Genomic DNA, 121,896 nt, shown 5'->3' with positions numbered 1-121,896 from the left:
CGCCGGCTGCAGCGCGCTGGCCGCGGCGGCCATTGGAGTGTGAACCAACGGCAAAGGAAGACCTTTCTCTCTGTCTCTCTCTCACTCTCTCACTGTCTACTCTGCCTGTCAAAAAAAAAAATATTGTGAGTGTTGTGGGCCCATGAACTATAAATGTTGGAAATAGCTACCAGGTGTTACACGCACACCTAATGAGCATAACTTAGAGGCCACATGGGGAGTCTACGAGAGTGTTGTTGGATGAGGTGGGTCCTTTGTTGGGTTTGAGAAACGCCGTTGTTCGATGGCCCTCTGCGGTCTTCCTCAGCTCCCACACCTCATTTGTTTACTTCTGTGGAAAGGTGAGGTTTGGCAATTTATTGGTTAGCTGCTGCCACAACAGTGCTGTGTGGGAGGCCGCCACGGTGCTCGGGGCTGGTACGCCCTGTTATGCACACAGAGCCAGCTGTCAGGTTCAGTCTCACAGCTGGCTCTGTTCACTGCAGGCCTGGCTCAGCTCTATCTGCCTCCTCCTTGGACAGGTGAGCCAACCTCACAAAGGCACACGAAGTAAACACCAGAGGCTTTGTAAGGCCTCCAAACTGACACACTTTCTTCTGCCCACTGCTGTTAAGCAAAGCAAGCCACGTGGCCCAGCGCGAGTCGGAGGCTGGAGAACGGCCTTCCCCGCTCCTGGAGGCCATGGCAAGGCAGTGGCGCCAGGAAGGACGAAGGGAGGCCAGTCACGAGGCTGCCGCGGTCGCTGGCCTGGTGGCCATCTGCGCTTGTCCTCCTTTGCAAACAACTCCTGAGCAGTTAGCACTGAGCAAACTTTGCTGAGGTCACCGTACGCTGTGGACAAGCTTGGTGAGGTGACACACCCAGGCACAGGGCAAGGCTAGGAAGAAGGTGTCACTTCGTCACTGGGACCCAGAACAGTGCTGGCAGGACGGGGTGTTGGCGTAGCAGCAAAGAAGCTGTCCCCATCCCATGCTGGAGAGCTTGGCTTAGTGCCCCGCTTCCTGCTAAGTGCTCCTGGGAGGCAGCAGGTAATGGGCTCAGCCTCTTGGGTCTCCACCATCCACACAGGAGACTGGATCGAAGCTCCAGGCACCTGGCTTCAGCCTTGCCTATCCCAGATGTTGTAGGTATTTGGGGAGTGAACCAGGGATGGAAGATCTCTCTCTGCCTTTCTACTAAATAAAAATAAAAAAGAAAAACATGTTAGGAACTGAAACAAAACTTTATCCCTCACCCACCCAATCTACTCCTATTATTATACTAAGTATCTAAGTATACACGCTACAGTTCTCAATATACAAAGGTAATTTTATATATCTGAAATATTTTCACGAGTTGGTGTTGGTTTCCATCTTACTTTGCAAACCCTGAGTGAAAGAATCGTTCACTTTTTCCCCACAAGTGACATCACAGATGACGGACATCACAGACGAGCATGTGGGTCAACAAGGAAACAAAGCACTTACACCCGCGCTTCGTGATGTGCAGGCTGACTGAATTCACTGGGTGGGGGCAGGCCGGCAGTAGCCAGTGTCTGCACTGGGCCTGTCCTCCGCAGCTACTCCGAGTATCTTAGTTTCCCAGCTACACTGTAAGGGTGAGCCCAGGCTGCCAGTCCTGCCAAGTCACCAAGGAAAAATGAAACTGTGCTCCCAAGCATTGATTCCGACTTCGGTGCTGTGAGCCCTTCTCTGAGCAAAAACTTCCGGGGAGAAGAGAGGCCTTGACCAGTGGCTTCCGTGAACAGTGACCCCACACCTAATGTCCTTCCCAGCATAACAGGCCAGGCACTCTGATCTGTTGTCTGCATGCAGGATACCCAGGGCTCCACACCGCAACCATAACCCCAAGGAGTAATCAGAGTTCCAGCAAGATGCCAAGTGAGAAGACTCTGGAGCAGAGTGAAGGTTCATCGCTTTGCAAGTGGGAGGAAGGCATCAAGGCACCAAGTAAACCCCTTCCCAGTCTCCCCAGACTCGGCCAGCCTCCCAGGCCTGCTCCCACATCCAGAGCCCTCCGTCTCCCGGTGTCAGGCCATTTTCAAGGTGGCTGTCAGGTGAAGGGGCCCTGGACTTGATGTGGCCCGTGACCTCCAGTGCCACAGTGGGAATCTGCTTCCCAGCCCCCGGGGCATGCTGGGACGGGCAACGACTCTGCACACCAGCAAGGAAGAGCAGTGGGTCTGTGCCTCATCTCACTGTACTGCAGTCACCCTGGTGACGACAGGTGGCAAACTCTGATGTTACCACCTGTTCCCTAGTTTCTCAATTCGTTATGCTCCTGAACCTCGACTCTTTTGAAATACAAGTCGGTATGTGTGCTTCAACTGCTTCTCAAAGAAACCCTCGGGGTGCAGGTGTGGCCTAGTGGTCAAGACACCTGCATCTCACGTGGCAGTGCGCAGGTTCCAGCCCTGGGTCCCCGAGCCCAGCTTCCTGCCCTCGGGAACCCTGGGAAGCAGCCCGTGGAAGCTGAAGTGGCTGGATCCCCGCCGTTCACGTAGGAGACCTGGATGGAGTTCCGCGGCCAAGCCCTGGACACTGCGGGCATGTGGGCAGCGACCCAGGGATGGGGGTGCTCAAGTCTCTGAAATAAAAATAAATACGGCTTGAGGTCAAATTTCCAAATCGGTGGATACGGTGGGCATGAGCGGTGTCACGTGAGCCGTGGATGACGCCCCAGGACACCTGCTAAGAGCCAGACCGTGCAGAAGACTCTGGCCCACGTGGTACTGATCCAGAGAACCCCGAGGGTCGGCGGGGTTTTTTTTTGCCCGGCAGCAGGCGGCTGCCCTCGGTGGCTGGGGGTCGCCAGCCCCTGAGTCCCGCTGCCCAGTGCGCCCGGGCCAAGGACACGGACGCAAATCCCACCTCCGCGCGCATCCTCACTTCCTGGGCCTCAGGGTCCAAGCAGGAAGAAAGCACGCATGCAGCAAAAAAATCAGGGAAAAGGGGTCAGTCGCCACTCGCACCCACCGCGGGCCCGGCCCCGCCCGGGACGTGTTGGGCGGGTTTCCGCCGCTCCGGGGCTGACCACGCCCCCGACCACGCCCCCTCTGCCACAAGCTGAGCCGCGATTGGACGAGATCGCGGTCGCGTCCCGGCGCGCCACGTGTACGCAGCGACGAGCCGGAAGCGGCCCGCTGGAGGCGACGCGTCCCGGCCGGGCGGCGGCGGCTGTCATGGAGGGAGAAGGCGAGCTGCTGTCCGCGCGGCCGGCGCTGGAGACCGAGGGGCTGCGCTTCCTGCACGTCACGGGTGAGTCGCCGCGGGCCGCGGCCCAGCGCGCCGCCATGTTCGGTGGGTGGCCCGGTGCTGCCGCGGCCCTGGCCCCGGGAGGCCTAACCGGCGGCCGGGCGCTGACGCCGGCGGGGACCCGGCGCGGCGGGCGAGCCCCTCGGGTGTCTGTCCCCGGGCCCCGCTCGGGTCCGTCCTGGGCCTCCGACGCCCGGCGCTGTCACCTGCCAGGGGGCTGAGAGGCCTCGCTCCTCGGGGGTCCCGGCGCTGTAGCCTGCGGGCTGGCCCGCCGAGGTCCGCGGACGGGCGGGGGCGCGGCTCTCGATTCTGAAGGCTGTCTTCTTCCTTGCAGTGGGCTCGGTGCTGGCGAGCTACGGCTGGTACATCCTGTTCAGCGGCATCGTCCTCTACGCCGTCCTGCAGAAGCTGTCCACCCGCCTGCGGGGCCTGCGGCAGAGGCAGCTGGCCGGCGCCGAGGCCGCGCTGGGTCAGTGCGCGATCCCGTGTTAGCCTGCACCAGTTAGTCCTTGTTAGGGGCGTGGGAGCCTGGACTTGATTTCGGGGGCATGGGAGGTGTATTTTTTTTTTTCTTTTTTTTTTTTTTTTAATTTCTGGGATTTTAAATCGGCCGGATGGTACGCACAGCACTCAGGGCGGCGCCTGTTAGTGGTGGTTCGTTTACGGCACGGGTTAAAATGAACCCTTGATGGGTTTGCCTCCTAACTCGAGTTATGCCAAGGAGCATGGAGCGCCACATTTTGATTGTCACGACATCGCCCATCAGACCCGATTTCTAGTTCCCCTGAGTGGTGACGCTTGCACTGGTTAGGCACTGCGTCCCAGACCTGCCGGCCAGGCCCGGAGGTCGTGGTCGCGTCGGCCAGCGGTGCGGTTGTGCAGAGCCAGCTGTCGTTGGTCCGGAGGGGAAGGTGCAGGCTACATACAGACCAGAGAGGAGAGGGCTTCGTCGGGGGTGGTCACTTCTAGTCAAGGAACCCCAGAGTGCCCTCACCTCTGTCTGTCGCAGGCCTGACCTGCTGAGACGATGGAAGAGGATTCTGAAAACTCTGTCCTTGATTGACAGCTGGATTCGGGCCACCCTGCTAGGGAGGACTCCCCATTGTGTAACGGAGTCTCACTGCGGCCAGCAGACCGCCTGCGTGTTGCTCGCGGGGCCACTGCCCCACAGCCCTGTAGTTGGCATTGCCGGGAGGGGCTCAGAGACCTGCGCTTGCAGATGCAGTGTAGGGCGATGGTCCAGTCCCCTGCCCCTCAGCTGCAGAATACACGCAGAGGACGGAGCTGCTTGTGGGAAAACCTTTTCTGCTTCTACTATGTGCATGCGGGTTTCCATCTTAATTGTACCTGGTGCTGAACCTCAAGTCTTTTCTGCCGTTTTAGAACCCGATGTTGTCGTTAGACGGCAGGAGGCTTTAGCAGCCGCTCGCCTGAAAATGCAAGAGGAACTCAATGCGCAAGTTGAAAAGCATAAGGAAAAGCTAAGACAGGTATGAGCTGGTTTTGCTCTGTCGTCTGAAACTGAGGCTTCATGACAGCTCTGTGTGTGTGTGTGTGTGTGTGAGTGTGTGAGTGTGTGAGTGTATCTGTGTTGTTGTTTGTAAGCTTCAGGACAGGGGCCTATTCCATCAGGTGCAGTGGGTATTTTGGGCCCACTTGCAAATCCAGGTGCCGTCAAGGCAGACGTGCTGTGGCGTGGAGGGACGGCTGTGTGGCTGCCACAGTGCAGGAGCAGGTTGTCCCCTCGCCCGTGCCTGTTGGGAGCAGTCCCTGTGGCAGTCCCTCCCACCGAGCTGGGTGCGGCTCAGCGTGCATTGGTTGTGCAGTGTGCACTCTTAAAGACAGGAGGCTTTTGTTCCAGTGTTTCCTGCTTGGTGCATTCCGCAGAGCTGGTCACCCCACAGCATCCTGGCCGGGTCTCGGGCTGCAGAACACACAGACACGCTGTGCCTCTCGCCCCGTAGCCCCTGTGAGCTGGTGTCACAGGGCCCTGAGGTGGGGTGCCCTGGAGGACAGCAGACGGCTCAAGCAAGGGTCGTGCTAACAGGTGCAGGTGGGAGCAGAGGATACAGTTTTGGAAGATTTTTTAGGATGCAGGATTTGATTGGAAGAGGAGGTCAGCAGAGAAGCCGAGGAAGAACCAGGGGACGCTGCAGGCAGCTGGAGGGATGGAGGGGAGGAGAGATGGAGGGGTGGAGAGGATGGAGGGGTGGAGGGTGAAGGGATGGAGAGATGGAGGGGTGGAGGGTGGAGGGGATGGAAGGGTGGAGGGATGGAAGGATGGAGGGATGGGGAGTGGAAGGGTGGAGGATGGAGGGGTGGAGAGGATGGAGGGGTGGGAGATGGAGGGGTGGAGGGATGGAGGGGAGGAGGGATGGAAGGATGGAGGGATGGGGAGTGGAGGGGTGGAGAGGATGGAGGGAAGGAGGGTGGGGGTGAAGGGATGGAGGGATGGAAGGATGGAGGGATGGGGAGTGGAGGGGTGAAGGGGTGGAGGGAAGGAGAGGTGGGGGGTGGAGAGGATGGAGGGAAGGAGAGGATGGAGGGATAGAGGGTGGGGGGTGGAGGGATGGAGGGGAGGAGGGATGGAAGGATAGAGGGATGGGGAGTGGAGGGGTGGAGAGGATGGAGGGGAGGAGGGATGGAAGGATGGAGGGATGGGGAGTGGAGGGGTGGAGAGGATGGAGGCATGGAAGGGTGGAGGGGAGGAGGGATGGGGAATGGAGGGATGGGGGAAGGAGAGGATTGTGGGGTGGAGGGAAGGAGGAGAGATGGAGGGATGGAGAGGCGGTGCATTCTCAGGGAGGGGGGTGCCTGCCCGCCATGCCCCGGTCTGTGCCGTTGAAACGGCCACGTGTGGACTCCTACTTCCCGGTTGGGTCCAGGTGTTGCCGGGCCCTCTTTGTCCCTTCAGAAGGAAGCTGCTTGGCAGCAGAGCGTCTGACCGGACTCTGGACTTGCTGGTGCCCCTCTGGAGTCTCCAGGGCCCCATGCCCCTCTGCCACTGCTGGCGGCTGGTGCTGCTTCTGCACGGCCGTCTGCTCGGGCTGGAAAGGCCGGAGCAAGACCACGCGCACCAGGCCCTTGGTTGCCGCGCCTCGGCAGCCGCCTTCCCCTTACTCACTGACTTCAAATGTCCCTCATTCGTTGAACTTCTTAAAGTCACACGTGAGGCTTAAAAAACATGCATCTGTGCCCTGGAAATAAAGTCTGTCCCCGTGCTCCCTTGCCACCCACTGCCCGGACATGTCCTGGAGGTTCCGAGGTGCTCCAGACATCTTGTATCTGCTGCTAACCCGTGTGTGGCGGAAGCGGAACAGACATGCCTTCTGAGCTGTCCTGTTTTAGTCCTTTTCCCCTCTGGTTTCCAGCCAGTGACTGGCCGTTTGCTTTCTGGGCTGTGCATGCAGTCATGGGATGCCTGGGTGGGAATTCGGTGATTTCAGGGGTGGGGGTTGGCTTTGGTGTTGGTAGCACAGCTTCATCTTTCCGCTTGCTGGTGTAGCTGAAAAGTCTTTGCAAGGAGAACTTTGAAATTGTGGTGTGGGCCTCCTAAAATTGAAAAGCTGAGTTCAGGTTTTACGGTTGTCTGGCTCGGTGGTTCTGATCGAGCCTGCTGGCCCGCGGGTCAGCCAGCCCTGTCATTTCCAGAGCCGGCTGTGGCTCCGGCCTGGCGTTCCCGCTGGCCGGCCAGGAGAGCGCAGTGACCTGCGTGTCAAGGCAGCGCCCTGACCGCCTGTGCCTGCACTTGGTGGAAGCATGATTCAGGCCTCTGGGGGTAGCAGTGAAACTCCACCGAGCCATTTCCTGGGTGTGCGCTTTTCAAGGCGTCTTTTCACGCACCCTGGGACTTCTTGCTTCAGTCGGATCCAGAAGCAACTGCAGCTTGGTCTGGGTTCCGTCGGAAATGAGAAATTTAAGTGAGCCTGGTGTGGACGTGAGTCGCAGTCCACGCCTGCTGGCGGGAACTCGGAGGAGTCGGGAGCAGGGGCGGACGGCCGGCCCGCGGCTGTGTGCTGGGAGGCCGTCCGCAGCTGCCGCACACCTCTTCCGGGCGCAGTCTTCGGCTGGGACGCGGCCCGCTGTTGCCATGGTGCTCGTCTTTCCCCAGCACTCAGGCCTGCACGCCTCCGCTCACGGCCTGAGGTGCTGCAGCAGGTGGCGACGCGTCTGCCGAGAACGACTTCCCAGGTTTCAGAAGCCTGGATCAGTATTCCTTGTTGCATGGCACTTGCTGCTTTCCGTGGTAGTGTCCCCACACCAGAGGTCTGTCTGTGAGTTCACTCGCCCTGCCAGACTGCAGTTAGGGAGGGAGAAGCAGGTGGAGACGCGTCTGCAGGACAGTGTCACCGAGTGGGCAGAGTGGGCAATTTCTCTGGGGACGCTGGAGGCTGAGCTCTCACGCTCCGACTTTGGTTCCTTCTCAGCTGGAAGAGGAGAGGAGGAGACAGAAGATTGAGATGTGGGACAGCATGCAAGAGGGCAGAAGTTACAAAGGCAGCGCGCGGAGGCCTCAGGTAGCGCCCGCCACCCCCGCCTCGCCGCCCTCTCCCAGTGGACGCAGGGTTCCGAGCAGAAGGTTAATGAGTGCTGCGCCCGTGTTTGTCCCCACAGGAGGAAGATGGCCCTGGGCCCTCCACTTCATCGGCCGTCCCGAAGCGGAAGTCTGACAAAAAGCCTCTGCGGGGTGGTGGTAAGCGCTCGAGCTGGCAGACGCCAGGGACGCTCACGCGTCTAAGCACACGGTCTGTCTCTGAGGGTCATCACGTGCTAGACTGTACAGGGAGATAAAGGGAAAAGATGCGCAGGACCTCCTGGGCCCTCCCTGGAGACCAGGTCTGTCTGCCCTTGGTGCCGTGCCCTTGGCTCCTCCCGGCGCGGCCCAGGAGGGTGAGTGCATGGGGCTGGCGCGCAGTGGCCTGGGGCTTCCTAGCCAGGGCCACTTTGCTTCTCGCAGGCAGCTTGCTCAGGGTGTGAGCCGGTGTTCGCTCGGAGCCTGTTCTGTGTGTACCCTGGCGCTGTCTCCGTCCCAGCCTTGAGCCTCCTGTCTGGGAAGATGGGACTTGCACAGGAAACAGAAATCAGCAACCCTCTGTGACTGGCTGGGAGTTCTGAGTTAAGGCTAGGAAACAGAGCAACACCCTAGAAAGCGAGCATCGAGGCCGGGCCGAGCAGCGTCTTCTGGTACGGAGGGGAGGCTGGGGGGAGGGGCGGGCCCAAGGCAGCACAGCACAAACGTGGCCGGCCGTGCGGGGTCCGCTCTGTCAGGACGCAGTCCGGCTCGCTCTAGGGGTCTGCAGAGGATGCCTTAGAACTTCCTGTGTGGAGGCCCGTTTCCAGAGCACACGAGGGGACGTGTGGGAGGGCAGTAGGAGTGGTACGAAGCGCCACGCGTGTGACATGCCTGTGTGCGTGACTGTTTCCCCACAGTCCTGGGCTAGCTGGGTTTCACAGATGAGGAAACCCATTTATTGCTCAAAGATTCCACAGCGAGTAAGGAAGAAAACCAACTCCCTCTGGCTGGCTCTGAGCGCAGCGCTCAGCCCAGTCACCGTTGTCCATCGACTTTGGGTAGGGGTGTAGATGGCCCAGTACCGAGCACGTTAGAACGTGTGTGTTTTATTGAGCACTGTGGCAGGAGTCTTCGTAGACGTGAATCCGTGCCTGCAGAGGGCTTGGGGCAGAGTTTTCTGAGTGTTTCAGGGTGTTAGGACCACAAAGCCCAATGGCTGTTTTGTTTTGTTTTCCCACCAGAAATCAGTTCAATTCAAGTAAATTACAATATGGAGTATTTAAAAACATTTATTTCTTTATTTTGGAAGTCAGCGTTACACAGAGAGGGAGAGACACACACAGAGAGATCTTCCATCCACTGGCTTACTCGCCAGATGGCTGCAGAGTCCAGGGCTGGGTCAGGCCAAAGCCAGGAGCTTCTTCCAGGTCTCCTACATGGGTGCAGGGTCCCCAGCACCCGGGCCATCTTCCACTGCTTTTCCCAGGCCATTAGCAGGGAGCTGGATCGGAAGTGGAGCAGGAAGGACTCAAACCTGCACCCAGTACAGGGTCCCAGCCCCACAGGTGGCGACTTCACCCACTACACAGGCTGGAGCATTTCCGTAACGCGGTGGTAAAGGGCCTTGAGGCGGCCATGGGAGTCGATCCGCATCTGCAGTCTGCTGCTGGGCTCTTGCAGGGTTTTAATGTTTACCTTTGCACCTGCTGGTACACATGGTTTTATTTTGGATAGAAAATGTTCCCAGGTTTCCAGCCATCAATACCACTCTGCTTCCTTTCTCTCACCCCAGGTTATAACCCTTTGACTGGCGAAGGAGGCGGAGCCTGTTCCTGGAGACCTGGACGCAGGGGCGGCCCATCACCTGGTGGATGAGGCTAAGAACCTTGTTAGTGTCACTTTTGACATTAGCAAGGTGACTCCTTGACCCTCAACTCAATTGCCTTACACAAGCTTTTCACAGTGACTAGCCGAGGGGAGGTGGGATTATTTCTGCTCTTAGTTACACCTGTGGGTTTGAGGGCCTTGGTCATGGGCTGTAGACATTAGGACCAGGCGTTGGTCACAGTCCACTTGAAGACAGTGACACACTCATCGATTCCCTGGTTAGCTGGACAGCAGAGCTGGTAAGCGAGGCCTAGGAATGATCTCCCCCGCCCGAGGTCCTTGCTGAAGGACAGTCCCTGTGACAGGTTGTGCTGAATGATGTCTTCCTTATAAATGGTGAGCCCACCAGTGAGGATTACTGATGCAGACAGTTGACGGGGTTCATTTCTGTATATTTGTTTCATGTACAGAGCTTTGTAAAAACTATATTAAAAATTATGAATAACATTTTTAGCATCCTTATTAAATCCGTTTATGAACTTGAATCTGTCTGACACTAAATAGCTTTTCCTTCTTTAACATCTTGAGCTATTATTACGTCTTCCTCTTGCTCCTCCTCACCAAAAATGGGTGAGGGTGGCAGTGGCAGACTCCTCGGGGTTTGCAGGAGCCAGCCTTTGGGGTTCAGTTGCTGTTAAAATAGGACACGGGCTGGCATCGTGGCGTGGCAGGTAACACCACCACCGGTGACACCAGCATCCCACATGGGCACCGATAGAAGTCCCGGCTGCTCCTCTTCTGATCCAGCTTCCTGCTCATGGCGTGGGGAAAGCAGCAGCAGATGGCCCAGGTGTTTGGACCCCTGCCACCCGAGTGGGAGACCAGGATGAGGCTCCTGTCTTTTGGCCCAGCGCTGGCTATTGGGGGCATTTGGAGAGTGAACCAGCAGATGGGCTATCTCAGTAACTCTGATGTTCCAATAAAAATTTTCAGTAGCTGAAAGCCCGTGTTCAGTGGCTCCATCTGTTTAGAAGCAGGGGCTCGGGTCAGGGTTTTGCACTCCGTAGAGCCGCTCCCCTATTGCAATCTCAGTGCCGGAGTTTGTGATGAAGCAAAGTAAATTAGAAAAACGGAGAAGGTCGAAGGATGCCTCATTCTCCCCGTAAATCTGCAGAGCACAGGCCGTGACCACATGGGAAGAAGCTGCCTGGGCTCAGAACGTCCTCGCCTCAGGCGCTCTCCTCTGGTGCTGTGTGTTGGGCGGGAGGCTGTGCTATGGAGAGCTGAGCAGGCAGTGGCGGGCAGAGGGAAGCTTGTTCTCGCGTGTAATGGTTAGCATCAGGAGAGTTCCCACGTGGCAGGTACGCACAGTTACATTTAATCCTCACTCCAATCTCGCAGGGTGTTCAGGAAGCGAAGCTTAGAGGAGTTAAGTCACCGGCCCAGGGCCCTAATCACCACCGTCTGTTTAGTCCTTGTGTTTCCGTCAGCCCAGGGCCTCAGATGACCCAGGTGTGTGGAGGTAATCTCGCCACTGAATCCACCGCCCACCGCCGTGTGGGATGAGCAGCGAGCTGGGAGCTGTGTCCAGAAAGTGCCTTTCAGCAAAGCACTGAGGTGGCCGGGGCGGCTGGGTCCTGCCCAGTGCGGAAAAGGAATCGGGCAAAAGCAGCGAGGCCGGGTCCCGAGGCCTCTGGGGACACAGGGACTGGCCGGAGCCATGAGCTCCAGTTCAGACCCAGGCTGTATTGCCTGCCTTGGCCATTTGCAGAGGCTGCGTGGGCCCAGAGCTTGGACCTGAACTCTTAGGTTGTAACTGATGAGCGTGTGGCCCACTCCCACCCTAGTCATGGAGCAGCGGTGGTACACGGGGCAGAACACTCGAACGTCCAGTAGGTGGCTGCGTGCCCTTGGCCACCGCTGCCGGGAGCGTTCCTCCCTCCCCCTCAGGGGCGCCGCACAACGCCATCCCTTCCTCCCCTCTCCCTTTTGCCATCTCTCTGCTTCCTCCTCCTCAGGTGTATAAATGGCCGGGTTAAGTCTCACGAAGAGCAAGCCGCTGCTTTTGATGCTGGCATTCCATAACGGAGTTGTAGTTCGAGTCCCAGCTCCTCCACTTCCGAGCCATCTCCCTGCTAATGCGCCTGGGAAGGCAGCAGGAGATGTTCCAAGGACTTAAAACCCTGCCACCCACTTGGGAGACCCAGATGGAGTTCCAGGCTCCTGGCTTCTGCCCGGCCCAGCGCTAGCTCTCGGCATTTGGAGGAGTGAATCAGTATGGAAGATCTCTCCCTGCCTTTCAAATAGCTTTTTTTTTTTTTTTTTTAAGAAGAAAAAGCGAGAAGGTAACCATCACTCTGATATCAGCAGAGGTTGGTGGCCCTGTGGATTCCAGAGAATGAACAAATGCCTCTCCAAGGGGTCACGCAGCTTGAGAGAATGTCAGCATAAACCATACCCCATCCCACGCTGTCTCCGAGAACTCGCGTGGGAGGAAAGACGGTGTGCTCTGATTCTTGGCGACCTCCAGGCAGGCGGTCAGCTGCCCAGACGCGGGCCCTGCCCTGCGGTCTTGCCGTGTCAGGGGACAAGGGGCACAGACCCCGGTGCGTGCTTTGACTTAGGGGGACCTCGCTGATGTTTGTTCTGTGGCCACAGATGCCACTTCTGTAAACGGTAGGAGTGGAGACGTTAGGACGTAATTGAGAGACGAAAAAGCCGTCCCTGCGCTGCCGTGACCACGCACCGCGGCCTGGGTGCCTCCGTTGCAGACATTTCTTTCTTACCTCTGGAGGATGGAAGTCCAGGTCGGGGTGCCAGCGAGGTGGGGTTCTGGTGTGGGTCCTCTTCCCTCGAATCCTCACGCGGCAGTGAGAGGGCTCCTGGGGTCTCCTTTATGAGGGCACTAAACCCACTTAGGAGGGCTCCACTCTTAGCTGAACCCCCGCCCCAAGGCCCCGCCTCCTGATACCATCACATCAGGGCTAGGATTGTAACATGCGGGTTTTGCGGGAATGCAGATGCTCAGTTTGAGCCACAGGGATAGGCTGTAGTGTGTGGTTCTTGTTCCAGGTCCTGAAAAACACCCATAGCTGCGTCCTCAGAGTTCACTTCAGGCCCCTCCTCGCTATCATAAAAAAAAAAAACCTGCAAGGGGCGGGTGCTGTGGTGTGGTGGGCTGGGCTTCTGCCTGCGCCATCAGCATCCCATATGGGCGCCAGTTCAAGTCCCGGCTGCTCCTCTTCTGATCCAGCTCTCTGCTATGGCCTGGGAAAGCAGTAGAGGGTGGCCCAAGTCCTTGGACCCCTGCACTTCCTTGGGAGACCTGGAAGAAACTCCTGGCTCCTGGGTTCAGACTGGCCCAGCTCCAGCCATTGTAGCCATTTGGGGAGTGAACCAGTGGATAGAGGACCTTCCTGTCTGTCTCTCCCTCTCTCTGTAACTCTACCACTTAAACAAACACGTAAAATCTTTAAAAAGAGAAATCTGCAAACCCCACCAGAGAAAAGGGCTGGTGATGAGCATGCGAGAGGAGCTACCCCTGGTTGGGAAGACGTGTCAGCTGTCCCAGCATCCCACGCCACTCTGAGAAACTTGCAGCAAGCCAGATTCTGCTGGGCTGGGCGCAGTTGATCTTGGCTGCCCTCACCCTGCCTCTGTGGTCTGTTGATGGCTCAGCTGGAGGAGGCTGGGCCCAGGGGCCTCCCTCATGGCAGGCAGCTAGTGGCTGTCCCGCGTGTTTCCCGTCTCCAGCAGGCCGGCCCAGGCTCGCTGACAGAGTGGTTCCATTCCAAGAACTGCGTGCGCAGGCAGCCTCAGTGCACCTCTTGCAGGCTGTGACATCCCTCCCAGTGTGGAAAGAGCCGACTGTCTGCACCCAGAAGACTCTCACCATGGTCCCACCATGCTGGCAACCTAAATGCACCTTTTAAGCCGTGCAGCTTATGGCATCTCAGTTATATCTCAGCAAATAACTGGCAAGGTTTCTGTCCCCTGCCAGGGCTATGACACAGGTGACGCTGGTGGGATCCTGGAGTCCATGACCTTTGCTCCCTTGACATCACCAGCGTTGACAAAGGAGGGAAGCGGAAGTGGCGTTGGCCTGGGATCGCTTCCAGGCCAGCTCATGCACCGCCCTAGTGATGCATCTCAGCCTTGCTTCTGATGTTTGCACTCTCATGGGCAAAGCGCTGGGCTTCATTACCCCTAACTACTTAAAAACTAAGTGTTTTTAAAGACTTATTTTATTTATTTAAAAGTCAGAGTTACACAGAGAGTTAGAGACAGACAGATTTTCCATCTGCTGGTTCACTCTCCAAATAGCCACTATGGCTGGAGCTGTGCTGATCCAAAGCCAGGAGCCAGGAGCTTCTTCCGGGTCTCCCACATGGGTGCAGGGGCCCAAGGACCTGGGCCATCCTCTACTGCTTTCCCAGGCCGTAGCAGAGCTGGATCAGAAGAGGAGCAGCCAGGACTTGAACCAGCGCCCATATGGGATGCCAGAACTGTAGGCCAAGGCTTTAACCCACTGTGCCACAGCGCCTGCCCCCAAAATTAAATGTTTTGCAGCTGCATAAATGTCTTTGTTTTAACAAATGTTAAGTGGCATGAATGTCCTTTAAAAAAAAAAAAAAAAAACTTCTGATTTATTCCCCAAGTGTCTACATCAGTTGAGGCTGGCCCAGGAGCTGAGAACTCCGTCCAGGCCTCCTGTGTGGGTGGCAGTGAGCTGACACTCGAGCCATCACTGGCTGGGAGGTGGAGCAGAGTCAAACACAGGCACCGTAGCGTGGGTGCAGGAGTCCCGAGTGGAGCCTTAGCCATCGCGACAAATGCCTGCTCCAAGTGTTCATTTTAACCACATAAAGCATTAATTGGAAAATGTCACAAAATTCAGAAAATGTAGGGAGGAAAACACATTATTATTTTTTTTTTAATTTCCTCCTGTTATTTTCAGTATCACTGAAATGGTGTTGAGACACTCAGCCTGTCTGCAGGCTGTTGGTGTTTGTGATAGTACAGGTATGTTACCTTTTCTTACTTTGAAGATTTACTTATTTATTTATTTGAAAGAGTTACAGAGAGGGAGAGACAGAGCAAGAGAGAGAGAGAGCTCTTCCATTTACCGGATCAGCCCCCAAGTAGCCACAATGGCCAAGGCTGAGCCAGGCTACAGCCAGGAGCCAGGAGTTTCATCCAGCTCTCTGAGGGGGGGTGGCAGGGGCCCAAGCACTTGGGTCATCTGCTGCTGCTCTCCCAGGCCATTAGCAGGGAGCTGGGTCAGAAGTGGAGCAGCCGGGATATAAACTACTGCCTGTAGGGGACGCTGGCATCGCAGGTGGAAGGAAGCTTCACCCGCCGTGCCACAGCACCGGCCCCATGTGTGTCACTTTTGAGACACCTTTCCCTTCACCAGGCAGGAGGACCCGTGTTCAGGGGCCCTCTGCGCTCAGGTGTGGGCGGGACCTGGGGGCGTAACCAAGGAAAACAGTGTGCATAAGTCCAGCCCAGCAAACACAGACAGTGGCCTCTTCAGGAACATTGCAAAGGGCAACAGACATCTCCAGGAGGTCAGCAGCCCCTCGCAGGGGAGAGGTGGGCTCCGTGCCTCTACGCTGCCCTTGGGGAGGCTGAGCAAAGCCCCATGATGTGAACAACCTCTCGGATCTTTACCCCCCTCCCCTCTCCCACTGCACCCTAACTCCATGCTCACCCAGCCCCTGTGAGACACGAGGATTTGCCAGGCTGGGAGAACACACTGGGTCGCGTGCACATTTGATGCTGTCGGAGGCAGTGTGCACAGGACGGTGTCCTGGATGGCTCCTAGTTTTCCTTTTTTTTTTTTTTTAAGATTTATTTTAATTTATTTGGAAGGCACAGTTATGGGGGCAGGGCGGGGGTGGGGCGAGCTCTTCCATGTGCTGGTTCACTCCCCAAATGGCCACAGTGATCGAGGCTGGGCCAGACCCAAGCCAGGAGCTTCTTCAGGGTCTCCCACGTGGGTTCAGGAGCCCAAGTACTCGGGCCATCCTCCGCTGCTATCCTAAGTGCATTAGCAGGGAGCCGGATGGGAAGTGGAGCAGCCAGGACTCGAATCGGCACTCGTGTGGGATGGCAGCACTGTAGACGGCGGCTTTACCTACTACGTCACAACACCAGCCCCCGATTCCAGTTTTCACAGCCATACCACGCTTCTTCAGACCCTCAAACTCCTGCAGGCAGGGCCTGCCGAGCTCCTCTGCAGCCCGGGGCCCCAGGCAGGGGCAGGAAGACAAAAGCCTCTCGCGCAGCTCGAAGGACCCCAGACAACCTCACAGTGCTGGTGTTCTGGGTCCAGTGGCCCATCTCCCACGTGAAAGCAGAGACCCGTGGCTCCCTAGCCCACCTGGGGGCACCTCCCTAACCTGCAGACGCCAGCCCCACCTCGCCCAGAATTTCTCCCTTAGTTTCGTGAGGCAAGAGGCAGATGCTAAATAGACGTTTTTCACATCAACTCCTCTCGTCTTACAGAGCCAGCAGCCAGCGAACCACACGTCCGGGACCAGGATGTCACCTCTGGAAATGCCGGAATGGGTAAAAATTAGAAATAGGCTACGGTCGATCAGAAAATAAGATGTCTGACCATCCTTGTTCTCTGAGTCCATGAAGTTCTCACTGAAAGGGGACTGGCTACAACCTCGAGAGGGCGCCATTGTCACAAAGTTCTAGCCCAGCCCGCGGCAGCCCTGTGCAGCAGTCAAGGCGCCCGGCAAGCAGCTGAGAAAACCTGGACAGATTCTCCCTTTTGTGTGTTTAAGGGTAAAGGATGACATAGCCCAAGAATAAACATCACTGGAGGAAGAGATCATGACGGCCCACGCTGGCAGAACACGCACGGGGTGGGTTGTGGTACCCAGAGCCCTGGCCAGTTGCCTCTCCCAGATCCCCATCAGCAGCCGCTAAGGTGAGAGAGACAAAATGGGAAAGAAAAAGTGCTGGGGATTCGTGCGTAGCAAGTGGGGCGGGAGCGGGCGTCTGGCTCCGTGGTTCAGATGCCCATATCCAATGCCAGGGTTCAAGTGCAGGCTCTGCTTTAATTCCGGCTTCCCATTAACGTGCACTCTGGGAGGCAGCAGGGATGGCTCGAGTGCTGAGTTCCCTGCCGCTCCTGGGAGAGACCCGGATGGAGTTCCAGGCTCCTGGCTTTGGACAGGCCCAGCCCAGCTGTTGTGGGCATTCGGGGAGTGAACTTGCAGATGGAAAATTGTGTGTGTGCGTGCCTTTCAGATGAACAGAATTAAATCAAAGCAAAGAGGAACAGAGGCACTTTGGGCTTGGGTTCTGACCCATGGACCCTGGGCCCACGTTTGTCCAAGAGCAGTGGGCTAAGCTGTGGGAGGACCCAGGGACCTTGTGTTCTGCTCACTGATACTCCCATGTGAGGAAAAGCCTGCCGTTTGGCCCTGCAAGTACCTAATAAGAAGTCAGATCCTGGCCGGCGCCGTGGCTCAATAGGCTGATCCTCTGCCTGTGGCACCGGCACACCGGGTTCTAGTCCCTGTTGGGGCGCCGGATTCTGTCCCAGTTGCCCCTCTTCCAGGCCAACTCTCTGCTGTGGCCCAGGTGTGCAGTGGAGGATGGCCCAGGTCCTTGGGTCCTGCACCCATGTGGGAGACCAGGAGAAGCACCTTCAGATCAGCGCGATGCACCGGCTGCTGGTGAACCAACGGCAAAGGAAGACCTTTCTCTCTGTCTCTCTCTCTCTCTCTCTCTCACTGTCCACTCTGCCTGTCAAAACAAAACAAAACAAAACAAACAAAAAAAAGAAGTCGGATCCTTGCAAGTGCTGGGGCGGTGGGGAGCCCCACTCCGTCCTCCCTTGGATCCTGCCCACTCCCTGGGCAGCCCCTGTAGGTTGTGGCACATCCTCACCATGCCGTGTCTGCTGTGCCCTTTCCACTCCAGCGCCGAGAGCCTCCTGGCTCCGCTTTGCGGCTGCTCCGAGGTTCATTCTCGGACGGCTGCACCCTTGTTTACTGCGCCATCCTCCTATCCGCGCACACTTGGGCTAACTGTGCACTGCCACACACGGCACAGCAGACGACAGCCGTGCTCAGAAGGCAAATGCTCAGAAGCGGGGCTGCTGGGTACGCGGGACACGCACTTGCAGTTGACGTCACTGGGGAAGCTGTCCCGCGGGACGAGGCTTGCCCAGTGACAGCCTTCTGAGAGCGCGTGAGCCGCGGCTGAAGTGGGCGCATCCGGCTGCGGCTGTCGAGGTGTGAACTGTTCCCGTCCCCACGTCGTCGGAGGTCGGGGAGGCAGCATCGGTCTGAATTTCTGCTGCCTCCCTCAGGAGCTTAAACCTCTTGGAGCCCGAATGTGTCCCCCGAGCCATTTCTCACTACATTGGACCTGGAGCAAACGCAAAGGGCATTTGAGCCACACACCTGGCGGGCCTCCCAAGGCGCCCGGCGCGGTCCCCAGCTGTGGCGAGCCCTCAGGGGGCCGGCTGCCAGCCAGCTGACCAGCACCGGGCTCTGATGCCAAGCAGGGTTGGCTCCTGGGGCTGCAAGCTGGGCTTCGCGCTGACTGCTTCAAGCATGAACAGTTTCCCCACCACGGATGGGAAAAGCCAGCTTCCCTGCTTACCCTAGGGTCCGGGCTGACCTCAGACGCAAGCTTGACCTTGATCTCTGCGGTGGTCACCTCCCAACACCACTCGGGCTGCTTCCCCAGAGTGCCTGCGCCCGAGGCAGCCAAGGGTTTCTGGAAAAATGACACCCCATCCGGCCAGCACCCAGACTCGTGCTCAGTGTCCTCTCCCCTTTGTCTCTGTCCCTCTCATACACACCCCCCCACACACGCACAGCTTCAGTGGACAGAATAAGCATAAGCAGTGCCAAGCCCACGCATGTCCGAAAGCCACGGTCACTTGCCCTTCCTGGCGTCTGACCACAGGAAATGCTGCAAAGAGAAAAAAACAGAACTGAGCAAAATCGGGAGGTCAGCGAGGCCCTTATGGTCAGTTTTCTAGTGGTCAGGGGTAGGATTAGGAAGGGCTCGCCAGAGATGGTGTTAGCAGGCAGTGGACAAAAGCTTCCGAAAGAAGGAGTCGTTATAACTTTCTCAAAAGAGGTGACACTGACAGGGCCGGCACTGTGGTGTAGCAGGTAAAAGCCACCGCCTGCAGAGCCAGCATCCCATATGGGCGCCAGTTTGAGTCCCGGCTGCTCCACTTCTGATCCAGCTCTCTGCTATGGCCTGGGAAAGCAGCAGAAGATGGCCCAAGTCCTTGGGCCCCTGTACCCACATGGGAGACCCGGAAGAAGCTCCTGGCTCCTGGCGTCAGATTGGCGCAACTCTGGCCGTTGTGGCCAATTGCAGAGTGAACCAGCGAATGGAAGACCTCTCTCTCTCTCTCTCTCTCTCTTTCTCTGCTTCTTTCTTTCTCTGTAACTCTTTCAAGTAATTAAATAAATCTTAAAAAAAAAAAAAAGAGGCGTCGCTGAATGGTTTTAGAAAACTATTCCCATTTTTCCAGGGACCCCTGTTTGGGGCGCGATTCCAGGAAATTCTGCCAGCCGTTGGAGGCATGCTGCCCACAAACAATTGAGGTTTTAGCAGGGCTTTCCAAGAAATCGCTGCGAATTATCCAAAATGCTATATCTGTAAATGGCACTCAGTGAATCTCCAACAGGAAAGAAAAAAAAAAAAGAAAAAAACCAGTAACTTGTGTAGGGACAAAGTTGCAGTCGTGAGGAAATGTTCAGAAAGTGGGTAGAGATGGGTTTTAATTATGTGTCCTTGGGACCCACACAGGAAAAGAGAGAGGAAGTCAGATGGTGGCTCTGGCAGTTTTGAGTGAATTTCTAAATAGTCTGGAGTCACCAGGGAGGAGCCCGGGCCAGGATCTGGTTTACCGACAGGAGGGCACAGACCTGGAGCCCCGCAGCACGGCCGAGGTGTGTGTCGCCAGGAGTCTGCCCGGCACAGCTCTGGTCTGGTTCCCCTTCCAGCCACGATGCTGCTTAACACCACGAGGAAGATGGGCAGTGGCAGAGGTTTCTGGTGCAGCCAGTCAAGACCCCAGCGTCACCAGTCACCGAAGTCCTCAGTTTACCTCGGTGCGGCGCCCACAGTCTAACCAGCCCGCCTCCTCCTCACCTTTACAAATGAAGGAGGGAGGGACGGAGGGGGCTGTGGGTGCACTGGGGGTGGGCGTCAGGAGGCCTGCAGGTCCTGGCAGCTCGGGCTGTCTCTGGAGGCGAAGCCATCCTGGGGTTACTGCCACGGAAGTCTCTGGTGCCCTGGATTTGCTCCGGCTGTCTCCTGACCCAGGTCCCTCGTGGAACAATCTGGATCTGTCCCCTAGGGAACCGCTTTGGCTCAGCCACCAGCTGCTCTGGGCAGGGCTTCTCTCCCAGCCACCAGGAAGCAGCCTGACCCACGCCTGCTCTTCCTGCAAGGACTTGCCTTATGGGTTCCTCTGCTGCTCCTGGGGGCTCCGTCAGGCTCAGCCGCGATGGCGAAAAGCTTACCCTTCCACACCGGGAGAGAAAACCCCACGGAGCCTGCGCCCAGGAGCCGAGGGACGGCCACGAGGAATCAGGACAAAGCCTTTGGCATCTGCCATGTCCCCGTCACCCCTGCACCCTTCCCGGTGGGGTCTGCAGAGAGAATGGAGACGCGTGTAGAGCAGGTTGGGAAACAGCAAAGCCGCCCAGGAGGTAACGAAACTGAAAGCTGCATCTCGCCAGCAGGCCGGGCGCTTTCTGTAAACCACCGTGAACCGGGGGGCTGTCGCTGAGCGGGGGCATCTGGTGGCGGCTCTGGGCGTTTGCGGTCTCTGCTCCCACTGGAGACCTCCTCCAACGGTTTCCCAGCCTGTAATTCACGGTTGTATGTTCTGTATTTTTCCCAAGACCACTGCTGCGATCCTATACTCACTGCATAATGAGTATTTTATTTTTAGACGTGGGTCACCTCTTAGGGCGTCTGTGGGAAGGTGAGTAATGGACTATTTTTTGATGCAAGTCACAAATGTCCAAGAGAGCAGTATTGCCCCAAGAATGAACAAGATGACCACCCCTGAGTGGCCGGGAAGGCATCGCCATCTCCCACAGCTCGGTCAAGTGTGTAAAGGGCGCAGCACGGGGCCACACGGACAGGGATACCCACGCCTGCTCTCCACCCCCGAACTTGGGTTCGTCTGCCCGGCGCGGGGCACTATCCTGCTCTCCAAGTTTCCTTAGGCTACTAAGTAGCAAGCCCCCCTGATTACACACGCGCCCGGGCCCTATGCACCCCTCTCAGCTTCCACTGCCCTCGCCGAGTTTCTAGAAGCCGGAATCCCAACCCTGTCTGTACTGTCTGTAGCCCCCGGCATGGCCTTTTTCCAGATGGCCTCCGGCCGGCCGCCTGCTCGCACGGACCGCGCTCCACACCGCGTGCACCGGCTCGCTCTCCGCCCTGGGGCCGCTCCGGAGCTCCAGAGGCGGCGGCCTGCTCGGCCGCCCGGCGGGAACAAAGCTGCAGTGTGGACGGAGCGCGGCGCCCGAGCCGGGAGGTCGGCCCGGCGGCAGGCGAGGGCGTGGCGGCGGGGTTTATCTGAGGACAGCCCCGGCCGGGGCAACGTGCGCTCCGTGGACCGTCCGGTGCCCAGGAAGCCCCCTCTGCGGACCACGCTCCCGCCCGTGCGCCGCGGCGCGCGCTCCGGGCCCTGCGCGTCCTCGGGGGCGCGCCTCGCGCAGGCGGCCGGGACGCGACCGCGGGGTCGGGGCCGCGGGCACCCAGGGCGCTCGCTCGCCGGCCGCGGACGCCCCTCGCGACGCGGCCTCGCGCCCCCTCCGCCCGGCCGCTCGGTGGGCGGGGCGCGCGGGGATTTTTTTTTTTTTTTGGGTCAAACTTTGGCCACGTGAGCCGCCCCCCATTCACTTTTGCGCCAATCGCGCGGCGCGGACGGATCCCGAGAGGGGCCACGGCCCGCCGCCGCCGCCGGCCGCTTCATAACGCGCGGTGCGTGACGTGAGGGGCTCCTGTGGCCATGGCGAGCTAAGCCGGAGGATGAGCAGCGGCGGCGCCGGCCACGCAGAGGACGGGGGCGGGCGCAGCGCGAGCCGAGCCGAGCCAGCCGCGGGCCGCGAGCGGGGCGGGACAGGGGTCCGGGCCCGGCTGCCACAGCCGTCGCCATCGCGCTGGCCCCGCGCCCCCGCGCGCGAGCGGGAGGAGCCGCCGCCGCCGCCGCCGCCGCCGCCGCCGCGTCGCGCCCGAGCCGCCGCCAGCGCGCGCCGGGCATGGTCCGCTCTTAAAGGCGCAGGCCGCGGCGGCGGGGGCGGGCGTGCGGAACAAAGCGCCGGCGCGGGGCCTGCGGGCGGCTCGGGGGCCGCGATGGGCGCGGCGGGCCCGCGGCGGCCGCGGCGCTGCCCGGGCCGGGCCTCGCGGCGCTAGGGCGGGCTGGCCTCCGCGGCCGGGGGCGGCGGGCTGAGGGCGCGCGGAGCCTGCGGCGGCGGCGGCCCGGCGGGCGGAGCGGTGCGGGCATGGCCGCGCGCGGCCGGCGCGCCTGGCTCAGCGTGCTGCTCGGGCTCGTGGTGGGCTTCGTGCTGGCCTCGCGACTCGTCCTGCCGCGCGCCTCCGAGCTGAAGCGAGCGGGCCCGCGGCGCCGCGCCAGCCCCGAGGGCTGCCGGCCCGGGCAGGCGGCGGCGTCCCAGGCCGGCGGGGCGCGCGGCGATGCGCGCGGGGCGCAGCTCTGGCCGCACGGCTCGGCCCCGGAGGGCGGTCCGCGCGACAGGAACTTTCTCTTCGTGGGAGTCATGACCGCGCAGAAGTACCTGCAGACCCGCGCCGTGGCCGCATACAGGTGAGCCCCACTAGGCGGGCACCGCCTCCTGCGCGCAGCGTCCCCGCGTGCCGGGGCTTCCTGGGGGATCGGGGTGCCCCCTGGGCGGGACGGGGCGTGGCGAGCGCGTGGCAGCCGGGAGCACGGGCTCGGGGGTGGGGTGGACGAGGGTGGCCCCTTGGGTGCGCCCCTCACGCTGACCTGCAAGACAGCATCTCTCCGGTCTTCTTGAGACCGCCTGCGTGCTCCTAGGGTTGTGCAAGACGCGCAGCACGCGCCTGTGGCCGGGGTGGCGGTGGGGTTAGTGGCTGCTCCAAAATGCCCACCTCTACCCGCGCAAAGCCCGAGCCCGCGTGTAAGTTAGTCCAGTGAGAGCTTTTTGCTTATCAGCTTCTCAGTGACCCTGTGGGAGGCGCGCCTGTGGACGGAAGGGGGGTGCCCACTGCCAAGTAGAGCCACGGAGAACCCTGGGGCAGAGCTGCGCGACGCCGGGGGAGACCCGGGGGAGACTTCTTGCTTGCCTGCCTGTGTCCTGCGAGTGGGGTGTGCGTGTTACCCAGTCGCTGGGCCCTCGGTGGCCAAGTGAGTCAGGAAAAGTGACTGCAGGATTAACAGGGATTAGTCAGAGAAGTCGTTAGCGGGGAGATGCTTTGGGGACGGCGGGCGCGGTTTGTGTTGGGGTGAATCCGGAGTGGGAGGGAAGTGGAGACTCGGTGGAGAGGTGGTGTGGAAGCCGCCCTGTGCGTGTGGCACAGGGACGGGGCTGTGTGCTGCAGCTTGGGCTGCGGCCAGCCCGAGAGCGCGAGTGTTCGGGCAGCGAGCCGGGAGCACCAGGAGTGCTGAGCAAGGCTCGCCGGTTACTGTCTGCTCTTCACTGTAGCCGGCACCGTCTTCAGTTTGGCATTTCAGCGCCGGATGTTGGATCTTCTTTGCCTTGAAGGGAGGAAGTGAGATTGAGAAAGAAGGCGGAGGAGCAGCCAGGAATGCCTCCTGAGGGCATCGGCCCCTGCTCCTGCAGGTTTCTGGTCCAGGGCCCGCCTTCTGCCAGGAAGATCGGCTAAGAAGCCCGGAAGGCAGGTAGCGCGCCTGGTGCACCAAGCAGGAGCCGGACACACCACGACGCCCAGGGATTTTACGTGACCGCGCGTTGTGACCAGAGGAACGGCCAAGGCACGGGATGAGCCGCGTGCCCTGGTGCCGCGGGGAAGCCACGTGGCTGGGGTTTGGTGCTGGCCCGTGAACTCATGGCTTATGGGGACAGCCACCGAAGGGGTCTGTTCAGGCTGTGGGTTGTATGACTCCTGTCCTTTAGCCCCAGCAAACACATCTTCATGGCGACGGAGTGCCTCAGAAGCAGTAGGGGCCGTGTGAGCCCCGCAGGGCTCAGAGAACGTGGTGCAAGCCCGCGTTGCTCTTCCACACGTAGAGGTGGTTTTCCAGGGCCCGGGCTCCACGGCGCCGCCCTCATCCGTGTCGGGGTGAGAGATTCTGTCTCGCTGTGTGCTTTCTTTCAGGTGGTCGGGAGGTTTGTGAGAAGGGAGAACTCCCGCCGGCCAGTACTGCCTCCTGTCCAGGCCCTGGGCAGCTTTCTCACATACCTCCCTTTCTCTCCGGGGCCTGGTCCTTGGAGCCCTGGGGGGAGACCGCCCTGCCTCCCAGCCTGTCGGCCCTGTGTTTAGACTGGCTGCAGGAGGTGGCACGGCCGAGTTTAGCCCGAGGAACTCTTACAGAAAGCCTGGATCGGATGGAGGTTGTAGGCTGTAACTTATGATTACAGTTTTGCTGCGCTTTGCAGACTGGGCCAGAAGTCCACACTGCGCTCCGAAATTGGAAATCCCGTGCACAGTTCAGATAAAGAGAGGTTTGAGTGTCCAGGTCCAAGGCTGAGCTCTAGTTGGGGACAGGGCGTACTTGATGTACATTTCCCATAGCAGCAAATGCAGTGCTAATCTGAGAAAATCCTCTAGTTTCTTTCTTTCAAACTACTGCTTGGCTTATGGATGAAGGACATGCCATCTTGCTTTTAGTAAGATAGTACTGTCCCTGACTGACACGGACCCGAGATGGTGGCCTGTGTGTGTGACAGTCCCTGCTCTCAGTCACCCAGGAGACGCCTGTGTGTGTGTGTATATGACAGTCCCTGCTCTCAGTCACCCAGGAGACGCCTGTGTGTGTGTGACAGTCCCTGCTCTCAGTCACCCAGGAGACGCCTGTGTGTGTGTGACAGTCCCTGCTCTCAGTCACCCAGGAGATGCCTCTGTGTGTGTGTGACAGTCCCTGCTCACAGTCACCCAGGAGACGGCCTGTGTGTGTGTGTCAGTCCCTGCTCTCACACTCACCCAGGAGACGGCCTTGTGTGTGACAGTCCCTGCTCTCAGTCACCCAGGAGACGCCTGTGTGTGTGTGTGTGACAGTCCCTGCTCTCAGTCACCCAGGAGACGCTTGTGTATGTGACAGTCCCTGCTCTCACACTCACCCAGGAGACGCCTGTGTGTGTGTGTGACAGTCCCTGCTCTCTCAGTCACCCAGGAGACGCCTGTGTGTGTGTGTGTGTGTGTGTATGACAGTCCCTGCTCTCAGTCACCCAGGAGACGCCTGTGTATGTGACAGTCCCTGCTCTCAGTCACCCAGGAGACGCCTGTGTGTGTGTGTGACAGTCCCTGCTCTCAGTCACCCAGGAGACGCCTGTGTATGTGACAGTCCCTGCTCTCAGTCACCCAGGAGACGCCTGTGTGTGTGTGACAGTCCCTGCTCTCAGTCACCCAGGAGACGCCTGTGTGTGTGACAGTCCCTGCTCTCAGTCACCCAGGAGACGCCTGTGTGTGTGTGTGACAGTCCCTGCTCTCAGTCACCCAGGAGACGCCTGTGTGTGTGTGTATATGGCAGTCCCTGCTCTCAGTCACCCAGGAGACGCCTGTGTGTGTGTGACAGTCCCTGCTCTCAGTCACCCAGGAGACGCCTGTGTGTGTGTGTGTGACAGTCCCTGCTCTCAGTCACCCAGGAGATGCCTGTGTGTGTGTGTGTGTGTGACAGTCCCTGCTCACAGTCACCCAGGAGACGGCCTGTGTGTGTGTGTGACAGTCCCTGCTCTCACACTCACCCAGGAGACGACCTTGTGTGTGACAGTCCCTGTTCTCAGTCACCCAGGAGACGCCTGTGTGTGTGACAGTCCCTGCTCTCAGTCACCCAGGAGACGCCTCTGTGTGTGTGTGACAGTCCCTGCTCTCAGTCACCCAGGAGACGGCCTTGTGTATGTGACAGTCCCTGCTCTCACACTCACCCAGGAGACGCCTGTGTGTGTGTGTGTGTGTGTGACAGTCCCTGCTCTCAGTCACCCAGGAGACGCTTGTGTATGTGATAGTCCCTGCTCTCACACTCACCCAGGAGACGCCTGTGTGTGTGTGTGACAGTCCCTGCTCTCTCAGTCACCCAGGAGACGCTTGTGTGTGTGTGTGTGTATGACAGTCCCTGCTCTCAGTCACCCAGGAGACGCCTGTGTGTGTGTGTGTATATGACAGTCCCTGCTCTCAGTCACCCAGGAGACGCCTGTGTGTGTGTGACAGTCCCTGCTCTCAGTCACCCAGGAGACGCCTGTGTGTGTGTGTGTGTGTGTATGGCAGTCCCTGCTCTCACACTCACCCAGGAGACGCCTGTGTGTGTGTGTATATGACAGTCCCTGCTCTCAGTCACCCAGGAGATGCCTGTGTGTGTGTGTGTATGACAGTCCCTGCTCTCAGTCACCCAGGAGACGCCTGTGTGTGTGTGTGTATGACAGTCCCTGCTCTCAGTCACCCAGGAGACGCCTGTGTGTGTGTGTGTATGACAGTCCCTGCTCTCAGTCACCCAGGAGACGCCTGTGTGTGTTTGACTTTCCCTCTACGTCACAGCCCCACCATTGCCCACTTCCGCTTTCTGTCCTCAGCGAGGGGAGAGGGGCCACTGGGAGATAGGGCAGTGATAGCTGTTTGGGGACAAGAAACAGATTTTACAAAGCAAGCAAAACAGAACTGGAGGGTGGTCAGAGGCCAGCCAGGTCCGCCTCACCGCACGGGTTCTGCAGAGTGGGTGGGCCCCACAGCTGTGGGGCCGCAGGAGCGACCCCGGCTCGTTAGGATGCACTGTGTACAGCAGGTTCATGCTCAGGCCCCTTTGGGTCCAGACCCCGAGTGCCGGGGACAGAACAACACTGGAGCTGCTTTCTTGGGGGGGTGGGGGGAGCCACGAGAAAGAGGGTTTTGGCTGCTGACGGGTGCTGTGGAGAAAATAGGACAGCGGCAGGGCAGGGCGGCGTCCTCCTGGTGCTGGGTGTTCACAAGGGCGGCGGAGACCATGGCACTGGGGCTGAGGTCTGACAGCCAGCGGCCAGTTGGGACCGTCACTGGTGAGCTCGCAGGGCTGAAGGGTGGAGCTGGCAAGTTACAGGGCAGGAGCCAGCTTGGAAGGGAGCTCCGGGAAGCCCAGTCCGAGAAAGGGCGGCCTGGTGGTGTCCCCGCCAGGCAGTGTTAGTCTAAGAACGAGAAGAGCCGCAGAGGGTTTGACGTGGGAAAGGGAGGTAGTGGCTGGGGTTCTACCGGTAAACACAAAATAAATCGTTGTGACCCCTCCGCTTGTAGCTTAGCTGATTTTCCTTTGGGATGGCACCACGCTCCTGCAGAAGTATTTTTTTACGCCAGGCAGGGGCAAGGAGTGAAGACCCTGGAGTTGGTTGTGTTTCGAGTTACTAGTTGCAATTCATATTTCCCCCCATTTAGAATGTTTGTTCTCAGCGGTTAAACATCTGTGTAACTCGGGCCGTGCGTGGCTTTCCCTGTCTGGTTTAGCTCCCCTCACCCCCACCTCACTCACAAGGTCACTGCCTCGGGAGAGGTCTGAAGGTAGCATTTGTCCTTTTAGAAAGGGGAGGACTCAGCCTCACCCCTACCCCAGGGAGCGCACTGTCTGAGCAGCATCTGCTGACTAAGCTGTCATTTCCCTACCATTTCGAAACGCCATCTTCATGGTCCGAATTCCTGGGTATGCCTTTGGACTTCCTGTTACGTCCCATTGAGCTTTCTGTCTGTTCTTGTGCCAGTACCACCCATTGGAATTATTGGAGGTTGAATAATACTTTAATATCCGGTAGACAAGTTCCTTTTTGTTTTTCCTCTATCTCGAATGTTTCTTGGCCACACTTAACCTGTTTTTGCCAGGAGAGTTTTGATGCTATTTAGATTTTAAAAATAATCAACATTTTAATAAAATTGAAAAAGCCTGCATACTTGGCTTCTTAGCCCACATCTGTACGCAGAGCCCTGAGCTCATCCGGCCCCTGCGACTGGTTTTGGTTCTTACCTCTGCTGGGCTGGGAATGGGAAGGATTTGCCCTTTCTTGGGAGCAGGTGATGGTTTCCGTCTGCCCGGGAGGGTCGCAGGGCAGCGCTGGGGTCAGCGTCGGCCTGCAGGGACCTGTGGGAGGCCAGCTGAGAGACCCGCGCCGCAGACGCAGGAGCCCTGTTTCAGGATGCTGCCCCCTCCCCAGGCTTCCAGACTCTTCCTTTTACCGACCTGAATGAGCTCCTGCTGGCTGCCTTATCAGCCTCAGCTCCACTTCCTGTTGCTTGGCTAAGTAAACCGTGTTTATCTTGAAACAGTTCAGAGTGGTACTCACTTTCCTGGATGGAATGCAGCTTGGCACACATCTGCGTAGACAGCTTCGACGTGGAAAGTCCAGCCAAGCAACCTGCGGGAGAACTTGTGGAACACGGCCCATTCCAGGCTGCGCGTGTCCCGTGGAAGATGAAGAGTGGAACCGAGGTCTCGATGCGCGTGGCCGTGGTTCCGGACTTCGGTGGCCTCACGCGGAACGTTCCAGGGCAGCCATGGTTGTGCACAGATCGCACTGGCGTGTTCCCGTCACACCGGCCGTTTTACTTCCCCCCGTCTTGTTGATTAACATGCTCGTTACGGAAAGTAGATGACTGACACCAGGCCCCCGTTGCCGCCGAGTGCATCGTCCCTGGAAGATGGGGCTGTGCAGTACCTGTGGGGGTGCAGAAGAAAGAAGGCGCACTCTGTGTGGATGGGAGCAAGCAAGAAACACCGCTCATGGGGCCTGGGCGGTGGGCAGTGGGCGGTGGGCGGTGGCAGGCAGGGATGCTGGGGGCCAGGCCGCGGAACCTGGCTGTCACGCATTCCCGCAGGAGAGCGATGGGGCAGGATTTGTGTTTGGAGGATCAGCCAACAGCATTATCACGCAGGGGTGGGGAGTCTTTTCTCTGCAGATGGCCACTTATAGCATCATTCACGGGCTCTACAAAATTAACAACCTAAAAATCCGCCTGCTGTAGATTGGTTGAATTTCGAGTTCCGCCTGTGGTTCCAGACCAAATGCTTTCATGGGGCTTCTACGGCCCATGGGCTGGACGTCCTCTCACCGGCCCAGAGGCTGACTCCTGTGGCCTGCTTCCTGGCTTCCTCAGGGTGCATCTTGGCTCCAGGGCTATGCACGGCAGTAGCGTGGGCCCTGGAGACCCCAGAACCAGACGGGCCGCCGCCTTCCCAGGAGGGCCAGCCCTCGCGGGTGCATGTGCCTCCGGCCCTGGAGTGGCACTGCCCCTGCTGTCACTGCTCCCAGTGTGAAAGTGTCTCCGCCCGTCGTTGGCCATTGGTTCTAGACAGCAGCTGAGGACCCAGACACCGGGTTATAATGTAAAAGTCCTAGAAGCTGTCTGCTTACCTTGATTGAGTGTCATTTCTGAAGTGTGGACAGATAGCCACAGCATTTATTCTACAGACAAATGTGTTTGTGGATGATTTAAAGTGAGGTGCACTTTGCTCTGATTTGCTGTCCACCATTTGGTTCTTACGAGCCAGAAAGCCGGGGGTGATTGAAATCGTGGGCGCCAGTGCCCTGGAGGGAGTGGCTCTGTGAGTTGGCCGGCGCTGGAAAGGCCGTGGGCGGTGGCATGTCTTTGTGATGGTGGCCACGGGCAGGGGGCAGATGTGCTCTGGGACAGCGACGCAGATGCTGACTTAGGGTGACGGAAGCCAGCGTCTGCATCTGGCCTTCAGGTCCATCGGGCCCAGACACTGAGGAGGTCCTTGACTGGCCAGCCTTGCCCGGGTTTTCGTGCAGGCCAGGCAGACAAAGGCCCTGTGGAAGTGGTTGAAGTGCCTGTCAGGCTGCCAGCCTTATCAGCCACACTTCCGCAGCCTTATCAGCAGTGGCTGAGAGACTGGCAAAGAAATGTGGGTGATAACCCAGGGACAAGTGTGGGATGGAAAAGCCCAGTTAGACTCAGCCATCGGCATCCAGGCTCCCGAGCTCCTTAGTTCGCTTTATGGCCCCAAGCCTGGTAGCCTCGTTTCCTCTGCACAGTGTGGATAATGATTCCTCACACAGCAACGCATTCAGTGTCCGGTCCAGGGCAGCCGTTGGCCGGTGTTTAGCCGGATTCACACCAGGTAGTGCCTCCACCCGGAAGTGATTTGCAGAGGGGTAGGCCAGGCTAAGTCCAGGGAAGTTCTGTTGTTCAAACAACTCCGATTTTTTCCCTCTTAGAATTCGATTTTGTTGGTGTCTGTCGCTGAGAATTCGTTGCATGTTTATTCCATGCTAGCGTGTGCAGCCGCCACGTGCAGGTGATGAGAGGTAGCTCCCCACACCTGGCGCCCTGGGAGCCGGCTGTCACTGACCCTGCACTGTTCATTGTCACTTTCAGGGTGGGCGGGTCTGTGGTCTCTGCGGTTCAGTATCCCATTGTTTGCTGGGAACCTGGGCTCCCAGGGCAGGTGCCTCTTAGGTCGCAATGCCCTGGAAGTGCTTTGTGGGCTAGTGGCCAGGCCGCCGTTGTGGGAAGCAGTAACCGCCCAGCAGCTGCTTGGTGGGGAAGGTGGGCGCTCTGTAAGGCTTGCCGACCCCTCGCGCCTGTGTTCCGGGACTGGCAGTAGTGTGGTGGATTTCAGGATCTCTGCTTTCCCTCCTGCTTGCAAAAAGTACTTGGGATCGTTCATGTCCTAAGGACATACACAGGGAGACAGTTAAAGGTTTCGAAAGAGGAAACCGCTTAGCCAGAAACCACACTCTCAGGAGGGCTGTACTGAACACACTGCCCGGCTCCTGGTTGGTACTGAGGCAAAGCACCGGGCTGATGGGCTGAGCGACGCTGGCCACATCCTGCCGGCCGGCCAGGAGCTGCCAGGGCTGCTCCGACGGGCAGCAGGATGGCACCCTGCGCGCCATGTTTGGGGAATGAGCTGAGGCCGCTTCCTGCAAGGAGCCTGCCGAGTTCTGTGTGCTGAGCCCTGGTGTGGGGGCAGTGGGAGTTCCTCGAGTGGCAGGAACAGTGACGTGTTCACATCTGGGGCTGAGCGGCAGGCCCAGGTCCTGTGATTCTCCCTGGTCGCTTGCGAGGCACCCTGAGCACAGATGTGGTCACCCGGTGGCAGACGAGTGCCTCCAGTTCGAGGGGCACCTGCCGAGCGCGCCTGCCCTGCGTGTGCAGTGGGATGGGGCAGCGCCCCCTGTGATGCTGTCCTGTGTGCCTTGCTCTGGGGTTGTTTCTCTTAGACCTGTTTTCTTATCTTCTCAACCTGGATGCATTTCCACTAAGTAGCCTTAAATCCTTTCTGTATAGGGAGAATAGAAATACAGTCAGTTCTACAAAGGCAAAACCATGTGTTCCGTTCCCTGGTTCCACCTTCTGAGTGGTGCACCTTTTCATCCTGGGACCGTCTGACACGAGTGCAGTGCCGTGGGGAAACTCACTGAGAAAAGTTAGTGTACGCAGGGACACTCAAAACCAGGAAGCTCCATCTACTCTGTGTTTCTTTCAGTTTTGTGCCTGTTGCATAAAGCAGTTCTGTTATTTATTTTTTTTGCGAAAGTAAAATCTCGTTAATATTTGTATTGTTTGGTTGCTTGTTTCCCCCAGGTAGCTTTTTTCTAGCTCTAAATACACCCCTCCCTGGCAGGAAATGTGGAAAACACAAAGGATGACAGTGAGTGCTTCGGGTGCAATGGGAGGTTATTTTATTTTTGTTTGTGTCACGTTGCCTCCTCAGTAATCCAGCCACAAGTCTTTACTGCTCTGGGCCGAACCAAAGCCCGGAGCTTCCTCTGGGTCTCCCACACGGGTGCAGGTACCCAAGCACTTGGGCCATCTTTTTCTGCTTTCCTAGGCCATTAGCAGAGAGCTGGATTGGAAGAGGAGCAGCCTGGACATGAACCAGTGCCCATGTGGGATGCCGGCGCTATAGGCGGAGGCTTAGCCTGCTACTCCATAGCACTGGCCCCTGCTCCCTGCTTTTAAAACTTACCCATAAGTGATAGACATTCGTGATATGGATGATGGGGTCTTGTACAGAAGAGTGTTCTGTGTGGTTTTTCCTGGAGTGACCGAGTAGAGAAATGCAGGCTGCAGCTGAGCCCCCCACCTCCCACCATGGGCCTGCTCACCAGGCCAGTGACTGCCTGCTGGTGCCTGCACCCTCGTGTCTCGTGGGGCAGGCCTGGCTCTCGGACCCTGCAGCGGCGGAGCTCGGCACAGCTGCCTCCTGTTGGGGTGTCTTATCCGGCTCTCAGGCTGTTAGAAAGGGAGCTTCCCTGCACGGGTGCTATGGTTTCTGGTAAGCAAAGTCGCCGTTTGCTTACGAAAATCAGGGAACCCAACCTGCGTCCATCGCAGGAGCCGGAGCAGCCCGCTCCCTCGGCAGTGCGTCTACCGCATCCCGCTCCCTAGCAGAGGAACCAGGTATGGCTCACGTTCCAGAACGTGCTCCATTTGTGCAGCCGGGTGAGCTGAAGCTACCATAATTGAAAAGATCATAATTTCTTTTTGTTTTTTAAGGGTTTATTTATTTATTTGAAAGTCAGAGTTACACAGAGCGAGGAGAGGCAGAGAGAGAGAGAGAGAGAGAGAGAGAGAAAGGTCTTCCATCCACTGGTTCTCTCCCCAGTTGGCTGCAACGGCCAGAGCTGCACAAGTCTGAAGCCACGAGCCAGGAGCTTCTTCCAGGTCTCCCACGCGGGTGCAGGGGCCCAAGGACTTGGGCTTTCCCAGGCCACAGCAGAGAGCTGGATGGGAAGTGGAGCACCTGGGACTCAAACCAGCGTCCATATGGGATGCTGGCACTGCAGGCGGTGACTTTATCCAGAGATTTCTATCGAACCACCAGTCGTGCAGAACAGACGGGCAGCATGAGGTCCCCTGGGTTGCTTGGAAGGCAGCACATGGTAGCTGGGTGGAATCGCCGTCGAACTCAGAATCCTAAGGCTTTCTGAGGGGAGTTTGTCTGTTTCTAAGGTGATTGGCGTCTCTTCTCAGACCCATTGCAGCATCGCGAGTCCCGGCTGCAGCCTCGCCTGTGTCCACCGCGGCCGTGCTGCTGATGTGTCCCTCTGCGCCTGTGTCTGTGGCTGGGCCTAGGGCCTGGCCTAAGTGAACCTTAGTCCTCAGTTGGGTACGAAAGAGTCTGCTGTTAGAAGTGAAAGCACTTTCTCTGAAATGTAAGGTCTTGTTAGCCTTGCACCCTGCGGTACTGCCCGAAAACTGTAACGGCGCGAAGCTTGGGGTCAGGCTGTCGGCCAGACGTGTGAGAGACACTCACAGGCCCTTCACTCCGTGAGCAGTCGCAGGCCAGCTGTCCTGTGGGGCTCTCCCTCTCGCAGCCCCTTCTTTCACTACCGTATTTATCTGCAAACTCCAGTCCTCTGTGCCGGGCAGGCCTTCGAGCCCTGACAGGGAGTGGCTGGTCTGGTCCTGGCCACCCAGTGAGGTGGGCGCTGTCGTCCCCCGTTCACGGAAAGGCTCCTGCAGCCCGGAGCCCCACCACGGGGGACGAGGGTTCTCCCCGAAGCAGCCTGAGTCTGGAGCCACGCTCCCCCCACCTCCTGCGAGGCTGCGAAGGCCAGCACCGCCTCACCTGCTGCAGGCCCAGACGCCGGGCGCTTCAGTGCTTTTGTGGCTTCTCAGTTGGCTATTTTAGTACCGCTCTGACACGGTCTGTTTAATCGTTCACCTGTAAGTTCAGAAACGTGGTGTGAACTTGCGATAGGCCGAAGTTAAGTTGATGTATCCACCACCTTTTAAAATCGTAAGGTAATGGCCCCTTCAGCTTTGAACTGCAGCTCAGAAGCACCGCTCCAGGGTGCCTGTCAGTTCTGTTTCTTGGTCGTTGTTTTCTCGTGCGGGAAGCTGGTTGCTACACGGCGGACTAGCAGGAAGTATTACTGCGGCGGATGGAAGGCGGTGAGGAGCTTGTCTGGGAATTTGCCAAAAAAGAAGAGACGGGGTTTCTGCCCTTGCGTAGTCACACGCAGGCCACCTCCAGGCCCCTGCCCATGAGTGGGCAGTGTTCATTCCACGCATTGATTGGCCAAGCATTGAACTTATTTACATTTCCAAAGAATTGTTGTGACTGCCAAACACAAACATTTCACAAGAAGCGAGGGGAACTGGGGTTCCTGGCCTTGAGGGGGCCAGGTCTCCGGAGGGTTGGGTGGCAGAGCACAGGGCTCTGGGCGTGCCAGTGCTTCCGGTTTCTTGGTTAAGGAGCTCTCTCAGTGCCCTAAGAATATACGGGTCCATTTAAGGTCCGCAGACACCGTGGGAAAGCAGTAACACGTTCGTCCTGAGGCGAGGGTTTCTCCCTCCGCAGCTCACAGGACGCATTTTCCCGGTTCTCTTTTTTCTTTTACTTTGTTATTGGTGGAAGAAACAATGAGACGTCTTCCAGCCAACACCCTAGGTGTGGTGAGGATTCGTGTGCGACCTGGGGCTTTCTGGGAAGTCCATTTGGCAGAAGGTTGAAGCCCATGAAGCTTGCCCTCTGCTCGAGTGAGTTTGCAGTTGCATTGTGTTCCTTATATTTGGCTTAGGAAGAGAAATAAAAGGCATTTATTCTCCAAATACACCATTGTAAGTTGTTTTTAACTTACAATTAATACTTACAAAATTACTTACAAAAGTAATACAGTGTGGGGCCAGTGTTATGGCGCAGTGGGTTAAAGCCCCAGCCTGCAGTGCCAGCATCCCATATGGGCGCCGGTTCGAGTCTGGCTGCTCCAGTTCTGAGCCGGCTCCCTGCTAATGCATCTGGGAAAGCAGTAGAAGATGGCCCAAGTGCTTGGGCCCCTGCACCCACGTGGGAGACCTGGCAGAAGCTCTTGGCTCCTGGCTTTAGATTGGCTCAGCTCCGGCCATTGCAGCCATTTGGAAAGTGAACCAACGGATAGAAGGCTGCTCTCTCGCTCTCTCTCCCTCCCCACCCCCGTAACTCTTTCAAATAAGTAAATCTTTAGAAAAAAAAAAATGAAGTCTGCACAGTGTGAGTACAGACAGCACTGAAGTGGCCCGCTGTTTTAGAATGTCAGTTTCGCAAGGTGGAGAGCGGATCCGTGGCTAGACTGTAGTGACGCCTCCAGCAGTGTGTGTGTACGTGGCAACACTGAGCTGAACCCTTACAGTGCTTGGGATGGTACATTTCATGTTAGATATATTTGATGACAGTTGCAATTTTTTTGAAAAACAAGCAATATGGTGCTTATTAATTTTCCTCAATATAGAGATGTAAGAGTAAAAATTGGCAGTTATCTTTTTCCACCCACCTCCCTAATGTGCCTCTTCCCAGATTTTCCACTGAAGAGACAGTGAGGGCGAGTTCTTATCCCAGCCCTTAGGGTGCCTGGAATTCCTGGCGCTGGCCCTGACTCCAGCTTCCTGCCAGTCAGAGCCTTGGAGGACTGGTGATAGCTCCTGGAATTGAGTTCCAGCCGCCCCGCTGGGAGAGCTGGTGGCATTCCTGGCTCTGGCTGCAGCCTGGCCACTTGAACCAACAGACGGGCATGCTCTCCTTCTTCCCTTAAAACATAAGTAGGTGTGAGTTGGTCCTTCAAATCACTTTTGCACCATAATAAATACAATTGTGACAGTTAAGTAAAATAAAAATACATTGAGGAGAGCATCATTTGGGATGATGAGAACCATACGTTTGTGATTTTTTAAAAAAGATTTATTTATTTATTTGAAAATCAGAGTGACAGAGAGAGAGATCTTCGTTTGCTGATTTACTCCCCAAGTGACGGCAACAGCCAGGGTTGGGCCTTGCCGAAGCCAGGAGCCAGGAGCTTCTTCTGGGTCTCCCACTGGGTACAGGGGCCCTAGGACTTGGGCCATCCTCAGCTGCTTTCCCAGGCACATTAGCAGGGAGCTGGATTGGCAGTGGAACAGCCGGGACTCGAACCGGCACCCACATGGGATTCTGGTGTTGCAGGTGGCAGCTTTACCTGCTGTGCCACAACACCGGCCCCATTTGTGACTTCCTTAAAGCCAAGTTTACTGCTCCTTCCTTTTCCCCCTGGGAGCAGCGTGTGCGGATGGAGTGTTGCAGCTGGTAACACGCAGGCTGCAGAGAGTGCAGGGAGGGTGCAGCACCCCTGCCTCCCGGTGTTCAGCAGGAGGTGCTAGGGGCTTTCCTCTGTGTGCTCCCTCGGCGGCCGGAGCTCCCCCCACCCTGGGCTGGGCGCCGGCAGCAGCTCACGCCTCTCCCCCGCTCTCTTCACTCTGGCCCTGCAGCCCCCGGTTCAGTCCTGGGTCCTCAGAGTGCACATCACTGCATCCCAGCTCCTCCACCCGTCTTGTGGTCCTGTGGCTTCAGTGGCATCAGGACTCACGGGCCCTGCAGAGTTCACCTCCATCTCTGTGTTACCTCGCCCCACCCCTGCGTTGTGGACCAACCCGCACCCTGCTGTGGAGACGTTCCCACAGCCGTGGGCGTGGTTTGCCCCGTGTCCTTCTCCCTTGGAGAACTTGTCTCCGTTCATTGCCACATGTCCGCGAGTGTGCGTCTTCTAACGACCTGGTGTCAGCTGCGTGTGTGTTGGGGTCATGTTTGTGTTCTCTGCGCCCCTCTTAGTGCACACTTGGCACTTAACGAGCTTTCAGAGGAAATGTTGAATGAACAGCTTGCTTTTTGTTGTTGTTGTTGGTGGTGGTGGTGGTGGTGGTGCTGGCTTTACAGAGCCGAGGGGCTTTGTGGGTAGGGAGTTGATGGTATCATGAACCTGCCTAACTAGCTCTTACTGCCCTGGCAATTTGGGTTTTGCCTTTAACTAAGCCTTTGGTTGGGATTCTTTTAAAACTGGACTTTGCAGCTGGGCTTTGCCTGGTAGCCTGGGGTGCTGTCAGGAGGAAGCAGGTAGATCGGGTAGGTGAAGCTCTCGCACCGCGATTCAGAATGAGCCAACGTGAGTTTCTGGAAGTAAGAGGCTCGACGTAAGCTGCTCTCTAACCAGTGCTTATTTCAATTCCAGGACGTGGTCCAAGACAATTCCTGGGAAAGTCGAGTTCTTCTCCAGTGAGGGCTCAGACACCTCTGTGCCGATCCCGGTGGTGCCACTGCGGGGCGTGGACGACTCCTACCCGCCCCAGAAGAAGTCCTTCATGATGCTCAAGTACATGCACGACCACTACCTGGACAAGTATGAGTGGTTCATGAGGGCGGATGACGACGTCTACATCAAGGGAGACCGCCTGGAGAGCTTCCTGCGGAGCCTGAACAGCAGCGAGCCCCTGTTCCTGGGGCAGACGGGCCTGGGCACCACGGACGAGCTGGGGAAGCTGGCCCTGGAGCCGGGGGAGAACTTCTGCATGGGGGGCCCCGGCGTGATCCTGAGCCGGGAGGTGCTGCGCAGGGTGGTGCCCCACGTCGGCAAGTGTCTCCGCGAGATGTACACCACCCACGAGGACGTGGAGGTGGGCCGGTGTGTGCGGAGGTTCGCAGGGGTGCAGTGCGTCTGGTCCTACGAGGTAAGAACAGAATTCTCCATTATGGGAACAAACTGCCGACTTTGACAAGGCCTTCGCATCGGTCATGGAGAGCTGGGGGCAAGATCACGGTCAGGGCTTAAAGTGGGTGCTGAATTTCTGTGCGTTCTTAATTTCTCTAAGTGTGAATTCCTGTTACTGCCTTTTCCTGGCTAGCGCTTGCCTGCCCTACGTCGTCTCGGTACGACAATGAGTAGTAGCGTTGAGCGCCTAAGGAAGAGGGGCGCTCTGCTGCTGCCCACGGCCATGTTTTCGTGGTTACCCAGAAAGCTGTCTGCCCGGACTTCTGCAGGAGAGTGTAGGACGTCCCCTCCTCTCAGCCCCCAACCCCTGACCATTTTCCGCTCGTGCTGACCCACACAGAGTGGAAACGCGCGTGTTTTGAATGTCCAAAACGAGTAGTGATGTCAAGAAGCCGGCAGCCTCTGGCTTTGCGTGTGCCGTGGGCCTTGACTGGAGACAGTCGTCACCTCTGGCTGTGCGGGTCAGCTGTCCCTCTCGGAGTGGACGACGGGCACTCTCCGAGTCACGTGGTAGACAAAGCATGGCGCCTCCCGGAAGCCCCAGGAGACCTCTGTCCTCATCAGCTGCGGGAGGGTGGGCGAGCGCAGGACGCCCCCCGTGTCTGCTGGCAGCTACGCACCCCTTACCTGCAGTGGCAGGATCCAGCAGCAGTGAGAGTCCTGGGGCTGTGCTGTGTGGAGGGCGACAGACGGGTCCTCGTGAGCGTCGCAGGGTCCCCAGGCCTTTCCCCGAGAAACCATGCCCTTCCCGGGAGAGCGGTTGGCTTTTCCTGGGTTGCGTTTCTGAAGCGCCGGAGTGTGGAGCGAGTTTGCGCACCTGCACCTGCCTCTCCCCAACATGGGCTTGTGAACGTCTCTTAATGGCTGTTTCTCTTGTGGGAACGTTGAGGGAGGTGTATGCTTTGTCAAGTGTACGTTTTCATGTTATTTAAAATCATAAATTCGCCAAGCCACAGTCAAAGGCCAGCATGTTGATCCGAGGGAGCCCTAAACTCGCTGTGTCTCAGCCTCCACGCCCGCACGGATGGCCGCCCCAGCCAGGAGGCCGCGGGTGAGGCCTGTGCAGCAGAGGCAGCCGTTGGGGGTTTTGTGCCGTGTTGTGCAGAATGCAGCTGGCAGTATCCCTGCCTTGTCCCCATTCTTAATTAAGCAGTTACCGCATTAACATAGTTCATTATGGCGAAGTTACGTAATGCTTTGTGTATTTTGGAGTGCTGTCCCCGACCCTGATCGAGAGAAGCTAGCCTTGCTGGAACTGCAGAGGGTAAGACCTTAGTGCAGTCGCGTTGTTATAACTCGGGCACCACTGGGTAGACATCAGCAGAGCCAGGATCTTGTTTTATCAAGAACTTTGACGCAGGATCCGTGCCCAGATGTAGTTAGAAAGTGTCGACCAGGGGCTGCGAGGGTTGGAGGCTGCCTTCCGTTACAGAGTCATCCCCAAGGGTTTGTGACGCTCTGCGTGGGCCGCCTGGCGTCATCTTGTCTGGGTGCTTGGTGCTCCCTGTAATGGCCTCGTGGCTGAGGCGACCAGCCCTGGTGGTTCTGTCTCCCTGCCTTGGGGGCTGTGTCAGGGACAGCAGCAGCCAGGCGCTAATGGGGCTGTGGCAGTCGGGGGTCCCGGCTGCTTTGTGGTCCTCCTGAGTGCCTTTGATGACAGAGTCTTCCCTGGGTCCTGCAACTCGCTCTCCAGGGGCTGTGCCCGGTGGCCGCCCGCTGTGGGGGTGTCTCCCTGCTGCGGTGGGCTGCCTGCTGTCAGTCTTGGCCCCGTGTCCACTTACGACGTTGACTGATGGCTTTGTCAGAGTGCCTTGTTCTGGGTGCAGTGTCTAACCCAGGCAGCGTCTTGTCTTTTCGCTGCCGTCGTGGGATTTCTGTTCCTCTGTGAATCCAGGCCTGGTGTCATTTACCGTTCTGCATTGTGGGGTTCTATTCTGTGCACACCACACTCCGAGTGTGGTCTTATTGGTCCTTCTTTCCTTAGGGCTTGTACTCAGTGTGCCTGGTTGAAAAGACGTTCTTCCTTCTCTGGCCCACAAAGATTTTGTCTGTGTGTTTTCTGCGTATTTAAGTTTTGCCTTGGGGCTGGCGCCATGGCATAGCGGGTAAAGCCACCGTCTGCGGTGTGGCATTCCATATGGGCACCAGTTCAACTCCCAGCTGCTCCACTTCTGATCCAGCTCTCTGCTGTGGCTTTGGAAAGCGGTAGAAGATGGCCCAAGATCTTGGGCCCCCGCACCCACATAGGAGACCCAGTTCCAGCCATTGTGGCCATTTGGGGAGTGAGCCAGCGGATGGAAAACCTCTCTCTCTCTCTTTGCCTCTCTGTAACTCTTGTCTTTCAAATAAATAAATAAATAAATAAATCTTAAAAAAAAAAAGAAAAATAATTGAAGCAGTAATTTGTTCTGTTTGGGCAAACATATGAAATACTACACTACCCTGTTAATAAAAGATGATGAAAATGTCACCTAAGTATTCTATTCATTTTATTTTAAACATTATTATTAATAAAATTTTAGAGAGAGAATGAACTCCCATTTGTGAGTTCACTTCTGAGATGTCCGCAGCAGCCAGGGCTGGGCCAGGAGCTAATCACTCCAAGTCGCCCTTTTGGGTAGCAGGGACCTAATCAATTGAGCCATCACCTGCTGCTTCCCAGTGTCTGCACTGGCAGGAAGCTGGAGTTGGGAGCTGGAACTGGGACTCGAACCCAGGCACCCCAGAGTGAAATGTGGGCATCTTAACTACTGGCCAAATGCCTGCCCCTGTTTATTTTAACTCTTACTGGTATATACTGTGTCTACAGAAAGGCACATGGACAGTAAATGTGGAGTTGATCGGGTTTTCACAAACTGGACAGTTGAACAGCCAGCACTACATATTACTAATGAAATCCGGAGATGCCAAAGGTGGATTTGACACCTTTAAAGAAGTTGTTGTCTCTAATAGCTAATGCCATCATACGGTTCAAAATTCACAAGTGCAGGGGCAGGTTGTGGTGTAATGGGTTAAGCCACCGCCTGTAGCACTGGTATCCCATATGATGCCAGTTTGAGATCTGGCTGCTCCACTTCAATCCACCTCCCTGCTAAGGTGCCTGGAAAAGCAGTGAAAGATGGTCCAAGTACTTGGGCCCCCACACCCACGTGGGAGACCTGGAAGAAGCTCCTGGCACCTGGCTTTGGTCTGGCCCAGCCCTGGCTGTTGCAGCCATCTGAGAAATAAACCAGTGGATAGAAGATCTGTCTGTCTCTCTCTCTCTGTTAACTTCTCCTTTCAAATAAATAAAATCTTTTTAAAAAACTGGAAAGTGCAAAGGGTCTACAAGGGTAAATCTGTAGTCAGTCACCATGTGTGTGTCCCTGCAGAGGGACCGTGTGGGGTGCAGCACCATGTACACGCAGTGAAGTTGTGTGCTTTCTCTTGTGCACGAATGGTAGCATACGATATGTGCTATCCACATCTCGCTGATTTTCACTTTTAAAGTTAGTTTTTTGGATATGGAATTTGTGGTTAATAGTCATTTTCTATTAGCACTTTGAACGGAGGCTTTTTGGCATCCTTGGTTTCACTTGTTTTTTATTTATTTGAAAGACAGAAAAGAGCTGCCATCCACTAGTGCACCCCCCATGGGAGCCTGGCACTGAGTTCAAGTCTCCCATGTGGGTGGCAGGGACCCAAGTGTTTGAGCCGTGGCAACCATGCGTTAACAGGAAGCTGGGGTCAGGAGCAGAGCCAGGACCACGGGCAGGTGGCTGGCGGTGGGGAGCCTTTCTTTGGCAGGCAGCAAACACCTGGAGGCACAGGTGTGGGAGTCGCCACCTGCAGGCCTGCCTCGGCCCTCAAGGCCACCTGGAGGGTCAGAGACCTGGAGTCCACTTTGTTAGGACAACAGTCAGCAGCAGGTGGGGTCACACCTCCACAGAGACCTCAGGGCAGGGCTCTTTGCCTTCCTGTGCGCTGCTCAGAAGTGGCCTGGTGGCCCTGAGTGACCCCGGCATCTCGACCCATACCCCAGGATTGCTCAGACCCTCGATGGCTGAAGTGCTGGGCGGAACACCCGTGCCCCGTGCCCACCCATAGTTTCTGACAGCCAGTCAGTTGTTAACTCACTGGGCTCCCTCGGGTGTGATTGCCGGACTCTCGCTGCTTTCAGATTCTCGCTGTGCTGCGGTGTGTCTTGGAGTCTGTCATTCTTGGAGTTTGTTGAGCTTCTCAGGGGTATAGCTTGCTTGCTTTCCTTAGTGTGGAGAAAGCCTCAGCTACTGTTGCTTTAGATACTGCTTCCACCCTTCTCTCTCTCCGCCGCCCCGCCTCCTTCCGGAATGCCATCCTGGTGTGCCCGCTCTGTTACCTCCTCCTCCTCCTTCCTTTCTGTTCCTGAGACTGGATCATCTCAGTTGACTTCCGCAGGGGCACCGATGTTCTATCTGCTTAAATCCTTTGTGAGGTTTTCTTTCAGAAGTCACACTTTTCAGCTGCATAGTTTCTTTTGGATTCTTTAAAATAAATAAGTAATAATTCCTGATTCTTTATTGGTTTCTTTTTCCCCCTGTGAGTGAGCCGTACATTCTTGTTTCTTTGCTGTCTCAAGTTTTAGTTGGGAGCCGGGAGTTGATGTGGCGCTACCTCTGGAAGTGAGATTCTGTCCCTTGCCCAGGGTTTGGTGGTGGAGCCGTCTGTGGGTGACTTCTCCGACTTCGTTCTTCCCCTGTGTGTGTGGTGTCCAAAGTTTCCACTGGCTTTGCTTCGTGCTCAGAGGCCTCCTTAGTTGCCTGGAAGCGAGATGCCTCCTGGTTTTGGCAGAGGAACCCTGTGCCTGCTGGCTCATGCCCTCCACACTTGCGGGGTGGAGGACGCTGCGCCTTCGCCGTCACTTCCTGCTTTAGCTGCGCCTCAAAGTCAGGTGGGGGCTTAGGGTCTTCCCAACCCTGAGCCTGCTGACCACCCCGCGCTCACCTGCGACCTTCCAGGGTCTCAGGAATGTCTTGGAGCTTTGCAGAGTCCCACATGCACAGCTCACCCTGCTTTCCTTCTGAAGCCTTCTCTCCCACATGCACAGCTCACCCCGCTTTCCTTCTGAAGCCTTCTCTCCCACATGCACAGCTCACCCCGCTTTCCTTCTGAAGCCTTCTCTAGCCTCTTTGCTCTGTTAGCCGTCCTCTGGAGCAGTGCAGTGTTCAGCAGTTGCCTGTGATGGGCTTTGGCAGACAGCTTTCTGTCCGCGCCCCCAGAGACGCAGCAGGAGACTGAGTCGGGTCAGTTGGGGCAGCCCTGCAGGTGAGGGCTTCCAGGGAGCTCTCAGAGTCAGTCTGGGAATGGACTTGGGAGGAGCTCCAGGCCCCTGTAACCCTTCTCACGGCTTCTGCGCCGTCCTCTCTCATTGTGATCCCGACTTGGGTTTTCACAGCCAGGGCAGATGAGGAAAACGGGGGATGGGATAGAGCAAGTTAAAAACGGCACAAGGCTCAGTGTTGATCATTCTGCCGTTTTTCTTGCCTGGGTGTGCTCCGGATCATTCAGACTGTTACCTACAATCCGGAGTCGGAGATGGTCGCCTCTGACAGTGTTTGCCACTGTTGTCCTTACTCTTCTGGAAGACAGGATGTGTGGAGGTCTTTAAAACTCTGCCACTTTCATTGACGTCACCTGAGTCCATCCTTTGTGGTTAGGTGATTACTCCTGAGTGTCCCCTTATAAGATTCTGTTTAAGAAGTCAGAGTGTTGTGCTTTAAAAATCAGACAGATGAGGCCGGTGCTGTGGCATAAATGGTAGAGCCACCGTCTGCAGTGCCGGCATCCCATAAGGGCACCAGTTCAAGTCCCAGCTGCTCCACTTCCAATCCAGCTCTCTGCTAATGCACCTGGGAAAGGAGTGGAAGATGGGCCAAGGGCTTGGGCCCCTGCACTCATGTGGGAGAGCCAGAAGAAGCTCCTGGCTTCAGCCTGGCCCAGCCCTGGCTGTTGTGGCCATTTGGGGAGTGAACAGTGGATGGAAGATCTCAGTCTCTCTCTAACTCTGCCTTTCAATAAATAAATAAATCTTTAAAAAAAAAAAAAACTTAGAAAGACTTCCAGCCAGGTGGTTACAACATGTCCATTTATCAAATATGTTTATTTAGCAGCACTTGGTCTAGTCGGGGCCGCAGCAGTGCAGGAAGCAAAGTCTGCCGTCTTCCGGTCTCATGGAGCTTGGTGGGCTGCAGAGACAGAAGGTGGAGGAAGTGTGGGGCGTGTTGACAGCTCGGGGATGAGTGTGCCTGGGTGGAGTAACAAGGTGTCAGCCGTGAGAGACGGGTCCCAGTGACACACACGTTGTGGGTGGGCCAGGGGTGGCCTGGCTGCTTGTGTGGCTCCAGTAGGCCTGGCCTTGAGTCAGTGTTCATTCAGCTTCACGCAGGTTACCTAAATCCTCGGGCCTGTTCTCTTAAAAGTGGGACACAGGTAGGAACTACCAGTGTTGCTGAATGGTTTCAGGAACCTGTGACCCTGTTATAGCGAGTGCCAGGCAGGGTGAGCCCCCAGGGGTTACAGCAGGGGTCAGAAGGGTGATCCTCGAGTATCTGAGAAACCTGGCTGCCGTTGGAACCCACACCCTGAGCACTCAATAAGGCCTGTGACTGCAGACTCCCCGCTGGGTGGGGGAGGGCCCTTCCCCAGCCCACCACCCGGTCCACGCAGGACAGAACTTGAGAGAAACCTGAGGTGTGGGGCATTCTAGAAGATACCTGGCCAGGGGCCCTCAAAAGTCCCAAGATCCTGGGAAGCGGGGAGAGTCCAGTGGAGGCCGAGGCGACATCGTGATGGCCGGGAGGTGGGGGGATGGTGGTGGGGAAGCTGGCCACGTGGGAGTGAAGCTGTCCCCATGTGTTCGTTTTCCTGTGACTCCAACGCTAGAGGAAGGGGAGGAGGGCACACCTGTCTGCTGCCTCCACAGCTCTTCTGGAAACCTAAGATGATTGCAGATTCAAAGCCGTTAGAACCCAGAGATGACCTCCTGGACACAGAAGTGATGTCACCAGGCCAGCCGCTGTGTCGTGCCGGCTGCTGGCTCGGGGGAAGCTGGGCAGCGCCGTGCAAGACTGGGCCCTCTGTGGCTGTCAGTGGACATTGTGCAGGATGTGATGTGCACTTGGTGACTTCGAGGAAACCGCAGACAGAAAGGCCTTTGTTTGGCAGCGCTGCGGACTTCTCGCCCTCATAAAGAGCTTAGCATTTGAGCAAGCTTATAATGCACCGTGTTATGACTACAGAAATTCGTAATGCTCCTGTTCCAGGGCCCTTTTCCCTGGCTGGAAGGACCTTTCAGCATTTGCTTAGCAATTTAATGGTAATAGCGCGCCCCCCGGCACCGGCAGTTAACCCCGCAGTGTCTGGCTGCCACAACCACATTCTGCTGTTTTCTCCGAGAAGGGGTAGAGAAATCGGCACTAATTATTTTCTTTGATGTCTGGCACTTAGTTCTGAAGCTTTTCCCTTTCTAAAAAATACCCCTGACTTGGGAAGGTACCGGAGGCATCCTCTGGTATATCAGTGTGTTCTCCCACACCAGGAGCGCGGAGTTCAGAGACACAGACTCACTCTTGGTTACAGCGATGTGGTTTATTCAAGGCGTTTAAGGAATGCCTGTTTGCTGTCGAGGTGTTTATAAATTGACCCTGTACTAATTTAGAATTCTGCGTGTTTTATTAGGGAGAGATGAGCGTGGACATTGAAATACCCCACATAAAACAAACCATCACTCTTTAAGAATGAAGCTGTGTGTCTGCTGGATGCAGGCCCTGCCCCGGGCTGGAGACTACAGCAGCTCTCCTGCTCCCCCCGTGTGTCTGCTTCTCCGTGGGGATGTCAGGAAATCAGGAGAAGAACGTTTCATGGCAGGTGTACTGTGTCCTCTGCAGACGCCAGCATGCTGTGGGGTAGCGTGACGGGGAGTGGAGGCGGCCAGTCCAGCTGAGAGCGCAAGGGCGAGCCTTGGTCCCATGTGGGAGGGACCATTTGGGGCCAGGCAGGCAGAGGTACTGGATGGGCAGGGTCAGTATCAGGAGGCTGGCGACCAAAGTGCAGGAGCGAGGCCGCCAGGGCTTGTGAGGTGTGTCCACGATGTGGGCTTTGGGTGAGGCTGAGGGAGCCAGGAAGGCTCTGGGGTCAGGACAGAGCTAGTGGGGAGCTGAGCGTTTGCAGTAAGGGCCCCCTCAGGCTGGTCATAGAGCGGAACCGCCCGGGGAGCAGAGTGAGTGCAGGGAGGGTGGCTGGGACCAGGTGACTGGGTGAGTTGCAGGCCGAGGACACAAGTTGCTGGAGCAGCTGGAGGGGTGGCATCGCCAGGGCAGAGGGAGACTAGGGATCGAGTGGGAGTTATCAGCACACGGGTGTGGTGAAGGCCAGAGACAGGTGATGTCACTCAGGGAGAGGAGGGATTGAGGGAAGGAAGGTCCTAGGGCTGAGCCCTGGAGGCTGGTGAGACGGGAGAGCCGCATGACTGACGGTCATCTAAGTGGAATGCGCAGTGTTTGAACCCTCGCGGCTCTGGGTTGAATGTGTCCCCGAGGCTCACGTGCTGGGAACAGCGTGACAGTGCTGCAAGATGGGTCCTTGTAAGAGGTGATTGTGTCCTCTCAGTTATGCCCTCGGAGCAGATGAGTAGTTGACATGAGAGCAGCCCCCTCTGCCCGCCCCTGCCCCCGTTTTCTGCCGTGGCTGCCGTGGCAGGAAGGTCCTCAGCCTCCGACCCTGGACTAACCGACTGCAGGGGCAGGAGGGACGAACTGTGGAAATGACCGATCTGTGGCATTGTGTCAGAGCAGCCAGAACAGGCCGGGGGCTCGTCACAGTGGCCGTGGGAGGTGGTGGCGTGGGGGTGTTAGCAGAGTGGATGTTACCTTGGAGGAGCGAGGGCTGGGGGACAGCACCGGAGCAGGCTGAGCCCAGGACGCCAGGCTCCGGGGCGGAAGCCGAGTGCGGCTGGTTGGAGCAGGATCTGGATCCTGGGATCTGGGCCCTGTGCTGGAGGTTGTACTTGCACAGTTCCATGTTCACTTATCGATCGACAGTGGCATGTGTTTGATTCTTCTAAAAAGCAAAGCGGCCTTCTCTTCAGAGCGGCACGCACCCCCAGACACCCCTCTCCAGCCTTAGCGGGAGCTGTCGCCTTCCCTTCAGAGCGGCACGCACCCCCAGACACCCCTCTCCAGCCTTAGCGGGAGCTGGCGGGCTGTTCCTGGCACTCGGCCTTTTCGTCAGCGTTGTCTGTAAGCCTCCTGCGAGACGGAAGGCTCGGCCTCCCCCAGGCACTCGGGGCCACTTTCTGACTGTGAGAGTGGATCACTGGCTTTTCCGAACGGACACCGGGAAGACAGGAGTCGCTGAATCCCAGGAGGCCGGGACAGCCGAACGTTGATTCAGCTTTCTAGTAAAAAAATTGCTTTTGAGCCATCTCAAAGGATCTGTTTGCTTTTGGTGTAGCGAGAAAACCCGTCTGAACTGTGTTCTCACGAGCCTGTTTGCTCTTCTCGGCTCAGTTTGTCCAGCAGGGCAGCGCTGCTTGTGACGACGGAGCTTCAGACTTGAGTGTAGGGGTGAGACCACAGGGCCTGGGAGTCGCTGCCGTGGCCACCCTCTCTTCTTAGGTATTAGTGCAGTAGACTCTAAGAGCAAATCTTTATTGTAAATATTGCTGGTATTCACTTGAAAAGAACCGGTGAAGTTCGGTTGTGGACAATTTTAGCCAAAGGGAGACTTCCTGTGGTTCTTGCGTTTCTGGGTTTGGTGGGGTAGTTGTACTGTGCTCATATGTTTAAGATAATGTTCAGGTGATAACAGTTGGAGCTCATGTACTTGGCCGGTGTTTGTTGGAGTCTTGCCAAGCCGTGGTTCAGCTGGGTTAAAGGTAGTGCATTGTAACCTACGGACGGATGAGAGATGTTTTGGTCTCCGGTTCCCAGGCTTTCTCTTAGGAAGCCTTCGTGTTCTGAATCAGTTTCTCCAGAAATCTTCAGGCCTGGGTGTTAGGCCTAGCGGTTAAGATGCGCCTGTCTCACGTCAGAGAACCTGGCTTTCAGTTCCCAGCCGTCCCTCCAGTGCAGACCCTAGAGGACAGCAGTGATGGCTGAAGGACTTGGGTCCCTGACACTGATATGGGAGACCTGAATCGCACTCCTGGCTCCTGACTTCGGCCTGGCAAAGCGCCAGTCATTGCAGGCATGTGGGGTCCTGTATGTGTATGGGAGCACTCTCTTACTCTTTGCCTGTCTCTCAAATAAATTACCAGAAAGGAAAAAAAGTCTTCAGCCTAGTCCTAAAATCCCTCCAGAGTCTCTTTAAAGATGCTAGCTGGGGTCTTCTAGGAGAAGCCTCTGGGTTCTCTGGCCTTGACAGTGGTGTCTGTTAGCTGTGTGATTGGATTTGAGGTAGCAGGGGATGAAAAGATTCCATGTATAGTTAAATTTCTGTGGGATTCTGTGGCGACCCTAAGACAGAAAAATAGCCTGACATGTCCCTGTTAAGAAGTCTTAATTCTCTGCCATCATTTTGACTTCTAGGTGGCCGGTTGAATGATGGCCACCCAGAGATAGCAAATGCTAATCTGGACGTTGGTAGATGTTACCGGCTTATTAGCAAAGGGTCTTTCAGATGTATTGAAACTGAGGGTCTAGGGGGGAGGCTCCTCCTCCGGGCCATCCAAGTGGGCTCTGAAGGCTGTCACGAGTGCTCTTAGGAGAGCTGCAGAGGCAGAGGGTGTGGCTGCAAGCCCAGGACTCCACTGGCCTCAGGGAGCCGGAGCAGCCAGGGCTGGATCTGGGTCTCAGACTCGTCGTCTCCTGAGCTGTGAGAGGAGACATTGCTGTTTCCCGAGTCCCTGGCTGGCGATGGATGCGGTGTGCTCCCCAGAACACAGCCTCCGGGAGTGCCAGGCGGAGTCTCCAAGTCCCGCCCTGGAGCTGTGTGGCCCAAGCAACACTCCTGTCACTGGTGTGGGACACGAGAAACTTCCCACGCTCAGTTGTGCGAGTAGCTGGTGTGCGGTAAGCACTGCGTCACGGCCGTTCTCGCTGGTCTGTCTGAAGCAGGGATTCTGCAGCTGTGGTCCCTGGGCCAGCGGCCTCTGCACCACCTGCCTCTGGGGTCCCACCATCCCTGTCAGGAGTCAGCGCCACCGTGCACTCAGACAGTCACCTGAGGCCTGGCCCTGCCCCAGTGGGTCTGGTTCAGCAGGCCTGGGAGGAGCCCGAGTGCTGGTGCCACGGGCCCGGGACCACACTCTGAGACCACTGGTCCAAGGCTTGCTGACCCGCGGGAGAAGCTGTGGATTTGCAGAATCGCGCAGGTAAGGTCTGCTTTGTTCCGATGATCTGCGCGTTGACCTGCCGTCTGCTCCTGCTGCCCCTCGCCTGTGGCAGTTTCTTAGGCTTTCCGTGAGGGTGACCTTGGCAGTTTCGAGGCGTGCTGGTCAGGTGTTCTGTGAAATGCCCCTCTACTGGGACGTGTCTGATGCTTCCTTGTGCCTACCCTGGAATTACTGGGTGTGGGGAGGAAGACCACAGAGATAAAACGCCATTTTCGGGTAGGAGCTGGGACGGGATTCATTGCTGTGGGCGTTGGCCTTGAGCCCCTGGTACCCTGCTGTTGGAGGTTGCTCCCTGTTCTGCATAGGCTGCCCTGGGGAAGGGAGTCTCTGGTGCAGCCCGCGCAGAGGGCGCTGTCTGCAGCCCTCGGGCCTGGGACAGCTGTTCAGTTCAGAGTTGCTCTCCGGGAGACTCGTCCGTTACCCCCGTCTGTCCGTTCAGTGGTTTGCTCAGTGTGGAGCTGCACATACTTACTTGGCTGTACAGTGCCGTATTTTGTTGCGAAAGTTCCCCCAGCTCTGGTTGTTGGGAACTCTGTCAGCTGCACCTGCCTTCTTTTCTCCACACGTCCTGTTTTCTGGCGCCAGAAGATGCTGTGGGCTCACCCTGTGTGTTCCCTGCCCCCGGCTGGAATCTTCACAGAACACAGGCTCCGTGTGAGACCAGGCTCCGGTGCTGCGTGTGCTCGTCGCTGTTGGGGTGCTGTTTGCTTCCAGGCCTCCTCAGGGGCAGGGCAGGGGAGTGCGTCTGTCCTGAGCCGGGCGTCTGCACGTACCTGTAAATATTTACGTGGCCCGGCCTGCATGGAGGTAAACACGACTCGACGCTGCTGCAGCGCTATCGTCACCACGTGGACAGTCCGGCTGCTCCACCCTCCGGACACGCCGGCTTCACCGCCTGCCTGCATTGACTTAATTCTTCGGTCCAGTGTGATTTGCGGCTTCGGGGTTGTTCACGTGCGTTGCCATGGGAAACGCAGTGCTGTGCCCACGTGGACTAGCTTGCCTTTCGTCTCGTAGTCTCTGCTCGGGTCCTGCAGCCTCCTCTCCCAGCCCCTGCACTGGGGCGTTTCACTGCGACTCAGATGGTTTTGTCCCTGTCTGTTCCGTCCTGGGATCCCAGGCTTCCCCAGTGTTTTTTTTTTTTTTTAAATAACTTGCGTATATGTTAGGGCTGACTCTGTACTGTGAAGTCCTCTGTCATGTAGCCACCATTCCGATTGCACACAGAATAATTTTGCAGCCTGAGAAATCTCTGTGGTTCCCTCCTACAGTGCTCACCGCCACACACACACACACACACACGCACACACGCACACCACCCCCTGAGCCCTTGGCACCATTAAGGTTTTATTGCCTCTTAGGTTTGCCTTTTCTGGAGTGTCATGTAATTGGAATCACACGGCTTTTTCCAGACTGGCTCCTTTCACTTGGGAATGTGCATTTACTTATCCACGCCCCGTTTATTTCTCTCCTGTCACTGAGTGATGGTGCGCGGTGCAGCTGGCCGTATTTGCTCGGCTACTGAAGAGCACCGTGGCTGCTTCAGTGTGGGGCGACTGTGACCGGAGCTGCTGTAAACACCCGCATGTGTGTATTTGTGTGGACATAAGCTTGTAAATCAGTTGGGTAAACATCTAGGAGTGCGGTCGCTGGACCGTCTGTGAGACCATCTGGCTCTGCAGGAAGCGGCCAGGCGGTCGGTCGTCCAGCGCGGGTGCACCCTTGCGCGCTCCCAGCAGCAGTGGCCGAGAGTTCCAGGGGCTCCACAGCCTCCCAGCAGCAGCCGGCGTTGTCAGTGCCCTGGGTCCTGGTTACCTACTGGCATCTCATTTCTGTCTTCGGAAGAGACTCCTGATGCAGGCGTGTTTATTTGGTACAATGTTTCTAACTTTGTAATTTGGACAAGTGGTTCTTCCATTTTGGTGTTTTAAAAGTATTAAGCTTGGTCATGTTTATGCGGTATCCTGAGGGTATGGAGAATAGTTGTACTGATCTTTGAGGTTGGGTTTGATTTTTCCGCCTCTCTTTCTGTTCTTTTTATGACTGTTCATGTGCCTTGGCACCTGGAGCATTGACACGTAGTGCTTGACCTTAACTGTCACGCAGAAGTCTGTGAGACACGCCTGAGCAGCTTGGAGATGATCATGTTCAATGTTTCGTGCAGAGGACTTCAGCCGAGAAAGAGCGTGGAGAGGTGTGCATGACCTGCTCATCCACGGGCCCACCCCACAGGTGACAGTGCCTGCTGTGTGCGGCTGGGGCTGTGGCAGGGGCCCCAGGAGGGTGCACAGGCTCAGCCTCGCCATTGCGGACCTTATCAGATGACGGACGTGTGTATTGTGCATTTTTGTTAAGATTTACTTACTGGAAAGGCAGAGGTAGAGTTCTTTTCCGTCTGCTGGTTCACTCCCCAAATGGCTGCCACAGCTGGGGCTAGGCCAAGCTGAAGGCGGGGTCCTGGATCTCTGTCCAGGTCTCCCATGTGGGTTCAGGGGCCCAAGCACATTAGCAGGGAGCTGGATCAGGAGTGGAACAGCCAGGACTTGAACTGGCGCCCATATGGGATGCTGGTGTCACAGGCAGTAGCTTAACCTGCTGTGCCACAGCCCTATATTTATGTATTTCTGTGATTCATTCAACACTCACCACAGTAGATTTTCAGTGAATACGTGTGCCAGGCGCTGAGGTCAGCACCGGAGAGCTGGGAGGTGAACCCCAGACGGGGCCCCTGCCCTTGTGGGGTGTATGCCTGTGCACGATGGGCTATTTCCTTATTCTCCATGGAGACAGCACCCAGAGCCATGAGCATGGGCCTTCTGGGCCGGCAGCTCAGGGTGACCCCATGCAGAGCTCCTGGACTGGTGTGGAAGCCGGGGTCGGGGTTACACAGGCTCCAGGGAGGGCCTGAGGGGCCGGGGTGCGTGGAGGGGTGTGGCCAGAATCAGTGGCTGAGTGGGCTGTGGTCACATAGCAGAGCCTGTGAACATCCTGGCCCCTCGCTTTCTTGTGGACATTCCCACTCCCTCCCCTTCTCAGTTTAATAGAATGCTGTGGTGTAATTAGGTGTATTTAGGTGTATTCTTGCAGAGAATGGATACTTGGGAGAATATGTTTTTATCATCATAAAATAGAAACAGTGCAGACAAATGTAAAATAAAAAATACTCCCCTTCTTTTAGCCAGAGAGGATCCAAAATGAGTAAGATGAGGATCTCCTTCTTCCATGGGACTTGTTGCCAACAGGAGAGCAGTGTAACATAGAACATCTCAGAAGAGCACTTTGACGTCATACATCCCAGGAGAGCGTGTGACATCATACATCCCAGGAGAGCAGTGTAACATAGAACATCTCAGGAGAGCAGTGTGACGTCATACACACCAGGAGAGCAGTGTGACGTCATACACACCAGGAGAGCATGTGACATCATACATCCCAGGAGAGCAGTGTCACGTTATACATCCCAGGAGAGCACTGTGACGTCATACATCCCGGGAGAGCAGTGTGACATCATACATCTCAGGAGAGCAGTGTGACGTCATACATACCAGGAGAGCAGTGTGACGTCATACATCCCAGGAGAGCAGTGTAACATAGAACATCTCAGGAGAGCAGTGTGACGTCATACATACCAGGAGAGCAGTGTGACGTCATACATCCCAGGAGAGCAGTGTAACATAGAACATCTCAGGAGAGCAGTGTGACGTCATACATACCAGGAGAGCAGTGTGACGTCATACATACCAGGAGAGCAGTGTGACGTCATACATCTCGGACGAGCTCTGTGATGTCATACATCTCAGGAGAGCACTGTGACGTCATACATCTCAGGAGAGCACTGTGACGTCATACATACCAGGAGAGCAGTGTGATGTCATTCATAGCAGGAGAGCACTGTGATGTCATACATAGCAGGAGAGCACTGTGACATCATACATCTCGGGAGAGCACTGTGACGTCATACATCTCGGGAGAGCAGTGTCACGTCATACATCCCAGGAGAGCAGTGTCACGTCATACATCCCAGGAGAGCAGTGTGACATCATACACACCAGGAGAGCGGTGTGACGTCATACATCTCGGGAGAGCACTGTGACATCATACACACCAGGAGAGTGGTGTGACTTCATACATCTCAGGAGAGCAGTGTGACGTCATACATCTCGGGAGAGCAGTGTGACGTCATACATCTCAGGAGAGCAGTGTGACATCATACATCCCCGTGAGCAGTGTGACGTCATACGTACCAGGAGAGCACTGTGACATCATACATCTCGGGAGAGCACGTGTGCCGTAGTACATCTCAGGGGAGCCTCAGCAGGCCAGGAGGAGAGTGTCACAGGAAACCCAGCCAGGTGGCAGGCGGAGGTTCACGTGCGTGGTCACCGTTACCTAGAGCCGTGTGAAAGGGACTGTCCCAGACTTACAGGTGTGTGAGAAGGGACCCAGGCACCTATGTGGGATGTGACAAATAGCAGGGTCACACGCAAGGGATGAGAAGACAGGCCCAAGCTTGCATGGCAGTGACTTACAAACGTGTCATAAGCATGTTCTAATTCTGTTTACTGTTGACAATTATTTTGATTACAAAAACTTACGTTGAACGAACGTACTTTCGTCTGATTTTGAAGCTGCAGAAGACTCCGCCCTGGCAGCTCCGCTGAACTCTGCGCGTCACCCTCCGTCTTCCTGCGGTCTCTCGAGCGCCAGGTCGCTGTCCTGGCACCGTGCGTCGCCCTCCGTCTTCCTGCGGTCTCCCGAGCGCCAGGTCACTGTCCTGGCACCGTGCGTCGCCCTCCGTCTTCCTGCGGTCTCTCGAGTGCCAGGTCGCTGTCCTGGCACCGTGGGTCTGTGTGGGTCGTGTGCTCTGGGGAACTCTGTAAGCGCTGAGCTCTGTCTCCTAATTGTCTTCACCTGGCATTTTCAAGTCTCTCTACATCGTTCACGTGGTAAAGTTTAGGGGCTTGTATTCAAGTTACAGCACGCTCCCAGTTCAGAACACACGATAGTTTTGTTTCGAGATGGCAGAGGGAGACACCTGTGTGGTGAGGCTGGTGCGACCTTGCTCTGCCCAATGCTCTCTGGAACAAGGGGCGCATGGCGCCTGTACGCGTGGAGTAGGTGCCCTGTGTGCTGTGGGGGTGGGTACGATGTGCCATGTTTTTAAACACCACTCACAACAGCAGATGGACACGCTGCCCTGCTGTCTGTCCCCAGAGCAGATGTGGCCTGTGGAACAGGGACTCCTTGTCCTGAGACCAGATGCCATTTTATTTTAGGGTTCTTTTTAACATTTTTATTACCCCATTTTATTTATTTGAAAAGCAGCGAGAAAGTGAGAGAGGAAACCTTTCATCCACTGGTTCACTCCCGAAACGTGCACAACAGCCAGAGCTGGGCCAGGCTGAAGCCGAGAGCCTGGAACTCCATCCGGGTCTCCTGTGTGGGCAGCAGGAACCAAGTACTCAAGCCATCAGCGCCGCCCAGGGTGTGCATTAGCAGGAAGCTGGGATCGGATGCAGAGCTGGGATTCGAATCGAGGCCCTGCAGGATGAGACACGGCGACCCAAGTGGCAGCCTAACCTTTGTGCCAAACGCCTGCCCTAGAATTGTCTGCTTGGAGTATTCAGATAGTCTGTTGACTTTTTAAAAAGATTTTTGACAGGCAGAGTCACAAGGAGAGAGAGAGATCTTCTATAGGTGAGCTCACTCCCCCGGTGGCTACAGCAGCCAGGCTGGGCCAGGCCTGGGCCAGGAAGCAGGAGCTCCGTCCAGGCCTCTGTGTGAGGGACAGGGAACCAGGAGTTTTTTCTTGTCACCCTCCTGGACTGTCGTCCTCTGCCTTTCCAAGAGCTTCAGCAGGAACCTGGTCCGGCAGCAGGGGAGCCGGGACTCGGAGTGGCACTCCCGGGTGGGACGTGGGGTCCCAGCTGCACCAGAGCGCCCGCCCGTGGAGCTGTCTTCAGCACTGATAGGCCCACATTCCCCGCCCCCCACCCCGCTGATGAACATCGTCTGTGGTCTCTGAAATTGCCCGTGCGCGGAGCAGCTTCTGATTTGACTGTGATCCCACTCGGGGACTTGGAAGTCCGGCAGACTTAGTGTCTGCTGTCTTGTCCCCCTTGGTCACCTCATGTAAACACGTCTCCTGTCGCACAGCAGCCGACTGCATGTTTGCTATTTTTGTTTAGCAGTTTTCTTCCTGGGGCACACTGAGCTGAGGTAACGTTTTCCAGTCCACTGCGCGTCAGTGATGAAAGTTTTGCTCAGCTCTTGCTCCTTAAAATAGAAAAAGCTTCATGGCTTACAGGTATATGTGTGTGTGTTATTTTTCTGTAAACCTGTGTGAAAGATGAAGTTCTCTTGAAATGGACAGCATTTTGGGGGCCGTCATTGTGGTGGAGTGGGATAAGCCACTGCCTGCAGCACCAGCATCCCATATGGGCACCAGTTCAAGTCCTGTCTGCTCCACTTCCAATCCAGGTCCCTGCTAATGCACCTGGGAAAGCAACGCAGGATGGTCCAAGTGTGTGGGCCCCTGCACCCACCTGGGAGACCTCGGAGAAGCTCCTGGCTTCTGGCTCAGCCTGGCTCAGCCCTGGCTGTTGTAGCAGTTTGGGGAGTGAACCAAAGAATGGAAGAATCCCTCCCTCCCTCCCTCCCTCTCTCTCTCTAACTCTGCCTTTTAAATAAATAAAATAAATCTTTTTTAAAAATGGCGGCATTTTAAATCTCAGTGTTAGATCTCTGTTCTTCTCAGTCTGCAGCAGGTCTTTGGACTTGTTCTTTGGTGAGCATAATACTGTTGCAGATTCCGGACCAGTGGATGGTCACCAGTTTGGACCTCCTGTTCCTCATGGTTGGATTCAGAGTGCGCATTTGGGCCAGAAGTGTCACAGAAGTGATGCCGGGTTCCATTCTGACAGCCACGGTTTGCATCTGTTCGGTTTCTGCCCTCTGCAATAAATGAGCGTCGCTGTGGGGAGGTGCGTAGAGACCGTGAGTGTTCTGTCCCCCCTCTCGCTCGCACGCACCTGCTGCACGCACCTGCTGCACCCGTCCTTGTCTCTTGTCTCAGTCAGTTCATGCCCTGATGGTCGCCAGACCTGGGTGCTCCTTCTGTTTGGTGAGGTGAATGTGGCTCCCGTTTCTGTCCACGCGTGTGTGCGTGCACAAGCGTGCACGTGCGTGGACGTCGGGGTTTCCATCTCAGACGTCGCTGCTCTGTGTCTAGTCATCCCTTGCTGGCTGGCCTCTGCCTTTGTGCTCTGTCCACGCCTTTCCTTGGGCACTTTCTTCCTCTCCGGCGTGGGTGCTTCTTCCTCCACCTCGCCCCAGCCCTGCAGACCGCCATCTCTGGTTCCTTTCAGTGGAATTATGTAGAAGCCAGGATCTAGTCCCCCGGTGTGCTCATGGCCCCTGGGGTGTCGCTGTGCCCCGGCCTGTTCAGTGACCTGAGCAGGGGAAATGTGAGTGTGTATCTGAAGTCAGGCTAAACCCCCAAATCCACGTCAACACCAAAGAGTTCTGTTATCGCCTTCTGTGTTTGGAGCTCTCTCCCTCTCTTTTCAAAGATTTTTATTCATTTGAAAGACAGAGTTACAGAGAGAGGTAGAGACAGAGAGGTCTTCCATCTGCTGGTTTACTCCCCACATGGCTGCAACGGCTGGAGCTGCGCCCATCCGAAGCTAGGAGCCAGGAGCTTCCTCCACGTCTCCCACGTGGGTGCAAGGGCCCAAGGAGTTGGGCCATCCTCCACTGCTATCCCAGACTACAGCAGAGAGCTGGATTGGAAGAGGAGCAGCTGGGACGAGAACCGGCGCCATATGGGATGCCGGCGCTTCAGGCCAGGGCGTTAACCCACTGCGCCACAGCCCGGCCCCGTGGAGCTCTCTTGAGGGTTGAGAAAGCAGCGTCCACTGCCTGCAGAGGAGGAGTTGCGTCAGTTTCCTCTCCTGGTGAGCAATCTCCTGCTCTGTGGTGCCCGCCACCCCCACCCCACCCCGCGCTTGTCTGATGGACTCCGGCCCTGAGGCCTCCATTGGGCCCCACTGTGCTACCCCCTCGCTCTTTGCAGGCTCTGACACGCACACTGGAGGATGGTGCCTGTCCTCACCCCGTTACAGGACCCTGCCTGGCTCGACCCCATGGTGCCATTTTTCTTCAAGAAAGTGGTTGGGGCGGGAGGTTAGGAAGCCGAAATACATCTCGTAGGGGGCTTTGAATTCCAGTTGCTCGGCCCAGGTGATGTCCAGCTGCACCACAGGGCAGCACAGCCTTCGTTTCAAAAGTGCTTAAAAAACCTGTCGGTGAATCCGACAGTATTTCCACTTGGTAGTCTTGTCTTTGAAGATCTGTTTCCTGTGTGCCAGTCATCTAGGTCGTTTTGAGGTTAATACAGTAGCGTACACAAGTTTGTTATGTGGACACGTACAGAGAGCACGTAAGTATGAAGCGTGTCCTGCTAGCGTGGACGTGGAATGCTGTGTAAGGCACTGGGGGTGGAGGGACATTGCTGTTGACACCGCCGTGGGTGGCTGAGCCCGGGGCACGCAGCGGCTCCACTTCCACAGCGAAGGTTTGCCTTCCTCTCCTCTCAGCCAAAAATGAGTTACAGGAGAAAAGCCTTTTAGTCCCATTTTAGGTGGTGAGTAGTTATTTTCCTTCTTGTCCAAAAATGCTGTTAATGTAAAAAGCATCCGTCAGGAGAGAACTGAGAAACCCGCGCTGTCTCAGGGAGCTTGGGAGGCCTCACCTGCGGCAGGTGTCGCTGCTTCATGTGCTGCGGCGTCTGGCCCTGTTTCTCTTTAGTGTGACGCTGGAGCCAGGCTCCCCTGGGGTGGCAGGGAGCAGCTTGGCTGCGGTGGACCGTGGAGAAGCGGGGCGTGAGCTGCGGTTGCTTTTACCTGAGGTTTGGGAGAGGGAGTGAAGCGTGTTTCCCTGTGTGCATGACGAGAGAGCATTGCGTACGTCTGTGAGATCTTTTTATTTTTTTTAAGATTTATTTGTTTGAAAGGCAGAGTTACAGAGAGGAAGAGAAAGAAAGAGAGGAGACAGAGGTCTTCCATCCACTGGTATACTTCCCAAATGGCCACAACAGCCATAGCTGGGCCGATCTGGAGCCAGGAGCTTCTTCCAAGTCTCCCACGCAGGTGCCGGGGTCCAGCGACTTGGACTTCTTGCGCTGCTTTCTCAGGAGCATTCGCAGGGAGCTGGCTTGGAAGTGGAGCAGCCGGGACTCAAACGGGCACCCATATGGAATGGCAGCTCTGCAGCCGGCAGCTTTACCCGTGACTCCACAGTGCCAGCCTCTGTGAGTTTTTAGGATTCATAATGAGAAAAGAAACGTAATACGCACCAGAGAACTGCTTCCAGCTGTACCCCAAGCCAAGGGGGCCCTTGTCCACTGCCTGCAGCCCTGGGGTCTGCATATGTTGGGGAGAAAGTGAGGATGCCGCCCGCAGTTCTCACGAGTTACAGAGTCTGTTTCATCCGCCCCGTTTGCTCGCAGCCAGTGTGCGCCGTGGGCCAGCACCGCCGTCTGCGCCAGCTGCCTAGCCTGCACTGTCCGTTTCCCTCCCGAGGGGCTGTCAGGTCCATCCCCGGGTGCTCCTCTCAGTCCTTTCCACGGGGAGCACGCGGCAGCAGTGACCACACACTGACACGCGCCGGCTTCACGCCCCCTGGGTGCCGCACCCACCGGGCAACAGGAGCCGCGCCTGCCTGCTGGGAGCACCCGCCCCGCCCCGCCATCAGGAGTGGATCGCAGGAGTCTTTAAAAACAAACTCCTGGATTTGGCCCGCAGCTGACCTGAGACTTCATTTTATACATGCTCTAATGTCACCCCGTGGCTCGGGAGCCATCGCAGCCTGTGTGGCCTCGGCCCTGTCTGCTGCACCGTCCCTCCTGCCTGGGAGGAGGGACTGCCCTGGGAGGGCAGGAAGGGAGAGCACACACGGGTTTGGGTTTGAAATTCAGCCTCCGCCTTCGTCACGCAGCTGCTCTGAAGCGTGGACGAGAAGCAGCACGCCCTTGCAGAGGCGTCCAGCATGGAGCGCGTTCCTGGCCAGAAGTGCTCGAGAGAGAACGGGGCCGGGGCAGGGCAGGGGGGGCCGGGCGAGTCCCGAAGCCGTGTCTAGGACCAAGGTGCTTGCCGGCGAGCAGGACAGGCCTGCGCGGGCTGTGTGCCGACACGTCGGAGTGCAGACTCGGGCTTCGTGAACGGCAGGCTCACGGCCGTGTTGGCGCCGCGGTTCCCGGCACGTCCGCGTCTGCTGGCGCCGTGTGTTTCCCTCGTGGTCAGGGCTGGGGCAGTCTGGATCGATAAGCAGCTTGTTTAGTGAAGGGAAGTGGAAGAGGCCGCTGTTCCTGAAGAGCCGTGAGGGTGCTGGTGTGAGAGGTGTGTCTTGGTTTTCCCTGAATCATCCGTGTGGATGGTGGTAATTTGGTAACTAAGGGGCACTGTAAATTGTTGGCTATAATAAATGGGTGTCACGCCCACAGCACAGGCAGCAAAAAGGGTGAACTGAGACAGAAATAGTAGCAGGTTTTTGTCTAGGAAGCCTCAGAGCATGTAATGAGGCATTGCCATATTGATTACTTTTTTTTTTTTTTTTTTTTGACAGAGTGGACAGTGAGAGAGAGAGACAGAAAGGTGTTCCTTTTGCCGTTGGTTCACCCTCCAATGGCCGCCGCGGCCGGCGCACCACACTGATCTGAAGGCAGGAGCCAGGTGCTTCTCCTGGTCTCCCATGCAGGTGCAGGGCCCAAGCACTTGGGCCATCCTCCACTGCACTCCTGGGCCACAGCAGAGAGCTGGCCTGGAAGAGGGGCAACCGGGACAGAATCTGGTGCCCCGACCGGGACTGGAACCCAGTGTGCTGGCGCCGCTAGGCGGAGATTAGCCTGTTGAGCTGCGGCACTGGCATATTGATTACTTTTTAAAAAAAGGAAAAAAAATCCAAAAGACAAAATATTGAAACTTTAGTCTTAATGAAACAGATTGCAGATCAAAAGCTTCTTGCTTTACATTTCTCAGAATCTCCGAGGAAAGGACATTAAAAAAGTTTCTTTCCATAATTACATGATTTATTTGTTGGTGAATGGAGTACACAGTTTTGCAGAAATTAATTACCGTGATGCTTGCCAAGTGGCAGTGTTCATCCCTCCTCCAGATGGTCATTTTTAACTGCTCTTTTTCAAATGAATTTTTTAAAATCTTGAAATCATTTTATTTTCTTGAATTTTTAAATGCATTTCTTATTGTAGTTTCACCTCTTCTTACTGTCAAATCAAGCTCCTGATTTTTGAGAATTTTAAACTTTATTTGAAAGGCAGAGTTACAGAGAGGCAGAGAGAGAGCGATCTTCCATCTGCTGGTTCACTCCCCACGTGGCTGCAACGGCCAGAGCTGCTTCTGAGTCTCCCTTGTGGGTGCGGGGGCCCAAGGACTTGGAGCATCTTCTACTGCTTTCCCAGGAGCATTAGCAGGGACTGGATCGAAGTAGAGTGGCCAGGACTTAAACCGGAGCCCATGTGGGATGCCAGCACCGTGGTGGCTTTACCCGGGAAGCCGCAACGCCGGCTCCTTGAAATCATTTTAAACATAACAGAAAGCAACTGCCCTGAGCCCCGAGCCCTGATTAACACGCGGCGTCAGCCTTGTCCTGTTCTCTGCACGCGCACTCTAGTGTTTCCTGAACCGTCATGTTCGTTTTTGCCCACAACACTCAGCGGGCGCTCTCTCAGAACCAAAGCGTTCGGTTTCCTGAACACCGCACAGCGGTCAAGGTGGGGAATGACTGACGCTGACCTCACGGCGTAGCAGCTGTCCCAGTGACGTCTCCCTGGCAGAGAGCTGATGCCTCGGGTGTGCAGGGTGCAGTGTGTAGTCGACACACTTGGTGTGCTCTTGCCTTGGCCTTGTCTTTGCCGTTAGAAAGTGCAGGCAGTTGCGTGGCCCGGTGCCGCGCAGCCTGGTGCTGTGCCCTTCGCTGGCACAGCGTTTAGCGGCTCCCTGCTGGCCGTGTTACCTGACCACTGCTGGGTTTCTCTGCTCCGTGGCGGCTTTCCTAGTCTGTGATGGATACAGTCTCTTAAAGGGAGATGTTTTGAGACTGTGAGATAACCTGTTCCTCCTCTGGCCTTCATCCACTCATTTTAGCACCCACTGGTGATTGTTACTTGAATTAACCATTCGTTTCTCGGACGTAGCCTGAGTGCGGGTGGGAAGTGTTTGTACTGAAGGTAGGTGGTGTCTGTCTCGTCCGTCACCTGGGGGTTTGGCTGTGGGTGGGAGGCTGCCCTGCGGCCGCCCGCCCTGCCCAGGCAGGTGCAGCCCCTGGGACCCTGCACGTCCTCCTTTACAGCTTGGATTTAGGTGTAAACGACTGTTGACAGAACGGATCTGTGCACTCCTTCTGTTTACTTGAAAGCAGCTGCTGCTCTACCCGCTGTCAGATTCCCGTTTTTATATGCTGACCAGCACTAGAGATGTTTTCTTCCGTGAACAAGTAGCTTTTAATAGTGCGAAGTGGACGTTCGAAGGATGGACGCTAGCCCCAAGACCGCGTATGTCCCGATGACAGCTGATTCGTGGTGTGTTTACAAAAAGTTACCTGGAGGGCTGCGTGCTACCGTGGGGTAAGCCGTGGCCTCTGACGCCAGCATCCTGTGTGGGCACTAGTTCGTGTCCCAGCTGCTCCACTTCCGATCCTCCTCCCTGCTAATGGCCTGGGAAAAGCAGCGGAAGACGGCCCAAGTGTTTGGTCCCTGGCCAGCCACATGGGAGACCTGGATGAAGCTCCTGGCTTCTGGCTTTAGCCTGGTTTAGCCCTGGCTGTTTTAGCCATCTGGGGATTGAATCCTTGGATGGAATTCATCTCTTTTTCTCTGTCTCTCCATCTCTGTGTAACTCTTCTAAATAAATAATTTTTTTAAAAAAGCTCTCTAAAATGCAAAAGCAATTTATCTCACCAATATCTTTTTTTCCCTTGCATATAGTTTCTGTTAAATAGGGCTTTTACATTGTTTGTCCTGGTTTTGTAACCTTTATCTCTGACAGCACAAAGTATGATTAATGAATATACCTTTTCAAAAGGATTTATTATTTATTTATTTGAAAGGCAGAGTTACAGAGGAGGAGGACGGAGGGAGGGAAAGAGAGAGTTCCCATTCACTGGTTCACTGTCCAAATGGCCACAATGCCAGGGGCTGGGCCAGGCTAAAGCGCCTGGAACTCGATTCACGTCTCCCAGGTGGGGGCAGGGGCCCAAGCACTTGCACCATCTTCCTCTGCTTTCCCAAGTATATTAGCAGGGAGTTGGATCAGAAGTGGAACAGCTGGGACTTGAACCAGTGCCCATGTGGGATGCTGCCATTGGCACCTGGCAGCTTAACCCTCTGTGCCACAACGCCAGCCCCTGAATCAACCCTTTTAAAGTGTTTTGTTTTGTTTTTTTAAAGATGCCTCCCTTGTAGTCCCTTATGCCGTCTACACCCCAATGCTGCCAGCAGACCCGAGGACCCTCAGCCCTGCATGTCCGCCTTTGCTGCAGCCTCCGCCACACCAGGCAGTCTGCCTATGCTGAAAGCCGGAGGGTGTCCAGAGGCCGGAGGGTAGTGGTGAGCCTAGGCCACGGTCTGTCCCTGGCTGGCCTGCTGCCCCCTGAAGGTTGCCTCTGAGAATAACTTGCCTAGGGAACACCTGCCTGCCATCTCACTGCTGGCGCTGCTGACCTCAGGTCATCCTCCTGCAGCCTCCTAAGACCTAGCTCCTCCCACTTCCTGCCCCGCCCCCGCCTGGAGCCCTGCTGGAGGAGGAGCCCACTTCCCTGCTGAGCAAGTGGGTTAGGACAGGAAGGAGCCAGGCTGGGCCTGCACACCAGCCCACGCTCAGGCATCAGTCTGTGCCTCCTCTCTCTCCTCCCTCGCCCCCACCTCGCTGCTCGGGAGCCGTGCGGCTCCTGCTGCCCAGTGCCATCACGTCCTGGTCGTGGACAGCTGGGGTGTGGGAGCAGTGGGCGGCTCTCTCCAACCACCAGCCCTGTAACTTTCTTCATAGAGGGGATTTTTGCCAGGGGTGTGCTCCAGGGTGGCCCAGGGCTGGGTGAGGCAGGAAGGTCTGAGTCTCAGGTGGGCGGGAGTGCCCCAGGGAGGCCAAAGTGGCGTGTGTGTGGTGTGGGCGGACCTGCTGCCCACCCGCCACCCCTGCCCCGAGTTGCTGCAGTTGACCTGGTGGGGGAAGCAGGGGACCCAGGAGCTCCACGGAGCAGTCTGGGGGATTGAGCTGGTCCCAGCGAGGGGCCCGAGTTCCACATTGACCGACACGCCCCAGGCTGAGAGGCAGCCAGGACGGGCAGGCGAGGTGTGAGGAGAAGCCAGAGCCAGGGGCCCAGCTGGTGGGTGTGTTGGGAAGATTCAGGAGCTGCATCCTGGCCTGGGTCCCCCAACCTGAGGGGGAGAGCAGCCAAGACCCTCCGTTAGTGCCATTTTTTTATCGCACACGGGATCAGTCTTGGACGACTGTCAGCCCAGCAGACTTGCGTCACACAGCCTGTGAGAGGCCAGCAGGCTTGAGCCTGTCGCCCTCCGTGTGACGGCGTCGCACTCGCGGCGTTTCTGTGTGAAGACGTCGCACTCGCGCCGTTTCTGTGTGAAGACGTCGCACTCGCGCCGTTTCTGTGTGAAGACTTCTGTTACTTTGTTCCTTGAGGCTCAGGAAAGGGAAGCTCCGTAAAGTAACCCCGCACGTCAGCTGGCTCGTGCGTGACTGCCCGTGGCCACCCCGTTCTGCTCCCTCGGCCTGGACGGCCGTCCTGGCACAGGATGGTGAGAGGTGTTTGGGGGGGGGGGACTGTGAGCGCAGCGTTCTGACTGCACGCGCAGGTGCTTAGTTTGTGTCTGAGAACTAGGGGAGAGGAGTCAGGCTCCCAACCGGACGCCAAGACGCCAGCTGGCCTGATTTGGCCATCAGAGGTTGTATGCGTGTGTCAGATTGTCACACTGTGTGTACCCCAACACGCACGGCTACCACATGTCAGTTAGAAGCGAAAGCGGCCTTCCCGAGACTGCGGGAAACCTGTGCACTTGTGCTTGGCGTCGGCAAGCGTGTGCGGCGTGGAAGGAGCTGTGTGCGGGAAGCCGTTCTCACCTGCGCCTCACCCAGAGCAGGGCTTCCGCGGGCTCTGTGACTCAGGACGTCCAGGCGCCGAGCAGCTGGCATCCCGGTCAGAAGCAGCGATGCAATGCACACACTTGGCTCTGCGTGGTCTCTGTGGGTTCTATTTTGGGGAGCGCCATGTCTGCTTTTAGTTTCTCGGAACTGCCTTTTACGCACAAAACCAAAGTGAAATGAAATGGGTACAGGCCACGAAGAGTGAGGCCACGCCGAGCTTGGTGCTGTGTTCCGAGTTTCCGTTTAACTTAGCATCTTGTTTGTTATGGGAGGAGAGGCATCGATGCATTGAACGTACAAAAGGTGATAGTCCTGAGGCTGTGATTACCCCAGACATATCTTTAAAAAACTTACTTCCTTTTATTTATCTGTAAGGGCAGAGGGAGAAGCAGAGCTCTCCAGTCTGCTGGTTTGCACCCACAACAGCCACGGCTGGGCTGGCCAGCGACAGGCACTCAGTGTCCCGAGTGCTGGCAGGGACCCAATTACTTGTCGTGGTCGTTGTCTCCTGGGGTGCGCATAGCAGGAGCTGGGAAAGGAGTTAGAACCTGGTCCCAGACCAGGCACCCTGATACGGTGATGGTGTGTCCCAGTGGCACCTTAACCACCGTACCAAATGCCCATCCCTGTGTATTTTCTCAGAGAACTTAATAAGAGTTTCATTTTGAAATGATTGGCTAATTTTTAAGTGATTTATTTATTTGAAAGAGCAGAGAGAGATCTGTTCTCCACGGATGTAACTTCCCAAATGGCTGCAATAGCCACAGCTGGGCCAGATTGAAGCCAGGAGCCGGGAACTCCATCCTGGTCTCCCACACGGGTGGCAGGATCTTAAGTACCTGGGGCATCTTTCACTGTCTCCCAGGCACATAAGCAGATAGTTGGATCAGAAGGGGAGCAGCCAGGACTTGAGCCAGCACTCAGATATTGGCCGGGGCGAGGGGCTGGATTGAAAATGGAGCAGATGGGACATGAAACTGGCGCCCATGTGGGATGCCGGTGTCGCAGGCAGCAACTTTACCCACTGTGCCACAGTGCCAATTCCGGCCAGCCAGTGCTGAACTTGGGCCTAGTGTGCTGACCCCTGCTCTAGGCCACAGCCGGGCTGTTAGAGCCTGGGCCTGATGCTCAGCGTTTCGTGGACAAGTGGCCCAGTTCCTCAAAGCCGGCTTTTCACGAGGGCTGCCTGCTGCTGTGTGAAGTGCTGTGTGGGATGCTGCTCAGAGTAGAGGTTGCCCGTGCTCTTTCTGTGAGACCGAGAGCCGGCGTTGGAGTCACAGACTGCTCACAAGCTCACGTGTTTACCACAGCAGGGAAATGTCTAATGTGTGTGACGTGCCAAAAGGTAACCCGCTCCAGCGGGCCGCTGAGCGGTACCCAGCGTGTAAATGTTAATGTGCCGGCAGAGGAACAATCTAGGATGGCTGTCAGGGGTCCCTGGACGGCAGGGGACTCTGTTCCTTGTGCCCAGAGGGGCCTCAGGCTCTGCGGTTTGGCTTCCCACCCCCACATCTCCTGCAGCTTAGCCCTAGGTGGAGGTGGGTGTATGGGTACTGTGCTGGGGGAGAGCCATGGAGGCAGAGCCCAAAGCTGGTCTTCAGGGGCACACATTTCAGCTCACAAGCCACTGGGGGGGACCAGGGGGTGTGGTTGTGTCTAAGCAGGCAGGAGGCTGGACTCCCGGAGCCAGGCCACGATCGGTCAGCATGGGGAGGGAGGACAGACACTGGCCATGACCGCAGTCTGGTGGCGTCAGCTTTCCTCTCTCCCATGCTTTGAGTTTCGTTTCCCAGCTTGCAAGCGAGGGCATCTGAATTCATGGTAGCGACCGAGATCAGATGTTTAAAAAATACAATTGCACAGTGCAATTTAATGGACTTTTAGGTTAAACAGCCCCTAATTTGAGATGGGAATAGACTTCTAACAAACGTTTCCACTGGCAAGAATTCTTGGTGGTTGGCAACCGGTCATTAAGATATTCTATTTGCAGTTTTGGTTTTATGTTCACTGTGTTATAGTTCAACATTATATAAATTCATAATTTCACATTATATAAATGCCAAATTGGGGGTATCCTGAGGCTTGATCTAAATTTTTCTCCTGGAAAATCATTCTGACTATAATAGGAGATATAATGAAGACTTGGGGTTAGTCTCAAAATACACTACAAACTCCAGATCAGTCCAGTTGGGGACACTTCTCTTAGGGTGCCTCCGTTTACGTTTCTGTTGCGTGGCTTTGAGCTTTATCCCTGGCATAACACTGAGTTCGGGAACGCAGCTGTGATTAAAGTTGCGTTTGGGGGCCGGTGTTGCCGTGCGGTGGGTTAAGCTGCCACCTGTGACAGCGCTGGCCTCCCATATCCGAGCATCAGTTCGTGTCTCAGCTGCTCTGCTTCTAATCCAGCCCCTGCCAATGCTCCTGGGAAGGCAGCAGAGGACGGCCCAAATACTTGGGCCTCCCTCACCATGTAGGAGACTCGAATGGTGTTCCCGGCTCTTGGCTTCGGCTTGGCCCAGCCCCGGCTGTTACAGCCATTTGGGGAGTGAAGCAGCAGAGGGAAGATCTCCTCTCATCTCCTCTCCCTCTCCTCTCCCTTCCCCCTCCTTCGCTCTCTGCCACTGTTCCTTTTACATAAATAAATCTTTTTAAAAAATCTCACATCTGGGGGGACATTGAAATGTCTTGTTAGTTATCACAGTTCAATCAGTTTAATTTGATCCCTGAAAGAAGGCTGTTCTGATGGGCTTGCTGTCAGATTTATGCACAGTTTAGCAGAACGTGCACTTGCTGTTGCGTGGGTGCGTGCTTGTGAGTGAGGCACTGTTCTAGGAGCTGCTGGGTCTCATACCCTCAGTGCAGCATCCTGCGCCTTGGAGGGATGCATCTGGAAAGAAACCGGAGCGGTCGTATGTAAATCGCGGCTGGGTTGCTGTGTTGGCCAGTCCTGTGATTTGCCATCTCAGTCCTGCACCTCAGGATGTGGTACTGCTGGGTGACAGGAGGGTCAGTGGCTTTGCTGGGCTATGTTGCTACCAGTGGACCGTGAGATAGTGACTGTTTTTGCGAGGGCACAGTGCCGTGCGACACTTGGCCCTAAGAGAATGAGACTGGAGAGAATGAGGTTTTCATTTCTTCCAGTATAATTCACACGTATGGGGCTTACGACTGCTACACATGTAAGCGTGCTTATTTTACATAAATGTCATCGACTTTTTGCATTCACACATAATTTATACTGGCAGTCTGAATCTATGATTATCTCTGCTGCTGCTCCCCTCCCCCCAGCCCCAACTTTTTAAGAAAAAAAAAATTATACTTGGAGCTTTTGGTTGATGACATAACTACTCGTTCACTGTCAGCCTTGGCCTTTTCTCACGTGAGATTTTTGTTCTTGTAGCTTGTAGTTTTAGTCTTTTGTTTTTTTCCCTTTTGATTGAAGTCCTGATTGGCCATAGAATAGTTTGATTTTATTTAGCAGTTGTTACTGACCGTGTCGGGAACATAGACCAGAACTGGAATCATCCCTCGGGCCTGAGGTCCTGGTGGGCACACCTGTGAGTGCCCGGTGGCATTGTGGAGTGAAATTAGTTTTGCTGCCTGTGTGTGTCTGTGTGTAGGTGCGTTGGAATGAATGTTTTCCCAATGGCAAAGTGGGACTAAGAGCAGTTCTCCCTTTTCTGTATTTTATAATGAATGTATATTGTTCTGTAATAATAAAAAGGGATGGGGGCCAGCGCCGTGGCACACTTGGCTAATCCTCCACCTGCGGTGCTGGCACACCGGGTTCTAATCCTGGTTGGGGCACCAGATTCTGTCCCGGTTGCCCCTCTTCCAGGCCAGCTCTCTGCTGTGGCCCAGGAGTGCAGTGGAGGATGGCCCAGGTGCTTGGGCCCTGCACCCCATGGGAGACCAGGAGAAGCACCTGGCTCCTGGCTTTGGATCGGCGCAGCGCTGGCCATAGCAGCTATTTGGGGAGTGAACCAACGAAGGAAGACCTTTCTCTCTCTCTCTCTCTCTCTCTCTCTCTCTCTCTCTCTCTCTCTCTCTGCCTATAACTCGACCTGTCAAATAAAAAAATTTAAAAAAATAAAATAAAAAGGGATTTAAAATAGCAGGCATAGGTGCCGTCACCATTTCGTCACGGCAGCCTTCGGAGAGTCACGTGGGGCAGGCTTCCCGGATGCGCCTGAGAGCGCCGTGCTCACGTGGGGCCTCTATTGCGTGGCAGCAGTCTGCATGGGAAGACGCGTCTGGGTCTGTTCCTGCGGTGCTCGGTTTGCAGCTGTTGCAGACGTGGATCCTAGAGTGCAGAATTTTGACTTTCTAGACCAGGACTGTTTCTCTGCCCACCCTTCACAGCTCTCGCTGTCTCCCTTCTCCCCAGTGCACACACACATGCACACACATCCATGCACTCGTATACACACACAGATACACACACTCACAGTACACAGAGTTCCAGTTTGTACTTTAACTTGGAAATTGAGGCAAGATCAGAACATGTTTGTGCAGGGACTTGGAGATAACCCTGGATGTCCAAGGTTCGTCCCGCGCAGGCCGCGGCCCTGGTCGCCATCCGTCCAGTCCCCTGCAGTGGTGTTCTCTCGGAGCTGGCGCCACTGGAGGGTGATGGTGATGCCCCTTCACTTTGTGGAGCAGAACATCAAAGGGAAACATGGGCTCCGAGGGAAGATCGGTGAGCAGAGGACGGCCAGAGCTCGATCTGGTTCAGGAGTTAGGATATGAAACGCAGCTGTGCGGTGTCGTTGAAACACTGCCGGGCACGGCTGCCTCGCCCATCAAGGAGAGTGTCCGCCGTGGTGCCCAGGCGGGACGCGGGCAGTGTGGACGCCTGAGAGAGACAGGAGGGGATGTGCTGAGATCGGTTCACTTTGAATGAAGCTTTTATTCCGTTTTCTTTCCGTTTATAGTACCTGGCAGTCCGCGTGTTAATGTTACTAATAAAACAGAAACCCGGCCTTAATTTTGGGAACTGTTTTCATGTTTCCAACTTGAAGATCACTTAGCTCTGCTGTTACCTGTGATGACTTTCCAGAGACTCAACCACATGCAGGGTCACTTTTTTTTTTTTTTATAAAGGTGTTTTATTTATTTGAAAGAGTTACACCCAGAGAGAGGAGAGGCAGAGAGAGAAGCAGAGCAGTGAAAGGTTCTTCCATCCGCTGGCTCACTCCCCAGATGGCCGCAATAGCCAGAGCTATGCCGATCTGAAGCCAGGAGCCAGGAGCTTCTTCCAGGTCTCCCACCTGGGTGCAGAGGCCCAAGGACTTGGGCCATCTTCTACTGCTTCCCCAGGCCACAGCAGAGAGCTGGACTGGAAGTGGAGCAGCCGAGACTAGAACTGACGCCCACATGGGATGCCAGCACTGCAGGCAGTGGCTTTACCCGCTTCGCCACAGCACTGGCCCCCAGAGTCACTTTGAGTCACTTCCACTTGCAGGTTGCCAGGCGGCCTTGGGACCCCAGTCTGTCTTGGTACTGGGCCGAGTTGGGGCGGCCGACTGCCCGGAAGTGCTGTGGGCGTGGGAAGGAAGGACGCAGCCAGCTCGGTGCTGGAAACCCCAGGTGCTGGCCCTGCCTTTCCGGGCCCCATCGCCCGCACCTGCTCACCTGCAGCCCCGAGTGGGTTTTCTCAGGAGGGAAGGTTCCTGAAGGTACACACCAGCCCAGTGTGGAGATGGTGCTGTCCCCAGACCGTCTTCTCTAGCACAGTGGGGCTGGGTTGTGTTGTGCTTGTGGGTTGAATAGGGGACAGCTCCCCAGCTCTGTGTGCGGAGATTCGGCTCCACGGGGCTAGCGTGCTAGTTCAGAGTTCTCACGTCGAAACTCCCTTACCCAGTGGGCTGTGAAAGTGCACATGCGTGTACTTTGCCTTGCGCCCAGGCGGAGAGATTGCTGTGGGGCTGCAGCTTGCCACTGAGCTCCGCCCGAGCCCCGGAGGGTTAGCTCCAGACAGGACGCCTGCCGCTGGCTAAAGGAAGGGCGGCGGGTTATTTTGGAAATGTAGGATGACATTCCATTCCTCATACCAGATTCTCAGCGTGAACATTTTATCCTGGGGGTAATGGCTGTTGGAGGGCATGTGACGTGCCAGGCTGTGCTGCGCGCTCCACCTGAGACCTGCCCCCAGCCTAGCCGCACTGTTAAGGTGTAATCTGTAAGTTGCCGGGAATTCTCACGGACCCTCTTTTTTTTTTTTTTTTTTTTTTTTTTAAGATTTATTTATTTATTTGAAAGTCAGAGTTACATACAAACAGAAGGAGAGGCAGAGAGAGAGAGGTCTTACATCCGCTGGTTCACTCTCCAGTTGGCTGCAACAGTCAGAGCTGCGCCAATCCAAAGCCAGGAGCCAGGAGCTTCTTCCGGGTCTCCCACCTGGGTGCCGGGGCCCAAGTCCTTGGGCCCTCTTCTACTGCTTTCCCAGGCCACAGCAGAGAGCTGGGTCGGAAGTGGAGCAGCCGGGACTAGAACCAGTGCCCATATGGGATGCTGGCACTGCAGGCAGAGGCTTCACCCGCCATGCCGCAGCGCCGGCCCCAGGTCCCTCTTTTAAAAGCATGCTTTTTCTTCTTGCACCTTTGGATGTTGATCATTTGTATATTTTTTTAAGATTTATTTGTTTATTTGGAGGTCAGAGTTGAGAGAGAGGGAGAAGGAGACTGACCAAAGCCAGGAGCCAGGACCTTCATCTGAGTCTCTCGTGTGGGTGGCAGAGGCCAAAACACTTTAGCCATCTACTGCTGCTCTTCCCGGGCCATTAGCAGAGCTGGACCAGAAGTGGGACACGAACCTGCACCTATATGGGATGCTGGCGCCACAGACAGTGGCTTAGCCAGCTATGCCACACCCCAGCTTCAGTCGTCCATATTTTAAGTCTTGTTCTTGTAGTTGTGGCCATGTTTGTCGGAGGTGGAGGTTGGCCGGTGAATCTGCATTGCCTCTGGCTGGGCTGCCCCGACTGCTGATGGGCTGTTGGGGTCTGGCGGGCTCAGGGGAGCCGTGTGTGTTCTCTGAAGTCTGAGCTCTTCTGTTTGTTGAGCGTTGTGCTTCTTTTTGGTTATACTATTTAAGTTTTGGCTGGAACTGCTTGCATTGTTACCTGTGATCAGTCTTGTCCTTGTCTGTAGATGAGAGGTAATGTCTGTGAGTTCATCTGCTCAGCGGGACCAGGGCAATTGCTTGGGTCAGGCACCTGAAACAATGTTTGCCATCGTGAGTTTGAAATGAGTGTGTGTGTGTGTGTGTGTGTATGTGTGTGTGTGTGTGTGTGTGTATAGAGGCAGAGTAGCAAGGTGTCCCAAAGTGACGCTTCAGTTCTCCTTCTTTTTCAGGCTTTATGGTTTGGTCTGTTGTCTCTCAGACAGAAGATCATTCCGTGGATTGTCACTTACTTGCACTTCCACAAGGAATCGGAAATTTAACGTATTCTGTGTGACCCAAAGGCTTGTTTAGTAAGAGCAGCGAGTGAGTGGATGCGCGGATGAAGGAAGGAACAACAGGACTGATTATAAATAAGGAGCCAGGGGAAAAGGATTAACTAATAGTTTTCCCTAGAATGTACTTAAATAATTTGAGGATTTTTTTTTCTAATAGGTTTGGTTTTACAAAAGATTTTGTTGGAGCAGTTTTAGGTTCACTGCAAAACAGTGAGAAGTCCAGATTCCCGTGCAGGTCCAGCCGCCCCGGTGGGGGCAGTCCGAGCAGCGTGGACGGCGCATGCTCACCTGGTGGCTGCAGCGTCCACTGTGACCGCAGGGCTCACTCCTGATGCCGTGCAGGGCTCACTCCTGATGCCGTGCACGCTGTGGACCTGGACGGTGTGTGATGACAGGTGCAGGTCCAGCCGCCCCGGTGGGGCAGTCCGAGCAGTGTGGACGGCGCATGCTCACGTGGTGGCTGCAGCGTCCGCTGTGATGACAGTGCGTGATGACAGTTTCCACCGCTGTGCCCCACGGCCTGTTCCCTCTGTCTCGGCCCCTAACCCCCGACAGCCCTGGTCTTGTGTCTGCACAGTGTTGCCTTCTCCAGATGTTGTGAGTTGGGGTCTTGCCGTGAGCAGCCTTTCACGGCTGCTTTCACTTAGAAACGTGCACGTCAGTTTCCACCGTGTCTTTGTGCTGTGCTGCACAATGTTCCAGTACCTGAGTGTCCCCAGCTCACTTTCCCAGTCACCTGCTGGAGGACGTCCTGGTTCCCTCTGAGTTTTGGAAAGTATGAACAAGGCTGCTACTGTGTCTGTGTGCAGGTTTTTGTGTGGAGATAAATTTTCAGCTCCTTTGGGTGAATAACAAGGAACACAATTGCTGCATTGTGTGGTAAGGGTATGTTTTTTAAATAATTAATTAATTTGGACAGCAGAGTGACAGAGAGATACTCCGTCCACTGGGTCACTCCCTGAACGGCCACAACAGCTGGAGCAGGGCCAGGCCAAAGCCAGGAGCTAGGAATTCCGCCCACGTAGGTGACAGGGACTGAAGTACTTGAGCCATCATCCGTTTCTTTGCCAGGCACATTAGCAGGGAGCTGGACCAGAAGTGGAGGAGCTGGGCTTCAAACTGACGCTGCAACATGGGACGCCGGCATTGCACGTGGTGGTGTAACCCACTGCACCAAATGTTCAGTGTTGTGAGTAACCGGTGGCCGGGGCTGGACTGAGCCGAAGCCCGGAGCTTCATTTGGGTCTCCCATGTGGGTACGGCCATCCAAGCACCAGGGTCATCTTCCACTGCTTTCCCAGGCGCGTTATCAGGGAGGTGGATCAGAAGTGGAGCAGCCAGGACTTGAACCAGCGCCCATATGGGATGCCGGCACTGCAGATGGCAGCTTAACCCCCTGTCACAGTGCTGGCTCCTGCTGCTTCTTAATTGGGTTGTTTCTGAGTTCTAGCAGGTCTGCGTATATTTTGGCCACGTCTTTTATCTGGTGTTTGTGACTATTTGCTACCAGTGTGTGACTTACCTCCTCCATCTCTTCACGTTGTCTTCTACAAGACAGAACGTTTAAGTCTTAGTGAGCTCCAGTTCGTCAGTTCTTTCTTTCATGGATCGTGTTCTTGGCATTGCATCGAAAAAGCCATCCCCAAACCCAGGGTCATCTGCGCTTTCCCCAGTTTCATGTTTTGCACGTTGTGTTTAGGTCTGTGATCCATGTTGAGATAGTTTGGTACAGTCTGGCTGTGGAAAACGTGCATCCATACGTACATATTGCTATGTGCCTTATATGTGTTTTATGTGTGTCTGCATTTCTGTTTCTCCCCCGTGACGTCCAGTTCCTCCAGCAGTATGTGGGAAAGCCTAGCTTTCCTGCGCTGTGTTGATTGCCTTTGTGCCTTTGTTGGTTGCCTGTGTTCTGTTTTACTTCTCTGGGAATCTGACCCTGTGGAATTTAAAGCTGTATGGTTCCGCTCACTCCCAGGAGACCACTCCCTGCCTCCCTTCCCCAGTCCCCTCTGATCTTTGTGAAGGAGGACTGAGAGCCATCCCATTGTGTGCTGTGAAGTGAGGACCCACCCCCGCCCTGGACACCCTGGATGGGACTGACGGGAGACCTGGGTGCCACAGGGCTCCTGCCCAAAACTGTGATACTTACTACAAACACCCCTGTAGGTGCTCAACCCCAGCTATCGATGGTTCTGATTTTTAATGCATGGAATGAAGCTTGAGCCCCACTTAAAACGGGTGCTGTTTTCTGGAAGGCTCAGGGCCAGGGCACAGGGCTGAGGGGTGGGGGGGCTCTTGTTCCGCTCCCTCCTGGGCCTTGCTCCCTCCCTACGCAGCCTTAGAGTGCCTGTGGCTTGTCCTATGCGTCGTCCTCAGGCCTTAACTCCAAAGCTGCTTGAATCTCTAGTGCTGGGTGGGTGGGGGAGGGGGGTTGTATTGGGAAGACCCCTGGGCCTGTGCTGGGAATTACAGTGGCCTAAAGTATCTTTATGTAGACTTGGGGGCTACAGTGAAGGAGTGCAGATGAGAGAAAAAGTCCTAGAAGGAGATGAACTCGTAGTTCTCATTCGCTGTCTCCCTGCCCTCCCCCTGCCCCACATCATTTGAGCTCCTTGCTAACACAGGGAAAACTGGGAGACTTTCCACAGAGGAGCCAGGTCCAGCTGCGCCGTGACCGCCCAGGGCCCGCGTTCCCCCCACTTCCCCTTCCCGGCGGGTACCCACCTGGGTGCTGGGAGTTTGTTTTTGGTTTTATTTTTGTCTTGGTTTGCTTTTTGGCAGTCCCGGCAGACCAAAGCTTGAATTATTTAATCATGTGGAGGTTTTTTCGGTCAAGTGCGACATTGGTTCCTGGCCCATGTTGTGTTGCTGTGAGCAGACCAGCAGGGGCTTGGACCCTGGGCTTGCCTTCCGCGGGCAGACAGCTCCCTGCCGCCCTCGCCGCCCAGCTGCCCTGGTTGGCTTTGTGCTTCTCCTCTGCAGGTGGCCTTTGAGTTTGCACTACCTGGAGCAGTGCCTTTCACCAGTGTTCAGGCAACATTTGGGGCCACATTTACACTGGACCCTGTTCATTGAAAGGCTGTTTCGCATGGACCAGTTCAGCGTGATGCCCTCCCCCCCCCCCACCTTTAAGGGAAGGTGGTGGCTGGAGAGCTGCGCGCAGAGCCAGGCGTGGGCCTCGCTGGGGGCAGGTTTGCGTCCTCCCCTGGAGCTGTGATTGCTCCAACCAGGAGAGCTCACGTGCGGAATCAGGTGCTTCAGCCGGGTCACTCGGCCTGACGCAGAAGCCTTCACTGACCCCTGGCCATGTGTGCCTGACTCTGCCAAGCTTCATTCTCCATCATTTTGAAAGGGGTCAGACTTCTCTGACGGGTGTGTAGATTCCAGAATTGGACACCAGCCGTTAAACTCATTGATACGCTTTGATTTTTCACCACTAGCGTCCCAGCCTCATTCTCCTGAAACACTTAGTTTTATGAATGGAGTCTTTAAAATGCAGAGCACCTAATCTTTGCACTTAATTAGATGAAATCTGGCAGAGCCTACAGGAAACTAATTAGGGGCGACCTGGGAGGGGCACGTAGGGTAACCGTAGAGGAGGGTGATCCTGGCTTAATTGTAAACAGACTCCTCTCAGCTACCTGGGAACGCTGCCTGTGGCCACGTTAACGTCGCTGTAAAGACTCAGAAACGCTGTGGGAACGGCCGGCGGTGATGGCGTCTGGACGTTAGTGAAGCCGTATTTTCTTTGAAAAAGTCTTCAGACAGCAGGACGAGGGACTCGGCATCACGTAGCGAGGGGAGCGCTGCGTGTATCTCGGTGAGGCTCTCGAGCAGCGTGGTGGCCAGCTGATGGCCGGACTGCGGACTCCGTGAGGGACAGCCCGCCCGCCCGGCACAGCCAGCAGAGAAGAAAGCCTGCCTTTGTTCCAGCGGATGTTTGCTAATGAGGGGGGGGAAGATCCGATGTGCCCGTTGAGGGTGATTCCCAGCTGGGCTGGAAGTTCCTGGGAATAGGCTGACCTGGTGTCAGCCCCTCTCAGATTCACCGGGCAGTGACGCAGGGTCCTGACACATCGCGTGTAGGTGAGGTGGCTTCGCCAGAGTCGAAGGTCACGGAGATTCTTTGTGGAGCCAAGGTCAAAGGCTGGCTCGATGGACACTGGGGAGAAAGCCGGCGCTGCCGTGTGCGCCCTACACCCTAGAGGTCCTTCAGTGCGGCTTGTAGAAAACGAGGCCTAGCCTTGTGACCGTGAAACAGCCTGTGCGCACTGACTCTGCCTCCCGCTTCTCCATGGGCGGCCTGCCCGGCACCGAGCAGTGTGAGTGGGTGCAGCGTGTGACTGTGAGCACGGTACTGGTAACATTTGCCTGAGAAGCAGAGAGAGAGAGAGAGAGAGAGAGAGAACTCCTCCGTCTGCTGGTTTACTCCCCTCAGTGCCTGCAGTGGCCAAGGCTGAGCCCAGGAGCGGGGCCTCAGTCTGGGGCCCCACTTGAGCCGTCACCTCTTCCTTGAAGCCAGAGGGGCTAGGATGAGGGCGACGCTGGACTGGAACTCGGGCGCTTTAACTGCTAAGCCGAGTGCGTGCCCTGCGGAGCTCCTGTTGAATAATGCGCCACATCAGCACTGAGAGGCCTGTGGTGATGTATCTCAGCTTGATACTACTCAGACTGTTTTCTGTGATACAGAATTCACTACATGTTTGTGGCTCCTGGAGTTCTAAATGAACTGCCATGGGGTGGGCGTTTGGCACGTTGCTCCAGACGCTGCTTGAGACACCTGCACGCCAAATCAGAGTGTGTGGGTCCAAGTCCCGGCTCCACCCCTGCTGCCAGCTTCCTGCTGAAATGCACCCTGGGAGGCAGCAGGTGATAGCGCAAGTGACTGGGTCCCTGCCATGACGTGGAAGACCAGATTGGACTCCTGGCCTTGACCTGGCCCAGCCCTGGCTGTTGCAGCGCTGGAGTGAACCACCAGGTATAGGGGTGCTGGCACCGCTCCCACCACCCTCCTGCATCTATCTGTCTCTGCCTAAATTTAAAAAGAAAAAGGAAAACAGACCGTTAGGACTCTCATCTTCTTACCTATTTATTTTATGGAAGAGTTGTTGACCTCCTGACGCTGGTGGGCACGCCAGCACCAGGGCATGGCTGGAGTGCGTGTAGCGCTTCTACTCCCCGTCCCGGGGATCTGCTCACCTGTTCCTGAAGTCCAGGTGGCTCCTTCGGGAAGGGAACTACTTCCGTGACGTGTCCTTAGGCTTTTCTTGGAATCATCACAGGTTACTTGTATTGCATCCAGGGTGTCCGATGGGCAGCTGCTCTGTGTGAAGTGCTCATGTTGTGGTCCCGCTGGGAGGCCTAGGAAGTGACTGTTGGGGGCACTCAGACCCAGGCCCAGGCTCGGCCTGAACTTTCTGTCCACATTCTCCCACATTCCCCCTCCCCACCCCTACGCACCAGTCCCCCAGTGCATCTCTGTATAAGACCACGGCTACAGCACCGTGGTGCACCTGTCCCCAGTGCATCTCTGTATAAGACACGGCTGCAGCACCGTGGCGCACCTGTCCCCCGGTGCATCTCTGTATAAGACCACGGCTACAGCACCATGGTGCACCTGACCCCAGTGCGTCTCTGATTAAGACCACGGCTACAGCACCGTGGTGCACCTGTCCCCAGTGCATCTCTGATTAAGACCACGGCTACAGCACCGTGGTGCACCTGTCCCCAGTGCATCTCTGTATAAGACCACGGCTACAGCACCGTGGTGCACCTGTCCCCAGTGCATCTCTGTATAAGACCACGGCTACAGCACCGTGGTGCACCTGACCCCAGTGCATCTCTGATTAAGACCACGGCTACAGCACCGTGGTGCACCTGTCCCCAGTGCATCTCTGATTAAGACCACGGCTACAGCACCGTGGTGCACCTGACCCCAGTGCATCTCTGTATAGGACACGGCTGCAGCACCGTGGTGCACCTGTCCCCAGTGCATCTCTGTATAAGACATGGCTACAGCACCGTGGTGCACCTGACCCCAGTGCATCTCTGTATAAGACATGGCTACAGCACCATGGTGCACCTGTCCCCCGGTGCATCTCTGTATAAAGCCATGGCTGGCAGCATGGTGGCCCTTTTAGTCACCCTTCTGTAGCTGAGCCAGAGCCCCTGCGACAGCCCCGTGCCAGGGGACCGCTCCGCCCTGGCGTCCTTGGCATGGTGCTGCATGCCCAGGGTGGAGCCTGACCACCGTCCCTCGCCATGAGTGGTGGCCCTGGGCGGCCTCCAAGATACTCTGAGAGACACATTCCTGAGAAGTGCTGAAGCTCACAGGAAGTCTGGGGCCCCCACTAGGAGCCTGGTGCGGACAGCCGAGGATCAAGGGCCGCCATCTTGGTGGTCTCCTGGGGAGAGAAGCAGGGCGGCTGCACACCTGTCTGGAAGGTGCCCCTGTCCTTAGTTGTCAGGCACGCGGTTCCCTGGGCCGGCTGCCCGTGCCCGTCGGTCCTTGTCAGCTGCCCTCGGCTGGGCGTCCTGCACTGCACTGCCTCATGGCCCTTGTCGCTGGTTCCTCGGGCGCCTCGTGAGCATCTCGGTCCGTGGCAGGCCCTGAGTAGGTGTCACCAGACACCCTGCAGGGTCCCGTGGCACCCACAGTTGGCTGGTCAGAGCTCTGAGGCCGAGCGCCGTGACACAGGAGGCGCCTTCTCGGCACCTGGGAGCAGGTTCTGAGGCTCGAGGGCAGGGTGTGGCGCCGTCAGGGGCAGCGAGCAGGGTCTGCAGACCACGCCCTGGCCCGAGTGTCAGGCGTTCTGCATCCGCGGAGGACCTCCCTGTTTCACTGGATTTGTGTCTGTGTGTGGGACGTGTTGTGAGTAGTTTGAAAGGCAGACGGTCTCCCATTTGCTGGCTCATCCCTCCCATGCCCACAAGTCAGGGCTGGGCCAGGCCGAAGCCAGATCGGGAGCGTGGTCGTCCTCGCTTGTCACCTTGTAGCGTGCAGTTTGTACCCAAGAACCAGCCCAGCTGGAAACCGGACAGCAGAGGTGCTTCGGGCGGGAACTTCATGAAATTCCTTTCATGTGAAAAGACGAGTCAGGTGGTCGTGTAGGCCTGTGGCAGGAGTTCTGTCCCATGCTGGCATTGTCGCCGGCCACTCCCGCCCTCCCAGGAAGCCCCAGGTCCCCTCTTCCAAGGCCCCTGCCAGTGCAGGTTTGAGCTTGGCTTCCCTGTGGGGAGGTGCACAGTTCCCGCCACACGTGGTCCCGCAGCGCCCTGGTTCCTCTTAGCACGTGTGAGAGTCAGCGTTGGTGTGCATCCCCCAGCTTGGGTATGCTGTGTTTAAAAACCAAACCAAACCAGAACAGAAACCAGGCCGGCACTGTGGTGTACTGGGTTAAGCTGCGGCCTGCAGCACCGGATCCCATATGGGTGCTGGTTTCAGTCCCAGCTGCTCCACTTCCAATCCAGCTTCCTGCTAATGCGCCTGGGAAAGCAGCAGACAATGACCCAAGTGCTTGGGCCCCTGCACACATGTGGGAGACCCAGATGAAACACCTGGCTCCTGGTGTCAGCCTGGCCCAGTCCCAGCCATTGTAGCCATTTGGGGAGTGAACCAGCAGATGGAAGATCAGTCAATCTCCGCCCCCCCCGCCTCTCTCTCTCCCTCCTTCTTCCTCTCCCTCTCTCTTCCTCTCTCTCTCTCTAATCTCTCTCTCATTTCTCCCTCTCTGTAACTCTGCCTTTCAAATAAATAATTTTTTTTTTTTAAAAAAAGAGCAAAAATAAAACTGACCTCACTTTCTAATTGGTTGTGAGATCTGGCACTGATTTTGGTGGCTAATTCACACCTGTGCCTCCCATGTGACCATCAGAGATGAGACTCTAACGAGGGCACTGGGGCTCCACCCAGTTCCTACGCAGGCGAGCCCTGACGGGTCCAGCGGGAGCCGGCCGGCGGTGGTCAGCCTGGCTCCCTGTTTTCTTTTAAGCTCTGCTTTGGGAGCGTTTCCCTTCTCCACTCGTGGAGCTTTTATTTATTGGTAGCTTATTGTGTAGAATTAGGAAAGCGGGTGTACTAGCTGATCTGTTTTTCCGTTGTAATTGCAATAATTGGGGGCTATCAAACATATGTCTGTCCAAAGGCAGATAAATAGCCCAAATCCAGCTCGCTCACAGAGAGTTAGCATTTAACAATAGGAATAAAATCCAAAACCACAGACCACAGAGGAAAGGCCCAGGGCTGATCAGACGCCGTTGTCCGGTGGATTTTGCCGTGCGGATTCCTCACGGAGGAAGGCTGTGCAGACGCTCTGCGTCTCTGACCCTGTGGGCCGCTGATCCCGCCTGTGTCACAGCACAGGGGAGGCGTGGCTGGAATCGGAGCCCATTCTTCCTGCACCCTCCCGCTCAGCATCCCCAGGAAGCAGGCCCCGGGTGGGTGCTGGGGCCCCGGGCTGAGCCAGTAGGCCCAGCCCTGGCTGCGCAGAGGCCCCGGGTGGGTGACACGTCACCGCACTGTCGTCTGCGGGGAGGCGCGGGTCTGTGGAGCCCCACTTCACCCTGACAGTGCTGGCTTCTGCTGAGCGCCTTGGCTTGGGCCGCGCTCCCCGAGCCGACACGGCTGCCTCGGAGGGAGTGCATGGAGGACAGGGAGCCGTGCCAGCCCTGGCCCTGCGCACCCTGTCTCACCTGCTGTGCTGTCACTCGGGTTTCCCGTCTTCAGCGTTTCCTTGATGGGAAGCCTCCTCGCACCTGTTTGCCTGCAGGGTCACACTGGCCAGCTCTGGCCCTCGAAGTCCCATTCAGCACTAACGTCTGCCCTCCTCCCGCCAGGCTGTGATCGTGGCTTTATCGAGGGCCCTTGGCATGCCCTGGCTGCTTCAGAAGGCGTTCTGGTGCTCCGGTTCTGCTTGCAGCGTTCGGCAGTGTAGGGGACGCCCTGCCGTGTGCGACTGAAATCGTTGTTTTTGTTTTTCTCCCTCAACAGATGCAGCAGCTTTTTTATGAGAATTACGAGCAGAACAAGAAGGGGTACATCAGAGACCTCCATAACAGCAAAATCCACCGAGCCATCACGCTGCACCCCAACAAGAACCCCCCCTACCAGTACAGACTGCACAGCTACCTGCTCAGCCGCAAGATCGCCGAGCTGCGCCACCGCACCATCCAGCTGCACCGGGAGGTGGTGCTGATGAGCCGCTACAGCAACACCGAGGTCCACAAGGAGGACCTGCAGCTGGGCATGCCGCCGTCCTTCATGCGCTTCCAGGCCCGCCAGCGCGAGGAGATCCTGGAGTGGGAGTTCCTGACGGGCAAGTACCTGTACTCGGCCGCCGACGGCCAGCCCCCTCGGAGAGGCATGGACTCGGCGCAGAGGGAGGCCCTGGACGACATCGTCATGCAGGTGATGGAGATGATCAACGCCAACGCCAAGACCCGCGGGCGCATCATCGACTTCAAGGAGATCCAGTACGGCTACCGGCGCGTGCACCCCACCTACGGGGCCGAGTACATCCTGGACCTGCTGCTGCTGTACAAGAAGCACAAGGGCAAGAAGATGACGGTGCCCGTGAGGAGGCACGCCTACCTGCAGCAGACCTTCAGCCGGCTGCAGTTCGTGGAGCACGAGGAGCTGGACGCCAGGGAGCTGGCCGACAAGATCAACCAGGAGTCCGGCTCCCTGTCCTTCCTCTCCAACTCCCTCAAGAGGCTCGTGCCCTTCCAGCTGCCCGGCTCGAAGGCGGAGCACAGGGAGCCCAGAGAGACCAAGATCAACATCCTGATCCCGCTGTCGGGCCGCTTCGACATGTTCGTGAGGTTCATGGGCAACTTCGAGAAGACGTGTCTCATTCCCAACCAGAACGTGAAGCTGGTGGTTCTGCTCTTCAACTCCGACTCCAACCCCGACAAGGCCAAGCAGGTGGAGCTGATGCGGGACTACCGCGCCAAGTACCCGAAGGCCGACATGCAGGTCCTGCCCGTGGCCGGCGAGTTCTCCCGCGCGCTGGCCCTGGAAGTGGGGTCCTCCCAGTTCAGCAACGAATCGCTGCTCTTCTTCTGCGACGTGGACCTCGTGTTCACCGCGGAGTTCCTGCAGCGGTGCCGCGCCAACACAGTTCTGGGCCAGCAGATCTACTTCCCGATCATCTTCAGCCAGTACGACCCAAAGATTGTTTATAACGGGAAAGTTCCCAGCGACAACCATTTTGCCTTCACGCAGAAGACCGGCTTCTGGAGGAACTACGGGTTTGGCATCACCTGTATCTATAAGGGGGACCTCGTGCGCGTGGGCGGCTTCGACGTCTCCATCCAAGGCTGGGGGCTGGAGGACGTGGACCTTTTCAACAAGGTGGTCCAGGCAGGTCTGAAGACGTTCCGGAGCCAGGAAGTCGGCGTCGTGCACGTCCACCACCCTGTCTTCTGCGACCCCAACCTGGACCCCAAACAGTACAAGATGTGCTTGGGGTCCAAAGCATCGACGTATGGGTCCACACAGCAGCTGGCCGAGATGTGGCTGGAGAAAAACGACCCGAGCTACAGTAAAAGCAGCAATAACAGCGGCTCTTGGAGGACAGCCTGACGGCCGCTCTGCGGGAGGGCGTTTTAATTATCTAATTTATTTTTCAGACGTTTTTGTATGATCAGTTTTTGAAGTCCATACAAGGATATATTTTACAAGTGTTTTTCTTACATAGGACTCCTTTATGATTGAGCTTTTGGAACAAAACAATGTGATCAGTGTTTGCCTTTGAACACGTCTTCTTGCTGAACGTTACGTAGCCGCCTGCTTAACCCTGACTTGAAGTGCACCTGCTGAGCGAAACTGGGTTTTGTTTCTGTTTTTGTTTTACACTTCCTTTTCAGCCTCCTCGCTACTGGTCGATGGCAGAAAACGTGACCATTCCTGCAGAGTATTATCGCAACACGACACTGTAACTCGCAAATGTTCTGTTGTGACTTAAAATTGCACAGATTCTACCTTTTGTGTTTTTTTGTTTTTCTGTTTTTTGATTTTTTTTTTTTACAGCAGTTTTGTTTTGTTTTCTTAAAGCCATCTCGTGTTGCAGTCGTGAGATGAGGAAATGCGACTGTGGCTGTGCCGCCGTCTCCAGGAGAGCTTTGCCAGAATCCGGTGTCCGCGGGAGCGCAGCGGGCACAGTGGCCGGCGGCCCTGCCGGCTGCCACGAGCCCAGCGTGCGGCTTCAAGAAGGATTTGGTGGTTTTTTTCCCTTCTTCCTGACCCTTCTGTGTAAAGGGTTAAAATATTAATATTTAGGATGACAGAGAAGAATTATTGTAATAAACCTAACTTACGCAAGCTTAAAAAGAAGCCCTAATGAACATGTGGGGAAATGTCCGGCTTTGTTCACTGCATCCTGTCTGCACCTGACGGTGGCGATGGTTCCACTCTCCATGACTGTTTTGTTGTCTCCTTTGTCTCTCCGATACCTTTAATTTATTTAATACCCGTGGGCTGGAGCTCCGCCTTGCCGAGTGTCTGTTAGTCCGTAGTATTTATGTGCCGGCGGGTGGGCGGCGCGTCTTACGGCGTAAACCCATCTCCGGAGCCTCCCTCCCGCGCTCTGGCCTTCCTCGCTGTTCCACTAAACGTGAAGTGTTCTTCGACAATTTTGGTGCTCACGTGTTTCGGGGACAAAAGTGAAACGACTCTGTCATCGCACCGGAAAGCTCGTTTGTTTGACACTCACAGATCAAATGTGCCTTAATAAATTTCTGTTTTTCACATAGGTTCCAAACGGTGATCGGCTTGCCATTTTAATACACACCATTGGAGATCCGCTTATTTGTACATAGCCACTTGCTCATTGGGACGAATAAACCAGTGAACAGTATTTTTCTGTGGTACTTTGAAGAGCCGTCTTGTCTCCTTAGTCCTTACTCGCTCTGAGCCGCAGACGCGTGTTACACGCGCAAGCGCAGGTTCACGGAGCTGGCGGGGCGGGGCGGGGCGGGCAGCCTGTGGCTTCCTCCTGTGTCCGGGTGAACTGGTCCTCGTTTGCTCCGCCTCAGTTTGCGGGCTCCGTGTTCCCTGCAGCAGAGGGCTGCAGACCAGCACCAGGCCCCGTCCCGCTGCCCGGGCACCGAGACGCCAGCATTCGGCAAGCGCCTCTCGTGACGCTCTTGGGGCCATGTGGTCTAGAGGAGGAGTTGCACGCAGCTGCTGTGTATGTAACCCAGGAGTCCAGAACAGCGAGACCTTGGATGCCGAGGTCGTCAGGTTTGGGGGACAGAAACCGCACCCCTGGGATGGGTGATGAGGGCCCGGTGACGTCACGCTCACGGTGGAGGGGGGACAGCCCTCCTGCACCCCTGGGATGGGTGATGAGGGCCCGGTGACGTCACGCTCACAGAGGGGATGGCCCTCCTGCAGCCCGATGGTTAGGGCCCAGTGACGTCACGCTCACGGAGGGAGGACGGCCCTCCTGTAGCCCGATGGTTAGGGCCCAGTGACGTCACGCTCACGGAAGGAACGGCCCTCACACAGCCCGATGGTTAGGGCCCAGTGACGTCACGCTCACAGAGGGGATGGCCCTCCTGCAGCCCTATGGTTAGGGCCCAGTGACGTCACACGGAGGGGACGGTCCTCCTGCAGCCCGATGGTTAGGGCCCAGTGACGTCATGCTCACAGAGGGAACAGCCCCCACGCAGCCCAATTGCCGTTTACTTGGTGGGAGTCTTGAGTTCTTTCTTGGTAGAAAGCAGCAGGGGCGTCGGGCACAAGGTATATCCAGTTACTGTCTCGCCAGCCAGGGATCCGGGATGGGGTGTGTCCTGGGGACGCTGGTCAGCTCAGCGGTCACTGCCCTGTGCCTGCTCTCGCTGATGTCACTGTTGGCACCTGTGGAGACGTGGCCTCCCACCCGGGCTGTGTCTGCAGGAATGGCCCGCCCCCCGCCACGCCGAGCCTGGCAGCTGCTTGTTGGCCTATGGGTTCCACTCTTCCCAGTGGCGTTGTGGTCGCTCCGTGTCCTCACTCTGGCCACAACTGGGACTCAGTCCCTCTGGCTCCCGAGCCTGAGCCCCGTCCCCTCCCCCTCATCTGTTGTCCCCGCTCGGCAGGGCGCCTCCGCCACACACCTCTGCCATGTCACACACTCGCCCTCTGGCCAGATCTCTTCTCCTGGACGCCACCCTGGACTCTGTGTACGTGCGGTCATTCGGATGCAATCCTGGGGCCGTGTGGGGGTGTCTTCCTCACGAGAGCCCTGGAGGGCAGGCCTGGGTCTCCGGGGTCTCCTGGGTCTCCTGGGTCTCCGGGGTCTGGTTCCCAGCAGGCCCCTGGCTGTCGGGAGCAGGAGTGCTTACACCGCTGGGTGCTGTCCTCACTTGTGTCCCTCCTGAGGGAATTCCCCCAGCCTCCCATGCAGTCCACGGCCATCGGGCGGGCGAAGACCTGTGGCCCCAGCTCCAGGCCTGGAACAAGTCCTCTCTTGCCCTTAAGTTCAGACAGCTCTGTCCCTCCGCTTCGTGTATCTGCTGCTTCCTGCTTTGTTTCTCCTGCCTTTTAGTACAGATGTTAAAAGACAGTGGCTTGGCCCACAATCCCACACACCAGGAAACCTGTTCGCCGCATTTCAGCGTTAGGACTTGATTGTGACTGTGACTGAAAAGCGGGGAGCAGCTCACCCCGCACGAGGGGGACCGAGGAAGCCTGCGGGGTCGGAGCCCGTGCCTTCCCCGCCCCTCAGCGCCTCTGCCAGGCCCCAGCCATCGAGGGCTCAGGGCGGCTCAGCCACCTTCCCACCCAGTCTGACCACAGCCTGTTTCACAAAAGCCCCCAGATCTGGGCCGCGCCTCAGCCCGGGGTGGACATGCGAGTCCCTTTCCTGGATGGCGGATGCGGTGAACACGCCCTCACCCCCTGCAGGCCCGGGACGCTCCCTCGCCATGAGTCCGGCTGTTGCCTCACGCTGAGGGAAACACAGTTCACCTTTTTCCTGTGCCATTAGCATTTTGAGGGGGGAGGGAGAGAGGGAGAGAGGCCTTCCATGCACTGGGTCACTCCCCAGATGGCTGCAACGTCTGGGGCTGGGCCAGGCCGGAACCAGAAGCCAGGAGCTCCTCCGGGTCTCCCACGTGGGGGCAGGGATCCAAGCGCTTGGGCTTCTACTGCTTTCCCAGACACATCAGCAGGGAGCTGGATCCGAAGAGAAGCAGCCGGGTCTCAAACTGGCACCCGTATGGGATGCTGGCATTGCAGACAGTGGCTTAACCCACTGTGCCAGCCCCTTCCTGTGCTCACCTGGGCACCGGGGTCTCCTGTCACCTGCTGTTTGTTGCTCCACGATCAGGGGTCATGTGCGTTCCAGTGAGTCCAAGTCACCCCACCTCCCTCAAGGACAGCACGTGGCTCAGAGGGCGTGGCAGGCTTCCTGCTGCTGGGGGCTGTGTGGAGACCCCGCCTCCAGGTGGGCAGGGCCCCTGCAGGGCTGTGGCCACCCGCGGAGGTCCCTGCCCATGCCCTGCGGGTGAGGCTGCCCCCTGCCCTGTAATCTGCCTCCAGCAGCTTGTGCTTCCAGCCAGCAGCCAGCTGCGGGGCGTGCGGCTGAGGTGGCCGTACAGGGCTGCCACCTGCCTCCAGGGGCCCCACAGCGCTTTCTCGGCCTGCTGTCCAGTCACCTCCTGTCCTGCCCTGGGAGTCCTCGCCCCACACCTGTTGAAGCAGTGACTGTCCAGGGCATGTGCAGTGATGGAGTTGCGGCAGCTCCCCGCGTGGGCTCCTGCACGCGTCTCTGTGCCACAGCATTTTGTGTGGTCTTGTGTAGCGGTGAGGGGTGTAAATCTGCAGCCAGGAGCCCCAGGGCCCACCGGGCAGGGCCAGGGCCTACCGGGCAGGGCCAGAGCCCACCGGGCAGGGTCCGGGGCTTTGGTGACCCGCGGCCACTCCCTACCCATTGTCAGGGGTTTTGTAGTGGGTCGCATTTACCGTAAACTTAGTTATCCGGCAGGGGTAAAGGTCTTTGTCTCCTATTAATACAGACAGAGGTGAGGTTTTGTCCTTGAAAGACCATTCCGGCTGCACTTAATGGAAAGAGGAGTCCGTTACACCTGACTGCCTATTTTTAATGAGAAGATGTAGAAAGAAATTGATCGAATCACCTAATAGTGCAAAGTAGGCCTGCTGGGGAGTCGAGGGAAAAGAAGCTGGCCTGGCTGTGATGACTTGGTCTCCGTGACGCAGACCCACGAGAGGCGAAGTCGGTGGGCTCCTGAGCCGCCCTTCTGATTTGTCACGACTTAGCACCCGGGGCGCAGCGGGCTAAGCTGTGGCCTGCAGTGACCTGCGGTGCTGACACCCCGGATGTATGGAAGCACTGGTTTCAGCCCCAGCTGCTCCGCTTCCAATCCAGCTTCCTGCTAACCCGCTTGTTGAAGCCGCAGAGAGAGGATGGCCCAAGTGCTTGGGCCCCTGCGCCCGCGTGGGGAGGCCCGGATGGAGTTCCTGGCTCCTGGCTTTGGTCTGGCGCCTGCAGCTGTTTGGGGGAGTGAACCTGCGTGTAAAAAAGTCTCTCTCTCTCTCACTCTGCATTTCAAATACATAAATCTTTTTTTTTTTTTTTTTGACAGGCAGAGTGGACAGTGAAAGAGAGAGAGACAGAGAGAGAGGTCTTCCTTTTGCCGTTGGTTCACCCTCCAATGGCCACCGCGGCCAGTGCGCTGCGGCCGGTACACCGCGCTGATCCGATGGCAGGAGGCAGGTACTTCTCCTGGTCTCCCATGGGGTGCAGGGCCCAAGCACTTGGGCCATCCTCCACTGCACTCCCTGGCCACAGCAGAGAGCTGGCCTGGAAGAGGGGCAACCGGGACAGAATCCGGCGCCCCGACCGGGACTAGAACCCGGTGTGCCGGTGCCGCAAGGCGGAAGATTAGCCTAGTGAGCTGCGGCGCCAGCTTCAAATACATAAATCTGTTAAATAAACAAAAAGTCACTGGGGGCATCCCAGCTTCTCCGGGAGAAGAAAGGAAGCCGTGCCAGGCCGGGGAAGGCTGAGTTCTGAGTGAGGGGTGGCGGCGGCATCTTGCCCCAGCCAGGGTCGGGAGCTGCCAGCGCAGCCCAGCGCAGCCCGGGGGAACCCTTCCTGACCTCACAGGAGAGTTGATCGCCATCAGTGCCATGAAGGGAGCATTTTGGGTTCCTGAATGAATGCAGTCCTCCCACTGTAAGTGACAGGGTAACCACACCACTCTAACACCTGGCGAGGGTCCTGTGCCAATACTGTGCCGCTGTAGGCACGGGACTGGAGCGTCCACAGGTTTTGTCATCCACGGCGGCTCCTAGAGCTGGCAGTGGCCAGTGACACCAAGGGACGACTGTGTGGGAGATGGAGAAGAAAGACCCACAATGCCTTCCCCTGCGGCCAGTCTGCTGCCACCCTGGCCGATTCCTACAGGGGCCGCGGCACAAATTTGTAGGTGGATGGTGCAAAGCCACTTGGCGTCTTGCGTTTCTTCCCCTTCCTGGTAAAAGGCGTTGTGAGACGTGTAAGACCACCCCTGCCGGCTGCCTGCTCCGTGAGGACCGAGCCTCCTCTCCCACCCCCAGCCCGTCCTGAAGGACACCTCAGGCAGCTGCCCATGAGCAGGGCCCGGCTCAGGCTTTGGGCCATCTGGTAGACTTCCAGAGTCACCTTTCCACTTGGGGTTTGGCCTTTTCTACATGAGAAGTCGTCTGGTGTTTTATTTGGTGGACACTGACATTTCGTAACCCCCAGCCGTTCTAATAAACCCTGTTAAAAATACACCCTTATAAAAATGAGCGTGAGCAGTGCATGGCTTTCTAGCCGTGCTGCTGGGACACAGCACGCGGTTTTCCCCGCCACCTCCCCGGGGGCCAGCTCCGCGGCTGCAAACCTTGAGTCACGACAAAGTGAGGAAGAGGGCAGACAGACGTGCCGATGACTCAGGGTGCGCGAAGAGGCGAGTTCCAGACAGACGGCCTCTGGAGCACTGAGGTGCACGCCGCTCCCAGGCCAGCGTCGCAGGGCAGCCTGGAAGTGGCCGGCTCCAGATAAGAGCGGCTCCTTCCAGCCTGGGCGAGAGGGGGCCGCTGGGGGCAACGGCGTCGCTCCGCACAGCCAGGAGGGGGTTCTGGTGGGAAAAGACGTGTGCGTCTGCACACAGATGGGAATGGGATTTGGTACAAAAGACGAAGCCACTGACCGCACGCGTGGGCTCCAGGCGGGCCCGGTGCGGTGTGTGATGAGCTGGCTTTCACGTTGCTTGGGAGGCTTGGTGCCGGTCCCAAGTGTTTGGCTGTGGGTGGGTTTGGGGACTCTGTTACAAGAGGAGCAGGTGATCATGGGAAGGTGGTGCATTTGATGGCAGGAAGGGGCGAGGGGAGGCCCTGTCCTGTGTGTGGGAGCTGTGTCCACGGAGCCGCTGGGTCACGAGCGGTTTGCGACAGGATTCACGAGCCTTCCAGCAAACCCCAGCCAGGCCCGGGTTCCCCGCAGCTCGTCAGCGCTGTCGCTGTCTGGGCCACGTCCTCGGGAGGAGGTGACACGAATGTTCCGTCAGCTGGGCGGACTACAAGGCCCTGTCCAGCCCCAGCTGGTTTCCCGTGGGTGCGCCAGCAGTTGCTGGACAGCCTGGCCGCTCTGCCTGCCCAGAGCCTGGCTCCCTGTGGCCAGGTCTGTCCCAGAGCAAAGACACTGGCTTCCACCTCCTGCCAGATTCGGAACCTCCCTGTAGCTAATGGCCCTGAACTAATGACCTGGGGCGCCACTTGTCCACTCAGCCCTGGCGGAGGGCCAGCTGCTGTGGCCTTTCCCTGCCAGTCCCTGCTGCCACAGCCAGCCGCCCCCGGGGCGTTGGGGGCGGTGAGTGTGTCACGGCATGGCTGCGTTCCACCCCGGTGCCTCGTCCCCAAGTCTCCACTGCCCTCGTGTCCTGGCTGCTTGCTTCAAGTGAGCAGGAAAGTGCCCTAAGCCACAAGACTGGGGCCACGCAGGCATCTCAGGGCTGGCAGGAACACGCGCCAGGTGTCCTCCAGTGGCTCGTCTCTGTGAAGACGGTGCTCTGCAAACCCAGTCTGCTCGCAGACGGTGCCCTAAGGGAGCGCAGCTGCTACTGGGAACGAGACATCGTGGTGCTGGGGTTCTGAGCCGGCCGCAGGTACCTGTTACTGCTAGTTCAGGCGCTCTGCCCGGCTGCGGCTCCCTGGGCGGGCCCTACCTGCAGGTGCCAGGCAGCCGCCGGGTTTCCTGTGTGCAGATTGTCCGTCCACCTGGCTGGGCGGCTCAGGACAGTTAACTCCAGTGGCCATCCCAGAGCGGCAGCTGCTGGGGCTTGGGGACCCAAGGAGGGACAGGGAATTTCCCGGCCTGTGAATGTCCCCACGTTGTGTCCCATTTAAAACCCCAAGCTGTGGTTATGTAAACCCAGGAAGTCTGGGACGAAGGGCTGGGAATAAAGATCCCCAGCCCCGGGGCTGCCTGTGGCTGGCGGGCTCGGCGCCATGGCAGCAGAAAGGACTCAGAACCCAGGCCGGCTGAGTCGGTGGTGGGCGGAGCCAGCCGGGACTGGCGCACAGAGCCTGGCCCGGAGATCGAACTCGGTGACATCAGGCTGCTGACCCGAAATTGGCAGAGGGGCGGTATTTACACCGCAGGAAATGGCAAAGTCTTCAAAGTAGGCTTTCTCCAAGGCGGGTTCACCGGCACAGCCCTGGTTCTGCTCAGCTGCCCAGATGCCGGCCGGGCGCCGCGCCAGCCAGCCTGCAGCTGCGTGGCTGTGGGCGAACAACTCTCGCGTGCAGGAGTGGGGCTCGCTCCTCTGTGAAATGGGCACAGGTACCCTCATGCCCGAGACTGATGAGCCCTCTGCCATGCCTCCATTTGAGTGATGGTGTCACTCGCCGCTGTGCCGCCGCAGCCCGCAATGCCGGCTGCTCACAACTGCAAACCCACATGCGGTGAGTCATCAGACCCCACGGATCCCTCGTAGCTAACGTCCAGGGTCGGCCCCTCCTCCTACCCCGTCACCCGTCAAGAAAGCCGCACCATCAGGGCCACGTCCTGCCCGCTTCCTGCCTCTCCGCTGAGCCTCTTCCTTAAAAAGCAAAAACATCTGCCCAGTCCCACTGCTCAGACGCTGGTTCAAGCCCAGGCTTCCTGCCTGGCTGGCCGCCCTCCGCCTCTGCCTGCCCAGCCTCCCGCCTCTGCCACCTCCTCGGCACACCCTCTCCCGGCCTGAGGAGGAGACCAGGAAGGCCCTGGCAGACAGAGATCTGCCCGTGTGTGCTGAGCCTGGAAGAGCCCCTGGCGCCCTGGGCACAGCCCCAGCGGGGGCAGCCACCGTTCCACTCACGCCCGCCCTCTGGGCATCTCAGCAGCATCAAGGGTCGGCAGCCCCTCCCCCAGCCCAGCCCCTTCCTCTCCTGCTGCAGGTTCCGGGTCTCCACGGGGACTTTGTGTTTCCGCCTGCCAGGTCCCCGGCTGCCACACCAGCCATGCCAAGGCTGTCTCATCTTCGTGCCCCTCCGGGGGGCTGGTAGCTCAGGGTGTGCGGCCAGTGGGGGATTAGAGCTCAGTTGGAAGGCCTTGATAGACAGTTCGGGACGTCCGGTTTTTGGGTGAGAACTGTCAAATGGTTCAGTGTGAGAACAAGCATCTTGCTCCACAGACGGGAGCGCCTTCCTCTGGGACCCCGAAGTTCACCTTTAGGAAGCAGTTCTGGGTGCCAGGCACCTCGCACGGGTGCCTCCGTTCACCGCCCGGCCCCTCGCGCGGGTGCCTCCATTCACCGCCGGGCCCCTCGCGCGGGTGCCTCCGTTCACTGCGGCTCAGTCTCTGCGGATGCGTGTCCTTGACCTCGGTTCACCGTCAAGGGGAGGAAGCCCCTTGGGTGAGCTTGGGTGACACAGCCGAAGTCACAGGCTGATAAATTACAGATCAGAAATCCACACCAGATCGACCTTGTCTCAGAGTGGGGGGTTGGGGAGCACAGTGCGTGTCAGGAGCAGGGGCTGGGGGAACACTGTGCAGGGGGGGCAGGGGGAACATGGTGCATGTAGGGGTGAGGGGAACACGGTGCATGTGCGTGGAGGGCGGGGGAGCACAGTACCTGTGCGTGGGGGGCAGGGAGGAGCACAGTGCATGTGGGGGTGGGGGGAACATGGTGCATGTGCATGGAGGGCAGAGGGAGCACGGTATGTGTGGGGTTGGGGGGAGCATGGTGCATGTGCATGGTGGGGAGCACAGTATCTGTGCATGGGGGCAGGGAGGAGCACAGTGCATGTGGGAGTGGGGGGATGATGGTACTTGTGCATGGGGGGCAGAGGGAGCACGGCATGTGTGGGGGTGGGGGGAGCATGGTGCATGTGGGGGGGCTAGGGGAGCACAGTGCGTGGGGGAGCACAGTGCATGTGCCTAGGGGTTGGGGGGAGCACAGTGCATGTGCCTAGGGGTTGGGGGGAGCACAGAACATGTGCGTGTGGGGGTGGGGGATGATGGTACTTGTTCATGGGGGGCAGGGGGAGCATGGTAAGTGTGGGAGTGGGGGGAGCACGGTGCGTGTGCATAGGGGGAGCTCAGCCGTGAGCCAGTGACGTCTCGCAGAGGGCGGGGCAGTGGCAGTGGCAGGCCTGTGTCACGGGCGGGGTGTCTTCAGAACTGTAGGAGAACCCAAGCACCCGGGCACTCGGCCTGTCTTTGAAACTTGTCTGTGCCTTTTTTTTTTTTTTTATTTGGAAGTCAGAGTAACACAGAGAGAGAAGGAGAGGCAGAGAAAGAGAGAGCTCCTCCATCCACTGGTTCACTCCTCAGATGGCTGCGATGGCTGGAGCTGTGCCGATCCAAAACCAGGAGCCAGGAGTTTCCTCCACGTCTCCCACGTGGGTGCAGGGGCCCAAGGACTTGGGCCATCCTCCACTGCTTTCCCAGGCCATAGCAGAGAGCTAGATGGGAAGAGGAGCAGCTGGGACCCGAACCAGCGCCCATATGGGATGCCGGCACTGCAGGCGGTGGCTTTACCCGCTACGCCACTGCGCCGGCCCCTGAGAACATGATTTTTCAAAACACGCAGTACTCAGAAGGCTCCAGCTCCAGGGTGGCGGAGTAGCTGGTGTCGGGCTCAGCCTCGCACAGATGGCGACCACATGGACCCAGTGACAGCTGTAGCACACACTGGCAGCACTGGTGAAGGGCCCGGAGCATAACCAGGGTCAGGCAGAACTGGGGGAACTGGACTCGTGGGAGGATGGCACTGCATCGGGGAGTCTGCCCTTTCCCCGGGGTGGGGGTGGGGGTGGGGGGCTCAGTGCTCAGGGAGCCCCGTGCTGCTGGCTTCGGGTGTGCGCTGTCCCGGGTGGGGCTGCGAGCTCTCCCAGCAGCTGGAAGTGAACGGTGCCTGAGGCTGCCGCTCGCCAGGTGCACACTAACCCCAGCCCAGTCTCCACTGGCTCCCTGCCGAGTTCGTGTCTGGGAAACTCTAAGGGAGCCAGCAGGGAGGGCGGGGGCTGGGAAAAGCTCCTCAGAGTCCCGGATGCTCCGGCGGCGGAGCCAGGGCCGGCGGGTTTGGCGGTGGAGACCCACTCACCTTAGGGAGGCTTCACAGACACCTTGGGATCTCCGTGGATACCCCGACCGGGCCTTCTGTTAGGAGCAGAGACTTGTCACCTATTCAAGTTCAAGGCCGAAACCAAAAGCGAAGCTCCACAAAGGACTACAGAAAAAAAAAACAGAGCCTGGTGCGCGGTATCCCTCTCGGTCAAGACCTCCTTGGCGCCCTAGACAGGGTTTTGGTCACAGCTCCAGCCCCTGGCTGGGGCTTCGCTGCCCCACGTCCTGTGGGCTGCAGCACCTGCCCGGAGCTTCCTGTGTGGGTCCACCGTGGCCCGCCTGCCACGTGAGACTCTTAACCTTCGCCAAGTGGACATGTGAGGAAGTGAGACCTGTAGTGCAGAGAGAAACCCAGCGATAGAAGCAGACCCTGAGCTGAACTCACAGCAGCTACGGGGCTGGCGTTGTGGCGTAGCAGGTAAAGCCACCACCTGCAGTGCCAACATCCCATATGGGCACTGGTTCAAGTCCTGGCTGCTCCACTTCCAATCCAGCTCTCTGCTATGGCCTGGGAAAGCAGTAGAAGATGTCCCAAGACCTTGGGCTCCTGTTCCCACATGGGAGACCTGGAAGAAGCTCCTGGCTCCTGGCTTCAGATTAGTGTAGTTCTAGCCATTGCAGCTAATTGGGTAGTGAACCAGCAGATGGAAGACCTCTCTCTCTCTCTCTCTCTCTCTCTCTCTCTCTGTAACTCTGCCTTTTAAATAAATAAATATTTAACAAAAAATATTCGATAAAGAGATAACACCAATGCTGCAGAGACCCTGCTAGGAAATGGAGGAGTGACTACATCTCGAATGTTCGGAAGGCTGGTTTCACTCCAATAATTGACAAAAACAGCCCAGGAAAAGATCCCCATCTTTTAGGAGCACAGACAGAAAACCCTCTACAACACAGGAGCTGTGGGGTCCAGCAGCTTGTGGGGCCTGTGGCAGGAATGTGGGGTGGCCACACCCTTCAAACACGAGTCAGGATTCATCACGTTAACAGAGAGGAAGCCACAGGCTCATCCCAGCTATGCCGGAAGAGCGGGTGATGAAACCCGCCCCTCCCCCACGCTGTCAGCTCCTCCCCCCTCCCCGGCGCCAGGCAGGGAGTCCGTCCCCGCCATTTACCCCTTCCGTGGCCAGCAGGTGACCTGCCAATGGCAAGTAACTGCTCACCCGTCCCGACACTGGGAGCCGGGCGGTGGCTCCTGCCCTTGCTTCGCCGGGCCGAGGCCTGTCCTTGCGCAGGCTGCAGGGGCCCTGTGCCATGTTCATTTGCCGCCTTCTGGGCCTGCCAGGCACACCGGCGCGTGTGGAGTCTGGCTGATGTCCCTGCAGCTCCCAAGACCCCCCCAGCACCCCAGGAGGGCGCCAGGCGCGGGAAGCCCAGTGCATCGCTGTCATCTTCCCGTGCGAGCCTTTATCTCATGTTACGGCCGCCACGCACTAGCTGACTTCCCTGTCTTGTCTCGGATGTGTGGCTTTCCCACCTGTATCCACAGTGACCATCGTGCCTTGCGGGGACCGGCTCTGAGATCACTGGCGTCTCTTAGCCGGCGGCCTCAGGGAGGGAGCAACGGGCAATGAGGGGGAGTGTGCTTTGCTCTGGAACAAAACCTGGGACAGGCAGGCAGGTGCACGCGGCAGCCTGGAGAGCCGAGACACCTGTGTCTGTGGGTACCAAGTGTGACAGGTGGCGTCCTGGTGTGTGGCAGGGTCAGCAGGTGGTGCTGGGACAATTGTAATGACCCCCACCTTACACCAGCTACAGAAGTAGCTACACGGGGTTGGCGCTGTGGCACAGTGGGTTCTGTTACTGCCTGCCCGTGACACTGACATCCTATATGGGTGTCAGTTCATGCCCCAGATGCTCCACTTCCGATCCAGCTCTCTGCTATGGCCTGGGAAAGCAGCAGAGGATGGCCCAAGTGCTCAGGCCCCTGTACCCATGTGGGAGGCCTGGAAGAAGCCCCTGGCTCCTGGCTTCAGTCTGGCCCAACCCTGGCTGTTGTGGCCATTTGGGGAGTGAACCAGTGGATGGAAGACCTCTCTCTATTTCTCTCTGCTTTCAAATGAATAAAGAAATCTCTTCTTTTAATTAGTTATAGGGGGCTAGTGTTGTGACACACCAAGTTAAGCTGCCACCTGCAATGCTGGCATCCCATATGGGCGCTGGGTCCAGTCCTGGCTGCTCACTTCTGATCCCGCTCCCTGTTCATGCACCTGAGAAAGCAGTGCATGATGCTCCAAGAACTTAGGCCCCCGCCACCCACCTGGGAGAGCCGGATGAAGCTTCTGGATCCCAGCTTTAGCCTGGCCCAGCTCTGGCCATTGTGGCCATTTGGGGAGTGACCAAGTGGCTGGAAGATTCTCTCTCTCTCCCTCTCCTCTCTCCTCTCTCTCCCCCACCCCACCAGTTCTGCCTTTCAAGTGAATACATCTTTAAAAAAACAAGTACAGGTGGGTGAGGGATCTGTGACGGTGAGGCGATGAAGCTTGCAGGCAGGAAGGTGCACAGTAGATACCTTCTCAACTCTGGGATAAGGAAAGGTTTCTTAAGCCAAACTCCAAACACCTGCTAATCACAAAGGAACAGACCAATACCTGTGTGTTCAGATGGGCCCCAGCTTAGGATTTTTCAACTTTACAGTGTGATTATTAGGGGCATTAAAAATGCATTTGAGGCCGGCGCTGCGGCTCACTAGGCTAATCCTCTGCCTAGCGGCACCAGCACACCAGGTTCTAGTCCCGGTTGGGGCGCCGGATTCTGTCCCGGTTGCTCCTCTTCCAGGCCAGCTCTCTGCTGTGGCCAGGGAGTGCAGTGGAGGATGGCCCAAGTGCTTGGGCCCTGCACCCCATGGGAGACCAGGAGGAAGCACCTGGCTCCTGGCTTCAGATCAGCGCAGTGCGCCGGCCGCAGCAGCCATTGGAGGGTGAACCAACGGCAAAGGAAGGCCTTTCTCTCTGTCTCTCTGTCTCTCACTGTCCACTCTGCCTGTCAAAAAATTTTAAAAAATAATGCATTTGAAAACAATATCTTCCTACTTTGATTATATTTTTTGAGAGGCTGAGAGACAGACAGACAAGAGCTCCCATCCACGGGGCCACTCCCCTACCTGGCTACAATGGCCAAGGGGGAGCCAGAGGCAGACCTGGACGCCAGGAGCATGATGCAGGCCTCTCTCGTGGGTAGGGGGAGCCGTTACCTGAGCCATCACCACCACCTCCCGCACTGGCGGGAAGCTGGAGCCAGGGGTCAAACCCAGCTCCTCCAGTGTGGCTGCAGCTGTCTCACCTGCTGGTCGGAACACCTGCTCTGACCTCACTATTTCCTCCCTAACGCGGCTGCGTCAGGATGTGACCTCGCTCTCTACATCAGAAGACAGCATACAGGAAGAAAAACAAGGCAGAGGTTGGGGGAAGTATTCGCCACGTGTGTAACTGACAAAGGTTTTACATTAAGAACGTGTAAAGCACTGGGAGCCATTAAGAGGAAGCCAATAAGAACAGCGCAGAAGCGGGGGACGTCTGGGCGCCGGTTCAAGTCCCGGCTGCGGCTGTTCCACTTCTGGTCCAGCTTCCTGTGGATGGCCTGGGAAAGCAGCAGAGGATGGCCCCGATGTGGGAGACCTGGAAGAGGCCCACCCCCCACCACCATCAAGACCCTTCTTCCTTGTGGTGGAGGAGAGCCCCCTGCTCCGTCCCCTGCCCTCTCCCACTCTCTGGCCCAGTGCTGTGCCACCTGGCTGCAGCCAGTCTCTGGGGCTTGAGGTTTCGGCACCTCCTTAGCGTTGGGACAGCTGGACTGGGGCCTTGGAAAGCATCCTCAGAGCGGAGAGAGAGGCCTGGCGAGGACTGGCCTCAGAGCTGGGACACGCCCCTGTCCTGCTCCTCCGGGGCCGGGCAGTGTCCCAGCCAGAGCAGGCCCTGTGCTCTGGCGGTCATCTGCGGCCGCTGGACGGGCAGAGCCCGGGGGCTCCCAGGAGGTGTCCTGTTTCCCTCCCTGCAGGTGCTGCCTTTGTCCCTGCTGCTCCCTCTGGCCTGGCCTCTGGCCGGTTTCCTCCTGCAGAAGAAGTTCGTCTTTGTATCTGTAGCTGGTCTGCCACAGGACACCTGGGTCCCCGCCCCGGGCTCTGGGGAGCAGGCAGGAAGTAGGAGACGTCCCCTCTCGCTCAGGGGGCTGCTGGTAGCTGGAAATGGCCCCGAGGCCGGCGGGCTCAGCACCTGCCTCAGAGGTCGTGCACCCTGTGCCTCCCACGAGCAGCCCCCTCCCTTCCCCCCTTCCCGTCTTAGCCACACGCTCAGAAACCTTGGAGAACCACGGGCTCACCCTGCCGCAAGCCCACTCAGGAACCTCGCGTGGCTCCCGCTTGCCTGCAGCGCCGCCTCTCACACCGCGGCTCCTGCACACGGTGGCACCCGGCCCAGGGGGCTCAGGCTGCTTCAGGTTGTGGCGGACTCAGAATTCTGTCCCTTTTGGAGACTGGGTAACATTCCATCGCGTGGACGTTTTGCTCAGCCACTCACTCGCATGGCTTCCGCCCGTGGACACCTGCGTGGCTTCCACCCGTGGACATTCGTGTGGCTTCGGCCTGTGGACACTTGCGTGGCTTCTGCCCGTGGGATAGTGTGAGTGAGATTGCTGTGAGCGTGGGTGCACAGAGACCTCTCTGGGACGCTGCTGCCAGCGGTCTGGGCTGTGTCCCCAGACGTGGGATTGCTGGATCTTCTGGTAACTCTGTTTTGACTTCTTTGAGGAACAAGTGCTGTTTCTCACGGTGATTGTAAGCATTTCTGCCGAGGCTGTGCACACCCCGGCTCTCCTCGTCCTCTGCCACACTTGTTATTTTAATTTATTTTTTAAAAATTTGTTATTTAAACAAATAATAAATAACTTTTTATTTAATTTATTTTTTTTTAATTTATTTGGAAGGCAGAAAGACAGAGAGATCAATCTTCCATCTGCAGGTTCATTCCCCTAATGCCCGCCACAGTCCAGAATGGGCCAGGCTGAAGCCAGGGGCCTAGAACTCAGCCCAGGTCTCCAGGAAGGCAGCAGGCAGCCAAGCACTTGGGACACCACCTGCTGCTTCCCAGGGGGTGTGTTCGCAGGAGGCTGGGATCAGCGACAGATCTGGGACTTGAACCTGGGCGCTCCAGTGTGGGACGCAGGTGTTCAAGTGGCAGCTTAACCACTCTGCCAGATGCCCACCCGTCCCCACCCTGCCCCCCTTAAATGAGGGCCTTTGATGGAAGGCAAAGAGAGAGGCCAATGCTGGAGGGGAGGAGCCCGGGGGGCTCCCCAGGCGGTCTGTGGGGTGGCGCCCACCCACTGCACGCCATCCCTGCCTCTCCCTGCAGGAGTGCTTTGAGCCAGCAGCCGCTCCCCCATCACCCCTGCTTCTCCCAGCCTCGCGGATGCCATGGCTGCAGCCCCCACTGTCGTAGCCGCAGATGGCTCTAGGCAGGGGCTGCCCTCCTCCACCTGCACAGGGGGTTCTGCTGGGAGCTGTCCCGGACGCAGCCACGTCAGTGCCTGTGACCCCGGCTTGCTCCTCGCTGGCGCCCCCCGCCAAGGGGTGGATGCAGCTGTATCTGGAAGCAGCTCACCCCACCACGGGGGTCAGGGGTCGGCCCACGGCGTGGGCGTGTGACCCCAGCCAACCAGACCCTGACACTGCTCTGCAGAAATGTGTCTTTGTGCCTGGCCTGCCCAGCTGGTCTGAGATCAGCCCGGGCTGTGGTGGCCTCTTCCTCCACGCCTGGGTTCCTGGATGCAGCTGTACCTGGAGGCGGCGCCCCCTGGCTGCGGCAGCTGCATGAGCCGGCAGACTCACTGCCTCTGCTGCTGCCTGCTCTGACTGGGGTTTCTGTCGCTGGCAACGTGATTCAGGCGCCCCTTCCCGCCTTTCCACACTTCACGGATACCCAGGGTTCGGCTCTTAGGGTTTTAGGGTTCCAAGAAGGCGGGGAGGCGGCTAGCTCCGTAGAAGCGCCTGCACACAGGGAACCTCCGGCCGTTTTCCACTAGGACTGACGAGGCTGTGCAAGTGCGGGAGAGTCGGAGGAGGCTGCGGCTGAGCCGAATGACCTCAAAGGTTGTGGAGGAGGCCGTGAGGGGCAGCTGTGGGCGGGAGCTGCCCACGTGGGCGGGAGTAGGGGCGAGCCATGGTCAACCACGGACGGGGAGGGAGAGAGATGGGCGTCCTCGAAGGTGCGTGGCCTTGGGTTCGCCTGCATCCTGGAGTTCAGCGCCACTGTGTTAGGTTTTAGGGTTCGAAGAAGACGAGGAGGCCACTGGTTAGGGGGGACAGCAAGGTGGGGGGGAAAGCGAGTGGGAGCTGGGGTCAAGCCAGGCTTCCTTCTGTCTGAACAGCGGGCAGGGCCCCTGTTGGGGGAGATGCAGAGCGCCACAGGGACCCTGGTAGTGTGCGTGTGCGTGTGCGTGTGTGCTTGAGTGTGTGTGCATATGTGTGCGTTCGTGTGTGTGTGTGCAGGATGGCCCCTTGGTGAACCTGTCAATGCGTTGTCTTAGTTTGGAATGTGCCAAGTGTGGACTTTCCGAAGCAATAAACATTCCTCCAGCCCTTAGGTTCTCTATCTGCGTCCCAGTTCTGGGCTCAGTGGCCTAATGGGTTCACACACTCAGCTCCATGTGCTGTCTTCTCTCTCTCACTGGCCTGGGGGCCGCTCCCTCTAGGGAACCCCACGATTCAGGGTTCCCCGGGGTGCAGCGGGGAGCTCATTTTCCAGGTGTCTGGTTTCCAAGCCCCGACCTCCACCCCTACCGCCCTCCCCCTGAGCCTGCGTCACACATGCCTGCTGGCTGTGCCTGTGTGATGTGAGCCCACCGGGGCCACACCGGAAACCCCTGCCCTGCCCAGGACCGCATGTTCCATCCACACCCCTGGGGGGCCGGCGGAGGAGCCCTGGGGGCTGCAGGGGGCCTCCAGTGGAGGAGGTGGAAAGGTGGGTGACCACGGAAAAAGTGAGCTGGAGGCCGCCTGCTGTTGGTTTGCTGTGTGGTGCCCTCCCTGGGGGGCTCTCACCCCCAGCCAGGAAGGGGAAGCCGCCTCCCGGCATCGGAAGCAGCGCTGGCCTTTCCGGGGGGGGGAGTGCTGGCTTTGGGGATTCGGTCCCGGGGTGGGGGGCAGCAGCAGTGGGATGGGGGGGCTGGATCCTTGGAAGGAACAAGGTGGGAGCTGGGAGCTGGGGGGAGATGTGGGGAGGGGACCCGCCTGGAGGATGGCGATGGAGTCCTGTACTGGGTGAGGGGACGCAGGCCTGATGCACGCACGTGGAGGCTGCACCCCTCGCCTGTGGCACAGCCTGGGTGGCGGCTGCGGGGGACAAAGACCCCGGTCCTTCCCAGATTTCACTGGAAGCTGGGCCCAGTTCCTGGGCGACCCCACAGCTGACAGAGGCTAGTGGGGGGAGGGGTGTTCGTGGAAATGGAGCCCCTGGGGGGGGTTCCCCCACACTGGGGAGCTGGGCTTGTGCCTGGGGCATGTGCCTGCATCACTGGCTCGAAGACAAGGTTTTTTTGAAAGCTGGGGAATGTTTAGTCGCAAAGCAAAGAAAGACGGGGAGTCGTGTGTTGCCCGTGGCTGGAGCTCCTGAGAGCTGAGCGGGCAGGACGCCCACGGAGGACCTGGGGGAGCCGGGTGCCCTCAGTGCTCGGAGCCCCCATCTCTAGTGTGGCTTAGACCGCCGCTGGGCCTGCTCTGTGGGTGAGAACAGAGGGCCCCTCCTTTCGCCGTGGGACCCAGCGGTCCAGGCAGGCTCTGAGCCGCAGTGTGGGCGGAGGCAGTGGTGGAGGCACAAGCCCGGGGCCCAGGCTGCCTGTGGCTGCCTCTCAGCTGTGACTGTGACCACATCCCCCCCGCAGGGGCCTGGGGCCCCTTTGTTGGTTCCCTGGGGTGGGAGGGGGGATATGCGCTCCAGGCAGGCCTGAGTCAGGTCCGGGAAGCAAGCACCTCATAGCTCCAAGCCTCAGTTATCCCATCTGTGAAATGGGGAGAGTTAGTACTTTACAGTCTGAATGAACAAGGTCCTTGGGACAGAGGGCCTTGCAGCTGGGTGTCACCGCTGTCACCGCTTTCAGTTTGGGCCACATCAGAGCCCTTCCCTCTCCCTCTGCTGTGGGGAGTGGGATCAGAAGACCTGGAGGCCTTGGCCGAGGCCCCACTGTGCCAGGCGCTGGCCCATACATGGCACTGGGAACCAGGAGACTGAGCCCCCTGCTACCCACCTGCCCAGCTCCCTTCAATTCCACCCTTCTAGGCAGCTTCTCTGTGCCCCACACTGGGGAGCAAAGATGGGTAAGACCAGGGCTCCCGGTCTCATACTGGGGCACAGGACACCAGATGCCAACAGGGCGCTGGAGGTGTGCGTGGGACCCCTGGGGATCTCCACGAGGAACAGGAAGCAAAACGCTGCCACACCCTCTCCTCCCAGCCCCCCAGCCCGGGACCCTGCTGTGGGGAAGACGTTCACAATAAAATGTTGAGGGGCAGCGCTGTGGCACATTGAGCTAAAGTTCTGGTCTGCGCGCTGGCATCCCTTATGGGCACCGGTTAGAGTGAGTCCCAGCTGCTCCACTTCCGATCCAGGTCTCTGCTGTGGCCTGGGAAAGCAGTGGAAGATGGCTCAAGTCCTTGGACCCCTGCACCCACGTGGGAGACCTGGAAGAAGCTCCTGGCTCCTGGCTTCGGACTGGCGCAGCTCCGGCCATTGTGGCCAATTGGAGAGTGAACCAGCGGATGGAAGATCTCTCTCCTCTCCCTCTCTGCCTTTGTCTCTCTGTATCTCTGCATTTCAAATAAATAAATAAATCTTTAAAAAAAGTCCAGTGAAAACATGGTGTCGTGCTGTGTGTTGAAAATCTGTGATACTATACACAGGCTGCATGACACTGCTTTTCAAAAATCCAATAGTGAGTTTTAGTTCTTCCAGAAGTTGTCATGAAGAATGATCCCCGTTAGGTAAGCTGTGCACCTGTGCAGAGGCTGTGAGCGGGCCCTCCTAGCCCGTGCACCCCATAAAGCATGCCGAGCCACCCCAAGACTGTGCGTTTGTCCCCAGACTCATGTCTGCCAGTTGCACCTGTTATAATCCTGGTGTCATCTAATTAAAGGTCCTGTGAGCCAATGAGATACGGGCTTCTTGCTCTGATAGGTGAGTTAAACATTTGGAAACCCCTACAGAAAGACTTTGATCCTGAGGCAGTCTTCGGGGGATGGGTAGGGGAGAGGCCAGTTTTGAGTTTATTATTTTTTTTAATTTTCATTTATTTGAGAGGTACAGTTACAGAGAGAGAGATGGAGAGACAGAGAGGAAAGTCTTCCATCCACTGGTTCACTCCCCAAATGGCCACAACAGAGCTGCACTGATATGAAGCCAGGAGCCTGGAGCTTCCTTCAGGTCTCCCACGTGGGTGCAGGGGCCAAGCACTGGGACCATCCTCCACTGCCTTCCCAGGCCACAGCAGGGAGGAAGGCTGGGAGGCGGGCTCGGTGCATTTACCCAGCTCCGCGCACCGGGGAGGGGGGCACTCTGGACGCGTCCTCCTTGCCTCTTGAGGCCAGATGGGAATCCCGAAGGCCTTGGTCTAGGGAAAGGGGGTGGGCAGGGAGAGAGAGAGAGGAGAGAGAGGAGAGAGGGAGGGAGGGAGATAAAGAGAAGAGAGAGAGGTAAGAGAGAGAAGAGAGAGAGGTAAGAGAGAGGAGAGAGAGAGAGGAGAGTGAGCAAGGGAGAGAGGACAGAGAGAGGCGAGAGAGGGGAGAGAGGAGAGAGAGAGAGAGGAGAGAGAAAGGAGAGAGAGACAGGAGAGAGAGAGGAGAGAAGAGAGAGAGAGACAGGAGAGAGGATAGAGAGAGAGGAGAGAGAAAGGAGAGAGAGACGAGAGAGAGAGGAGAGAGAGAGAGACAGGAGAGAGAAAGGAGAGAGACAGAGAGAGGAGAGAGACAGAGAGAGGAGAGAGAGAGCTGAAGAAAAGGAAAGAGGGAGGGAGGAGGGGCAGGGCAGGGGTGGGGGGCAGGGCACTCATGGGCGTGTTCACCATAGCTGGGCGGCTGCTTTGTGCACCTTTGCCAGCTACCGAGGACGGCCACGCTCTCCTCCCTCCTGTTGCTGGACAGAGGGTTGTGCCCAGGGCCAGGCCGGGCACGTGAGACGAGCCCCCAGTGGGTAGCTTTATTAGCTTTTCCTCTTTCTTTTAACTATTGCCTTAAGACCCTGGAGACGAGATTTCCCAGTGAGAGGGTGGATCGCTTTGCTGTGGCTTAGAGTGGCAGATGTATCTTCTGAGACATGTTTCTTGTACTTCTTACAAAGAGAATGGGCAGGAAATGCTCCCAGCCCTCGGACAGCCCGGACGGCGCCAGCCTTAGTGTTTCTGGAAGGTTCCATCGCTGTGGGTGGGGCTGGGGCAGACGGGAAGGCTGCACGGCTATCTCACTGATAAGGTTATCTGGGTGCTGTTTCTGGCCAGATCAAGTGGCTGTGGTGTGGGCCAGGGCCAGCGGGGGTCTCTCTTGTCTCCAAGCCTGCACGTTCGGTGGGGACTACCGCAGCCGGGGCTGCTGCCCCATGTCAGGAACCCTCAGCTGCCTCTCAGGGGACGAGGTGGGCGGAGCTGGCTGTGGCCAGGCCCCGGAAGTGGCCCTGAGAAGTGGCATCTGGGCCCAGACCCGTGGCCTAGCCAGGGTGGCCAGCCCCTGCAGGGGAGGGGTGTGCTGGGCGCAGCTCAGGTGCAGTGAGCCCCCCAGGGACACCACAGGGACAAAGGACCAGGGGCACCAAGTCCAGGGGGCAGTCTCAGGGGCAGGGGGCTCTGGGCCCTCCCCGGGCAAGCGTCCCCACCGTGGCCGGCTGCAGGGCCTCGTCCGGAACCCGGGTCCTGTACTTTGGCCGCCTCAGTGGGAGGTCATGGCCGCAGCAGAGGCCTACGCAGGACGTGATGAGGGGCACAGTTTCATTTCCCCTTGGGCGCAGGGTGGGAGCCTATGTGTGATCACTCAGAACAAATGTCAGACCAAACCCAAACCGCTTCCTGGGAACTGGCTCGCCCTCGAACAAACAGTGCCGGGCGCAAGGTGGGGGTGCTTCTTAGGTCAGGAGAGTCCCACCCCTCACCGCCCCTCCCCTTGGTTGTGCAGTTTCACGGGCTCCTCACCCCTTCCCGAAGCAACATCTGTGACAACAGCGGACACGCGTGTGGGGTCTCGCGTCCCAGCAGGGGCAGACTCCGCGCCCTCATTTCACAGGCGAGCCGCGCGGGGTTCAAGACACTCACCCAGGATTGTGTCCCCCAGCACAGGCAGCCCAAGGCCCACCCTGCTGCTCCGCCAAGGCCCCCACAGGGCTCCCTGTGGCTGTGTGCCCTGCACTCCCACCCACAGTCGCATTACTGGGGCGGGAATAAGAGGCTGCAGCAACAGGGGCCTTTGTCAGGGTGCAGCCAGTTAGCACCAGCTCGGGTCTCAGCTGCTCCTCCGACCCAGCTCCCTGCTTCCTGCTTCCTGCTTCCTGCTGGTGGGAGTCTGGGGCCCCGGTTGACACCTTGGCTGTTACAGCAAAGACTGGATCAGCCTCCGGTCTGTGCCCGCCCTCCCTCCTTCCCTCCCTCCTTCAGTTCTAGTTGAGATAAACCATAGCTAAAGCCCTCTGGCCCAGCCCTACACAGGATAGCTCTATTATCAGTATCACTTTAATGCAGCCCGTGACGACTTGGGCAACTGCTTTGCCACCGCGTAGCAGGTCTGCCCCCTAGCATCCTCACCATCTGCCCTGCCTGCTCCTCTCAGTCCGTTCCTGCAGCTCCCCACCGCCAGCCACCCGATCCAGGCTGGTTAGGTTGCATCTGACAGTAAGCAGCAGAAAAGCCGGGATCGGCGTTGCTGCTCAGTGGGGCAGGCCGCCACCTGTGTCGCCAGCATCCTATATGAGTGCCGGTTCGAGTCCCGGCTGCTCCACTTGCAACCCAGCTCCCTGCTAATGCACCTGGGGAAGCAAGTGGAGGATGGTCCAGGGACTCGGGCCCCTGCCTTCCACATGGGAGACCCAGATGGAGCTGTAGGCTCCTGGCTTTGACCTGGCCCAGCCCTGGCCATGGCAGCCGTTTGGGTAGTGAATCAGTAGATGGAAGATCTCTAACTCTCTGTCTCGCCTTCTCTGTCTGTAATTCTGCCTTCGAATAAATACATAAATCTTAAAAAAAAGGAAAGGCGAGCAGGCTGATGGGGACGGATTTATGGGCCTCACCAGCGGGAGTCTGGGTCTGGCCCTTCCTTCCTCTCTGTTCTGGGGTCTTAGAAATCAGGCGCATTCTTAACATCATTTCCATTATAATGGAAAGCTTCAGTAGCAGGTCACAAGTCAGTCTGACTCTGTAGGGCCCCCCAGACTGCAGGGAGGAAACCGCTGTCACCCACGGAGCCCAGGTGTCACCGGGTGCCTGCGCCCAGAGCTCGGCTTCGCTGCCACCTGAGGTCCCTGTGTGGGCAGCCCTGCCCTGGGAGCCTCCTCGGGATGGAGCCTGCTCCCCTGACCCTGCTGTGCGCAGGCTGCGCAGGGGGCTGGGGAGGGAGCGGGATGGCTCAGGAGGTTGAACCTGATGGGTGGAGTCAGGCCCTGTGGCTGCAAAGGAGGCTGGGAAGTGCGTTTTCTCAGTTCTGCCTCCGGCACTGCAGGTGGGAGGACACTGAGGGGTCGGAGGCTCCTGCTGGGGGCTGGGGAGAGACTCCCCGCACCCTGCTGCTTTGCTGGCCACGCCCCGCCCTGCCCCGCCCCTCCACTGTGATGGCTAGGATGGACATTCCCTGACCCTGGGGCCCAGAGACTGTCTGGGTCACGTGCCTCCAGTGTGACTGGCGAGACCAGCAAGGAGGGCCAGGGACAAGAAAGAAGACCGGGAACTGAGGATTCGGACTGGGTGCTGCCTGCCCCTGTGATGGCGGACAGGTGGAGGCAAGTCTTCCTTCTGCACTTGGCTTCTACCCACCATCCACCCTATACTCGCCCACCACCCATCTGCCATCTGCCTATACACCCGCCCACCCACCACCCACCTACCCATCCACCCACCACCCATCCATCTACCTATATACCCATTCACCCACCACCCACCCTATACTCACCCATCACCCACCCATCCATCCACCCATCACCCACCCACCTACCCATCCACCCACCTATCCATCCACCCACCACCCATCCGCCATCTGCCTATATACCCATTCACCCACCATCTACCCTCTACTTACCCACCCACCTACCCATCCACCTGCCACCCATCTACCCACCCACACACCCATCTATCTACCATCCACCCACCTACCCATCCACCTATCCATCTACCATCCATCCTTCTACCCACCATCTACCACCTACCCGCCCATCTGCCCATCCATCAACCATCTGTTACCCACTCATCCATCCACTACCCACTTATTCATCCTCCTTTTTTTTTTTTGACAGGCAGAGTGGACAGTGAGAGACAGAGAGAAAGGTTTTTCTTTGCTGTTGGTTCACCCTCCAATGGCCGCCGCGGCCGGCGCACCGCGCTGATCCGATGGCAGGAGCCAGGTGCTTATCCTGGTCTCCCATGGGGTGCAGGGCCCAAGCACCTGGGCCATCCTCCACTGCACTCCTGGGCCACAGCAGAGAGCTGGCCTGGAAGAGGGGCAACCGGGACAGAATCTGGCGCCCCGACCGGGACTAGAACCCGGTGTGCCAGCACCGCAAGGCGGAGGATTAGCTTAGTGAGCCACGGCGCCGGCCTCATCCTCCTTCTACCTATCCACTAACCCATCTACACACCCACCTACCCGGCCAGCCACCATCTACCCATCCATCCGCCATCCACTCATCCAACCACTATCTACCCATCCACTCGTCTGTATACCCGTGCATCTTTCACCCATCCCCCCACCAGACACCAGGGAATCTGCTCTCATTCGCTCCATGTCCCTGCTTCCCTTGCACTCTAAGTGTAAAAGGGGAGGAGCCACACCCTTCTACGTTAGTAGGAAGCCAGCAGAGGGACAGTCACAGCTGCGACAGCGGTCGGCACGGTGGGGTGACCTGGCGCGAGTGCCCGTGGAGACACTGCCGGCCAGTGCCCAGCCCCTTAGAGGCCAAGCTTCCCATGTGGCTGATGTCGTCGGTCTCACCCACAGCCCCCGACAGAGGCAGGTGAGAGGCAGAGCGATTCCCCAGGCCCTTCGCCAGCCAGGCTGCTCAGTCAAGGTGGTCTGCCTCCACCTGCCTGCCCCGGCCCCACACCCCCAGGCTGCCAAGTCTCCACCCCAGCAGGAATAAGACTCCCCTCACCTGCAGAAGAGCCAGTGAGAATCAGCCTCCCCCGAGAGGCCCTGGGCAGGGTGCTGGAGGGCGGGGGCAGGGCTGCAGCCTCCCCCAGGGGCCCTGGGCAGGGTGCTGGAAAGCAGGGGCGGGGCTGCAGCCTCCCCCAGGGGCCCTGGGCAGGGTGCTGGAGGGCGGGGGTTGGGCTGCAGGCCCTGACGCTGTACAGTGGATGCTTGCGGTGCGCAGGGTCAGTCCCCTAAATCCCAGGCCTGAACAAAACCATCTTGTACCCGCGCTCTGGCTTGTTCTCAGAGGACAGGGCCGCACGTCGTAAATCAAACCGCCTCGCACCGGCCTGGCAGACGGGTTCCCCACACGCTCCATCTGACATCTCCGGAGGATTTTCGTGACCTGTGTCAAGGTGCCAGGTTGCCAGGGGGTGTGGGGCCTCCAGGGAGCTGCCCTGTACAGGCAGGCAAAGGCCACAGAACCCCAGCTCCCGGTGGTGGGCCCGGGGCTTTGCACAGCCGAGCAGGAGCTGCCTGGCTGCCTTCCGCTGCTGTTTAGTCTAAGGTGTAGGGCCGGACCGAGGAGTTGGAACTGCAGCTTGGAAGCTGAGCGGGCTGCGGGGTTGGCAAAGCCATTGCTTGCCCACACAACGATGCTACAGAACCCATTCGCTCCAGCGTTCCCCACAGATGTCCATACAGATTTCGGGAGCCCCAGGTGTGGGCTAGGTCCAAGGGGGAGAGAGTCAAATAATTCCCAAGCCATTTCTTTCAGGAAGGCCTACTCAACCCACTTTTTTTAATCAGGGAATATTCCAGGGGTGTTCTGTGCCCTCATGACCTGGTGTTCAAGTTGGAAACGAATACATCAGGCGTTACAAATCAGGTCAAGACCAGGAACGCTGGTCACCCACCCCGTGTCCCTCCTGGGCTCCCAGAACTGACTTGGAGCAAAGCCTGGGCTCTGGGATTGCAGACCGCAGCTGTCTCCCTCACCGCGGGATGTCACCGCGGGATGTCACCGTGCGATGTCACCGCGGGACTTCCTGCTGGTGAGGCTGCCGTGGGGAAATAGCCCCAAGTCCCATCAGGGCCCAGCCTTCGCCCTCGCTCCCTGCCCCCTACCCGCTGCTTGGACTGCCACTGGGACCAGGGACACCCGGGGGGACGCTGGAGGGGCAGCGTGGAGACAGCCAGCTCAGCGGCCATGCTGGCCACCCCAGCAGGATGAGGCTGCAGGGCCAACTCTCTCCTCTCCTGATTCCAGTGGTCCCAGGTGGTCTTCCCCATCGCCTGGGCTAGGGCAGGGCAGAGGGACCAGGGCCAGGGTCTCAGCGTCCACTCGCCTCCCCTCTGCCAGCCCCTGCTCCCACGGTGGACACACCTTGTACGGATGACTGGGCCTTGTGCACTTCCTGTCCAACCTTGTTGTTTGTGGACCCAGCTGTGTCCCCTGAGCCTTTTTTACTTTTTTTCAGAAATTGATTTATGAATTTGAAAGGCAGAGTGACAGAGGGAGAGGCAGAGAGAGAGAGAGAGAGAGAGAGAGAGAGAGAGAGAGAGGAGATCTTCCATCTGTTGGTTCACTTCCTCAATGCCTGCAACATCCAGTACTGGACCAAGCTGAAGCCTGGAGCCAGGAACTCCATCCGGGCCTCCCACGTGGGTGACAGGAGCCCAAGTGCTTGGGCCATCCTCTACTGCCTCCCAGGGGCGTTAGCAGGGAGAGGGTTGGAAGCGCAGAGCAGCCAGGACTGGAACAAGGCACTCCAGTGTGGGATGCAGATGTCCCAAGCGGTGGCTGAACCTGCGGCACCAATGCATAAAAGCAAGAGCTGTCATCTCCTGGGGCCAGGGCTGTGGCGCAGTGGGCTAAGCTCCCGCCTACAGCAGCGGCATCCCATACGGGCCCCGGTTCGAGTCCCAGGTGCTCCACTTCCCATCCAGCTCTCTGCTGTGGCCTGGGAAAGCAGTAGAAGATGGCCCAAGTCCTTGGGCCCCCTGCACCCATAAGGGAGACCTGGAGGAAGCTCCTGGCTCCTGGCTTCGGATTGGTGCAGCTCCGGCTGTTTTGGCCATTTGGGAAGTGAACCAGAGGATGGAAGACCTCCCTCTCTCTCTCTCTCACCCTCTGTAACTCTGCCTTTCAAATAAATAAACAAAAAAATCTTAAAAAAAAGAAAAAAGAACATACAGAATTAAAAAAAAAAAAAAACAATACAAAACAGAAGCGCCCCTCTCTCAGGAAGCCCGGCTCTTGCCACTTGCGGCCGTGGCTCGCCAGGCTGTTTTCTCCTGAGTCTGGCAGCTCCCCTGGACGTCAGCAGCGCAGGTGCGCGCTCTCTTCTGCACCTGTCCCATCATGCATAGCGAGCCTGAAACACCCGGCCCAGGGCTGCCATTGAGCACACGGAATCGCCCAGTCAGAAAGCAAAGCCGGGGGCCAGCGTGGCAGCGCAGCGAGTCCCTGCCACTCCACTTCCGGCCCAGCTCCCTGCTAATGTGCCTGGGAAAGCAGTGAAGGGTGACCCAGGCGCTCAGCCCCTGCGCCCACCCGGGGTCCTGACTTCAGCCTGGCCCAGCCCTGGGCACTGTGGCCATCTGGGAAGTGAACCAGCGGATGGAAGATCTCTCTCTCTCCCTCTCTCTGTGTACTTTTCAAATAAATAAATCATTAAAAAAGGGAAAGAAAACAAAGCACCTGGTTGTTTTTATTAATGATTTTGAACATTTTGCCATTTTCACTTCACATGCAAATATTATATTTATATACACACACACACACACACACACTAACCAAACACTTTGTACTATGCTGAGGCACAGGGTCCCCCTCGTGTGTGGGGACACATTCCAGGACCCCCAGGGATGCCTGAAACAGTGGGTGGTGCCCAGCAGCACTGGGGGGCCACAGAGGCTGGACGCCAGCTCTGCCTTGCTGGAAGGCTGGTCTGACCGCCGGCCGGCTCCTGCGAGTCTCGTGGGTGTGGCGACACCGTGCGGGCGCGTGGGGCTCGTCCTGGGTGGCACAGCCCCAGATCTCACCCCACCTCCCGGAGCAGCATGCCATTTGAAACTGAGGAATTGTCTATTTCTGGAATTGTCCATGATATATTTTCAGGCCACGGTGGACCTCAGGGGGCTGCCACCTTGGGAGAGCCCTGAGTTATCCTGCCGCAGACAGAAAGGGCCCGGGGGGTGGGCTCAGCTCCGAGGTGGAGCTGTTCTGCTCACGGGGACAGACAGCTCCGCCCGGAGGGTGTCGGGATCCCGTGGGGACAGCGGGGTGCAGGGGAACCAGTCTGAAAGGTCGAAGCCCCTTTGAGACCTTGGGACCCATAGCCTCAAGCAGACTCGAGCCAAGCGCGGCCCCCAGTGCACACACACTGAACACAGCACAACACACATATACACAACACACACATATACACACCTAGCACAGCACACACAACATGCATACACATAACACGCACATACATAGCAATATATACACACAATACATGTACACACACAGAGACAATACACACAGAACACACACACCACGTCACGCCACGCACTCCGCCGACGCCGCTCTTGGCTGGCTTGCTGTTTTTCCATCTGTACCTTGTTAGGCCCTGGAGACGGCAGGGGCTGGCAGCGCCGGGAGTGTGTGTGTTTCCTCATTGGCCAGCTCAGTGCTCAGTGCCCGGCTGTCGTAAAAGCCCCCTGTGCCCTGGCAGCCAGCGCCAGCAGCCCCCCGAGCCCGCGCAGGGTGAGGTCATTTTTCCTACAGCAGGGGGTGGGCAGGGGGCTGGAGCTGCCAGACTGTGACCATGCTGATGAAGTCACCTCGCCCTGTGCAGGTCCCCGGCTCTTAGTCAAGTCAGGGTGGCCCCTCCTCCAGCTCAGGCCCAGCGCCCCCAGGGCCACATCGGTACCTCGGCCGTGGCTGCTCTCGTGGAGTGGACCCCTGGGAGAGCCGTCTCCGTGTTGAGGAACGAGTGCTGGGACGTCAGGCATTGGCTCCTGGGTGAGCTGCCCTATTTCTGCATCTGCCCGTGAAATTACTCACGATCTGAGGTCAAGGCCCTGAGGTCGGATCAAGTCTATGAAAAGGAGCCTGTTTAGAGGAACCACGAGCCAGAAACGACCAACCTGGAAACCTCTCTCACCCCAAAGCGCCAGAGCAGAGTCCCGGAGTTTGACTGCCCGTGTGACAGGGCAGAACCCAGCCCGTGTCGGCTGTCAGATCTTCGGTTGGGGGGACACAAATCACCTGGCCGCCAGGAGCACACCAGGACTCAGGCCCCGACCCCCAGGACCCCGGGGCTCTTGGGCAGGGAGGCTGGCTCGGGGTCTGCTCCGGGACAGCTGATGCCACAAATCAAGGACGCACACAGAGACTTCCGGGACAGCTGGACCCTCACAAGGCCAGTAGGGTCAGGTGGCCGAGTCCACGGCCCATGTGATAAGACAAGAGCTCTGAGCAGAGGTGTTCCCTCCGAGCTGGCCGGTCAGGCGCTGGGAGCCCGGCCGAGCCCTCCTCAGGGGACCTCTGTGGCCACTGAACCTGTCCCTGCTCCCCTGGAAAACTGGGGCTCCGGGGTGCTGGTCCTGCCGGCCCTGAGATGATGACGATGGTCACTGCTGTGCTGGCCCCAGGGGATGGGCACGATAGCCAGCAGGAGCGATGTCCCCCAGGCCCCGGGGTTAAGTGGCCAGATCAAGTGGAAACAACATGTGTGCTAAAGAAGCCATTCACAGGCCGGCGCCGCGGCTCACTAGGCTAATCCTCTGCCTTGCGGCGCCGTCACACCGGGTTCTAGTCCCGGTTGCCCCTCTTCCAGGCCAGCTCTCTGCTGTGGCCCGGGAAGGCAGTGGAGGATGGCCCAAGTGCTTGGGCCCTGCACCCCATGGGAGACCAGGAGAAGTACCTGGCTCCTGCCTTCGGATCAGCGTGGTGCACCAGCCGCAGCGGCCATTGGAGGGTGAACCAACGGCAAAGGAAGACCTTTCTCTCTCTGTCTCTCTCTCTCACTGTCCACTCTGCCTGTCAAAAAATAAAAAAAAAAAAGAAGCCATTCACTCAGGCACAGAGGGTGCACACACACATCATACACTGCACACATGTGCAAGCGTACATGCCCACAACACAGGCGTGTATGCCTCACACAGGCACACAGCATATGCACACGGCACAGTGCACAAAATGAACACAACATGTACACAGATGCACACAGCACACGCATACAATGCAGAGAAGCACACAGCCATGCACTCTCAGGGTGCTGAGCATCTGCGCACGGTGGTGGGTGGGGGTGCGCGCGCACACACACACACACACACACACGGTGTGATCAGTCCTTGCCTTCTGCCCAAAGGGCAGGTGTGACAGCCAGTGTGAGTGTGGCCAGGAGTCGCCCCGGCCATGGGCTGTGCAGGGCAAGGAGGCCGGGTGTGCCTGTCCTCTCGGCCCCACGCATCCTGCTCCCAGGGCCCCGTCAGTGCCCCCCAGTGTGCACCCCCTGCTGCAGACACAGCCCCCCTGTTTGTGCAGCAGGCCCATGCCTCTGGGCCACTTGGCCCCAGCACCCCTCCTGGGCATGCTGGCTTGTGACTGTCGGCCCATTCCACAGAGGAGGAAAGCAAGGCTCCTTCAGGTCTCGCCCCATCAGGCAGACAGAGGTTGGCATCGAGGGAGCCCCCTCCCTGGGTGTGCCCTGAGGGCCTGCCAGGGGACAAGGGCGGTTCCCTGTGGGAACGAGGGGCTGGGGTGGGGCTGTCGCTGAGTGGCCCCTCCCTCCCTGGGCCCAGGACACTCCCCAAGAGGGCCCTGCCTGCCTGGAGCCACAAAGTGGCCAGCCTTAGGGTAGCACCCTCCTCCTTGGGACGCCTTGCTGGGTGCCTCTCGGGAGACAGACTCCTCGCCAGGCAGGCGCACTTGTAGATGACCTTGACGGCTGTCAGCTAGAACGGTGGCGTACATGTCCCTCGCAGTCCTCTGGCGTGCAGGGCTGCTGACCCACTCTCCTAGCTTTGACTGCACCGTTGTTTTTTTTTTTTTGTTTTTTTTTTTTTTTTTTTTTTTTGACAGGCAGAGTGGACAGTGAGAGAGAGAGAGACAGAGAGAAAGGTCTTCCTTTTGCCGTTGGTTCACCCTCCAATGGCCGCCACGGCCGGCGCACCGTGCCGATCCTAAGGCAGGAGCCAGGTGCTTCTCCTGGTCTCCCATGGGGTGCAGGGCCCAAGCACTTGGGCCATCCTCCACTGCACTCCCTGGCCACAGCAGAGAGCTGGCCTGGAAGAGGGGCAACTGGGACAGAATCCGGCGCCCCGACCAGGACTAGAACCCGGTGTGCCGGCACCGCAAGTCGGAGGATTAGCCTAGTGAGCCGCGGCGCCGGCCTGACTGCACCGTTTTACGTTTACACAAGGATTCTGGTTTTCCCACGACCGTGCCCACACTCGCTGCTTCCTGTTCAGTTTCGGTAGTAGCCACCCTGACAGGGATGAGGCGGCCTCACTGTCACTTTGATGTGCAGTCCCTAATGTTAGGTGGCATTGAACGGCTTTTAATCTACTTGATCGTTCATTTATCTTCTTTGGGGAAACCTCTATTCAAATCCTGGCCCGTGTTTGAGTTGGATTGCTTGTTTTTTGTTTTTTTTTTTTTTTGTTTGTTTGTTTTTTGTTGTTGTTGTTTGTTTTTTTGCTGTTGAATGTTGGGAATTCTGTCTGTATTCTGTAAGCCTGCTTCCCTGCAGGGATTAACCTTGGACTTGAGGCCATGGAGAGGTCAGAGGTCGAGTCACTCCCCCCAACCCCCAGCCAGGCCCCCTGTAGCCCGGGGGCTCTGTCTTGGTCCCTTTGCCATTACCGTGATGACATTCCGGAAGCAGGCTGCTTTATGAAGAGGTTTGTTTTGGCTATGGTTCCAGTCCAAGCTTGGAGGGGCCCTACCTCCCTGTGTGTGGCGAGTACACGCGTGTGTCTTCCGGTCTCTCCTCCTCTTTCTGCAAGGTCACCAGGAGTCAATCCTAGGAGGCGCCGCCCTGATGACCTCATCTCCTCCTGCTCACCTCCCAAGGGCCCCGCCCCCTCAGCACCCCAACTGAATCAAGTCTCCACCCTCTTAGTGCCTTGCTACAGGTGACAGGGTCGTGAGCTGCACCTGCCCTTCCTTGGGGACAGCCCTGACCTACACGCAGCAGTGGGCACCACCCAGGTGCAGAGTGGACCCCTGTTGCAGATGAGCCGGGGGTTCAGGTGCCCCCCGCAGCAAAGCCCAGCCCTGTCCCCCCAGCCCTGGCTCCGGCTCCCCCGGGACTATGATGGGGCCCCTGGGCAGCGGCCAGCGTGCCTCACTCCCAGTGCCCTTGTCTAACCCTGCCCGAGGAGCAAGCCTGGGGCCTTTAGAGTGTGGCCGTGGGGGCTGGAAGAGACCCAGCTGGGGCACAGGGCCACACAGAAGGGCTCTTCACGCTGCCCACTGCCACCTGAATGGCCATTTAGCTTGTCTGTTAGTCCGCTTTGTCTGTCCGAAGACCACAGAGCGGGCGGTGGCTTACACAGCCGACATTTCTTGTCCCACAGTCCTGGAGGCTGGCGTGCAGGCTGGAGGCGCTGTCAGGGCTGGCTCCTGCTGTGTCCTCACGAGGCAGAGAGAGAGGCCTCTCTCTTCCAAAGACACTGGTCCTGGAGGATCAAGGCCACACTCTGGGACCTCCTCTAGCCGTAACTACCTTCTGCAAAGGCCCTGTCTCGTGCAGCCACACCTGCAGCTCAGGTTGCAGCGTACGGAGGGGTGTGTGTGGCTGGGGCGGGGGACACGCTCTGTCTGCAGCAGCTTGTGCCATAGGTGGCCACTGGGAAATAGGAACGGGGCTCAGGTGACCTGCATGCCCTGCACTCCGCGCCAGACGCCGGAGCAGCTGCAGGGGCCGAGCAGGCCCTGGTCCCGTGATGCTTTGCTTCAGCCTCCGCCTGCCGCGCTGGCTGCTTGGAGCCGGCGGGCGCCCGTCCAGCTCTGCTGGGGCGTGAAAGTGCACAGCTTTGTCTGTCTAATTAGCAGCCACAGATGTAGCTGGCGTATCTTGGATGTGTTTCTTGTTATTTCTGATGAACAGTTAGCCTTTCAAGAAATTGCCTCCAAGGCTGCTGGGCCTCGAGTCTCCCTCGTTCCAGCTGATAGTGAATCAGCGCCTTAATGGTCGCGCTCAAGGAAACTGTAATCTTGGCCTTATTAGCCACTTCTTTTCCTAATTAACCACTTAGGCAGGCATTCTTCCCCCTCTTGCAGCTACAAATCAGCAATTTCCAGGCCCTCTGGGGGCCAGCCCACCCTCTTGTCAGTTTGCTAGCTCCCTGACTCCCACTCGGGATCCACCGGGGCTCAGTCGCTAACAGTCCTGCAGCGCCCCAGGCAGGCCTCGTGTGTGGGTTTCTGTGGGGAACCTTCTAGAAGCACGGGCGGAGGAGGCTGGCGGGGGCCGCTGGCATCCCTGGGGCCCTCCCGTGGGGTGTTCCTTTCAAAGGTGCATTTCCTGCCTCCCTTGCCGCTAGGGGTCTGGATGCTAAGCATTATTAACAAGCGGCTCTCAAGGAGGAAGACACAGAAAAGGCGCCCTGGGCTGGTGGCGCCCCCTTAAACGCTCCCATCACGGGGACAGCCAGCGAGCTGTTCACTCGGAGCCGCTGATACAGAGCTACAACCCTGTCCTGTGCACCACTGGCTCTAGCTGGGGTGCCCGGCGCCAGCCCCAACCCTTGCACGGCACCGCGTGGTGGAGGCTGGGGCTGTCCTCCTGCTGTGCTCGTCTCTCTCTGCTGGCACCCAGTACCGGGGCTTTGTCCGCCTCGCGCCGGCATCCCACCGTCCATTCCTGCTGCGCACGGGCCCCGGGCCCTGTTCCAGGCGCCACTCCAAGGGTCGCGCCTGCAGAATGGCGAGCCCCTTGTTTCCTGCCGAAGCCCCTTTTATTGCTTCGTCCTGTTACGCCGACGTCGCTTCCTGTGCCCACACCCCGGCTGAGCTGAAGTGGAAGCTGAGACCACCCCCCTTCTGTTTTTGTTTTGGTCAGATGGCCCCTTCCTCAGGGCTCTGTGTGCAGAAGGATCCTGATGAGTTGGGACACCCCGGAGGACAAGAACGAGAAACTCGGCTCTTCTGGAAATTCATGGGGAAAGGGTGTTACGGGAGAACTATGCGTGGATTCAAGATTTTTTTGCACCAAAATGATCTTTGAATTCCATTTGTGCAGGAACTCTCTGGGGTCCCCTTGTGTTAAACCCGGTCGGTCCAGTCCAAGGAAGACTCTGGAGTCTGCGAGAGGCCTTGCTCCCTGCCCGGGCCCCGGCCAGGCAGAGGCCAGGTGGAAGGAGGCTGCTCCCAGCTGCCCGGGCGCTGGGGTTTCCCTACGCATCGGCTGCTCCAATGGACCTTGAGGCTGTGCTGGCCCCAGCTCCTGTCTGGGGAGCCTCCCGCGGTGATGTGGGGGTGCAGGGCTGTGAGTGCAGACAGTGGCAGCCGCCTGAGGAGCACACCCTGTCCAGCACTCGGGAGGGGAGGCTGGTGCGGCTCTCAGCACCTCCGTGGGACGGAGTTTCCGGCTTCTTCCTGAGCTGGGCCCCGGCCCCCGTGCAGAGCAGTTCCAGGGAGAGAGGCTGGCAGCCGGGGCCTTCCTGGGGCCCTGAGTGGGGCGCTGAGAACTGGGGCTCAGCAGGACTGGCTTCCAGGCTGCGTCCCCTGCTGCTGGCACTCTGACGAGTCTCGCCCCTCTTTGGGCCTCTCTTCTTCTGAGTTGCAAAATGGGGACTGCAGCACTGACCTCATTAGGGTGTCCGGAGAAAGGAACAAAAGGAAAAGTCCAGAAGCTCGAGGGAAATAGAGAGGAAGGGCTGGGCAGAGCGAGCCGCCTGCCTGGCTCCAGGCTATAAGACAACGCATGCGAAGGAATCCAACAATAACGAAACCGACCCAGTTGGATGAGTGAGTGTGTGTGCGTGCATGTGTGCGTGTGTGTGTGTGTGTACGTGTGCATGTGTGTGTGTGTACGTGTGCGTGTGTGAGAGCACCAGGATAAAATACTCCACCCATGGAAAAACTCGTGGTCTTAAATCCTAAACCACTGGTAGGGCTCCTGTGAGTGTTGCATGTGCTACAAATGAATGGGATTTTAGTTCTTTTCCTTTAATAGACTTTGCATCTGACACAAAACTCGATTTGGAGAACTCCCAGGTATCCAATTGGCTCAGAAATGCGCTTTCTGAAGTCGGTGGTGGGGGACAGGGAGCTGCTTTGGGCACAGTTCCTGTCTCCGAGCTCTGGGCACCGCAGAGTCCTCCGTTCAGCCTGCGGGTTTGACGAAGCACCCATGGCGCAGTGGCGGGAGCAAGACCAGTCACTTCGCCCTGTGCACCTGCCGCAGTGTCTGCCTGTGTTTGAAGCGCACGGCTTCTCGGGGGTGCAAACCTCCAGGTGGGCGCAGATTGTAGTTTGGGGAATATTGTACTAACCTGAAATAGCGTCTTCAAAAACCGAAGCGTGTTCTTTCAGAATCACTAATTTCAGGGCTATTTGCTGCAGCAGGTAAGCCACAGCCGGGAACGCCTGCGGACCGTGTGGGGGTGCCTGGTTCGAGTCCTGCTCTACTCCCAATTCCAGCTTCCTGCTGACGGGCACTGCGGAAGGCACAGGTGATGGCCCAAGCACTGGGACCCCAAGCTCCCGGTCCAGGCCAGTGTTCGGGGAGTGAACCAGCCGATGGGAGATTTCTGCCTGTCTGTAGGTCTGTCTCTTTGCCTTTAAAAAAAATTTTTTTAATTTTAAGTCATTAAAGGACAAATCAAGAAACTGAATGTCACGGAAAATCTTGTAGTTGCCCAAGTTTTATTTTTTGCAGATGCTTGGGCTTTTTTTTTTTTTTTTTTTTTTTTTTTTACTGAGATGCAATTCATAGTCTGTAAAATTCACCATTTGCAGTCATAAATGCAGTGGTTTTTAGGAGATACACCAGGCTGCGCAGGCGTCACTGTGACCGAATTCTGCACTAAGATCGGACCGTGTGGTTGCTCACCTGGCTGCCTTCGCTCTTATGCAGGTAGCGGGGTCATGAATGGCTGCTCAGAGAGACGCCCTGGTAGCCGCCATCCGGCCGTGTCCCTCTGTCCACTTCTATGGGACTTCACCATCTGAGAAACACACCTGCCACCGTCAGCTCTCAGTCCTCCCAGCCCAGGGCAGTCCTGGCCCGTGTCACCAAGCACCTGCCTGTCGTGGGCATTTCATATAAAGGCACCTTACAGTACGGGGCTTTTGTGTCTGGTTTCTCCCATCAAGGCCCATTCGTTTGTACTGCAGCAGGCCAGAGCTGCTTCCTTTTTATACCTGAGTAACAGCTCGCTGTATGAGTTTGCCAGGCTTTCAAGGGTCCATTCATCAGCGGAGTGGCATTTGGGTTGTTTTCACCTCTGGGCTATTGTGACTAATTCTGCTGTGCCGATTCAGGTGTGCGACTTTGCATGAGTGAACGTTGTAACTTTTCCCTGGGCATGAAGTTGCTGGTCCTGTGGAGACTCCTCCTGAGGGGTACCACCTGCTTTTCCAGGTAGTTGGCCTCTTTTGCATTCCTCCAGGGTTGCAGCTTCTCCAGATTCTCACCAGCACCTGTCAGCTGGCCTTAAGCATTGTGGTCGTTTTGGTAGTCTTCATTGTGGGTTTGATGTCTTTTCTCTAACGATTTGTCAGGTGTTTACTGGTCATTCAAATATCTTTTTTTTTTTTTTTTTTTAGAGAAACGTCTATTCAAATCCTCTGGCCATTTGCTTATTTATTTGAGAAAGAGGGAGGAAGGATGGAGGAGGAAGAAAGAGACAGAAAGAGAGAACTCTTCCATCCACTAGTTCATTCTCCAAATGCTTGCAACGGTTGAGGTTGGGCCAAGAGCCAGGAGCAGCAGCCAGGTCCTCCACGTGGGTGGCGGGAACCCACTAGCTCGAGCCTCCCGGGGTCTGCGTTAGCGGCAGCTGAGTCAGAAGCCAGAATGAGAGCTGGACCTCGGAGCTCCGGGCTGGGACACAGAGGCTAACTGCTGGGTTAAGTGCCCACTTCCGGCCCTGGCCATTTTTATACTTGGTGATTAGTCTCTTTATTGTTGAGTTTTAAAAATTCTTTATATATTCTAGAAGTGAATCCCTCGTGCAATGCATGGTCTGAAAACACACGGTAGCGCCTGGCCACTTAAACCATTCCACCTCCTGATGGCGTCTTGGAACACAAAAGTGCTTCACTCTGAGGGTGGCGCTTGGTCTTCCCCTTCTGCTGCTGTGGAAGCACCTGTCCCCAGCCAGTGCCTACTCCAGAAGGTCAAGGAGGCTCGTGCCTGTGGCTTCTAAGAGGCTTTTAGTTTTAGCTCTTACATTTAGGTCTTTGCCCCATTTTTTTTTTTATTTATTCATTTGGCAGGTAGAGTTATAGACAGTGAGAGAGAGAGACAGAGAGCAAGGTCTTCCCTCCGTTGGTTCACTCCCCAAATGGCTGTTAGTGCCAGTGCTGTGCCAATCCAAAGCCAGGAGCCAGGTGCCTCTTCCTGGTCTCCCATGCGGGTACAGGGCCGAAGCACTTGGGCCATCCTCCACTGCCTTCCCGGGCCGCAGCAGAGAGCTGGACTGGAAGAGGAGCAACCGAGACTAGAACCCGGCGCCCATATGGGATGCCGGTGCTGCAGGCGGAGGATTAGCCAAGTGAGCCATGGCGCCAGCTCCTTTGCCCCATTTTGGATCGCTGCTGTGTACGATGTGCGGTAGGGGTCCAAGTTCGTTCTCCTGCAGGTGCACACCCAACACTGTTGCTTGAAGAGGCTTCTTCCTCTCTGGGCTTGTCCTGGTGCCTTGCTGGAGACCGCCTGACCGTGACGTCACTACCTGGGGTTTGGCTGCTGTTTTTCCTCCCATTTCCATTTGTTCTTCAAATTTAGGGCTGCCGACTTTGACTCCTGTTCCAGGTAGCCATTCCTCCCTAAGAAACCTCCCTGGGGCCGGCGCTGTGGCGTAGCGGATAAAGCCGTTGCCTGCTGTGCTGGCATCCCATATGGGCGCCGGTTCGAGCCCTGGCTGCTCCACTTCCCATCCAGCTCTTTGCCATGGCCTGGGAAAGCAGTATCCCATAGGAGACCTGGATGGAGTTTCTGGCTTCTGGCTATAGCAGGCTTGCAGGGGAGCGAACCAGCGGATAAAAAGATCTCCCTCTGTCTATCTCTGTTTCTCTTTCTTTTTCTCTCTGCCTTTCAAAAAACGACCCTTAGCCAGGGATCAGGGATAAGGGGTCAGGGATCAGGGATCGGGATCAGGGATCGGGATCAGCCTCACTTACCACGTCTCTCAGTGCTACCGGCTCCTACTGCCCCAAGCTGGCCCTGCTGCTGGGATCCCAGCCAGTCCTTCCGGGGCTGAGCACCTGCCCCGGGCTGCTCAGCCCAGCTCGGCTGTCCCCTCCTGTGCTAGCCTACACTGGTGCTCAGGGCCCTGGGCTCAGCGACTCCCACGGGGCAGCAGAGCCCCAGGTCTCACTCTGAGAGCTGCAGGCGCTGCCTCTGGGCCCTGGGGTCTGTGCCAGAGTCCACGAGAGCCCGGCTGTGTTCCAAGCAGGGCACCCACGGAGCCCCCAGGGGCCCTCAGGAGCCGCAGGTGCAGGTGGGTCCTGGCCACGTGGGCTGCGTGACCCTTTCGTCACACTTCTGAAAGGAAAACAGGGGACAAAGCGGGCTCACACACCTTGAGGCGTGCTTCCAACATTCACGCCTCACAGATCGATAGTATTTTAGTCCCCGAAAACACAGTGGAAGACAGTGGTGCTATTCACAGAACCGCCGCGGGCGCACTGGGAACCGCATCGCCGGCGCCCCAGGCTGGCAGAAGCCCGGCCAGAGGAGCTCCTTCCAAGCCCACCCAGGAGGGCTGGGTGACTCTAGGCCCTACTCTCTCGGCCAGAAGGTCGTCCAGGCAGCCCCAGAGTGTGGTCAGCGGGGGCCACGGGTGCTGTAGGAGCTGGAGAGGGAGACGCTGGGCAGGCAGGAGCCCCGGGCTCCCTTGTTCCTGGCTGTCCCGGGCTCTGTCTGGGCCGGGGGCCAGTGCCCTCCCGCCTCTCTCTCCTGCTCCCTGTCTCTCCTCTCTCTGACGCTCTTTCTCTCCTATTTCTCTCTCTGTCTCTGTCTCTCCCAGTCCTTCTCTTTCTCCCTCCTCTGTCTGTCTCTCCCAGTCCCTGCCCCTAGGCTCTGATTCCCGGTTCCCTCGGGACACAGCTGAGCCTGGGAGTATGGGGCTGGGACACAGCAGAGGGTGGCTTCCAGGGTGGGGGTTTTCTCCTGTCCAGGCTGGCCCTCGCCCAGCTGGGAGCCAGGCCTCCCCTGCACAGTGGACCCCTGCTGCCTGCGGCTTCTGACCTCGGCCGTGGCCAGGGCCGTGCTGTCTGGGGTGGCTGTGGAGCCCGCGTGGCTGTAGCTGCCCTGCGACACACAGCACGGCCAGGGTGACCCTGAGCCTCCCCTCGCGTCGCCTTCGGCCCTTCCTCTCTGGGCAGTGGCTGTCTCCCCAGTTGCTGCACAGCAGGGTGCTGCTGGGGCGTGCGGGTGCTGTGCCCGTCCGGCTGCGGGACGCAGCGTGCCTCAGGCTGTGGCTGGCCTGGCTGGGCTGCACACATGTGGTGTTTAACTATTTATTTTTAGTGGCTGCTGGCTAAATAGCAGCCTTCATTTTGGTGGGGACAACCCTGAAAAGTAAAAAAATAAAATAAAATAAATGCGGTCTTTGCT

The 121,896-nt window shown here is 57.4% G+C and overlaps 2 protein-coding genes and 1 long non-coding RNA gene across 11 annotated transcripts; 2 read left to right on the top strand and 1 right to left on the bottom strand.

Annotated features, from left to right (window-relative positions):
• Nucleotides 1–3,083: 3,083 nt before the first annotated feature.
• Nucleotides 3,084–16,438, top strand: SELENOS (selenoprotein S). 6 transcript variants are annotated; one of them, XM_070053318.1, is made up of 7 exons: nt 3,084–3,257; nt 3,589–3,723; nt 4,638–4,744; nt 7,682–7,771; nt 7,869–7,947; nt 16,105–16,167; nt 16,392–16,438. In XM_070053318.1, the coding sequence occupies exons 1-7, from the start codon at nt 3,182–3,184 to the stop codon at nt 16,394–16,396; spliced, it is 555 nt and encodes a 184-aa protein (XP_069909419.1). In that variant the 5' UTR covers nt 3,084–3,181; the 3' UTR covers nt 16,397–16,438. The 6 variants fall into 6 exon arrangements, with proteins under 6 accessions (XP_069909419.1, XP_069909418.1, XP_051678237.1 ...); XM_051822276.2 differs by having other exon boundaries at nt 3,119–3,299; XM_070053317.1 differs by having other exon boundaries at nt 16,105–16,438.
• On the bottom strand, nt 15,428–20,188 carry LOC138844529 (uncharacterized). 3 transcript variants are annotated; one of them, XR_011380436.1, is made up of 7 exons: nt 20,050–20,188; nt 19,741–19,944; nt 19,515–19,641; nt 18,226–18,540; nt 17,506–17,988; nt 17,047–17,361; nt 15,428–16,149 (listed from the first exon to the last, which is right to left on the bottom strand). It is a non-coding gene; the product is annotated as an uncharacterized lncRNA (long non-coding RNA). The 3 variants fall into 3 exon arrangements; XR_011380434.1 differs by having other exon boundaries at nt 16,104–17,361; XR_011380435.1 differs by having other exon boundaries at nt 16,104–17,361; nt 19,515–19,600.
• Nucleotides 19,974–83,079, top strand: CHSY1 (chondroitin sulfate synthase 1). 2 transcript variants are annotated; one of them, XM_070053316.1, is made up of 3 exons: nt 19,974–20,303; nt 36,702–37,197; nt 80,214–83,079. In XM_070053316.1, exons 1-3 carry the CDS (start codon nt 20,053–20,055, stop codon nt 81,804–81,806), a joined length of 2,340 nt encoding a protein of 779 aa, XP_069909417.1. In that variant the 5' UTR covers nt 19,974–20,052; the 3' UTR covers nt 81,807–83,079. The 2 variants fall into 2 exon arrangements, with proteins under 2 accessions (XP_069909417.1, XP_051678230.1); XM_051822270.2 differs by lacking the exon at nt 19,974–20,303 and adding an exon at nt 21,653–22,432.
• The last annotated feature ends 38,817 nt before the right edge of the window (nt 83,080–121,896 follow it).

The sequence above is a fragment of the Oryctolagus cuniculus genome, chromosome 12 (genome assembly GCF_964237555.1).
Source record: "Oryctolagus cuniculus chromosome 12, mOryCun1.1, whole genome shotgun sequence".
NCBI lineage: Eukaryota > Metazoa > Chordata > Mammalia > Lagomorpha > Leporidae > Oryctolagus > Oryctolagus cuniculus.
The sequence above is the reverse complement of the archived record's forward strand: the minus strand, read 5'-3'. Positions and strand labels throughout refer to the sequence as shown.

Bases quoted from the DNA above. Each gene is read 5' to 3' on its own strand.
- CHSY1 (XM_051822270.2), top strand. From the start codon at position 22,113: ATGGCCGCGCGCGGCCGGCGCGCCTGGCTCAGCGTGCTGCTCGGGCTC. The intron at 22,433-36,701 runs GTGAGCCCCACT...TTTCAATTCCAG, and splicing joins CGCGCCGTGGCCGCATACAG to GACGTGGTCCAAGACAATTC. The intron at 37,198-80,213 runs GTAAGAACAGAA...CTCCCTCAACAG, and splicing joins AGTGCGTCTGGTCCTACGAG to ATGCAGCAGCTTTTTTATGA.
- SELENOS (XM_051822274.2), top strand. From the start codon at position 3,182: ATGGAGGGAGAAGGCGAGCTGCTGTCCGCGCGGCCGGCGCTGGAGACC. The intron at 3,724-4,637 runs GTCAGTGCGCGA...CTGCCGTTTTAG, and splicing joins CGGCGCCGAGGCCGCGCTGG to AACCCGATGTTGTCGTTAGA. The intron at 7,772-7,868 runs GTAGCGCCCGCC...TTGTCCCCACAG, and splicing joins GCAGCGCGCGGAGGCCTCAG to GAGGAAGATGGCCCTGGGCC.